Source organism: Salmo trutta, chromosome 1 (genome assembly GCF_901001165.1).
Source record: "Salmo trutta chromosome 1, fSalTru1.1, whole genome shotgun sequence".
NCBI classification, from domain to species: Eukaryota; Metazoa; Chordata; class Actinopteri; order Salmoniformes; family Salmonidae; genus Salmo; species Salmo trutta.
Genome location: NC_042957.1, coordinates 58343487 through 58447974, shown reverse-complemented (window position 1 = coordinate 58447974; position 104488 = coordinate 58343487). Strand labels below are relative to the sequence as shown.

At 42.1% G+C, this 104488-nt stretch overlaps 2 protein-coding genes and 1 long non-coding RNA gene across 3 annotated transcripts; all 3 read left to right on the top strand.

Moving 5' to 3' along the window:
• The first annotated feature begins 15387 nt into the window (after positions 1–15387).
• LOC115204502 (phosphoinositide-interacting protein) lies at positions 15388–17172 on the top strand. The gene is made up of 2 exons (XM_029770175.1): positions 15388–15553; positions 16162–17172. Exon 2 carries the CDS (start codon positions 16187–16189, stop codon positions 16589–16591), a length of 405 nt encoding a protein of 134 aa, XP_029626035.1. The 5' UTR covers positions 15388–15553; positions 16162–16186; the 3' UTR covers positions 16592–17172.
• An 833-nt stretch (positions 17173–18005) lies between these two features.
• Positions 18006–21041, top strand: LOC115202653 (uncharacterized). The gene is made up of 2 exons (XR_003880013.1): positions 18006–18665; positions 19182–21041. It is a non-coding gene; the product is annotated as an uncharacterized LOC115202653 (long non-coding RNA).
• A 10270-nt stretch (positions 21042–31311) lies between these two features.
• On the top strand, positions 31312–65428 carry LOC115202643 (forkhead box protein K2). Its single transcript, XM_029766727.1, has 9 exons — positions 31312–31796; positions 44096–44284; positions 48447–48597; positions 58247–58393; positions 59756–59949; positions 62004–62194; positions 62310–62591; positions 62851–63048; positions 63543–65428. Exons 1-9 carry the CDS (start codon positions 31375–31377, stop codon positions 63758–63760), a joined length of 1992 nt encoding a protein of 663 aa, XP_029622587.1. The 5' UTR covers positions 31312–31374; the 3' UTR covers positions 63761–65428.
• Positions 65429–104488: the final 39060 nt, after the last annotated feature.

Sequence of the window (104488 nt, the reverse complement as noted above, 5' to 3'; positions counted from 1 at the left end):
ATATGGAATCACTGGCCACTTTAATAATGGAACACTAGTCACTTTAATAATGTTTAAATAATGTTTACATACTGTTTTACTCATCTCATATGTATATACTGTATTCTATTGTACTGTATTTTTGTCAAATCCCCTCCAACATTGGTCGATCTAATATTTATATATTTCTAAATTCCATTTACTTTTAGATTAGTGTGTATTGTTGTGAACTGTTAGATACTACTGCACTGTTGGAGCTAGAAACACAAGCATTTCGCTACACCCGCAATAACATCTGCTAAATATGTGTATGTGACCAATAACATTTGATTTGAGTCTTTCTCTCTCCATCAATTCAAATTGCATCCAAAATAGATAATCCACTTCAAGATTGATATATATATATATATATATATATATATATATATATATATATATATATATATAGGTGTCCTAGATGACCTCTTTCAGGTAATACATTCAATGCAGTATTATCATTATATTTAGCTAATAAATGATAGGTTATGCATATTAAGCTTCTAACTTCTCTCTCTCTCTCTCTCTCTCTCTCTCTTTCTCTCAGAGGACCTGAGCCCTAGGACCATGCTTCAGGACTACCTGGCCTGATGACTCCTTGCTGTCCCCAGTCCACCTGGTCATGCTGCTGCTCCAGTTTCAAGTGTTCTGACCCTGCTGGTCATCTATGAACATTTGAACATCTTGGCCACAGCCAGAAGAGGACTGGCCACCCCTCATAGCCTGGTTCCCCTCTAGGTTTCTTCCTAGGTTCTGGCCTTTCTAGGGAATTTTTGCAAGCCTCTGTGCTTCTTCAAATACATTGCTTGCTGTTTGGGGTTTTAGGCTGGATTTCTGGACAGCACTTTGTGACATCAGCTGACGTAACAAGGGCTTTATAAATACATTTGATTGACTGATTGGTCTAACATTCTCAGCCTTTCGGCATAGTTAGGGTTTCCATCGCTGCTGAGGTCAGCGATCGATCTTTCTGTGGGTGAGGGTTCACTTATTAGTGAGGGAATGGGTGGCACCACATCTGACAGCTTGCTCATTATTATGATTATTAGCTATTTAAATGTATGTAAAGTTTGGGATGTTGGAAGCTGCACGAACATTTTTTAACAGTTTATAGACGTGAATGAATCATCAATGCTGGATAAGTAATGTGGAAGTTGGGCTATTAATGAACTTGCAAAAGCAATTTTAATTGATTCATCAATATTATTGATTAATCATACCTGTATAGGCCATTTGGGAATTAAACTTTAATTAACCTGAAAGTGTTGCTGTATCTAGCTTAATGTGGAAATGTTTAAATTGTCTCATTGGTTGGAACAAACTAATTTGGTCTTTATCCAAATGATCAACCTGGAAAAATGTTTGTTTGGCAATTTAACTTCCTTGTTAAATTGAATGAGACAACTTATCCAATCATTTGAGATTCGTTGGATATTATACAGTGTAATCCATGTAACAGAGGTGAGAAGGCATGTGCCCTCACATTAAATGTTTTTTTCAAAAATTACTGGCGAACCTTCACCACCAGTGGTCACTTATCCCTGAAAACTGAAATCAACGTGATTTCCACGTGATGCGGGATTTCAGTGTGAACAAAGGAAAGATGGCTGCTCTCCCTTTTTTAGCTTAGCTACTAGTGCAAAGCTAGCCCTTCTTGTACAGGAATCTCACTTTCAAGCACAACAGGGTTCCCTTCATCAGACTCAGGTAGCATCAGGCTGGAAGTTTCATGCCAATCAAAGCTCTAATCAAATCCAGATATACAGTATTTATACGCTTTTGAATGACACTTCTGGTTTTGTTGGGAAATACCGGGAGAAAAGTGATTTATTTTTGTGATGGAACATTTGTAAAATACCGGAAAATATTAAACCCTAACGGTGACTGAAGAAATTGGCTGACAAAATCTATGGATAGTAGACTATAATTTTGTCTGTCAAACAGGTAGGCCTACCTCTTATTTCTTGAATAGAAGGAAATAGGCTCCATCACAAAGCCCTCATGTTAGTAGCCTAAAGTCAAATTAAAATGAAGACTGTTTAAATGAATTAGGCCTCCTCGAATTAGCCTACTTTCAGCACCCATGTGCTGTCATCTCAGCGACTGCCGCTTCATAGTAATGTAAGTTATGTAAAATACTAGAATATGGCTTATTGTGAGGTCAATAACTCTGATAAATAGCTTCATTGTGGGCAACGAAACATATTGTTTTTATTTAAATGAATTATAGCTGTAGCATGCTTACATCCGGTCAGCATGCTTACCTTCGGTCCTCCTTCTCATCTTCACACTCTCCCTCTCAAACTGAACAGGACATCAGTCGGCCTAGTCAGCGTGCACAGATATTGTTTCTTTTTTTGTTGTTGCAAATTGCCTCGCCTCCTGAAGTGCCACCATACACAGCACAATCATTGGTTTGGCAGCACAAAGCAAGAGAAGGGCAGGCCGAGGCTCATGATTGGGAATTGCAGTGTGTAACGTAGTGTAGCCTATTTTATATACACGATCCCAGCAGCTCAAAAACTCGGGAAGGAAGTACAATTTCTTAGGAAAATAACTTTGCCCTGTGCTTCTCCAAGCATGCTCTTCGTATAACCTAGGCCTATAGCCTATAGAATAGGCTATGGACCATTTGATTGAGACCACACTAGGCGCAGTTGATATTACGCGTCCAGTAGAGAATCAGGAATGAGGGGCATCATCGGGCACACGTGAGGTACTATAATAACCAACTAATTCTCAAACCCTGAGCAATTTTGTGGGCTCCTGAGTGGCGCAGCGGTCTAAGGCACTGCATCTCAGTGCAAGAGACGTCGCTGCAGTCCCTGGTTCAAATCCAGGCTGCATCACATCCGGCCATGATTGGGAGTCCCTTTAGGCAGTGTACAATTGGCGCAGTGTTGTGTGGGTTTGGCTGGGGTAGGCTGTCATTGTAAATAAGAATTTGTTCTTAACTGACTTGCCTAGTTAAATTTAAAATGTTTAATCAATTACAAATTACATGATCCTCCCCCGGACTAAATTTAAAAAATACTAAATCTTCCCCCTGACTGAAATTTAAAAAGCATGAGCCTCCCCCATCTTCTTCCGGGTAACTGTTGTGTAAATTTCGATCTCTCCTTAACTGAGCAGGATTGTTTAAATCAACTACACTGTTTCTGATGGTAACAGAGGAGCAGGAGAACTGGGACCTGTTTCCTCTGTCTAAAGAGAGAACTAAAGTCGAGGTGTTAGCCTCCATGTAGTTTTATATGCTGTAAATGGAGCTTTCACAGCACCTTCCTGTCAACAAGATGTGGGACTAACCACCAACAGAGGTGTTTTCCAGTGTGTGTGTGTGTGTGTGTGTGTGTGTGTGTGTGTGTGTGCGTGAAGAGAGAAAGAGAGAGAAATCCTCTCATGACTCACTGTATTACATAACTTCTTGTGGTTCCACTTGTGTGCGCAGCGTGCAACAAACACATTCTCATCAAGGGCCATGAAGGTCTTAAGAAGTGTGTTCACTCTATATTTTTTAATATTTGCAAAGGGGGCAATTTACTTTTGCAAGAGCTCTCTGCTAGTTTAACAGCTCCCCTCTACGGCAGAACAATTTAATCTAGGGAACTAGGCTGAGATCCCTCGGAGGAATTCACTGCGGGAGCACACAAAAGGAAAAATACTCTTGTTCCCTTTTAAGTTTCTCTAAAGCAAACAACGCTGAAAGGCCTCCAGCAGATCGGTAGTTCAAAAGTTCAGAAAGCCAATCCATTAATCAACAATGCTGGAGTGGAGAGTGCAACATGAGGCCTAAGACCCATTTGCCAAGCACCAGGTATATTTAACACGCGCACACACACACAAATGAACACACAGGTTTATGAAATTCAGCTAGAATGGTTGGCATATATGCACAAAATTCCACTTCAATCTACCAAAACTCCTTTCAAAGTCCCCATGTCCCATTTCACTATACCCTGTGCAACAAATATCCAACTAACATTGGAGCAGATTGTGTAGTAAACTTTGAGGAGGTCTGACCATTTTGCCTACACAATGAACATCCTGTTATCTCCCCAATTGCAACTGACATAGCAGTATTGTGGTGCACACGGTCTACACGTGCTGGACCCACCGTTCTGCCACCACACCATGATAATAGGTGTGAGATGAACGGCAGGTCTCACAGGGCGAGGCGTCCTAGATTCTGAAGGCACTCCGTGACCTTGATTTCTGCAGGAGTGAAATCCATGGAGTGCGGATTATTAAAAAGCCTAAACACCACCTCTAAAAGACTCAACCTTCCTTTGTCACTCTTTCACCATTATGAGTCCACACTGGAGAACACACCTTTCATCTTATCTTAATTATTGAATGTGAAGAATCCCTTTAGTATTGAGTCAAAGTACACTGAAGCTGCTCCGTCAACTCTGGAGAGAAAGGGAGAGGGTAAAACTTAAGATCTTTTGAGAATAAATTGTATACTGACCTTTAAACTGGTTTTGAAGCTATGACTAATATGTTATTTGATAAACACCACAACACCACACAGAAGTAAGGAATGTGCATTTCCCATTGTGAAAAGATAACAGCGTTAAGGTCAAATAATTGTTTATTATTATGGCTGAGCTGTCCCTGAAGTCTGAAGAGGCTTAACAATGATTAAAATGCAGGAAGACAGTTTGTAGAAGGCAAAAACTGATACAAAGGAAGAAAAACACTCTCGTGAATTATTCAGTATCTTAGTCCTTCAGTAAACACCACTTTATAATGAACTGTGAGAGCAGAAAAATTAAGGCTTCCTCGAATATGTTAATACTGACAATGTTCAGCATGTTATTACGTACCACCAAAAACTGTTTCTCATAAAATAAATCCCCAGAGTACATTGACAAGGCTATAAATCAAAACGCTGTGACTATCATATTTTAACCCAATATGAAATGTGTTACAGTATGATACTTAGATTGATTGAATGATATACATCAGTTATATTCAGATTAAGAAACAGATACATTATGTAATAACATGAGGAGATTTGACTTGAGGGGTCACTGTGATGACATTTTCATTCCCTTTTTGGTGAGGAAATAAAGAAATCTATATTCTCTCAAAAAAAGAATGAAAATAAGAGACAAACTCTATATTATCGACATAATCCTGGGGCATAAGTGTTCCTTTGTCTGGACAGATCAGAATTGGAGCCTGAACAGAACAACAAAGTCTTTAAACTAAAATGTGAGTCTTCCACAGCCAAAGGAATTGATCAATGTGAAATATTACACAAAAGGTTCAATGAGTATATCAAACATAGGACCATTCTTGATACACAAGGGACACTGTTGAGCGTGAAAAAAAAACAACAGCGTTGCAGTTCTTGACACCCCGTTCAAAGGCACGGGATCATAGCTTTCACCTGGATTCACCTGGTCAGTCTGTCATGGAAAGAGTGTTCTTAATGTTTTGTATTCTCAGTGTATACATTTCATATACATTTCATGGTGTCCAGTAACCGACTTGCCTGACAACAGCCACCATTAGGCAATATATCTTGGAAGAGTTTGATAGTTACCAGTTTTGACATGAACAACATTCACTTGTTGTCTTAGAACCATTTGTTGCTATTTGTAGGGTTTTTAATCATTGAGGCTATTGGTGCGATCTGAACACTTTGTAAATGGTTGTGAAAACAATCTGCGAAAAACTGTGAATGTCAGCCACCTACACATTTCAAGGATGAATAGATGCTGACAGCGATAGTTAGACTTTGCTGAATGGGAAGTCCAGCATAATCTAACAAGATGTGAAGCAATGTAATGAATTAACCTCATGAGGACACACATTGGTTTGAGGGGACAGAGAGCCACATCAGCTAGCCACCTCTTATTGTTATTGAAAGCTAGTCTCCAGGGTTTCTGTCTGGGCAGTGTAATATCCAACTGCCATGTTCCCTCTCACTTCAAAATGGAGGAGGTTGCACTTGGACACAAAGATGAACCTTCCCCTCAGACTGACATTCAAAAGCATTTGAAGATAAAAATACCTCCACTCACAAATCTATTTAGAGAAGCCATTGTGACAGAGGCCAAGTGTTCAATATATACCAACATGTTGCAAATTCCCTTTAAAAGCAATACTTTAGAGTGAAAACGTTATACTTACTGTCTACATACTAACATAGGTATTTTTCTAACAGTTCCCTGTTAATTTAAAGTCTGCAAGGCTACATACCCCACAGAGAATACTAACAGGTAACAGTCTAGCGGCCATACTGGATTTTAAGCATGAGGCAAAATAGACCTCCTTTGTCTTTATTAGGCTTCAACATCTGCACTGCCTTAGCCATCAAGCTGTCATTGAAGGTTAGCCCTGACTAAACGCTGAGCACTCCGTGCCTCTTTTGGTAAAACAAGTCATCGAGGTCTGTAAGAATGAGGAGGGATGGTAGAGCACTTTCCCATGAGAACGAGGGACCTTCTCCACAATGCTGATGGGCATGTTGGATCAATACTATCGACTGGACCCACCGCTCACAGGGGGATTAGCATATCAAAAGCTTCTATAGTTACGGCTAGGAGGTTACGTCCGCGGGGGGGTTGGCTGTCCAAGGGAGACACATCCTTCGCCATAGCTTGGCAGTGTCGAGACAAACAAACCCTTCTCCCCACACAGTTGGTAATATACTGTACCCTTTGACCTCTAGTGTCACAGGCAGACCTTTCCTTACTTCATGGGCATCCTTCAAGAGTATAAATCTACAGCACTGGCATGATAAAGTGTTGTTGGTCAGAGAACAGAGATATTTACAGGCAGAGATACGTACTTCTGGGTTGCCTGCACCTTGTTTATCTCTTTGACCCCTTATCGATTGCTCTTATTTCCCATGGCTCAGGATGGTCTGACCCTTTGATACCATTAGCCTTTCTCTTAATACCTGGAATTAGAGGTCAGATTCTCATGAAGCACAATCATAACTTGCAGTATATTGCTTTACCCGACGTGGACAGCTTGCAACCTCTGAATGAAACTCTCTCAACCCCACTTTGGTGCTGACACCACACAGGCTTTATTGCTTTTAAGGGGATTATATAGAGCAGAAAGGATGGCAGACAATAAAAGTTTGTTAACCGCCAAAGGCCATTCAATCTTTTTGTTTGGGACTCAGAGTGGACTGAGGTCTGTGTGAATGGGAGTTGGATGTACGGCAGTCCTCTAAAATCGTATTGTCTTTGCTAAATTCATTTTCATTTTCAAGTGTAAGGCTGCAGAGAACATCGGCATCAGCACTCTTGAAAGCGTCTTTACCTCAAATGACATCTAGGGGATGCTGACAGTAGTGTAGGTTGGGCTGACTAGAGCTTCTCAGCCTCTTGCTCCACATATCCACCAACAGTGGGGCCAAGTGTTCCAACTGACAGTCGGAGTATATCCATGGCCCATCTCAACCACTATGGAAGATGTCGAGTCACCACCGACTAATTAAATGAAAATATTCTGAATCTTCCAACTTTAGAATCTTCTGGAGTGAGTTCATCTAGGACTCTGATGGTGCCATACAGGCATAGCCTTTGCCATAAAGAAAGTCTTCTGTTCTGCCTGAATGGTTGTATTTCTCCTTGAAAGAACTGCACTCGTGCAGAACAGCAGTGACAGAGTTTTAACTGAGATGACACCTACAGGGCATGTCCCAAAAAGTTACCTAAGAAACTCACTTTCAAAAAGGCTATTTAGAATCCCTGGAACTCAAAACTGACTGTGACCTGAAATCAAACCTTTTTCATAATTCTGTTTGCATAATGATTCTTATCTTCTCTGTCGAATTACATTCAGAAAATGTAATCCGAGAGACATAACCTGAAGGGTTTGGTTTTACCCATGATAGTAACCACTCAGCTAGAGAGAGAAAAAAATGCACTGACTGAAGATGAAGAGATGGGTCTGATCCTTCACCATTACTAATAGATAAGGCCAGGCTCGTAAGAGATTTAAAGATTCAAAGAGGATATAATGAAAGACAGCTTTCTTAAACTTAATCCTCAGTGAGCCCCCATACTTTAATATAGAGCCAAACCATGTGGCCAGTCTCAGTTCAATCGGAAGCCATCAACAACCTTCAACGAACAATCCAAGGCAGACATCAGCAAAGAAGGCAAACAGAGCACCTTGAGATCAACCAGGGAGTGTGGCGGGCTCCATCCCTGCCAATTACCAGACTGGGAAAACAAATCTGTCAGAAATAAGACCTGCCTGAGCTATTGATCTGTTTATACAATCCACACCTTCCCAACTGCATGCATTAGTGCTCTCTCTCCCTCTCTGTTTCTCTCTCTGTTACTCCCTCTGTCTCTCTTTCTTTCTCTCTCTTTGTCTATCTATCTCCCTGACACACTTTAGCAGGGGTGGCACAGTGCAAGACATTGATTTCACAATAGCATGGGAGCCAGGAACAAGAAGCATCAGGAGACTACATATGCCTCTCCTTTGAGTGCAACCTGGTCTCAGAGCATTTCACATTATTCCTTATGTAAACCCTTGATAATCCATTTAGTATGATATGTTACATTTCGTATGGTATGTATTAATTTGTGGATGTCCATCACCCATTTCATATGATATGTTATGGATTACAATTTGTATTATATGTTATGAATTTGCTAAATGTACAATATGTTACGAATTTGCTAAACTTATGATATGTTATGAATTCTAGCTAGGTCGATAACGTTAGCTTGGGTTAGGGGTTAGGGCTAAGGTTAGGGTTAAGTTTAGGAGTTAGGTTGAAGGGTTAGGGTTAGGGGAAGGGTTAGCTAAAAGGGTTAAGGTTAGGGTAAGGGTTAGCTAACATGCTAAGTAGTTGCAAAGTAGCAAAAAAGTAGTAAGTAGTTGAAAAGTTGCTAATTAGCTAAAATTCTAAAGTTGTCCATGATGAGATTTCAACATGCAACCTTTGGGTTGTGTTATACACTTACCCATCCACCCCGACAAACCACCCACCTTAAGTTTTTGCCTTAAGTAACCATCTGTCTTGTGTAGCCATACCAAACGTAACCTATCATACTAAATGGAGTGTCCCAGATTTACATACGCTATAAAACAAGACTGTTGAGTGGTGTGCTACTGTTTCTAGTAGCGAGAAATAAATACAGAGGCCTTGTCAAAGGATATGGGAGAGCAATAGAGTATAAGTAAATCCAGCCTACCAAATAAATGTAATATGATCTATTTCCTTTGAGGAGAAGGTGAGACAGAGGGGAAACGCAGAGTTTGGATCAAACAAGTATAGGTGTACTTTGTGAATAAGAGACAAATGAATCTTCAAAACCTGAAGGGTCTCATCCCATGCAGCCTCTCTCAGCAGTCGAGTGGATGAGTTGAATTAATGCTGCGGCTGTTGTTTGCCATCAACCAGGGAGCATGGCTCCTCCTGTGGGCCTTTCTAGCAAATGATGCAAACTTGCCATAGAGAATAATTAGTCTCAAGGTCACCTGGGTCTGCAGTGATAGTGAGACAGATCATTGTATTCTTCTGAATGCTATTTATGTCTGAGGCTGAGTGGATGTAGCTGACTCTGGAGGGTTCATCGATATTTAATGATGAGCTGTTTAGGATCAAGAGTCAGTTTGACTTTATTCGTCCAAATGTATTTTTCTCTTTCTCCCTCCCCATGTATCTTTGATGCACATGTCTGCAAATAGTATACACACTACAATTGACCAGTCAACAGTCATGTCTTTTTTCTCTTCATCCATTTAACTAAGTTTATTGAGAGAATATGAGGTAATAATAAATGAGTGTCAGTGTGTGACTACTCTAGGTGTCTACGACCAAAGTAAATGGACCATTTAAGATAGATTTAACACATCATAAGCAGAAGCTGGCACATTAGAGGCAACCGCTAATACATGTCTCACATATAGCGGTGCACAAAACTGTTACATTCTGAGTGGTAATTCTGCTAGGTGGAGGATGCAAGTATGAATCCTGGTGCAAAATCTCTAACGCAGAGCCTATATAGCAAAACCTAGTAAAGACCAGCATTGCCCTCTAATGGGTAATATTGCCTACTGCATCACAAATACATTATTGACTACACAATATGGAATTTTTGCTTAACATTGTAAGAACACACTCAGTCAGGGAGCACGAGTCATTCACATGGTGCAGTCACGACTCATGACAGAGAAACATGAGAATAATTCAATAGTGAGCACTTGTGCAAATTTTGTTTTTCTATAGCAAATTCTAGCCAATTAGAATGAGCCATTTTCCCAGCCAAGGAGCTCTTTGTGAATCCTGATTGAATTAAACAAAGGGATTATGTTGCAAAGATCAATCGTCACCAACTGTCACCAAGTTTTTTCCCAAGTCAACATACAATGTGCCAAGCTAAACTAACTGTAAGCGATGAGATCATAACAGGGCACTTCAATGGAACACCAATGAGGAAAGAATGTATATTGACTCAACAACCTGACTAAAGTCAATTATTAGCTATAGATGGGTGCATTACAAATAGTTGGAGTTTAGACAATGATCAAGTATTGAAAATAACATTACCTACACTCTAACAGAAAACTGTAATTTATACTGTAATTTTTGTTATTATCGACAGTAAAAAAAACTTTAACATTTTACTGCATCATATTGTAAATTATGATGCATTGTGAGAGGCAAAAAAACTTTTGACCACTAGTGGGTGCACGGTATTGTTGTTTCTGGCTCATTAACATATTATGATGCGGGTCTTGTAAGAGGCTATATTTGTTGCACCCACGACTGAGAATGCTGTACCAATATAACTCGTATGTGGTTATAATGCCCTATGAACTTAAAATATTTAGGGGACAGATTGGAGTCTTAAACCTTAAACGTCATGTCATTTTGGTCTGTTTGGCACTGTAGTCGCAACCAGTTTGGAAGCCTTTCTTAAGGCCCCTAGAAGCGCAAGTTATATAAAACACCAAATATTAATTGATATGTTGTAATGTGTAAACACTTTTCCTAGCAGCTAACCAAAATACTCTGAAATACAAACCCCTCCCCTCAATGAATTTCAGTTATCTATTAATTCATTCTAATTATGGTAGCATTTCCTTTTTTACATTATAATACAATCAATTTTACAGTATTGTACAGTGTCATTACACAGTACTTGCTTCGATACTCTGTGGGCTATACTCTGTGGGCCTTGTCTCAGGATGGTAAGTTGGTGGTTGGAGATATCCCTCTAGTGGTGTGGGGGCTGTGCTTTGGCAAAGTGGTTGGGGTTATATCCTGCCTGTTTGGCCCTGTCCGGGGGTATCATCGGATGGGGCCACAGTGTCTCCTGACCCCTCCTGTCTCAACCTCCAGTATTTATGCTGCAGTAGTTTATGTGTCGGGGGGCTAGGGTCAGTCTGTTACATCTGGAGTATTTCTCTTGTCTTATCCAGTGTCCTGTTTGAATTTAAATATGCTCTCTCTAATTCTCTTTCTTTCTTTCTCTCTTTCTTTCTTTCTCTCTCTCGGAGGACCTGAGCCCTAGGACCATGCCTCAGGACTACCTGGCATGATGACTCCTTGCTGTCCCCAGTCCACCTGGCCGTGCTGCTGCTCCAGTTTCAACTGTTCTGCCTGCGGCTATGGAACCCTGACCTGTTCACCGGACGTGCTACCTGTCCCAAACCTGCTGTTTTCAACTCTCTAGAGACAGCAGGAGCGGTAGAGATACTCTCAAAGATCGGCTATGAAAAAGCCAACTGACACTTACTCTTGAGTTGCTGACTTGTTGCACCCTCAACAACTACTATGATTATTATTATTTGACCATGCGGTCATTTATGAACATTTGAACATCTTGGCCATGTTCTGTTATAATCTCCACCCGGCACAGCCAGAAGCGGACTGGCCACCCCTCATAGCCTGGTTCCTCTCTAGGTTTCTTCCTAGGTTTTGGCCTTTCTATGGAGTTTTTCCTAGCCACCGTGCTTCTACACCTGCATTGCTTGCTGTTTGGGGTTTTAGGCTGGGTTTCTGTGCAGCACTTTGAGATATCAGCTGATGAAAGAAGGGCTATATAAATAAATTTGATATTTTTTTTTGTTTTTATTTCAAAAAATCTTTATTTTTATTTTTTATTTTTTTATATATATTTTATTTTTTGTATTATTTTTTTCTAATTATTATTAAAAAGAAAAAAATTGATACCGTATTTATATTACAGCAGGTAATATGAAATACAGAATTTTACTTGCCACGAGCTACCTGTAAGTTACCGTCAAATTCATGGAAACCACTTTACAGTGTACCTTTAATTAACACAGCACAGAAATTAGTACAGTTAACAGATATTTTCACACCTTTTGATGCATCTGCTGAGTCTTAGGGCACTTTCTCCAGTCTGATAATAATCATTTTTTCCCTGAACAATATTTACATCCTCCAATATATGGATATTGTTTACACTACCCTGCATTCTCTTCTTCCTGCTCCTGACTCTGCACCCACTACACCCAAGCGTTACATTTCCAGCACCCTTAAGATACTGGACACTGTGTATCACGGGGCACTTAGATTTATAACAAATGCATGACCACTCACCCATCACTGTGATCTATACGACAAGGTGATGTGGCCCTCCCTTCCTATGAAAAGTCATTTAGCACTGGTGCATCTTTGTGTAAAAAGCAGTGCTTGTACTATTGCCTACTTACAGTATCTGTGCTCCTAACTAATTTATAGTCTCCAACCTGTTCTCAGCTGATACTATCTTTCACAGTTTCTAAGACCAGGACTGAAAGTGGAAAATGTTCATTTTCCTACAATGCTCCTTGGTCTTGAAACGAGCTGCAAAATACCTTAAAATTGCAGGAGAGGGTATTTCTTGCTGAGTTTAAAGGTCTGATAGAGTAAAATGTTGATGACCATTGTGAATGTATTGTATTGTGCAGTGGGAACCGTCAAGGCCTTCTACCAGGGGGCCAGGGTTCCGGTCTGGAAGCACACTATCCACTGTGCTCAGAGGGCACTTTCGATACTGCAGTTTAGCTGAAGTTGAGCCCAAAAAGATATTCCCGTTGATGGCCCCATAGAGAAGTCGAATAAAAAAAATCCACAAAATACATTTTTGTTATCACCTTTGTGCCACCTTTGGTAGAGCACAGGCATTATAAGCTTTGTAAAGCATATAGCAGCAACCACGAAACGGGGTATGCGAACGCGATGGTGTCCATTCTGGAAGCAGTCTTCACTTCTTTTATACATCAATGCCTTCTACACCTTCAGAGAAGGCCAAGGATTTATAAAATAATTGTTGTATTTTTTAAATATAAATGTTGTTTTAATTTCAATGGCATTCTGATTGAATCTCTTCAGTTTGTGTTGAATAGGAAACGGTTCAAACTGAGGAGAAAAAAGATCCAATCAGGGTTAGGGTTAGGTGTCACGACTCCTACCGTAGGTAGCTCCCCCTCCTGTTCGGGTGGCGCTCGACGGTCGTCGTCGCCAGCCTACTAGCTGCCACTGATTCCCTTTTCCCCCTTTCCGTTTATTGTGTGCACCTGTTTTTGGTTTGGGCTGATTAGCCGGGCTATTTTAGCCAGGAGGCCCGCCTGCTCTGTGTGCGGGATTATTTGATCTGTGTGTAGCTTGTTGTTGCACGCTCATTGTATTTTGAGGCGCTAGTGCGTATTTTGCGCCAACCTTTTCTGTCCCATGTGTTTGGGCACTTTGGTTTTGTGTGCGCCCTAGTTCGCTGTTGGGGCGGCTTGTGTTTTGCCGTTGTGTGTTATTAAAAACACTACCCTGCATTCTCTGCTTCCTGCTCCTGACTCTGCAGCCACTACGCCCAAGCGTTACATTAGGGTTATTGTTAGTGTTATTGTTAGTGTTTAGGGTAGGTATGTCCCAAAGATCCTGGATAGCACTGATCATTTTTCTTTGGTGCTCTGGGGAGATAAATCTATCTAGATAGGTCCCTATTGGCTTGGCCCTCAGAAGCTTGATATAAATAATCTTCCATTCAACTGTATTAGAGCAGAATTTTGGAGTGACCGTGGAATCAATCAATCAATCACATTTTTACTTGTAATGGGTGAGACTATTTTTACAGAAACCTATGGAAACTTCCACCTTCTCAAGAGCAGTAGTTTTCCCAAGGTCTAAGCTAGCTAGTTTTTGTTGTAGACTGGTGTGCGATGGCGGCTTAAGTAGCAGGTGTTTTCGAAGAGATCAACTTTCAACAAGAAGTAACATTTCAAATGATCCTCATCTAGTGATTGGAACTGTTATTTTTTCAAATTGCAGCTCACTTGCTGTTGTTAGCTATCTCTTTGAAAAGAATGTGTTATGCGTGTGAAACATTGTTGCACTTAAACTTTAGATCACTGGTAACTTTGTGTGCCGAACATGATAATCATGTTTGCAATGGGAGGTAATGGTTGTACACTTAGATTTGGAATTGCTTAGCCTAATGTTTGTGTTTTTGTGTTCTTATGATTCGGACTTACTGGCGTATTCTTTAACATAATGCTGTGTGTGACTGCTGTCTTTCTATTGGCCTATGTGTTTAACAAAAAGTGCACTCTTCTACATGGAGTGCGCCGGTTTTACAGTCACGGTCCTTTCAGCATCAGTGTGATAGTGATGGTGTTAGGCTACCATAGGTTGTGTAAGCAGTGTGGTAGTTGTGGCTGGTAACGTTAGTGTGGGTGCTGTCTCTGTGTTTTTCTTAATTTTTTGGTTTGGTACAATGTTTTGGAAGATTTCTTCCCCCACTGAAGGCCCAATAGCCACGGTTTACCGCTGGTATTATGCTCTTGTGTTGAGTCTACACACTGACTACTTCCTACTGACCTCTTGCCAGGTCCCCCCTGCCAATGAAGTTTCTAACCTCAAAGGTATTTTCCTGGTTAAATAGAATAAAATTAGAAATACTAGATGATTTCCATACAGAGGCAATGAGAAGTCACAGTGATGGGTGATGTCAGCCATTTCCACTGCCCTGCCCTGCTTTCCCCTCTCATCTCTAATAGTCTTCCTGTACATTGATTTCTTCTCTCTCTCTCTCTCTCTCTCTCTCTCTCTCTCTCTTCTGGTCAGTTATAAAGGCTTTCAGACATTCAGATCAACAAACACTACCCTGTGGATCTGGGGAAGAGGTTTCTCGAACCACGACATGCATCTTCACATGAATTCTGAAGGCGCAACTCAATACTTGGGAGACTGGATGAAAGCTCTCTAGGGACAGCAAGGCAAGCCCCTAGCCCAGGCAGGAAGCATCATCAGTACTAATTTAATACCAGCCATGGCAGATGCTGTGAGGGCTAGCATGAATAGGAGTCAGAAGGGTCTGTTGAGGAGGTGGAGAGACCATAAGGGGGGGGGGGGGGTTGTTTTCTGGAGGTTATCTGCAGTGCATTCAGCTGGCCACACTGGGCTTGCTGTCCACAAACATCCACACCCAAAGCTTTTTATTCATTTTTTTTTTCTCTGTCTTTTGGAATGGTCTCTAAGATCACTGAGATACTGTTACCACCGCAGGGATAACATCATAGCAGCAAGTTACTCAGCATCTCAAAGGTAGGTCTTTATCTGATCTCTTTAGATTTTGGCCTTGAGTTGTATTTTCTCAAGACTTGCCAAGAGCAAATACATTCTAAAAGTTGGTAATATGCTCTGTGTTCGATTTATGGCTTGGAAAGTAAGGCACAAACTTGAATTTGCAATCTGTTGTATAGTATTATATCGACCCTTTATCATGACATTGAAGTATTAAGTGAAAGTGATATGATACACTGATGTGTATCACTGAGGTGATACGATATCGGCTTCATGTTGTACTCACAGAGAGATCCAAGATAAAATAGGGTGCGTCCAAGAAGCACAAGAGGCAATTTCCTCTTAATGGATGCATTCAAACGCGCTAGTGTCGTTCACATTTTTATTTGATTTTTTTACATTCCTTTTATTTGAAACAACAAGGAATGTAACGTGAAATTCAGACTTCGAAAATATGACACAGGTATACATTTTATTGTTTAGAGTAGAAGCTATTCCAACCTGGACCCCTTATCCTTTAGGTAATAATTATTTCCACTCTAAATTCCAGCTTCAGCTGAAAATAGACAGAAAGAGATGGGGATGTATGGGTCATTGTTGAACCTTCACCTTCTTCCACTGACTCCCAGGTGAGGAGGGATAAGGCTAAAGGCTATGCCTGGACTACCAGAGAACATCCCCCTTGGGGAGTGCACCCTACACTCCCAGTCCCAGGAGCAGCTCACTCCCCAGACAGAAAGCACCGTGTTCAGCCTGTCCCGCAGCGAGTCTCTCTGGACCAACGAGTCGGCCCGCAGCACATGTGAGATCTACTGGTTCCCATTCCACCTCATGTCCACCGGGGGCAGCATCTTTGCCTGTGGCTTCATCCTGAGTGGCCTGTATTTTGCTGGCTACTGCAGGAAGGCCACCAACATCCTGGGCCCGGCCCTGGTATCCATTGGCCTGATGGTGCTGGTGGTGGGCGTGGTGCTGATCCCCATCACCAAGGAGAACAGGAAGCAGCCCACCATGAAGAAGCCCTTCAGTTACTACAGGCAACCAGTCTTTAAATTATGAGGTGGGCACGGGCGGGGTATCCCTGTCTTGTATGCTGTGATCCTGGAGAGTCCTCAGGCTCAAAGTCTGGTTATCAGACCATTTAGTTTCCCAAAAGTACAATGGAGGATTCGATACTTCCCTGCTGAGCATGGCTACACGTTCACATGATCAATGTTTGCTCTAAAGACAATTAACTTGTAGGAGGACATGAATCGTTCTATTTTCTTCCACCACTACGGATGTATACAGCATTTTAATATCTGCATGACAAAGTATACATTATATTATATCGTATACAGGTGGTTCTTTGGCATTTGTTCTTAAGCATTTGAAAGTACTAGAAAATGACCATGCTGCCAAATAACACAATTATAAATGTAGTCCACTGCTTTTATGCATAATTATTAGAATGAGTGACAAGCATATTGAGAAGAAAGATGTGTGCATGTACATTGATGAGAGCAGGCTTGAGTATTGACAGCATGCCTTTGTGGTAGGCTACTGACTCATGAATAATTCAATAAATAACATAAGTGCTCATTTGGGGTGGCCTAGTGGTTAGAGTGTTAGACTAGTAACCGAATGGTTGCAAGATTGAATACCCGAGCTGACAAGGTAAAAATCTGTTGTTCTGCCCCTGAACAAGGCAGTTAACTCAGGGTTCCTAGGCCATCATTGTAAATAAGAATTTGTTTTTAACTGACTTGCCTAGTTAAATAAAGGTAAAATAAATAAATAACATTTGATGATGGATGCATTTTCTTTTCAGCTGCAGGATATATTCATCACGTCCACAGCCATTACAGACTTCCAGTGGTGTGTGTGTGTTAGATGTCATCTCTGTGATGGGCAGTGTGACACTTGACTGGCCCAACAAATGGAAAGTTTTTAGTGCCAAGGGGAAGTGAAGAACATCACACTTTTCATAGCATTTGAATGTCCTTCTCGTGACTGGACTGAAACTTTGATTTTACACAACCTCAATTTTAGAGTGACTATAAAATACTATTACAATAATTATGTTTCTGTTCAGAATGCCTATGTGACTGACTAGGTTTGTCTAAATGTGGCAAATTATATCAACGTGGTCGATTTTGTTGATGTATAGGGTAGGCAGACTATTATTTCCACGACATTCCCTTATGTATTTTCACTTGTATGTGAGTACTCATTCGATTGGCAAATTACATTACGTCGAAAGAACTATGTTGGCCTGCACACAAGCTGCATCATTTGCATCAAGCAACAACACCATATGCGAGACAACCACTTCTGGTGAATAGGCTACTGTAAAATAAGTGCGCCATAAGAAAGTATAGCTCTTTTTGTTTGTCTATTTTATGTGTTTGCTGATCAATTAAATTGTAGTCTGTTATCGTGACAAAGGACTTTTTTTAAAGAAGAAAATAAATGGTGTACTGTCTACCTTTCGCTCTGAACACGTCACGTTGGGGCGGCTCTCACAGCAGGTGTGCTCTCTGGGTGCGAGAAGAATAGGAGGAACAGAATAGACGCACCTTCCGTTATTTTCAGGGTGTATCGACACAATGATGGACCTTAGATGCATAGGCGGGTGTGTGCCGTTATTTTGTCTGGCTATTGGTTTTGATGTTATTGGTTTCATTATCCTGTTCATTGGAATTTTTGCCAATTTGCGTATCGATGGCAGGTTTTATGGCGATTTCTTGATTTACAGTGGTTCAATTATAATTTTCATAAGTTTGGCTTGGTGGATTATGTGGTACGTGGGAAATATACAGGTCTCAGAAGACAGCTTGGGAACAAGCTTAATGAAAAAGAAACGGAGTTTTGTACAGTTGGCCAGAAAGTTGTCAGAGAGGCTTTCCAAAAAATGCAAACCTGAACATGTAACCACAAAGTATGCCGAGGAAAACAAGGTTAAAGCTGTGACGCCTTCACCTGTTCACGTCGCCTCTCGAATAACCTGGGGAAAATCTTTCGGTTATCAGAATGGCGGCTATGACTCCAGCTTGGACTCCTTTTCGATGGAGAAGGAAAAACAGACACCAGATATACAGAACTTGGATGTGCAGACCCTCGCTAGGGGTAATGTTGAAAGGCTGTTCTGATTGTACGTTTTGGGATAAGATGTAGGCATCTAATACATTGTGCATAATTTCAGGAAAATAAACTATATTTAATTTTCACTATTGAAAAAGAAGTCCTCTCTGATAAACACATTAACCTCATTCAGCTAATTTGCTCTAAGAACATTATAAAACCGGTAGGCCTAGGTAACCAATATTAGCTTCACCATAGGTAACTCATATTAGGGCAAGGGTTCCCAAACTCGGTCCTGGGGCCACCCGGGTGCACGTTTTGGTTTTTGCCCTAGCACTACACAGCTGATTCAAATAACCAACTATTCCTCAAGCTTTGATTATTTGAATCAGCTGCATAGTGCTAGGGCAAAAAACAAAACGTGTAGATGGAGCAGGACCGAGTTTGGGAAACCCTGAATTAGGGGACTTTATTGCCTAATTGTAAAATGTAAAGTAAAATGATAATCTGGAAAATGTATAAATCTGTATTCGGGAAGAAATGTTTTCAGTCTATTGATTTGGTATTTTCTCATTTGAATTTCAAGGTTCTCCGTAGCACTTTCTGATCCCAAGACTACCTTCAACACTGTACGCTTCACGGAATGGGACTACAGACAATTCAGGACATTTATCAGTACTGGTCTGGACATCAGTTCTTGACAACAAACACTCATCATTATGGGGTGAAATTATCCATAGTCCTGAATGCATATTATATTGTTTTAGTTTTTCCTTTATATATCAATTATTAATATAATCGCCATGTGATGTTATGTGAAAAAAAATTTCATGTTGTGATTTATTTTATATTTTATTTCTTAATATTCTTTAGATTTTAGTTGCCTTACCAACATATAGGTTTTGTCTAACATGACTGATAATGAGCGTGTGCCTACCAAGTCATTGTACTCAGGGCGTTGCCTGTCTGTATGCTAATGTTACCTAATCCTGGCCTGTTGACTCTGCTTTGCGGTCCTTGGTTGAATAGGTATTGCACAGAGGTAAACCAAACTCCCACGACTGTCTGACTGGTCAAACAAGGTACTAAAAGGGAGAGGTTTTTCACTGCAGTTCCTCTTTCGGTCATGATGTAAGAAGCATGAAATAGTAAATAATTGTGGAATGCGTCCAGTAGGCCTACTGCAGGCTAAATATAAACTGCTGATAGAATCACTGAAATATATCTTCCCAACATACAGTATCTTTTCCCACACTGTTCATAATGTTAGATGTCATACATATATGCTGATGTCATATTTTTCATATCAAATGCATTATTATTTTATACACAGAGGCATGGTGCATTAGATTTTTATTTATGTTAAATACACATCCAATGATCTTGATAAGCATCCAAAATAAAAATAGTTATCTAATGAGATGATCCATTTCAAGCACTGTAATTACATTGCTGCAAGTCAGGGATTGCTAAGGAATGAGGTTGGACCATTTGGCTTTTATGTTTTAATGGATCATTCAGAGTAGTACAACCTGTTGATGTGGTTGGATACCAGTTTTGCTGCTGTTTCCTACAATGGAAGAATTTGAAGGCGTACTGAAAATCAGAAGAATGCGACTTGCGTTTTAAAAAGGTTGTGGCTGGAAAGGCCTCTCCTCATTCTTGTAAAGTCCTCAGCCGACAGGAACCCAGACAGCGTCCATGTCCCTGCTATGGATACCTCTTCTATGGGTCGCTGTGTTTTCTTTCTCATCCTGGCTTTGGTCTTTGATGTTGTCGGTCTGATCCTATTTTTCCTGGGGATCTTTGCTCCTCTGAGTTTCTGGGACTTCTTTGTGCTGTCGGGGCCCCTGCTCATCTTCCTCAGCCTGGTCTTCTGGATATTCTGGTACCTGGGGAGTCTCACAGTGCCTTACGAAGAGCTCATCTTGCCAAAGTGACACCCAAACATGGTCAAAGGTGACCCACCTGACCAATGGCTGGTCCCGCTAGACTGACAGCTTGACCCTCACAACTTTAAGGAGTTGACAGAATTCTGGATTCTGGGTGTTTGACCATGTTTCTCATTGGACTGTGAACCAGAGGCCCTTGTTTTCTTTAAAGAAGGTTTGAGCTTTCGTTCAAGCGGTGTGTGTCTGTTTCTGATGATGATGAATAATGATGAAGACATGGCTGTTGTTTAAAAAAATATATATACTTTCCTCTGTCCAGGAACCTGTTGGACCCTGGAACAACTCCAGTTGGAAGTGAAGAATGGCATATGCACCTTATTCTACCCCTATGATCTAGAATGACAAGATGTCATGTACAGACAGCCAGGATTTCATCTGTGCTGGGTTGAAGTGGGACATAAACTCTAAAGCACTTGGGTCCATCCTTAAAGACTGCATCAGCACATAACTCCTTTTATAGTATGTGTAAAATAATAAATATTTGTTCAAATAAATGTTTATTTTTTATGTTTTATACTCAAAAATAATATCAGAAAGAGAAGCTTCAAAATGTGACAGACTCAACATTTTGAATGACTCATTGACTCATGAAGTGCTTCGAGAGACTAGTCAAGGATCATATCACCGCCACCTTTCCGGCCACCCTAGACCCACTTCAGTTTGCATACCGCCCCAACATGTCCACAGACGACGCAATCGCCATCACACTGCACACTGCCCTATCCCATCTGGACAAAAGGAATACCTATGTAAGAATGCTGTTCATCAACTACAGCTTAGCATTCAACACCATAGTACCCTCCAAGCTCATCATCAAACTGGAGGCCCTGGGTCTCACCCCCGACCCTGTGCAATTGGGTCCTGGACTTTCTGACGGCCGCCCCCAGGTGGTGAAGGTAGGAAACAACATCTCCACTTTGCTGACCCTCAACACTGGGGCCCCACAAGGGTGCGTGCTCAGCCCCCTCCTGTACTCCCTGTCCACCCACGACTGCGTGGCCATGCATGCCTCCAACTCAATCATCAAGTTTGCAGACGACACAACAGTAGTAGGCTTGATTACCAACAACGATGAGACAGCCTAAAGGGAGGAGGTGAGGGCACTTGGAGTGTGGTGTCAGGAAAACAACCTCTCACTCAATGTCAACAAAACAAAGGAGATGATCGTGGACTTCAGGAAACAGCAGAGGGAGCACCCCCCTATCCACATCGAAGGGACAGCAGCGGAGAAGGTGGAAAAGTTCCTCGGCGTACACATCACAGACAAACTGAAATGGTCCACTCACACAGACAGTGTGGTGAAGAAGGCGCAACAGTGCTTCTTCAACCTCAGGAGGCTGAAGAAATGTGTCTTGTCACCCAAAACCCTGACAAACTTTTACAGATGCACAATCAAGAGCATCTTGTCGGGTTGTATCACAGCCTGGTACGGCAACTGCACCGCCATCAACCGCAAGGCTCTCCAGACTGTGGTGCGGTCTGCACAACGCATCACCGGGGGTAAACTACCTGCCCTCCATGACCCCTACAGCACCCAATGTCACAGGAAGGCCAAAAAGATTATCAAGGACATCAACCACACGAGCCACTGCCTGTTCACACCGCTACCATCCAGAAGGCGAGGTCAGTACAGGTGCATCAAAGCTGGGGCCGAGAGACTGAAAAACAGATTCTATCTCAAGGCCGTCAGACTGCTAAACAGCAATCATTAACTCAGAGAGGCTGCTTCCTACATTGAAACTCACTCACTGGCCACTTTAGTAAATGGATCACTAGTCACTTTATACAATGCACTCTAAATAATGCCACTTTAATAATGTTTACCTATCTTACATTACTCATATCACATGTATATACTGTATTTTATATCATCTAGTTCACCTTGCCTATGCCGCTCATCCATATACTTACATGTACATATTCTCATTCACCCCTTTAGATTTGTGTGTATTAGGTAGTTGTTGGGGAATTGTTAGATTACTTGTTAGATATTATTGCACTGTTGGAACTAGAAGCACAAACATTTCGCTACACTCGCATTAACATCTGCTAACCATGTGTATGTGACAAATACCATTTGATTTGATTTATTTGAAGAAGATGAGTGCTAAATGTACACCCTCCTACATATTTATTCATTGAATTTAAAACTTTTAGTTTGGCTTTATACTCCAGCTTTTTGGATCAAATGTTTTAAATGAGGCGACAGTATAGAATGTCATCTTTTATTTGAGGATATTTTCATACATGTCTGTTTTACCATTTAGTAAATGAAAGCACTTTATGTATCTAGTTACCCCATTTGAAGGTTTCATAACTATTTGAACAAATCCACATTAATGTAAAAGTGTTTAAAAAACATATTATATTCTTATTTAAAATAAAAGTGACTCTAAAATGACAGTACATTATTTACCATTCATTTCTATTGGGCACAACATTATCTGAAACACATCCAAAACAACTTGCATTTGGATCCAACAAGTTCACAGAGTCACAAGCTTAATGTAGTCATTGTGTGCTAGGAATATGGGACCAAATACTAAAGTTTTGACTAAATGTAAAACACTATAGGTCAGGGGTAGACAACTAGATTCAGTCGTGGGACATTATTTGTCGGTCGGGGGGGCCGAAACATAAATATAATAATTTGTCAAATTCAAATTGATTACAAGGACGCCCAAAAAGAGATTGTATTTTCAAATACAATCATTTCATACCTTGATTATATTGATCCACGATCACATATGTCTCTCTTTTAATTTGAGGGAATAATTGGAAACAGATATCCTACCTTAAACACGTTTTTAAATTTTTTTTTACAAAAAACTTTGGGGGGCAAAATAAATCACTTGTGGGGCGGTTTTGGCACACGGGCCGCCTGTTGCCAACCCCTGCTATACATTAATTTGTCCAAGTAGTAATGACAACTCCTAATGTGGGGACTAGACACAAAGTGTTTTCATTTCTAATCGGGAAAACAGATATGTATGAAGAAACCCTAAAATAAAAGGTGACATTTTCTGTCGCCTCATATAAAACATTTTATCTCTAATCCAAAATGTTGGAGTATAGAATCAAATTAAAAGTTTTAGCTTCACCGACTAAATAAATACATACGGGAGTGTATTAGTAGTGAGGCTGCCTGAAACTAGTCTAACTAGCAATGTAGGTTCTGCTTTAGGATGACAGTAGATCCACCCAACCAAGAGACAAACAAAAAGACTAAACATCATTCTCCAGCGATGACTAAGGATTTCTAAAAGGACGGCGACAGAGACAAGTAGCTTAATAAAGCAGGGAGACTACAGAATCGTTTGGCTGACATATCAACCCTAGTGTGCACTGTTTTTAGTGACATAAAATTATATTTGTGTGACATGACAGAGAACACAAAATAGTGTTATAGTCAAACTTATTACCTCAAAATTATACGGAACAAAAATATAAACACAACATGGAACATTTCAACGATTTTACTGAGTCACAGTTCATATAAGGAAATCAGTCAATTGAAATAAATTCATTAGGCCCTAATCTATGAATTTCATGACTGGGCAGGGTAGCAGTCATGGGTGGGCCTGGGAGGGCAGAGGCCCACCCACTGGGGAGCCAGGCCAAGCCAATCAGAATGAATTTTATTACAGACAGAAATACTCCTCAGTTTCATCAACTGTCCTGGTGGCTGGTCTCAGACAATCCCACAGGTGAAGAAGCCAGATGTGGAGGTCCTGGGCTGGAGTGGTAACATGTGGTTGTGAGGCCTGTTGGACGTTCTGCCAAATTCTCAAAAACAACTTTGTAGGCGGCTTACGGTAGAGAATTGAACATTAAATTATCTGGGAATAGCTCTGGTGGACAATCTTGCAGTCAGCATGCCAATTGCACGCTCCCTCAAAACTTGATACATCTTTGGCCTAATAATCATGCTGTTTAATCAGCTTCTTGATATGCCACACCTGTCAGGTGGATGGATTGTCTTGGCAAAGGAGGAATGCTCACTAATAGGGATGTAAACAAATTTGTGCACAAAATTTGAGAGAAATAAGCTTTTTGTGCGTATGGAACATTTCTGGGATATTTTATTTCAGCTCATGAAACATTGAACATACATGTTGCGTTTATATTTTTGTTCAGTATAGTAGCATCTATTGTAAGTACAGAATATTACGCAATAGACGGTATACAAACATTCAGAATATTGATTCAGTCAAACTCAAACAAGTAACAATTACATGTGTGCTTGTGTTAGTTGTTGTATGTGTGTATACAATGTGTGTTCCCTTGATTCACTCTGAGTTGAAGTTTGACTAAGGAGAGGAAGTTTTCATTATGCCTACCCTCTGCCTCTCGCCCCCTGGGATTCCCCTTGCCCTAATCAGCACTCTGGGCAGCATTAGCTCCCTCTGACGCCCTCATGGAGAGTGTTATTAATGAGTCCATTTGGCTGTGGCCCCGGCCAGAGGAAATGGAGGAGAGGCATTAGAGCAGCTTCTCCCCAGGAGCAGTGGTATGGAAACCATGCTGCTCAGAGCCTCGCGGGACCCTGGATTTCCTGCTAATGCTCGATTTCAGGTTGTCATGGTGGTGTGAGTCATAAACATCAGTAGCACATTATCACTTCACACTCCAGTGGCAGAATATTATAAGGCCTTGACATGTTGGAGAGGTGAGGCAAGAGTAATGTTGCCTGTTTTACACAGTTTACAATTATGGGCATGTCCATCAACCTACAACAAATATATACTCTAGCATATTCTCACACAGGTGAGCCACTCTTTGGTATACAAGCAGTTTGTATACAAATAAGTACAAGCTGTTACATACGAACCATAACAAAACAGAATAATCCTTTCACAAATATTTGTTCTTGTACCATGAAATATCAAATCATTTTGATTGTATGATTGCCAAATCTATTGAAAGGGTTACATGTTACATGTTGCCAGCATGTAAGAGATTCATATAGGAAAAATAAACATGTGTTGTAATGATCCACATTGTTCATATGGTTCATATGGCTTCTGACTCGAACACAAACAGTTAAAATGGAGAGTGCACGTCACATTCTATGGCCTGCTAAAACAAACTGGTTTTAGAAAAACACTAGCTGATGCAATACTGTCGTGTTTTTCATGTTACAAAACCAGAAACATGAGTCTTCAAAGCATTTCATGTTCATAAATAATGTTATGAAATGACTGAACATGATTTATCAAATCAGTTATTATGCCAGGATATGCATTATTCCTGTAAACCTCTGGTACAGTTTACCAGCATTCTGCTGCGGTTCTCCTATCTTGTGAATATTGTTAAGGAAGGTACATGCCTCCCTCCAGTGGTAGCTGGATATTCATATAGTTTATTGGTGTATGCATCTCGAAAGAATAGTTTCTGTGGTGGTCTACCCAGAAACAACCACTCACCCCTACCCCTAGGCACTTGTGTAGCTAATAAAGAATTTAGGCATTTGTAAAATAACAGACTTTCTCTGCATCTTGGAAAAACAGAATCCATCGGATTTGGTTCCAGAGTAAAGATTGCAAGGTTCCCTGGTTTAAGTGTCAAAGGGGGCTACTCGTGGTCTGCTACCATTGGATAGGTACCTAACTGGTGATACTATGGCACTGAAAGCTTTAACAAAGATAAACCAAAAAAGTACATTCCTAGCTCAGACCTAAAAAGGTCTTTATAGTGACTCTGGCATGTACACTGGTTCAGTGTCACCTTAATTATGCATACACATAATGGTTCACCAGCATCCATAAACATCTAAAGAATAAGCTACAGACCAGCCAAAACAAGCATGTAAGAATTGTTCTTAACCCAGAGCCTCTGACATTGATTAAAACGTAAGGGTCTATACGTAAGAATACCTTTCTATATATGGAGCTGTGGAGTGGAACAAACTACCACAACAACTTAAAGCCATACCGACCATATCTTAATTTAAAAAGAATCTCAAAAGCTAGCTGATGATTGAACAATAGAACTATCTTAATGTATGTACCTATGTAATAATGTATTTATGTCTGTATCTATTGTATGTAAGAATGTTTCTATGTCTGTATCTACTGTATGTAATGTTTTTGCACCATGCACTTTATGGACCTCAATGGAAATAAGTCAATTACTTTTTTATTTTATTTTACCTTTATTTAACTAGGCAAGTCAGTTAAGAACAAGTTCTGTGCCTAAGGTATGGGGCTAGGGGTTGTTTTTGGACCAGACCTAAGCCTTATTCCTCACCTTTAGCAGAGAGGAAGAGGCAAATTATCTTTGCCTTTAGAGCATTGAAGAACCACAGGGGAAAGCAAATCCCCTGGGTGGGTCTCTGCCATATTGCTTCCACTTATCCTATTTTCTGAACCAGTGACGACACGTCACTCAGGGCAGGTCACCTGTTTTGAGCCCCACCTGTTTAGCTAAAAATATATACTAAAAAAATTAAAACAATTTTAAAAATGTAGTTAATAAAGTCGCATTCAAACATTTTTTGCTTTCTTGAGTAAGGCAGCTCCAAAATGCAGGTGTTTCAGCCTAGCTCAGTGCTTCTGTGGTGGTGGAACAGTCAGCGGAAAATACATGGCGTAGGGGTTGGTAATGTTCTCTAGTTGCGCCGTGATTGGCTCAGTCTTCTGTCACTCATGGGGACACTACGTAACCACAAAATCTACGGGGAGAGCTTGAAAATTCAAGCCCCTTGTGTGCTGCCATAGAGTTACATAATAAGTGCCCGTCCAAGAAGGCTCAAGGTCATTGGCCACAGTTAAAATTACGTCAGATCATGTTATATGTACCGTAGCTTTGATTGGACTGATCATGTGTCATGCCCTGATCTGTTTCACCTGTCCTTGTGATTGTCTCCACCCCCCTCCAGGTGTCGCCCGTCCTCTCCATTATCTCCTGTGTATTTATACCTGTGTTTTCTGTCTGTCTGTTGCCAGTATGTCAAGCTTACCAGCGTTTGTCCTGTCAGCTCCTGTCTTTTTCACTGCCTCGCTTTCTCTCGTCCTCCTGGTTTTCGACCCTTGCTTGTCCTGACCTTGTACTCGCCAGCCTGACCACTCTGCCCGTCCCTGAGCCTGCCTGCTGTCTTGTACCTTTGTCCCACCTCCAGATTATTGACCTCTGCCTACCCTGAGCCTGACTGCCGTCCGGGTACCTTTGCTCCACCTCTGGATTACTAAACACTGCCTGACCCTGAGTCTGCCTGTCTTGACCTGTCATTGTCTGCCCCCGGTGTTACAATAAACATTGTTACTTCACACGGTCTGCACTTGGGTCTTACCTTGATTCCTGATATCATGTCAACATCGTACTTTCAAAATCTTAGCTAGCAAGCTATACAAGCAGTCATCATGAATCACTTTGACAATCTACCGGCAAATCCTTTTCAAACCTTGTTATATGAAGAGAAAGTATATATAAAATGTATTGGTGCTCATCGGCCATTGGACATACACATTACACAACAAAAAGTGGTTTGGAAGGAATCAGTGGCTAACTGCAAGCACTGCAAAGCAATCAATAGCCTGCTATTCAGTGGAATGGGTGAGTGGTCCAAGTCTGGGTTTAAGGGTCTCTTTTCCAAGCTTAAAAGGATAAACATTGAACACCATGGGCCAGATAAGTTTGAATACATTGTCCATGTTGTCAATCCTGTCGCGTTCAAAATTGGAAACTCGGAACTGGGTAATCTCAGACTTCAGTGAGTTCAAGACAACTGGTAACTCTGTGGAAAAAACAAGCTCCGACTGGGAAAATACGTTTTGAACAGCCATCCAACACAGAATTCCAAGTTGGGAACTCTGGCCTCTTTCTAGAGCTCCGACCTGACGATCACCGACGTCATGATTCGACTTTGTTTTTTTTCAGTGTTCCCAGTTGTCTTGAAAGCACCATAAATACAGAGAATTCCTGTACAAAAGACTATTAAGTGTAAATATTAGTAGGACATAGGAGAACTGTAGCTCCGCCCACCAGTGATGTGGAGCAGAGTATGCTGGGCAATCTCTAACAGAGGAGAAGGAAGTAACTAGAGAAAGTACACAAGCCACGCGATAAGTTCCAGCCATCTCCTCTGATTGCCTTTAGTTAGCATTCTTTGTTTTAGCCAAGGCCATTGTGTGTCTTTCAGAAATAACCACACACACTCTTGGTTAACACAATTGTCAAGCCATACACTGTGCTGTGCCGTTCCTGCTCTATGTGAATCAGTGTCATTAAACTCTCTCAACTGGAATCCTACCGGTATGTCATCTGTGCCCTTACAAGCACCTGGCATAGTGCTAAGAAAACACTAAGAATAAACAGTCCAACAGGTCCTCCACTACAATACCAGACTTTGATGACAAAGTTTGATGAAGGATTTTCCCACAAGGACCGTAGCGCCACCTTCCTGTTCAAGTGAGCACAGCACAACAAGGTGAGTCCAAAAATGTCTTGTATGCTGCTGCATAAATATGTTGTGTAGTAAGATGTTAGTAGCCCATGTGCCTCACTGTAATAATTTGGTCCCTTTCCCCCTCATAACTTAGCCTACGGTTCTGACTTGGCATACAGGGAGAATACCATGTTCTGAATTCTGTCACTGTACATTTCAAAAGTACTGAACAAATTGTTATATTAACTACATCCGCCCTAGCTCGCTCATTTATGTCTTAATCGAAATTAAGGATTGCCTCTTATCAACTCGTCATCCCTTTATTTTTGTACATCTCAATTGCCAGTAGAAACCACATTTGTTTAAGGAAGTCAGCCATATCGGCTATGTCTTTAAAAAAGGCAGTAAATGAAGCTGAAGGAACTGTTTGCTGCCAGACAAGTCTCTGCTGATAGCCAGGTGTAGCAGTGGTAAGGGTTCACTCCATGGTGCTGAAAAGAAAACAGTTTGTGGGCACCGTTTGTCACCATTATAATGCAATTAATGTATTGTTTAGTGTTATGTTGTGTAGTGGCTTTGCTGGCCTGTATCTAAAAACAAATTTGGGAGTTTGCCCCACCAAGATGTACGTGCTAAAATCGACACTGTTTTGAACAATTAATGAGAGGAGAGATAAGGAAAGGAAAGCCACTATAGGATACTCAGATAGACCCCAGGTATGGTGTTCCAAGGTGATCATGTAAAATTCCCTTTAAGAAAGATATATATTACACAAGGTATAAAACAGTGTAAAGCAGGGGTGGCCAATAATTTTGTCTCCAGGGCCACAATGGGAGTTCAAAATTCAACGGAGGGCCGCACATATTTATTTTTGGCCCAATTTGTTTGTGAAAAGCAATTCAGGGGCCAGAAAAAAAGGCAGTTAGGCCTATTTGAAAAGATATCAATCCATTACAATTCCCACATACTTTCTATCTAGTTTTACATGTTCGAGTATGCAGGAGTGTTTTTTATATATATATATATATATATAAACAAATTATTATCCCCCTTCATTAATTTGTACAAAGAGCCAAGAAATTGTGTGTAGGGTTGTCTGACAAATCAAACATTATTTCTGATGTAAGCTGATGCTTCATGAAAAATATATTTCTCTCTCATTTGGACTGGTGAAGGACAAGGTAGATATGCAATCCAAAGCCATACGGGCATACCCTGTTAAAATGAATGCCACTATCAGTACTTGTCACTAGAGGTGTGATCATGGTCTTCTTGCAAAGAGGTGTTAATGTCTTCACCCTCCCCTCCACTGTTTACAAACAACCCTGGACTGGGAGGGGCATTGATTCCAATTGGTGACGTCATCATAAAACGCACATGTATCCATGCTGCAAGGCCACAGCGAGTCCCAAAAGACGTTGGTTATTGCAGTAAAATAGACGACCATTCGGTCCAGTCTCCGTACCTGGTGGTTGGGTCGAAAATATATTTTGTATTTTCGTAATGAATGTTTCTAAAATGATGTTAAAGCTCTCAGACTACTTTGACCTCTATAATTTACGAGAGGAGTCTCAGGTCATTCTGGGTACCATAACACAAACCCGCAAGCTGCTGCAAACGGTGTCCTATCCAATACCAGGCATGGATACCGTAGTAGTCCTGGTGGTGGATCATAATGTATAGGCGTCGGATGGTGACTTGTGGAAATTGTCTCAGTCTTTATTCTCGGCCTATACCAGCCATTCTTCCGATTGGCAATTTGTTCATCCAAAATGTCAAGCTTGTTCATACTTTCGATTATATGGGACATGTTGCTTTGAATACGTAAACACAATCACAATGTTGTTTTACGAATAATCCAATTCTATGGTAACAAAAAGAACACTCATAAAGCATGAAATCATTGTCATCTTGGCAATGGCATCGTTAGATTTATTTTTTTTAAACAATAGTGCCGGGACTTACATCTCGCCACGCATAATACCGGTCGTCACTACATACCACAGCCACAAAGTCATAAACGCCGCCTATTTCTACAATTTATCTTTTTAAAATGTGATTTTAAACCTAACCACACTGTTAACCGTATGCCTAACCTTAAATTAAGACCAAAATCACATTTTCGTGTTCATGAATCTTTAAGGTAGAGCCAATTTTGACTTTCTGTATGTGGTAATTATTGACAACACAATGCGCGTACTCTACAGTTCAACCAACCTTGAGTCAATGATTAGCTGTTTCTTGTGTCTGATTGGTCTTCTCTTTGTAGCGTCAAGGGCCTGTTCATTTTTTATTGGGTTATTGGATTGTCAATCGTGGTATATCCACATGTTGTGTTGTTTGGTTGGAGCCTTCTCCTACCCTTTCTCTCTGTCGCGGCGCTGGGTTGGAGCCGCTGTCCCTGGTCTGGCACGTTCCCTTATATTTTTGTGTTCAATTTGATGCCCCCTTTTTTTTTTAGATTCGACAATTTGCGACGGCATTTAAAATACCTACACGGGCATCTCCATACCGGTGTTTTATTTTTATTTTTAATAAGCGTTCGTCAAATATACCCATTATCCTGTAAAATGGCGGTGTTAAGCGGGTCGTCTGGGCCGGTTGCCCGGCTTGAGGGCCGTGAATTCGAATACTTGATGAAAAAGCGCTCGGTGACTATCGGGAGGAACTCGTCTCAGGGCTCCGTGGATGTGAGCATGGGTCATTCCAGTTTTATTTCTCGAAGACATCTCGAAATATTCACTGTTAGTGACGATAGCACTGGTGGTGGAGACTTCTACTTGCGATGCCTCGGCAAAAATGGGGTGTTCGTGGATGGAGTATTCCTTAGACGGGGTGCCCCTCCTCTACAACTACCACGAATGTAAGTTCAATATGTATTTGTGTTTATAATAACTAGTTAGCTATCTTATCATTTAAATTACCACAATGCACGTGCTGTTGCAGCAAGACTAAGGGTGGTGTTTGCCATGCAGGTTCATCTTTGTTAGCAAATGAACGTCAACTCTAGACAGTGTTTGTTAGATACTAGTAGCTACATGTTATGAACTGCCCTCCATTGTCATAAAATATCTTCTGAATTAAGACAGCCAAATGTAGCTAGCGATATTCGAACTTGATTCTACAGCACACTGTCTGTCGGCCAGCTTTCAGTTGATTTGCTATCACATAGTGGGTTATTATTGTAACTAGCTAGCTGTGTACTTGGTCATACAGGTAAACAATGTCATAGTTCTGTGCAAGTGTTTTGTTAGTCAGATGGATATGATCGATGTTTATATTTAAGTTTGTGGATGGCTACGTTACTTGTAGGCCTGTATCTTTATAACATGTGTGATGTGCATCACTAGGCCATCACTCAATTGAACATTTCTGATACGGGTCATTACGGGTCAGCTTTGCACAACTCGGAAGACGCATGTTTTGGTTCAGTTTGCTCCATTCACAAAATTATAATGGCAGGTCACAAATGCCAATGCTAACTTTACAATACATAAGAAATGGTCTTCTCAAAATATTCACTGACCATTATTTTCCTCTTGCCATCACGGTAACGTTACTCTATTCTCTTAGACCGATTTGAATTCCGTAATACTAAAAATAGATTATATTTCTATGCCAAATTCCAGGTATACGTAGTTTGTTTTGTCAGATTTGCCCCATTTTATTCTAAAGAAACTTGCAAGGAACAAAATACACTCCAATCCAATTCAACCATTACATCTGAAGACAACCCTGTATTTAATTAGGAAAAGTCACAATTGTGCCGTAATCCACTTTTGAATGTTGATATTTGATGCATAATTCACAACACAATTTAGTGGGCTGCTGGGGCTCATTCATTGGTCAGTTGCCTCAGTGACATACAAACACAAAGCTGCATTCTTAAAGCAGCAGTCAGCAGTTGAAACAATAACAAAGCGGCCTCCACAACCCTGTTTCGGTAAAAAGCTAAGGGATGGGGCTGTAGAAATGTAACCACTCTCAAATTCATATATAGAGCTATGGATGCAAGGACTGACCATCCAAAATGATAGTTTTAAACATGTTTTGAGGCTATGGGTGTGTTCGTATATTCACTCTGGAGTGCCAGAGTGCGCACAAATTCAGAGCGTTGTCAGCGCACACTGGGCGCTCTGCCCAAGGAGTAGGGCTAATCCAAGCGTTCTGACCTCACAACATCAGTCAATCACCCAAGCTAACTGGCTAAAGTTGGCTAACTCGCTAGCTACTTCCAGACACAAATGAGAGAACACATCACTCTGACCATTTCTATCGCCCTAGCAGAGCTGGTTAGGCTGTTTGTTATCTAGAGCGTTGGTGACTAACTGTGCTGCTGGCAACAATTTTATTTACTGACACAGGTCATATTCAACTAGTGTTGCACTGTTTGTAAATTCATCAGTTATTCTGCGCTCTGGTACACTCAGATGAGAGTGCTCTGAAATCAGCATAGTAAGCCAGAGTGAATTTACGAATGCACCCTATATAGTGTTTACTTTGTCAAACATTGGAGTAAAACATGTTTATATTTTGGGTAGTGATGGGGTACGACATGAGACAAGTTATATTATTCAAGAATCAGTGGGGTACACATTAATTTATACATCCAAAAATGGATGTAGCAACTGCTCATTGCCTCTTTAACTGACCACCCAGTCTTCTTACCCAGTCATACACTGTATCACAGCACTTTAGACTGAAGAGATGTTGATTCCTAACTAAGAAGCACAGTGGCCTCAAATTCCCTTATTGATCAGGTTGACGTGACTAAAGAGCTTTAAATCAGGGGTGTGTTTTATACGTTCACATCTACAGCTTCAAGAAAACCATGTTATATCCTTATTTTGGAATTGAGCTTTATGGGTATAATGACTATAGTAGCCCACATAAGGTAAAGAATGATCAGGGAAGTGGACAGACAGTCTTGGCTTGGAGAGCTCTGGACTGGGGTTCTTTATCTCCCCTGGATTCCAACAGAATGACATAAATTGCCAGAATGAAGCAGTCACTGCTGCCCAGCCCTCCATGTTGTTGCTCTCCCACGCCTACATAATTACTCCATAGCATAGTCTTGCCATGCCTGTTTACATCCTAACTGAATCTGTGTAAAGCAGATATATTAGTTTGATGCTCATTGTTTTGTCTCATTGGGATGTTGTGTGTTTTTAGGATAATAAAAAAAAAAATGTATTTCACCTTTATGTAACCAGGTAGGCTAGTTGAGAACAAGTTCTCATTTGCAACTGCCACCTGGCCAAGATAAAGCATAGCAATTCGACACATACAACAACCCAGAGTTACACATGGAATAAACAGAACATGCAGTCAATAATACAGTAGAACAAAATAAAACAGTCTATATACAGTGAGTGCAAATGAGGTAAGTTAAGGAAATAAATAGGCCATGGTGGCGAAGTAATTACAATATAGCAATTAAACACTGGAATGGTAGATGTGCAGAAGATGAATGTGCAAGTAGAGATACTGGGGTGCAAAGGAGCAAGATAAATACAGTATGGGGATGAGGTAGGTAGATGGGCTGTTTACAGATGGGCTATGTGCAGTGATCTGTGAGCTGCTCTGACAGCTGGTGCTTAAAGCTAGTGAAGGAGATATGAGTCTCCAGCTTCAGAAATTTTTGCAGTTCATTCCAGTCATTGTCAGCAGAGAACTGGAAGGAAAGACGACCAAAGGAGGAATTGGTTTTGGGGGTGACCAGTGAGATAAACCAGCTGGAGCGCGTGCTACGAGTGGGTGCTGTTATGGTGACCAGTGAGCTGAGATAAGGCGGGGCTTTACCTAGCAGAGTTTTGTAGATAACCTGTAGCCAGTGGGTTTGGCGACGAGTATGAAGCGAGGGCCAACCAACGAGAGCGTACAGGTCGCAATGGTGGGTAGTGTATTGGGCTTTTGTGACAAAACGGATGGCACTGATAGACTGCATCCAGTTTGTTGAGTAGAGTGTTGGAGGCTATTTTATAGATGACATCACCAAAGTCGAGGATTGGTAGGATGGTCAGTTTTACGAGGGTATGTTTGGCAGCATGAGTGAAGGATGCTTTGTTGCGATATAGGAAGCCGATTCTAGATTTAATTTTTGATTGGAGATGCTTAATGTGAGTCTGGAAGGAGAGTTTACAGTCTAACCAGACACCCAGGTATTTGTAGTTGTCCACATTTTCTAAGTCAGAACCGTCCAGAGTAGTGATGCTGGACGGGCGAGCCGGTGCGGGCAGTAATCGATTGAATAGCATGCATTTAGTTTTACTTGCATTTAAGAGCAGTTGGAGGCCACGGAAGGAGAGTTGTATGGCATTGAAGCGCGTCTGGAGGTTAGTTAACACAGTGTCCAAAGAACGGCCAGAACTATACAGAATGGTGTCGTCTGCGTAGAGGTGGATCAGAGAATCACCAGCAGCAAGATGTATAGAGAGAAGAAACTCGGCCATGACTATTGAACCCTGTGGTACCCCCAGAGACTGCCAGAGTTCCGGACAACAGGCCCTCTGATTTGACACACTGAACTCTATCAGAGAAGTAGTTGGTGAACCAGGCGAGGCAATAATTTGCGAAACCAAGGCTGTCGAGTCTGCCAATAAGATTGTGGTGATTGACAGAGTCAAAAGCCTTGGCCAGGTTGATGAATACGGCTGCACAGTAATGTCTCTTATCGATGGCGGTTATGATGTCGTTTAGGACCTTGAGCATGGCTGAGGTGCACTCATGACCAGCTCTGAAACCAGATTGCATAGCGGAGAAAGTACGGTGGGATTCGAAATGGTCAGTAATCTGTTTGTTAACTTGGCTTTCGAAAGACCTTAGAAAGACAGGGTAGGATAGATATAGGTCTGTAGCAGTTTGGGTCTAGAGTGTCACCCCCTTTGAAGAGGGGGATGACCGCGGCAGCTTTCCAATCTTTGGGAATCTCAGACGATACGAAAGAGGTTGAACGGGCTAGTAATAGGGGTTGCATCAATTTTGGCAGATAATTTTAGAAAGAGAGGGTCCAGATTGTCTAGCCCGGGCAGATTATGTCAGTATTCCAGTCATAGAGGATCGGCGGGGTTCCGTGCACCGTACCGGCAGTAGTAGGGTCCGGATATTGTAGCCCAGGAGTGGGCTTCGATGGTAGCACAGGAGCCCTGGCCGGGCTAGCTTCAGGCTAATTGGTGCTTGCTCCGGGATGGAAACGCTAGCCAGGAGTAGTCACCAGGGATTGAGGTTAGCTAGTTGCTAAGATCCAGATGAAAATGTTCAGAGTTTGCGGTAGGAATCCGGGTATATGGGGGGGAATAATAGGTCCATTATGCTCTGGTTTGAGTCACGTTGTTTGAACTGGCGAGAGCTTTCCGAGCTAAAGGTTAGCTGATGACCGCTAGCAATGGTAGGTAGTTAGCTGGCTAGCTAGCTTCAATTGAGGGATTCCAGATCCGAAGTAAATATAAATACTTTAGAAGAAAAAATCAGACTCACGCCACATTGGGTGATGCGGGTTGCAGGAGAGTATTTAGAAGTTGAGGTTTAGGAAAATATTTTTAAAAAGATATGCGAAGGAAAAGATGTAAACAGATATATATACAAGGGACAGGACAAAGACAAAGACGTCTGACTGCTACGCCATTTTAGATTATAATCTGCAGGGATGATGATTATCTTGGGCAAAAAAGTTTTTTTTTTTTTTAAATAGAGAAGACTTCTTGTCTCTGCTGCCCTGAGCTTGGATACTTTTGGATCTTTTGAGGGTCCATTGTGTTCTACCTCCTGGCATAACATAGCAACTGCATTTGCTTTTACAAAATGTTTGGTCTCATTGAGCAAGGAGGGAAATTGGCAAAGGAGCCTGAATGTTAAAATGCATTGAGGCTGTGGGAAAACTCAGCTCTTTGCAAAATGACTTGGGATTTCCATGCAAGCTTATCCTCTTAACCAAGCATCTTTTGTTGTTGAAAACATTCAAGTATGAATTGATTGAAGCAGATAGTAGACAAAATAATATTTGTCTGGTAGGGGGGTGGGTTTTGTGGTCTAGTGGAATTCTTTACCTCAGGTAGTTGGGATTGGGGGTCTGGTGGCAAAAATAATTCTGTTTGTATGCGTCTGTGCCTGACTGACCGAGGATCAGTGAGCCCCCATCAGTGAGCCATGTGAGTGTGCTGCTGAGCACAATGTTGATAGTGCTGTTCTTGCTATTAGGTGATTTTCCCCTCAACAGCAGGAACAACACCATCAGTGGTCAGAACCAAGTAATATCAGTAATATCAAGTAATATGCCATCATGTAAGATGGCACATAAACCCAACAACTTCAATGACTAATTTCTCTGAACTAGAGGTCGACCGATTATGATTTTTCAACGCCGATACCGATTTATTGGAGGGCCAAAAAAAGCCGATGCAGGTTTGTGTGTGTGTGTGTGTGTGTAATAAATGACAATTATAACAATACTGAATGAACAATGAACACTTATTTTAACTTAATATAATACATAAAATCTATTTAGTCTCAAACAAATAATGAAACATGTTCAATTTGGTTTAAATAATGCAAAAACAGTGTTGGAGAAGAAAGTAAAAGTGCAATATGTGCCATGTAAAAAAGCTAACGTTTAAGTTCCTTGCTCAGAACATGAGAACATATGAAAGCTGGTGGTTCCTTTTAACATGAGTATTTAATATTCCCAGTTAAGAAGTTTTAGGTTGTAGTTATTATAGGACTTTCTCTCTATATCATTTGTATTTCATATACTATTAGATGTTCTTAAAGGCAGTTTAGTATTGCCAGCCTAATCTCGGGAGTTGATAGGCTTGAAGTCATAAACAGCGCTGTGCTTCAAGCATTGCTAAGAGCTGCTGTTTGAATGAATGCTTACGTGCCTGCTGCTGCCTACCACGGCTCAGTCAGGCTGCTCTATCAAATCATAGACTTAATTATAATATAATAAACACACAAATACGAGCCTTAGTTTCCGGATTTGACCATATTAATGACCTATCATTTAGAATACAAAACGTTTATTCTTTCAGTGAAATACGTAACCGTTCCGTATTTTATCGAACGGGTGGCAACCCTAAGTCTAAACATTACTATTGCACAACCTTCAATGTTATGTCATAATTATGTACAATTCTGGCAAAGTAATTACGGTCTTTGTTAGGAAGAAATGGACTTTCAACAGTTCACAACGAGCCAGCCGGCCCTTACTGCTGCATATACCCTGACTCGCTTGCACTGAACGCAAGAGAAGTGACACAATTTCCCTAGTTAATATTGCCTGCTAAACATGAATTTCTTAACTATATATGCAGGTTTAAAAAAATATACTTGTGTATTGATTTTAAGAAAGGCATTGATGTTCATGGCTAGGTACGTTATTGCAACGATTGTGGGTTTTTTTTCGCGAATGCGCTTTTGTTAAATCATCACTTGTTTGGCGAAGTTGAAGTAGGCTGTCATTCGATAAATTAACAGGCACCGGATTGATTATATGCAACGCAGAGCAAGCTAGTTAACTACACATGGTTGATGATATTACTAGGTTAACAAGTGATTATGTGAAGATTTTTTTTTTTTAAATGTGTGTGTATATATAAGAAGTTTAATGCTAGCTAGCAACTTACCTTGGATCCTTGCAGTCACAAGGTCCTTTTGATGCTGCGCTCGCGTAACAGGTGTTCAGCCTGCCACGCAGCCTCCTTGTGGATTGCAATGTAATCGGCGTCCAATAAGGCCAATTACAGATTTGTTATGAACACTTGAAATCGGCCCTAATTAATCGGCCATGCCTTTACTCTGAACATCACCAAATTCACTGAGGATACATTACATAGGATGAAGAAACAATACGCCGATCCTCAGCCCCTTACTACATGGAGAACGAATACTGTATACTCGTTGTTGAGTGAGATCTGCATGGGAGTGTGTGTGTGTGTGGGGGGGGGGGGGGGGGGGGGGTCCTTGGTGGCTTTACGCCATTTCTTTGGATTCTTCATGTCCAACTCATTGTTAGAAAAAAGTTTGATCCAAATCTTAGGTGCTATATTTATTGAATATTATATGAATCTTATAAATTAAAATGGCCAGTTGGGTTCAATCGATTAGCTCAATGTTGCAGGAATGCTAATCTTATCTGTTTCTATCAGAAACGATTTCAGAACAACCTGATATGGTGGGTGTCAATCCTCTTTCTTGTGCTTTTTTGAGTTTGAGCGATCCAAGGGCATCATTAGGCCTATTGAATATTGCTACCTGCCTCTACCATCAGGGATGCAAACTAGTCACCTTTTTGGCGAAATTTGTCGTTTTGAATCCAAAATAGGTGACCTACGTAATTCGTATAGATCCAATGATAAAAATTTGTGGGGAGGGGGGGTTGGATCACTACTGGCTGTAAGGGAACGAGTGATGCAAGTTTGGAGCAATACTGGCTGTATCCAAGCCTCAGCCAATCGTTGTTATAACAACAGAAGAGACTAGTTACAGCATCAGCGAGCGCTCTGGAAAGGCAGCTTGCCAGTTACAGCAGCGCATCCCCTGAACGATAACGAAGAGGTAACGTTAGATGAGAAGCCTGACCATGGAGACGGGGGTGAGAAGGTGATGAAGTGTACTTCATGAGCTGTAATCGAAAAACTAATTGCATTTGGAAAGTTTGTGGTGAGGGAGAAAGTGTGGTGGAACAGGTATTAGCATTAAGTATCTTGCCAGCTGGATCGAATTCTCAGTTAGCTAGCCAGAGAAATGTTGAGCAACATTAGCCAACTTATCTGATCAAATAATTGAGTTTATGGTGTGAAAATGAGCTTGCTAATAAAGTAGACAGCTAACGTTACAACACAAATGAACTAACGTTAGTAACCTAACCAATTCTCTATAGTATTAACTAGAGGTCGACCGATTAATCGGAATGGCCGATTTAATTAGGGCCGATTTCAAGTTTTCATAACGATCGTTAATTTTGGACACCGATTTGCCGAATTTATTTACATTTTTCTTTTTAATATATATATTATTTTTATTGCATGTTTGAAATATATATTTTTTTAAACTAGGCAAGTCAGTTAAAGAACACATTCTTATTTTCAATGACGGCCTAGGAACTGTGGGTTAACTGCCTTGTTCAGGGGCAGAACGACATATTTTTACCTTGTCAGCTCGGGGATTCGTTTTTGCACCCTTCTGGTTACTTGTCCAACGCTCTAACCACCTGCCTTACATTGCACTCCACGAGGAGCCTGCATGACAGGCTGACTACCTGTTACACGAGGGCAGCAAGAAGCCAAGGTAAGTTGCTAGCTAGAATTTAACTTATCTTATAAAAAAACAATCAATCTTAACATAATCACTAGTTAAACTAGTAATATCATCAACCATGTGTAGTTATCTAGCGTGTCTTGCGTTGCATATAATCGATGCGGTGCCTGTTAATTTCTCATTGAATCACAGCCTACTTCGACAAACGGGTGATGATTTAACAAGCGCATTTGCAAAAAAAGCACTGTCTTTGCACTAATGTACCTAACCATAAACATCAATGCCTTTCTTTAAAATCAATACACAAGTATATATTTTTAAACCTGCGTATTTAGTTAATATTGCCTGCTGACATGAATTTCTTATAACTAGGGAAATTGTCACTTCTCTTGCGTTCCGTGCAAGCAGTCAGGGTATATGCAGCAGTTTGGGCTGCCTGGCTCATTGCGAACTGTGTGAAGTCCATTTATTCCTAACAAAGGCCGTAATTAATTTGCCAGAATTGTACATAATTATGACATAACATTGAAGGTTGTACATTGTAACAGCAATATTTAGACTTAGAAATGGCATCCGTTAGATAAAATGCGTAACGGTTCCGTATTTCACTGAAAGAATAAAAGTTTTGTTTTCGAAATGATAGTTTCCGGAATCTACAATTTTAATGACCGAAGGCTCGTATTTCTGTGTGTTATTATGTTATAATTAAGTATATGATTTGATAGAGCAGTCTGACTGAGCGATGGTAGGCACCAGCAGGCTCGTAAGCATTCATTCAAACAGCACTTTCGTGCGTTTTGCCAGCAGCTCTTCGCAATGCTTCAAGCATTGCGCTGTTTATGACTTCAAGCCTATCAACTCCTGAGATTAGGCTGGTGTAACCTATGTGAAATGGCTAGCTAGTTAGCGGGGTGCGCGCTAATAGCGTTTCAAACGTCACTCGCTCTGAGACTTCGAGTAGTTGTTCCCCTTGCTCTGCATGAGTAACGCTGCTTCTAGGGTGGCTGTCGATGTGTTCCTGGTTCGAGCCCAGGTAGGAGCGAGGAGAGGGACGGAAGCTATACTGTTACACTGGCAATACTAAAGTGCCTATAAGAACATCCAATAGTCAAAGGTATATGAAATACAAATCGTATAGACAGAAATAGTCCTATAATTCCTATAATAACTACAACCTAAAACTTCTTACCTGGGAATATTGAAGACTCATGTTAAAAGGAACCACCAACTTTCATATGTTCTGAGCAAGGAACTTAAACGTTAGCTTTCTTACATGGCACATATTGCACTTTTACTTCTCCAACACTTTGTTTTTGCATTATTTAAACCAACTTGAACATGTTTCATTATTTATTTGAGGCTAAATTGATTTTATTGCTCTATTATATTAAGTTAAAATAAGTGTTCATTCAGTATTGTTGTAATTGTCATTATTACAAATAAGTTAAGAAAATCGGCCGATTTAAATCGGTATCGGTTTTTTTGGGCCCTCCAATAATCGGTATCGGTGTTGAAAAATCATAATCGGTCGACCTCTAGTATTAACTTGAGGAACGGCAAGGAGTCGTATACCAGTTAACGTGTTAGTTGCTTACTGGACCCTGGCAATCTGTGTGAAATGTTAACTGTTTTCCCTCTACAGTATGTGGTTAATTTTCAGAATGAGAGAATTGGGTAAAAATGAGGCGTTGCTTGTTAAACAAGTACATTCAGGGTGTGTAGCTGGAGCTGGGCCAGGTTTAAGCTGGATGCCACTATAGAGGTGAAAGGAACACCACACACTTTCCCTCTTTCTCACTTTTGCTGGCACATTGTAGAACAGATGTTCACAGGCAGTGTACAATGTGCAGTGCAGCCCAAAGATATTGTTTTTGTTGTGTTGAACTTGACAGTAACACGTGTGAGGGGGAATTATAATTTTAACTCGGTGAACCTTATTTTTACACACATGTAGCCTTGTGCACTTGATCAATGTCTATAGTGACCACTATAATAGAGCGAAAATAGAATGCCTGTTTGTTTCATTCTATTTCTACCTTAAAATGTTTTTTTCCCCATGTGCAGTGTGTGTGTGTGTGTGTGGTCACAAGCGTTCTATTATAAAGGCTGTCATGGCTAACTGCAATATTAGTGTATTGTTTTTTTTCTCAACTTGAGTGTCATTTGCAGTAAAGTCTAGGCAACAAATAACATTGGATTGCTTTCTTTAAATGTTTTAGCTGTGAGTTAGGTTCACATTAACCACTATTTTACACAGACTGATCATGTACATCATATTCTATCATATTCTTTGTTGTTCAATTAGTTAAAACCTGCATTTTTTTCCCCCTAGCAGGGATGTTTTGCATGTTACAGTGCAAAATAAAAAGTGTCACCTTTTTGGGCCCTCACCAGTTTGCATCCCTGTACCATGCTGGTAACTAGTTTTGAAATGACATGTTTTCCCACTAGACACTAGCAACGTGTGGTCTGCATAAGGAGGTCATCAACATCCCCCTATTTCATCAAATAATTTAGTTTCCCATACTCTTTGTTGACAGGGGTATTACATTGGTCCTGAAAGGGTGTTGGAGTGCATATGCATAATTGAAGTGTCTGGCTTCACCAGGCTGGCTCCCAGCAGTTTTTCACCCTCTGAGTAGCAATGCTAATTTGAGACTTGGGTGTCAGGGACACTGTTCTCTCTGAATGTGCTCTATGCCAGCTCTGTTGGGGCTTGGCAACAAGTGCAGCAGCACCTGGCATCCGGACCAAAAGGAAGCAGGGCTGGCATAACAATCTGGGCCTCCATCTCTCTCTGGGGTGTGGTGATGGAGCCTGATCCTGCACTGATTGAACCTTGGTGTACATGGACATCTCCATTCTAGGCATGCACACTGCTTGTTGTTTACCCCACAATGAGAATGTGTGTTTGATTAGGCTACCACAGCCTATATTTAGCCTGAGCCTCTGGAAGCAACGTCAGCACAAGAACCGATTGCCAGGAGCTTCATAAAATGGGTTTCCATGACCGAGCAGCCTTACACAAGCCTAAGATCACCATGCGCAATGCCAAGCGTCTGGAGTGGTGTGAAGCTCGCCGCCATTGTACACTGGAGCAGTGGAAACTCGTTCTCTGGAGTGATGAATCACACTTCACCATCTGGCAGTCCGACGGACAAATCTGGGTTTGGTTGATGCCAGGAGAACACTACCTGCCCCAATGCATAGTGCCAACTGTAAACTTTGGTGGAGGAATAATGGTCCTGGGCTGTTTTTCATGGTTCGGGCTAGGCCCCTTAGTTCCAGTGAAGGGAGATCTTAACGTTACAGCATACAATGACATTCTAGACTTCTGTGCTTCCATCTTTGTGGCAACAGTTTGGGGAAGGCCCTTTCTTGTTTCAGCATGACAATGCTCCTATGTACAATGAATGCGAGGTCCATATAGAAATTATTTGTCGATCGATGTGGAAGAACTTGACTGGCCTGCACAGAGTCCTGACCTCAACCCCATCGAACACCTTTGGGATGAATTGGAACGCCGACTGCGAGCCAGGCCTCATCGCCCAACATCAGTGCCTGACCTCACTAATGCTTTTGTGGCTCAATAGAAGCAAGTTCCCGCAGCAATGGTCCAACATCTAGTGGAAAGCCTTCCCAGAAGAGTGGAGGCTGTTATAGCAGCAACAGGGGGACCTACTCCAAATTAATGTCCATGATTTTGGAATAAGATGTTCGATGAGCACGTGTCCATATAATGTAGTGTATAACAAAAAAGACATTACATACAAAATACTTTTTATAGTTTACATACATTTAAAATCATTAACATGTAGTGTGTGGATGCTCAGAGGCCACATAGACTGGAAGATTGCATTACATTGTGTGGTAGGTGAATTTGAACCTTTTGTCTCTTTTTCTCTGCAGGTGCACTTTCAGGTTTCCCAGCACAAACATCAAGATCACATTCACAGCCCTGTCCAGTGGGAAGAGGGAGAAGCGTGAGGCACCTGAGTCTCCAGTAAAACCAGTCCACATCTCTCCGCTCACCATAAACATTCCAGACAACATTGCCCACCTCATGAGCCCCCTGCCCTCGCCCACCGGCACCATCAGGTACAGTAACAGTAGGCCTGGGCCTCAGTTCACCTTGAGGTAACTTATTATCATACTGGCCTGGCGGCTAATGCTTAGTTTATTGAACTCTAGGGGAAGCTGTGAACCAGGCTCAGCTTGCAGTTTAGGTCACCTCCTACTCTACACATCTGTCCAACACAGATTTATTGTGTGTACTTGTTAAGCCTAGTCTGTGTGTAGCCATTGGAAGTCTTCCTATAGCTGCTGTGTACGTGTTGACTGAAAATACATACCGTAATTTCCGGACTATTGAGCGCACCTGAATAGAAGCCGCACCCACTGATTTAAAAAAAATAAATGAATAGTTTTTTTATTTTGAACATAAATAAGCCGCACATGTCTATAAGCCGCAGGTGCCTACTGGTACATTGAAACAAATGAACTTTACACAGGCTTTAACGAAACACGGCTTGTAACAAAAATAAATAGGCTTTAACGAAACACGGCTTGTCACAAAAAATAAAACATTTGCAGTAAGCTTTAGTTGTCTTTTTGCACAGTCAATTCCTCACGCTGCTGTTTCCAACGTCTTATCATCGACTCATTAAGACCAAGCTCCCGTGCAGCAGCTCTATTTCCTTTTCCAACAGCCAGATCAATCGCCTTCAACTTGAAAGCCGCATCATATGCATTTCTCCGTGTCTTTGCCATGATGAGGGTGACAAAATGACTACCGTAATCAGAATGATGGGAAGTTTGAGAGCGCTTGATTTAATCTAAACAGTAAACAAAAAAGTTGTTTGACCTTAACCCGTTCGGCAATTTCATTGGTCTAATGAAAGCTTCATTCCGCCAAAAAACTGAGCACGTCACAGAATGTTTTTTTTTTTTTGAAAGCGGGAAAAATCCATATTAGCTGCGTCATTGTTTAAGCCGCGAGGTTCAAAGCGTGGGAAAAAAGTTGCGGCTTATAGTCCGGAAATTACGGTAGCTTCTAGCAATGTTAATTTTGACAGCTGTTTCAGTTTTAATACCTTTTATTCTGTCACATTTTAGTGGTTTCATCTTTTGTTAGTTATTATTAGTTGACTAAAACTATGGGCAGTTTGTCTAGTTTAAGTCAGCCATTTAGGTCACATAGTAAGTGCATTTTTTTTCCCCAATATTTTTTTTATTTTTTTATTTTAAATTATGAATATTTAGGCTACCTCTAACTTCCATCATGTGCACATTCCTTGAAAAGGGGGGAAATTGAGCTTTACAAAAATGCCAGGAGTATTACGGTACTACTAATATTCAACAAATGGCATTTGTTTTTTCCATAGGGAAGGTTAGTTACAAGTCAAGTGTCCTGTAGGCTTGGGTGGTAAACTGTATAACGGGGAATTTGGAAGAAGCCACAGGAGGATTTTTCAATACCGTCAACTATTCCTTTGAAGTTTCAATAAATTTGAATATTTGTAGCTACTTTTTATGATAATACCTGCAGTCAACTTGTGCAATATATTAGGAGATAAAGCATATTGCATTCTTCATTCAACCTGTCACATTATTTTACGTGATGAAGCTTACCGTAGTTCCCCAGAATAGTTGAACCAGTCACGTGTTTGTAAGTAGCACAATTGGAGAAAGCCATCTGGTGAGTCCACGGCATTCTATATCGATCAGCGAGTCTCTGTTGTGCGGCGCACATGAGGTGTTGAAGCCATCAGATATCTTATAATGGCTTTCTGCCAGAAGTCAGAGTGCCTGATGAGTTCTGTACAGCTGCCATTTTCCCCCTGGGCTTTCTACTAGGTTTTTTTTTTGTTTTTGTTTTTGTTTTTTTCCCCCTCCCATCTGGTCCATGTACACATGCTTGTCTTCCTTCGGAAAAGCATGCATCCCAACTTTGTTCATTTGCACAATTTCTCTCGTTCACTTTCGCTTGTAAATGTCCATACAGATCGAAAATGGCATTTTCTTTAACTTTATGAGCTGTATTTGCTGGTCTTTGTAAATTAGTTTGTTTTGCTCGTTGACATTTCACAATTAGTTTGCTAATTTTGTTAGCATTCTGGTAAGAAGCCCAGTTGACTTTTCTTGTGTTTGTAGAGCCCTCTTGTGTGCTATGCTGGTAATATCGTAAATCCTGGAACAAGAGAACTGTATGACGACATGAAAATCAGTATACCGCCCAAGCCTACTGTCCTGGCTTCGCATCAGTTTAAAAGATTGAACAAGTGACTGAAGTGATCACCTGGGAACTGTGTGGGAGAGCCTGTGTAGCTCAAATATGTAATGAGAGGATTGAATGAAATATTCTGCACGCATGCATGCTTAGGATTGGACAAAACAGTTGAAAATGAGCTTCATGTCAAATGAAATGTCCATTAGTCTCACGTGGAATTCTCTTGTTACATTTTCGTAGACTAAAATGAAAATTAATTTGTAATAGTTAGTTTTTCCCAGTGCATGTCGTTATCGTAGTAGTTTTAGACAGGAAAAATAGGTTGTTGACTAAATTAACACTGGCTTCTAGGGGTGTGAAATTTTAAATGTAATTGGGATCCTTAATATTAGGTAACATTTTTAAATTCACATTGCAGTTATCACCCAACATATTTTGTGTTATTGCCAAACTAGACGATAGGCTATATAGGCCTGGGGAAAGTTGTGTAAAGGTTGACTCAGAGATATGACTTAGCTGCAGAAAGTAAACTGCATAGTGGGTAAATATCCACAGCATCGAAGAGTGTTGAAGTGCTAGGCTCAACTTCTCAGCTGTTTTTTTTGTCCTCTTTCTGCCTGGTGGCCGACCTGCCTATACTGTGTCCCTCCCCTCTCTCTCCGTCCCTCGCTAGCTCGCTATGAAAGATGCAAGTGTTTATATTCTCTTAAGTATGGTAACTAATCCAGGGCTCTACAGTGCGACCATTTTACTCGCATATGCGCCTAAATATATTTCTGTGCGACCTGGACATTTTTATTTAGGAGCGCCTGCAACATTTGAAGGATTTTTGCTTTAATATCTCAATTAAAGCAAAAATTAATTATAATATAATAAACACACAAATATGAGCCTTAGGTCATTAATATGGTCAAATCCGGAAACTATCGTTTCGAAAACAAAACGTTTATTCTTTCAGTGAAATACGGAACCGTTCTGTATTTTATCGAACGGGTGGCAACCTTAAGTCTAAACATTACTATTACATTGCACAACCTTCAATGTTATGTCATAATTATGTAAAATTCTGGCAAATTAATTGCGGTCTTTGTTAGGAAGAAATGGTTTTGACACAGTTCGCAACAAGCCAGGCAGCCCAAACTGCTGCATATACCCTGACTCTGCTTACACTGAACGCAAGAGAAGTGACACAATTTCAGGCACCGCATTGATTTTATGCAACGCAGGACACGCTAGTTAAACTAGTAATATCATTAACCGTGTGTAGTTAACTAGTGATTAAGTTAAGATTGATTGTTTTTATAAGAACTTTAATGCTAGCTAGCAACTTACCATGGCTCCTTGCTGCCTGCACTCGCATAACAGATGGTCAGCCTGCCATGCAGTCTCCTCGTGAATTGCAATATAATCGGTGTCCAAAAATGCTGATTACCGATCGTTATGAACACTTGAAATCGGACCTGATTAATCGGTCGACCTCTAGTGCTAATCCACCCATGAATTCCTACTAGCACATTGCACCGATGATGGAACTGCTCCAGATACATTGAAGAATGGAACAAATATTGATGTTCTCATTTGATTCTAGCCAATCATCAGTGTTTATCTCCAGATTACTCATGTTTGTTTCTGCTAATGACAAATTGTTAAGCGTTTTATGCTGTTTTAACTCTCAACTTAATGCCTCATGAAACTATTTTTCTCTCCTTTCAATATGGCTTAGATAATGTGAGGCTATTTGCATAGGTGGTGTGTACTAGTCTGACTGCAGGCTACTGCAGTTAAGGGTACAGATAAGCTGAGCCAAGATATTTATTTTACTGGGGCCCCCTTTTCCTCAGAATAGCTTGGCTAATTATAAACCATCACTTGAATTCTAAAAAAGGAGCTGAGGTCAATTAGGCAGTTTTGTTTGTAGCCTAAAAGTATTGCAGTATTCTTAGTCAGATAATTTGATATGTACTGTGTTGGTCATCATGCTGACAGAGACTTGGTGACTCATTAACGGTCTGGTCCTCTTCTTCCCCACAGTGCTGCCAACTCGTGCCCCTCCAGTCCCAGAGGAGCAGGCTTGTCCGGCTACAGGATGGGTCGCATCGTCAGCTCTGCAGAGCTACAGCTCATAAACGACAACTCCCAGTCAGAGAACGACAAGGAGGCCTCAGGAGGGGACAGCCCCAAGGTGAGCACCACATGCAGAGAATCTCCATTGGACATGCTTTTAGTCTAAGGCTAGGCTTAAATTAGTCTGTGTCTGTGAAAATGCCCTTTTTAATTTAGTGGCAATCAGCAGTTGAAGCCATAAAGTGTTATCCCCACCACTGTTTTGGTAAAAAGCTGAGGGATGGGGCTGGAGAAATGTAACCACTCTCAAATTCATAGACAGAGCTATGGATGCAAGAATTGACCAACCATGATATCAATATAGTTTTAATGTTATGAGGGTGTACAGTGTTTGTTTACATTTACTTTGTTTTAGTGCTGAGTAGGGTTGCACATTTTGGGGAATATTCAGAGGTGGAAACTTTCTGTGGGAAGTAATGGGAATATATGGGAATTAACAGAAATATATGCAAATTAATACCACTTAAATGTAGATGTTTTTTTGCATTGGATATATTTACCATATATGGAGACAGAAACACACATTTTACCTTATCATAAGTAGACATAATTGCAAATGGTTAAATCCTTCCAATAGAGAAAAAAAATGATGAATTTAATTAAATGAGTTGACTCTTCACATGGAATTATTTCACTGAACAACAAAAGAGGAATATTGAATGATCCCCAATGATCCATCACATCTCCCAAAAAACGTTTTCAACATACATCTGTAAAATTAGAGTCTAGAAACTAAAGCTTTGGTTGTCTTCCTCTCAGGCTTCTGTCTTCTCCCTGGACCTCCTCAATGTCCACCTCTTGAACATCAGACTCTGAGGGCTCATCTTCATTGTCACTTTCCAACCTGGTTGAGAATGACTTGTTGTCAGGCTCAAAAAGCCTCAAATTTGCCCAGATGGTCACCAATTTTTCAACCCTTGTATTGATCAGCCTGTCGTGTGCTTTGGTGTGTGTGCATGTGTTCCCAAACAAGGACCAGTTGCGATCTGAGATGGCTGATGTTGGTGGGATTTGGAGGATGATGGAGGCAGCAGGGGAAAGAGCCTCATATCCACAAAGTCCCTTCCACCAGGTGGCTGATGAGATATGTTGGCACGACTGCCATATTGCATCTCCATGCCAAAGCCCTTGCTTGGAAGTTTACTTCGCCAGACTGCAAAGAACCTTGCCCTCATCAAGGCCAAGGTGGCGAGACACGGTAGTGATGACACCATAGGCCTTGTTGATCTCTGCACCCAACAGGATGCTTTTGCCAGCGTACTTGGGGTCCAACGTGTACGCTGCGGTGTGTATGGGCTTCAGGCAGAAGTCTTTACGCTTTTTGATGTATTTCAGAACTGCAGTTTCCTTTGCTTAGAGCAACAGTGAAGTGGGCAGGGCACTACAGATTTCTTCTCTTACATCTGCAAGCAGAGTCTGAACATCAGACAGGATGCTGTTGTCTCCCTCAATCCGTGCAATGGCTACTATTTTAGTTTTCAGGAGTTTCAGGCTGCTTACCACTCTCTCCCAAAACACATCACCCAGGAGGATCTTCTTGATGGGGCTGTCCATATCGGCAGACTGTGATATGGTCATTTCTTGGAGAGACTCCTTCCCCTCCAGGAGACTGTCAAACATGATGACAACACCCAACGGGTGTTGCTGGGCAGCTTCAATGTGGTGCTCTTATTCTTCTCACTTTGCTTGGTGAGGTAGATTGCTTCTATAACTTAATGACCCTTCACATACCTAACCCTTTCCTTGGCTCTTGTGTGTATCCATTGTTTTCAGTGCCATGATGTCCTTGAGGAGCAGATTCAATGCATGAGCAGCACAGCCAATGGGTGTGATGTGAGGGTAGGACTCTACTTTAGACCAAGCAGCCTTCCATGTTCGCAGCGTTGTCTGTCACCAGTGCAAATACCTTCTGTGGTCCAAGGTCATTGACTGCCTTTAGCTCATCTGCAATGTAGAGACCGGTGTGTCTGTTGTGCCTGTGCTCTTGTAGGATACTGGTTGAGGGGTGGAGATGTAGTTAATTATTCCTTGCCCACGAACATTCAACCACCCATCAGAGATGATTGCAATACAGTCTGCTTTCTCTATGATTTGCTTGACCTTCACTTGAACTCTGATCTCTGCATCCAGCAAATGAGTAGATAAAGCATGTCTGGTTGGAAGGGTGTATGCTGGGTGAAAAACATTCAGAAATCTCTTCCAATACACATTGCCTGTGAGCAGCAGTTGCATACACAGCTCGAGCAAGACATTAATCAGCATTTCTCTGACTACGTTCCTCCATTGAGTCAAAAAAAACTTCTAACTCCAGGAGGAATTGTGTTAAGGTTTCTGATTCATCATTTTCACCTCGAAATAGAAGTAGAGGGACTTTTGTCGAGGTTGCTTGTGATCGCTGAGGAAACTTTATGCACTTGGCCAGATGATTCTGCATCTTTGGTGCATCCTTCACATACGATTTGGCACAGTATTTGCAGATGTACACAGCTTTTCCTTCTACATTAGCTGCAGTGAAATGTCTCCACACATAAGATAGTGCCCATGGCATTTTCCTGTAAAGATGAGACAAAAATGAGTAAAAAAAACCCAAATACAATTCCATGTCTAGATAAATAGTTAAGCAGTTCGATTAAACAACTAATTTGTAAGATAAATGTTTTAAAATTAAATGTATATGGAAACCGGTGAATTAACACTCCTCAGTTAGCAGGCTCAAGCAAGCTAAAACCCACACGGTAGCAAAAACTAACTAGCAGAAATTAACAAGTTAGTAGCCTACAGCAAGGTGTTTAAATCATTTCTATTTACTAGTTAACAAAAAATGTCTGTCATATAAAATATATTCACCCCACCCAGTATTGTAATCAAAACTTACCAGAAAGCATGTAGGGCCTGGCTCAGACAGTGCAGTAGTGGGCTCAATTGCATCTCATTAGTGTGCAAGATCTTGAGAATCAGCTGTACGTGTGATGGAAGAATGCACTGTGCATGCAGAGGGTTGCAACTCCATTGAATTGGGGATAGTTTAACCAAAATATGCCACAAGGCCTAGAATTGCCTTATGTGTATCCCTCAAAAAAGGTTCACTGTTATAAGCTAACTTTAAAAAAAAAAAAATGAATTTAAGCAAAATTCCCGGGCTTAACTTCCCATGGAAAATTTCCAGGAACTTTCCGACCCTTTGCAACCCTAGTGCTGAGTGATAAGTGGTTTTTGGGGTTGTTTTGGTTCTATTATTAAAAAATAATCACGCTTTTGATAATACATTTTTTTGTCATTAAATGCACTATGTGTTGTGTGGATTGAATGATGTAACAACACAGAATAAAACATTTAACAATAGTCCCATGATGGTAGTGACTGCCCATTACTGCACTTATTAACCATCATTTATTTACATTACTATTATAAATATTTCAGTTGTTGGGTATTTTACATTGTTTTATTTGACTTTTTTATTATTTAATTCCAACTCATCTCATCTCTATAGAGCTGCTGTCTGACAAAATCAGTATTTTAATAGTTCTTAAGTTAATAATGCATACTTTTATGACTGCTGAATATCAACTATCAATCACTTAGATCATGTATTTTCAGGTAGAGATACCTCCCGAAGCAACTGCTCCCTATCCCTCTCGCTCGCGTGTCTTCTCTCCCTCTGTGTGCCCCACACAGACTGGACAAGTAGGCGTGAAATTGTTTATGGTCATGTTGGTTAATTACTGCGCTAATCTATGTAGAATATTGGCCTGTTGGAAACTACAACTCTACTCTATCACAGTTTGGACTTGATCTGATTTATCTCTATTGGTTTTAAAAAAAAAAAACATATTTGATGTTTCGGTTAATTGCTTAACACTACTTTGTTTACACATATTGGAGTAAAACAAGTTTATTTGGAATCTGGATGGGGTATGACAGTTGAACTAAGCTCGAGGCATTTCTAAGTTATATTCTTCAAGAATCAATGGGTACTGCAACTGCAGATTGCCCTTTTAAATAAGTGCACACTTTAATTAATTGGAGAGGAAAAGTAGTCATGTGTCTGTCTGTTTTTGCATTTTATCTGATGCATGTGACAAAACAAACCCATGATTTGTTGTCATCAACTTTAATTTGTCACATGCTTCATAGACTAACAGTGAAATGCTTACTTACGGATTATTTTCCAACAATGCAGAGTTAAAGATGAGATGAAAAATAATATACAAAATTGAGAGAGTGACACGAATAATAAATACACAGTGGTTAACAAATAGAAATAGCATGGCTATCATATAGGGAGTACCCGTATCGAGCCGATGTGCAAGGGTATGAAGTAATTGAGGTAGCCATGTAATGTAGATACAGGTAGGGATAAAGTGACTAGGCAACAGGATAGATAATGGACAGTAGCAGCAAAAAAAGTTAGTGACTAAGTGCAAAAAGGGGTAAATGCAGCTAGTCCTGGTAGCCATTTGATTAGCTATTTAGCAGTCTTGTTTAGATGTCTTGGGTAGAAGCTGTTCAGGGTCCTGTTGATTTCAGACTTGGTACTGCTTGCTGTGCTGTAGCAGAGAGAACAGTCTGGCTTGGGTGGGTGGCTGTCTTTGACAATGTTTTGGGCCTTCCTCTGACACCGCCTGGTATAGAGGCCCCAAATTAGTCAAGATGCTCTCGATGGTGCAGCTGTAGAACTTTTAGAGGATCTGAGGGCCCATGCCAAATCTTTTCAGCCTCCTGTGGGGGAAGAGGCATTGTTGTGCCCTCTTCAACTGTTGGTGTGTTTGGACCATGATAGATCCTTTGTGATGTGGACACAGATGAACTTGAACCTCTCGATCCACTCCACTACAGCCCTGTCGATGTGAATGGGGGTGTGCTCACCCCTACATTTCCTGTAGTCCACAAACAACTCATTTGTCTTACAGACATTGAGGGGAAGGTTGTGGCCCTTGTCCTGCGAATTGGAGCGGGTCCAGGGTGTCTGAGATGATGGTGTTGTGAGTCATGACCAGCCTTTCAAAGCATTCGAGTGCTACGGGACGATCGTCATTTAGACAGGTTACCTTGGCATTCTTGGGCACAGGGACTATTCTTCCCTACCAAGCAAAAAGGCAGTAACTGCTCATAGTGTGGAACTGAGAAATATGGCTTTTATTTACCTTGGTTTCAAAGTAACTTTATGCAGTTACAGCTAACATGACCCCCATTTTCTCCAAAACACAATTCAATAGAGGCAGGATACTTGTCCACATGATTAAGCATGTATTTAATGTAGCAAAAAATGACAAACTAATTTTTTACCAAATGAGCAGTTACTGCCTTTTTGCTTGGTAGGGCAGAATTGTGGTCTGCTTGAAACATATATGTATTAGACTGGGCCGGGGAGAGGTTGAAAATATCAGTGAAGAACTTTTCCTGCTTGGCAGCTCATGCTCTGAGGACGTGTCCTGGTAATCTGTCTGGCCTTGTGAATGTTTACCTGTTTAAAGGTCTTACTCACATCGGCTATGAAGAGTGTGATCGCACAGTCATTTGGAACAGCTGGTGCTCACACGCATGGTTCAGTGTATCTTGCCTCAAAGCGAGCATAGAAGGCATTTAGCTCATCTGGTAGGCTCATATCACTGGGCAGCTCATGGCTGGGTTTCCCTTCGTAATCTGTGATAGTTTGTAAGCCCTGCCACATCCGACGTGCGTCAGAGCTGGTATAGTAGGATTTGATCTTAGTTCTGTATTGACGCTTTGCTTGTTTGATGGTTCGTCGGAGGGTGTAGTGAAATTTCTTATAAGCATTTGGGTTTGTGTCCCGCTCCCTGAAAGCAGCAACTCTAACCTTTAGCTCAGTGCTGATGTTGCCTGTAATCCATGGCTTCTGGTTGGGATATGTACGTACGGTCACTGTAGGGACGTCGTTGTCGATGCACTTATTAACCTCTCTGGGACATGTGGGACGCTATAATACAAGTATTATACACCATTTTAAAGATAAGATTCTCTTCAATCCAACCACAGTGTCCGATTTCAAAAAGGCTTTACGGCGAAAGCATAACATTAGATTATGTTAGGACAGCGCCTAAACAAGAAAAACCACACAGCCATTTTCCAAGCAAGGAGAGGTGTCACAAAAACCAGAAATACAGCTAAAATGAATCACTAACCTTCGATTATCTTCATCAGATGACACTCCCAGGACTCAATGTTACAAAATAAATCTGTTTTGTTCGATAAAGTTCATATTTATAGCCATAAACCCCATTTTTTACATTGGTGCGTGATGTTCAGAAAATGTCTTCCCTCAAACTCCCGGTGAATGAGCACAAAAATTTACAAAAATACTCATCATAAACGTTGATAAAATTCACAACATTTATTGAAAGAATTATAGATACACTTCTCCACAATGCAACCGCTGTGTCAGATTTCAAAATAGCTTTACGGCGAAAGCACATTTTTCAATATTCTGAGTACAGAGCTCAGCCATCAAAGCAAGCTATACAGTTACCCGCCAAGATCTGGAGTCAACTAAACTCAGAATTAGTATTATAAATATTCTCTTACCTTTGCTGATCTTCGTCGGAATGCACTCCCAGGAGTCCCACAAGAAATGTTATTTTTGTTCGAAAAACTCCATATTTATGTCCAAATACCTCCGTTTTGTTTGCACGTTCAGATCACTAATCCAAAGGCATAACGCGCGAGCGCAAAACCAGAGACAAAGTCAAATAGTTCCATTTACCATTCGTAGAAACATGCCAAACTATGTTTACAATCAATCCTTAGGGTCTTAAAAACCTCTTACATCTAGATGTTCCGCTAGCGGAACACCGCTCCAATATCCAATGATAGGGCGTGGCGCGAATTACAAACTCCTCAAAAATCCCAAAACGTCAATTTTTCAAACATATGACTATTTTACATAATTTTAAAGACAAGACTCTCCTTTATCTAACCACCATTGTCCGATTTCAAAAAGGCTTTACAACGAAAGCAAAACATTAGATTATGTCAGGAGAGTACCCAGCCAGAAATAATCACACACCCATTTTTCAAGCTAGCATATAATGTCACAAAAACCAAAACCACAGCTAAATGCAGCACTAACCTTTGATCTTCATCAGATGACACTCCTAGGACATTATGTTATACAATACATGCATGTTTTGTTCAATCAAGTTCATATTTATATCAAAAACCAGCTTTTTACATTAGCATGTGACGTTCAGAACTAGCATACCCACCGAACACTTCCGGTGAATTTACTAAATTACTCACGATAAACGTTCACAAAAAACATAATTATTTTAAGAATTATAGATGCAGAACTCCTTTATGCAATCGCGGTGTCCGATTTTAAAATAGCTTTTCGGTGAAAGCACATTTTGCAATATTCTGAGTAGATAGCCCGGCCATCATGGCTAGCTATTTTGACACCCACCAACTTTGGCACTCACCAAACTCAGATTTATTATAAGAAAAATTGGATTACCTTTGCTGTTCTTTGTCAGAATGCACTCCCAGGACTTGTACTTTACACCCAATGTTGTTTTGGTTTCAAATAATCCATAGTCATATCCAAATAGCGGCGTTTTGTTCTTGCGTTCAAGACCCTATCCGAAGAGTGACGCGCCGGCGCATATCGTGACAAATCTTTCAAAATATTCCATTACTGTACTTCGAAGCATGTCAAACGCTGTTTAAAATCATTTTTTTGCGATTTTTCTCGTAAAATAGCGATAATATTCCGACCGGGAGACGTCGTTTTCGTTCAAAGACTGAAAATGTAAAATGGACTCTTCACGTGCACCCGTTTCATTGTTCTCAGATCGACCACTATCCAAATGCGCTACTGTTTTTCAGCCAGGGACTGCAGAGTCATCATTCCCCGTTCTGGCGCCTTCTGAGAGCCTATGGGAGCCTTAGAAAATGTCACGTTACAGCAGAGATCCTCTGTTTTCGATAAAGAGGCTATAGAAGGCCAAGAAATGGTCAGAGAGGGCACTTCCTGTTTAGAATCTTCTCAGGTTTTGGCCTGCCATATGAGTTCTGTTATACTCACAGACACCATTCAAACAGTTTTAGAAACTTTAGGGTGTTTTCTGTCCAAATCAAACAATTATATGCATATTCTAGTTTCTGGGCAGGAGTAATAACAAGATTAAATCGGGTACGTTTTTTTTATCCGGCCGTGAAAATACTGCTTTCTATCCTAAACAGGTTAACATAAATCTCCGATAATATTCCAACCGGACAATAGCGTATTCATTACAGAGGAAAAAGGAGCGGTGGGCCTGCGTGCTCGCGCAGTAAACAACTCGTTGGTCCCAGGCTTGAGTCGGCTCCTATTCTCTGCCCAGTAACAGTAGAAGCATAAAACAAGGTTCTAAAGACTGTTGACATCTAGTTGAAGCCTTAGGAAGTGCAAAATGACCCCACAGACACTGTAGTTTGAATAGGGATTAGATAGAAAAACTACAAGTCACTTCCTGGTTGGATTTTTTTCTCATGTTTTTGCCTGCCATATGAGTTCTGTTATACTCACAGACATCATTCAAACAGTTTTAGAAACTTCAGAGTGTTTTCTATCCAAAACTACTAATAATATGCATATCCTACCTTCTGGGCCCGAGTAGCAGGCAGTTTAATTTGGGCACGTTATTCATCTGAATTTCTGAATACTGCCCTGTCACCAAGAAGTTAATGAAGCCAGTGACTGATGCCATCGGATGAATCCCGGAACATATTCCAGTCTGTGCTAGCAAAACAGTCCTGTAGCTTAGCATCCGCTTCACTGGACCACTTCCGTATTGAGTGAGTCACTGGTACTTCCTGTTTTGAGTTTTTGCTTGTAAGCAGGAATCAAGAGGATAGAGTTATGGTCAGATTTGCTAAATGGAGAGAGGGATGTGTATGCATTTCTGTGTTTGGAGTAAAGGTGATCTAGAGGTTTTTTTTTTTCGCCTCTAGTTGCACAGGTGACATGCTGGTACAAATGAGGTAAAACGGATTTCAGTTTCCTGCATTAAAATCACGGCCGCTAGGACTGCCACCCCTGGGTGTGCATTTTCTTGTTTGTGTATGGTGTTATACAGCTCATTGAGTCCAGTCTTATTGCCAGCATCGGTTTATGGTGGTATAAAAATATAATGATAACGATCTTGGTAAATAGTATGGTCTACGGCTTATCATAAGGTATTCTAATGTGAGCAGAACCTCGCAGAGACGCACACCCCCTCCCCTGAGCGTCCCCGACGCTACCGTTCTGTATTGCCGATGTGTAGAAAAAAACAGCTAGATTAATATTTTCCTTGTTCCGCCACAACTCAGAGATACATAGGATATTACAGTTCTTCAGATCACAGTGATGGGATGCTCTCAAACAGAGCTTGTCCAGTGATTGCACGTTAGCCAATAGCGCCGCCTACTTCTCAGTTTCAGGGATTTGGGCCTGGTCTGGGATAATCAATATGTTCTCCGACTCATTGAAGTTAGTCCTCAACCAAATCGAGGTTGGTGATGGCTTTCCAGAAGCTCTTTTCGGTCATAGGAAATGATGGCGTAAACATGTACAAAGAAAGTTAAGATCAACATCCGAAAATACACAAAATTGTTAAATTGGCCAGGAGCCTGTAAAACGGTTGCTATTCCCTCCAGTGCCATTGCTCACAAGATGTTCTATGCTACCTAGTAAATGATACCCTTTCTTCCTTCCTCTTCCCTTTTAGGATGATTCCAAACCGCCATACTCATATGCACAACTGATAGTCCAAGCCATTACAATGGCACAGGACAAACAGCTCACACTAAACGGAATATACACTCACATCACCAAAAACTACCCCTACTACAGGACTGCAGACAAAGGCTGGCAGGTGAGAAATGGCGTCTTTCAATACAAATAATTTCAATGAAAATGGTGCATGTGAGGGAAAAAATATGAACCTGTTTTGAATAGCAATAGGATTCCACCACATGGTTATATTTGAAATATCTCAAAAACCACAGAGTATAGCCCCTTGACTTTTTCCAAATGTTCTTGTTTCAACATGGATCAACATTGTAGTTACTCTACAATACTAACTTAATTGACAGAGGGAAAAGAAGTATGTACAGAATAAAAATATACCAAAACATGCATCCTGTTTTCAACTAGGCACTAAAGTAATGCTTGGCAAAGCAATTCACTTTTTGTCCTGAATACAAAGTGTTTGGGGCATATCCAATACAACACATTACTGAGTACCACTCTCCATATGTTCAAGCATATTGGTGGCTGCATCATGTTATGGGTATGCTTGTAATTGTTAAGAACTGGGGAATGAATGGAATGAAGCTAAACACAGGCATAATCCTAGAGCAGGGGAACTCTACTTTTACCGTATGAGGTCCAGAGCCTGCTGGTTTACAGTTCTACCTGATAATTAATTGCACACACCTGGTGTCCCAGGTCTAAATCAGTCCCTGATTAGAGGGGAACAATGCAATAAAATGCAGTGGAACTGGTTTTGAGGTCGAGGGTCCTAGAGGAAAACCTGTTTCTCTCTGACACTGGGAGATGAATTCACCTTTTCAGCAGGGTAGTAATCTTAAACACAAGGCCAAATCTTCACTGAACTTGCTTACCAAGAAGTCTGTGAATGTGGCGGAGTTACAGTTTTGACTTAAATCTGCTTGAAAAGCTATGGCAAGACCTGAAAATGGTTGTCTAGCAATGATCAACCAATTTTTGACAGCTTGAAGAATTTTGAAAAGAATAATGGGCAAGTGTTGCACAATCCAGGTGTGGAAAGCTCTTAGAGACATACCCAGAAAGACTCACAGCCCTAATTGCTGCCAAAGGTGTTTCTACCAAGTATCGGTTGTGAATACATATGTAAATGAGATTACTTTTTAATTTTCATTCAGTTAGCAAAGATTTCTAAAAACAAGTTTATTGTGTGTAGATGAGTGAGACTTTTTAAATACATTTTGAATTCAAGCTGTTCAACAAAATGTGGAATAAGTAAAGGGGTATGAATACTTTCTGAAGGCACTGTATGTTAACATGTGCTTTGACTAATATGCAACCTTGTAAAAGTACACATTCACCCTGGCTTCAAACTGAAGGGAGGTACATGGCTTATCCCATCTGTTTCCATGCTGTTTTTGAGCATGTGCCATTGATGAACTGTGACGTGAATAACAGCCTTGGCTGCAGTGTGTTCGTACTAACACGACGGCGTATTCTGTTGTAGAACTCGATCCGTCACAATCTGTCACTGAACCGCTACTTTATTAAAGTAGCCAGATCGCAGGAGGAACCGGGCAAGGGCTCGTTCTGGAGGATAGACCCGTCCTCAGAGGGCAAGCTCATGGAGCAGGCCTTCAGGAAACGAAGGCCGCGGGGTGTGCCCTGCTTCAGGACCCCCCTCGGACCCCTCTCCTCCAGGTATGGACCTACTCACTCTCAGGTTTCAGTCGCACGATGAGCTCGCTGCATGCTTTACTGCAGGGGTCTCCATCCGGTCGCTCGCAGCCCATCTATCCACATTGACATTATCCCGTTCCTAGTTAGCTCCAGTTGGCCTAAAAAATCCAAATGTAACACAATATCTGCCAGTTAATTTCCAGTAGTGCACGCATTTCTCTTCCATTCACTTTGTGTAGCTTGTAAGACAGAATGATAACTGTCTTCTGGGTAGACAGTAGGCTTGGGCGGCATACCGTATACCGGGGTATTTGGAAACAGCCACGGCATGGTTTTTCAATACCGTCAATACCATTGAAACTATTTCTTATGTTTTTCAATCTTTTTTTAAATATTTTGTTACTTTTTAAGTAAATACCTGCAGTCAGCTTGTGTAATATGTTAGGAGATGAAGCATATTGCATTCTTAATTTCTCCTGTCACATTATTTTACATTATGAAGCTTACCATAGTTCCCAGAACAGTTGAGCCAGTCATGTGGGGTGGCAGGTCGGTGGTTAGTTGGGCCAGTAACCGAAAGGTACTGGAGAAAAGTAGCTCAACATCAGTCAGTGCTGTCTGCTGATAGAAAGCCTATGAATTCTCATTCGAGTGGAGAAATTCAACTGAAGCACAAAATGCCGAGTCTGATGCCGAGCAGAAATTACAATAAGAAGCATTTTACATCTGAGTTTACAGAACACAGCAAGATAAAACAATAATTGTATTTTTTTCCTGTGTGAGAAAAAGCAGAATTCTGCATTAAAGCACAATACTATGTTTAACTTGCTTGTTATCTAAGTATGTGGCTGAATTAATAGGGTGATGGGCCATCATATAGTGTTAGCTTTCTCCGTGTTTGAGAACTCAAAGCCTTTTGGATTAGTTATTTGTACAGCTGCCACTATCTTGATTTCCTTGTACTTTTTCTCCTCTCCGTTCTCGGCCCATCTTCTCCTCCCCAGGCCCGTTGCCCTAGTAACTCCACACAGACACAGCATGTACACATGCTGCAGCAGAGACAGTACTGTTCGTCCTTCAGACAAACTTGTTTCAAAACTTTGTTAATTTGCACAATGTCTCTCATTTACATTTGCTTGTAAATGTCCAAACTCACCAAAAATGACGTTCAGTAGCTCCTATCTAGGCCATCCAGCTGATAAATTTATACATGTATGTTTTTGCAATTCGTTTATATTTGTTTGTGCTCTTTAGCGTATTTAGTTGGCATCCTCCATGTAAATGTTCCATTACTTGTGAAAATTTTGTTAGCATTCTCTTAATAGACGGCCAATAGTTGTTTATTTTTTTTGGTGTGGCCTTATGTACTAAGCCGGTAATACCGTATATCTCGGGATGCGATCAAGACGGTATGACAATATGAAAGTATGGATACCGCCCAACTCTAGGAGACAAAAAGACTTTCCCCAAAACCTCAATTAAATGTTAACGGCAAAGTAGGCTTACCTGGCAGAATTCTATCATGATTATTTGATCAACCGGGTGGGCTTTGTTTAGCAAACTCTGTCATGACATGCAGCAGCAAAAACATTGCTAGACCAGCACAGTCCTCTCGCAAAATTCATTAAAGTGGTATTGCATGCAAATCAAAATGTATTTTTTTCCAGCCCCCAAAAAATGGTCTTCAGTGTGATTTTAAGTATTGGTGTGGACTCAGAACATCACATTTCATTGTTTCTCTAAGAATAATTGTAATTTTGAGTGAAAAAACGACAAAATCCCAAACCGGGAAAAATATAACGGGACTGAATTTGGGAAAATACTGAATTTTAAGCTAGGAAAAAATGTGGTATTTTGCGATATGTTTCAGAATTTAAAGTAGCTCTCATGCTATAAAAGGTTTGACACCCCAGCTTTACTGTTAGATTAGCATGTTTGTGCCATTGCCTTGTGGCCATATGTGGTCACTATAATATTCCCATTGGGAAAGTGTGACTATGGTGGTAAATTTCAATGCATCTGTAAATCTAGGGCTCTGAGCATTTTTAAAGCCTATCTGCTTTTCCCTTTCACAGGAGTGCCCCAGTCTCCCCTAATCACTCTGGGGTGCTCTCGGCCCACTCGAGTGGGGTGCAGACCCCTGACAGCCTATCCCGAGAGGGTTCCCCTGTCCCCATGGAACCAGAGCCCGCTCCGCTCCCTGCCACGGCAGTCCAGCCCAAACTAGCTGTCATCCAGGAGGCCCGCTTTGCACAGAGTACACCAGGTGAGAGATGCCCATTTTTGTCCAATCACATTGTGGGAGTCTTCTCCAATCCTATGTACAAATGTGCAGCCGTCACATGTGGATCCTCCGTTAAAGAAAGCTATTGTTTGTCCAGGCTCCCCTCTCAACAGCCAGCCGGTGCTCATCACGGTTCAGCGTCAGTTACCTCAGACCATAAAGCCGGTGACCTATGCCGTGGCCACGCCTGTGACTACCAGCACCAACCAGAACCAGCAGCCCGTCATGCAGACGGTGCACGTCGTCCACCAGATCCCTGCCATGTCTGTCACCAGCGTGGCCGGGCTCAGCACCGCCAACACCTACACAGTGGCCACCCCCGCCATGGTCACCCTCCAGACTGAGCCCCAGGAGAACGGAGACTACTCAGAGGCCAAAGGTGAGGGCATGGAAGGAGGATGGTGTAGTGTGTGTGTGTGTGTGTGTGTAGATGGACAGATTGTGTTGACTCATGGTAGTAGTGGTTTCAGCCAGGTTTACGTAGGTCTTTTTTACCCTTGACCAAGGCACCTGTATGTATGTGTTGTCTTAGTAAATGTGAAATGTATCATGTTGACCAGTTATTGTAGTGCCTGTTAGGTGTTAGTTATTAGAGGTCATTGGCATTCCTCTTCTTTTTTTCCTATGTTTGTCTCTAGTAAAAGTAGAATCTGTTCCAACCATCACCCACGCCTCTATAGGCGGTGGCAGTCGCATCATCCAGACGACCCAGTCGGCCACGCCCTTACAGACGCTGACTTTAGTGCAGCAGCAGCCGCCCTTGGGCCAGCACCAGCTCCCCATAAAGACCATCACACAGAACGGCACCCACCTGATGCCAATGCAGGCCGCTGCAGGTGAGACACTGACTGAATGGATCCTGTCAAAGCGCTTTATCCACATCTGTAGTCTACCACTGCTCTGACCCCATCTGTAGTCTACCACTGCTCTGACCCCATCTGTAGTCTACCACTGCTCTGACTCATCTGTAGTCTACAACTGCTCTGACCCCATCTGTAGTCTACAACTGCTCTGACCCCATCTGTAGTCTACCACTGCTCTGACCCCATCTGTAGTCTACCACTGCTCTGACCCCATCTGTAGTCTACCACTGCTCTGACCCCATCTGTAGTCCCTAGTAGTAGTTTGTTTAATTATCTAGAATTCATGCAGCATACTTGTCAATGCTGCTCTGCAGTGTATCTCTGGAGCTGGAGTTTCCTACACTGTTTGGAAAAGTGCATATGTTCTATTGGCATATGTTCTAAGACGTTAGATTACTTAGAGTATTCCATCAATTCCGGCACTGAAATATTTCAATGTTTTTCCTCATCTTCCTCCCTATGTTCAGCCACAGCTGTTGCGAGTCCTCTCCACTTGCTGGCCACTCACGCCTCAGCTTCGGCCTCCCTCCCGACCAAACGACAGAACGGAGCCCAGGCGGCCAGCGATCAGCCCAACGCTAAGCGCATCAAAACAGAGGAAGGGGACAGCGCAACCCCCACCGCAACCCGCGCAGCAGACACAGACTCGTCGGCAGCCAATGACCAAGCCAGCCACCACAACTAGTCTTCTACAACAACACCACCACCATCTTGTTGTTTTTTTCTCCTTTCCTACCATTTATTCCCCCCTTCATCCATTGACTCCCAAGGTGCCAAAAGGAGAAGATTTTCAGTTGGGTTTAACCATTGTAGAGGATTGGAAAATATGACCACCCTTTAGGAAAAAAAAGGCTGAAGAGAACATTTAATTGAGATTTGAAAAAAGGACAACTTGGACAAAGAAGAACTCTAATTTGAAGGTCCCCCTGTGAGACATCGCCACGGAGGAGGAGGATGATGACTACTCCAAGACCACAGGAAGCCTTAACAACAATTAACCTTTAACATGACAAGCTGAACTTTGACCACCTGCAGCGAGCAGTCTGACTGAGGCCCATGTTAGCCCGGCGGTCGCGCGGCACCTGTCTCAACTACCTCAGTGCAGATTGGGGGGCCACGGCCAAGGGCACCACTCAACGGACCCATGGGATGACTGGACGAAGTGACCAACTAGCAGCATGAGAAGCATTTGACGCAAACATGACATGTCAATGAGTGCATTCAGCAAAAGGGATCAAAACAGTCAGAGCCAATTCCTGGACATTTGGCAGCTAGCCTTTCATATACTGACCTAGCCTTATTGCAGCTGTAAGTAGAAATGCAGTATTTTGTTGTTCATATGTGGACCATAAGATCTGTTTTGGATGTATTTTCATTTATATAGGTAAAAAAAGTAATAACAATAATTTAAAGAAGGAAAGCATACAGCAGTGGGGTCAATGACATTTCAATCACTCCACCTGAACTTCAAAATTCTCGCTGTTAGTTTGTATGTGGATTTTTTTTCTGTTCAGTGTAGTTTCTTTTTACAATTCTATCAATGGAGTGTTTTTTCCCCCTCTGTCAAATCCACGTTCTGTCATATCCAAATCAATTTGCTTTGTTACACTTACATATTTTCATACTTGCACAGATAACCAGTAAAATATAAACATATTAATTCCATGTGTAGTTGATCAGATGCCTCCTCATCGAGCTTTCATGTAACAGACTACAGAAAAGTACCTGAGCCGTTAATGCTTGAATCCTTAGTTGAAACAATGCCACAGTGGTCACTCCGCCTCTGTGTTTGGTAAAAAGCTGAGGGATGGGCCTGGAGAAATGTAAACACTCTCAAATTGACAGACGGGGCTATGGATGCAAGGACTGACTATCCATGATATCAGAATTGTGGTTTTAACCATGTTTTGAGACCATACCATGCTTTACATTTACATTGTTTACAAACATTGGCGTATAACAAGTTTATATTCTGGATTCTGATGGGTTATGAGAGTTGAACTAAGCTCATTAGGCATTTAAGTTATTATTCAAGAATGGATGGGAAATGGATGTAGCAACTAAGGATTCTAGCTTTAACTGTATATTTAACAGAAGAAAAGAGCTGCTTAAAACCAGACCAGATCTGCACTTGGTAAAATGTTGTTTTTTTTTCTCTCTCGTTATCCTTGGCTGTGGTGACTTTGGTGTGGACAGACCCTTTGCTTGATTATTTTATTCTGTTCTGGCAACCTGACGAGTCTGTCTTCAGATTGTATATGTTCCAAACTAAAGAAGATACAAGTGATGGATATTTGTTCCGCTTCAGTGGATAAATGCTTTTTTTATTTTATATAAATTAATTTAAAACCTTTCACTCTCTATTTTACTTGTCCAAAGGTTGATCAGATCTTCTGCACTCAGTACGCTTTTCATTCACAGATGTTTCAGAGACAACACGCTAGAGCAGCTGAGGGCAGAGTGTACTTAGAAGCAGTGCGTGGCCATTCTATTGCCTCTGACCAGATTATCGTTCTTCAATTATACATGTTGAATCGCTGCCGTTCAACAACACCCAGCAGGTGATTGCTAACAGACCACGGCCACCCGTTCCTTTTAGCCATTTAATCTTTCTGGTGTTCCCCCTCACAATACAACTAGAGAATGACACACCATAGCCTCTTTTGCTGAGGATTTTCCATTTAGCACACAAGACTTTCACTTGTGATTTGAAGTGTTATTTAGTTGCCTTTTGACAGCTTCCGTGGGGAAATTCAAGATCTGAAAAATTAGAAATGCTTTCTTTTAAACCCCTTTCATTGTATTGATCGTTGTGGGAATTAGGATTTTGACAGTGCCCCGATTGACCACAGAGGGGCGGTATTGGCATGGTAAGCCAAACCTGCCTTCACATCACATACAATGTGCACAAAACATATCACCTTCCTAATACTGAGTTGCGGAACCCCCCCACCCAGCACTTTGCCCTCAGAACAGGCTCAATTCGTCGGGGCATGGACTCCACAAGGTGTCGAAAGCGTTCCACAGGGATTCCACAAGCATTTCTCTACACCCGCAATAACATCTGCTAAATGTGTATGTGACTGATTTGATTTGGCCCATGTTGACTCCAATGCTTCCCACAGTTGTCAAGTTAGCTGGATGTCCTTTTGGTGGTGGACTATTCTTGATACACATGGGAAATTGAGCATGAAAAACCCAGTAGTGTTGCAGTTCTTGACAAACCGGTGCACCTAACACTTACTAGCATAACCTGTTCAAAGGCACTAATTATTTTGTCTTGCCCATTCACCCTCAATGGCACACACACAATCTGTGTCACAATTGACTCAAGGCTTAAAAAATATTCTTTAACCTGTCTCCTCCCCTTCATCTACACTGATTTGAAGTAGATGACAAGTGACATCAATTAAGGAATTGTAGCTTTCAGCTGGATTCACCTGGTCAGTCTGTAATGGAAAGAGCCAATGTTCCTAATGATATGTACACTTGGCGACAAACATGTAAAACAAGCAACATTTGCATGCTGGACTAAAATGTTTCACTCATTAGTATAATTCTGTCATACTCTATTTGGCATGACATTGTTGTGTTGTCATAGCTGGGGTTTGTTAGAATTCTAGCTTGGTATTAGGTGTGTGTGTGTGTGTGTGTGTGTGTGTGTGTGTGTGAGAGATTCAGTTTAGCTTTACTTTCTTTCCGACCATATGCTCCTGTCAGATTTGTATGACTTCACAAGCAACGATTAATGCAGTCATGACACGCATGCTAAATGAAACTCAACGCTTGTCTTTCATCCTAACAGCAAAGCCAACTCAAACAGGAGTATAGGTTGGAAATGTAGGTTATCAAGCAGGTTCTAAATACCGTGCCTTCAAAGTATTCATGCCCCTTGACTTATTCCACATTTTGTGAGTCAACTCAAAATTGATTAGATTTTTCTTGTTTTTAGACATTTTAGTGAATTTATAAGAGAATTTATGAATATATGTACGTACATAGTGAGTGCATTTGGATAGTATTCAGACCTTGACTTTTTCCACATTTTGTTACGTTACAGCCTTATTCTAAAATTGATTAAATCATGTTTTTCCCCTCATCAATCTACACACAATACCCCATAATGACAAAGCAAAAAAACTTTTTTTAGAAATACGTTATTTCCATAAGTATTCAGACCCTTTGCTATGACAATCGAAATTGCGCTCAGGTGGATACTGTTTCCATTGATAGTCCTTGATGTTTCTACAACTTGACTGGAGTCCACCTGCAGTAAATTCAATTGATAGGACGTTAATTGGAAAGACACACACCTGTCTATATAAGATCCCACAGTTGACAGTGCATGTCAGAGCAAAAACCAAGCCAAGAGGTCGAAGGAATTGTCTGTAGAGGTCCGAGACAGGATTGTGTCCAGGTACAGATCTGGGGAAGGGTGCCAAAAAAATGACAGCAGCATTGAAGGTGTTCAAGAACACAGTGGCCTCCATCATTCTTAAATGGAAGAAGTTTTGAACCTCCAACACTCTTCCTAGAGCCGGCTGCCTGGTTAAACTGAGCAATCGGGAGAAGGGCCTTGGTCACCCGATGGTCACTGACAGAGCTCCAGAGTTCCTCTTTGGAGATGGGAGAACCTTCCAGAAGGCACATGACAGCCCACGTGGAGTTTGCCGAAAGAACCTAAGGGACTCTCAATGAGAAACAAGATTACCTGGTCTGATGAAACCAAGATTGAACTCTTTGGCCTGAATGCCAAGTGTCACGTCTGGAGGAAACCTGGCACCATCCCTACGGTGAAGCATGGTGGTTGCAGCATCATGCTGTGGGGATGTTTTTCAGCGGCAGGGACTAGGAGACTAGTAAGGATCGAGAGAAAGATGAAAAGAGCGAAGTCCAGGGAGATTCTTGATGAAAACCTGCTCCAGAGCGCTCAGGACCACAGACTGGGGCAAAGGTTCACCAGGACAATGCAGGAGTGGCTTCGGGACAAGTCTCTGAATATCCTTGAATGGCCTTGCCAGAGCCCGGACTTAAACCCGATTGAACATCTCTGGAGAGACCTGAAAATAGCTGTGCAGCGACACTCCCTATCCAACCTGACACAGCCTGAGAGGATCTGTAGAGAAGAATGGGAGAAACTCCCCAAATACAGATGTGCAAAGTTTGTAGGACCATACCCAAGAAGACTCAAGGCTGTAATTGCTGCCAAAGGTGCTTTAACAATGTACTGAGTAAAGAGTCGGAATACTTATGTAAATGTGATATTTCAGTTTTTTATTGGTAATATATTTGCAAAAATGTCAAACCTGTTTTTGCTTTGTCACTATGGGTATTGTGTGTAGATTGACAATGGAAAATAACTATTTAATCAATTTTAGAATAAGTATGTAACGTAACAATGTGGAAAAAGTCAAGGGGTATGAATACTTTCTGAATGCACTGTAAGTGGCATTCCCACAGATCGGACGTCATGACTTGAGATGAGATGTTCCCTGTTTGTGCCTGATTTTGGTCTAGCGCACCCCTCTGCCTGCAACACCCCAGCACAGGTACTATGTACAAATTTTACTTATTAGTGACCTCATGATAAAACAGAGACAAATGGAGATGAATCTATGGATGATTCCACATAGAACACCACAGGGATTCTAGAAGACTGTTACTGTTTACATTACACTACTATAGCCTGAGTGCCAGTCTTTTTGTGCTATCATGCCAACTCGTCAATAATTGTCATGCCAAACTTTGGCTTTACAATGTCAGCAATGTAGTTGGTAAGAGCACAAACTGACTGGCACTCAGGCTAACACTACTGAACTTTATTTATGGTGAAACACACTGAAAGGAATAGTTGGTTCAATGATGTGAGTGAACCTTTTCACGTTTTCACACAAATAGCACTACTAATCTCAAATGATTAGCGGTCTCAAAAAGAGTGGTTTGTCTTGATACCGTGGTCAAAAACATGAAGATATGGGCTTCATGTATGTACTACCAACTGGTAAAAGCACTCATTGCTTTTACCAGTCAAGATAATGTGATGGTTTAGGCTGCTGGGACCGCAGTGTTTCCTCACCTGTAACGCTTGTAATTTAGAAGGCAGTGTTAACAGATGCTGTTTACAAACTAACGACCTCATGAAATGATAATGAAAAGAAAACAACGAGCTTAGATGTGTCCTTGTGACGCAAAACTTCACTTTTGTATACATAGTCTACTGAGAGCTCAGAGAGAACAAAACAAGTCGGTTTGGTCTTTTTGGGACTCATAACCTTAAATTATTATTTCAGATAATTCAATGAAAAAGAGGACAAACTGCATTTCACTAACCTGGAATGTTGTCTTATCAAATGTGACCCAATTATTTCAGGAGGGTAATGGCTGTTGTGTTGGGAGTTGCACTTCTTGATTGTACAGGTTTACGTCAGTGGTTTCATTTCAGGTAATGCAAACAAGGCCTGCCAGAAGCCAGAATAGGCCTTTTTCGAGTTAAACCCATTTTACTAATGAATTTAGTTCTGAAAGGCAGATACACCACAGCTCTAAGTAACTAGGTGTGGACCCCAGGAAGAATGGCTGCTGCTTTGGCAAAAGATCATCGGGATCTGAATAAACCAATAAACTAACATTTTGATGACTCCAAAATATATATTTTTTAAGAGTAATATCTTTATTCAAGAAAGGATTGACACAAAGTTATTTGATCATTTTATGTCGGAACTAATGTTATACCATAGGCCTGTCCTAGTTTTGCTAGGTTGTTTAATGAGCACCAGACCAGAGATCACATGCTCTGGTTCTGCCTCCTAAGGAAAGAGAGAATTCACAAATATGAATGTCTTTGACACAGAGCTGCCCCAGTAATTCAACTGAAATCCAATCAGGTGTAATAGTCTGTATATTATTGCCCATGGTGATAATCATCTAACTACTGTATAGTGCTCCTTTTTTAATTAGCACTATAGGTTGGCGGTGTTAGTAAACACGGTTAGTGCAGAGACAGGTGGGCACCAAGGGCATTCAAAGCAACAGAGTTACAGCTTAATGAACACATCTCTGTTGCCTCAGCTGGCTGTGTAGGTGGTGTTTCCATAGAAACCAGGAGCTTGGAGCAACGGCTTTATTGAACATGTGATCCACTGTAATTGTAGTTGGGGGAGGGATATGGGATTCAATGATGGAGGGAAGTTGTCTGAAAAATAGATCCTGAAAGTCAGGTTTATTTTTATGGATATTATTAACATATTTTTGTGTGTCTGCCCAAAAAGAGAGCAAACATTTCCTAAAAAAGCCAACATACACATGAGCATTTCTTTCAGAACAAGTTAGCCAGTAAATGGCAAAGATCACTAGGACCAACAACCATTTTAAGCCTGACTGACACATGGCTTTGACCAGGAAAAGAAACAAACGTTTAAATGGTTCTCTTGTGTCTGCCATTTTCTCTAAGAATGTAACTATGTTAAGGTTCCAATCCTCTGATACCTTCTCATCCTGCTCCATAATGAACAGCTCTGTGGATTTCTAGTAAAAACCATGTTATGCACAATGGTTATAAATAAAGTTTGATAGGATTAATTAAACAAATAATCCCATCCAGCGTTCAGACTAATGATTTACTGATAGTGCTTCTACCATTCCAAACACATCTATCAGCTTCATGGAGTTTTCATTGTGATCCTGCTATTTTAAAATACAATCCAATTATTCACTTGGAGTTCTTGTTGTGAAGTAACGAATGCAGAACAATAATCCCTTTTGTGAGCGCCATGTAATTCTCTGGAATTCACAGCGAGAGACAGCATTCAGAGAGCTCCAACATCAGAGAACCAGCTGGTCAAGACTGGTTGGTTGTTCAAATGTATGTTGTTGAGAATACATTACATGACAGATTTAAGCTATTTTTTATTTTTTATTTTTTATTTCACCTTTATTTAACCAGGTAGGCAAGTTGAGAACAAGTTCTCATTTAAAATTGCGACCTGGCCAAGATAAAGCAAAGCAGTTCGACAACATACAAAAACACAGAGTTACACATGGAGTAAAACAACATACAATCAATGATACAGTAGAAAAAAATAAGACTATATACAATGTGAGCAAATGATGTGAGATAAGGGAGGTAAAGGCAAAAAAGGCCATGGTGGCAGAGTAAATAAAGTATAGCAAGTAAAACACTGGAATGGTAGATTTGTTATTTGAAGAAAGTTCAAAGATAAAATATAAATAATATGGTGCAAAGGAGCAAAATAAATAAAGTAGGGGAAGAGGTAGTAGTTTGGGCTAAATTATAGATGGGCTATGAACAGGTGCAGTGATCTGGGAGCTGCTCTGATAGCTGGTGTTTAAAGCTAGTGAGGGAGATGAGTGTTTCCAGTTTCAGAGATTTTTGTAGTTCGTTCCAGTCACTGGCAGCAGAGAACTGGAAGGAGGAGGAGGAAAGGAGGAGTTGACTTTAGGGGTGACCAGAGAGATATTCCTGCTGGAGCGCGTGCTACAGGTGGGTGCTGCTATGGTGACCAGTGAGCGGAGATAAGGGGGGACTTTACCTAGCAGGGTCTTGTAGATGACCTGGAGCCAATGTATTTGGCGACGATTATGAAGCGAAGGCCAGCCAACGAGAGCGTACAGGTCGCAGTGGTGGGTAGTATATGGGGCTTTGGTGACAAAACGGATGGCACTGTGATAGACTGCATCCAGCTTGTTGAGTAGGGTATTGGAGGCTATTTTGTAAATAACATCGCCGAAGTCGAGGATTGGTAGGATGGTCAGTTTTACGAGGGTAAGTTTGGCAGCTGGCATTTAAGTTTTTTTTTTGGTCTTGTCATTATAGAAAGTCAACTTTCTTCGGAACCACTTGTTGGATTTTGATAATGCAATCTCCCTGATTTGAGGGCAACCTCACAGCACTGGATCTATCGGGTTGCAGTTCCTCCCTATACCACATGGGGGCAGTGCAGAGCAAGATACACAAACGCCTGTCTGACCTACATCCATGTGCAGAGATTCACAATATCTATTATGCTGGGTGCAATCTCTGTCTTTCTCAAACCCATGCACACACACTCACATACACCCGAATGACAGCATATAGACAGTGCTTAGAACACTACATCCACAGTGAAAGTGCCAAGAACATGTATCTCAGCCTAATCTAAAAATTGTATTTAGATACTCGATACATGTCTTTCACCCATGAGAAACAGAAAGAGAGAGAGATCGGTGAGTGGTTAGAGATGCAGTGGAGAGATGGGGAGTTTGTGTGGGTGTGCTCGGTCATCAAGACCTCTGAAGAACCCTACCAGAAACTAGTTTGGAGATTAGAGTAGATGGCTGCTGCTGATCTTGTCTTACGGCCCTGGGTAAAAAGGCGGCTCTCCAACTGACCTGGACAGAATCCTAAAGCCCTAGATGCAGGATTGCATACATCTCTGAGCTTAAATACGCCCTCACAACACCCAGAGATGGACACTAAGAGAACTCAATGACCATCCCTCAATGAGCCTAAGAGCCTTGAGTAATGTATTGAGTGTATACTCTGTATTAGACCAACCATGTTATAGTGGAGCCCTTTACACTAGAAATGTGAAGTATGAGGTTTGTTACTATGTTTTGACTGACTCCACATTGTAGTGCTTTACTGGCTGAGTCATTCTGGTCCTCTCTCGGTAATGGAGAGCTTGGTTGACTGGGTTCTGACATGCGCTCTGCAGCATCCTGCACTCTACTGGAAGTCTGTTGGTCAAGCAGTGCTTCTGGGTCATCACGGAGTGGTCTGAAAACATCACATGAGCTCCACATGGGCCTTCATGTTAGACCGCATTAGTCAGGCTCTTATAATGTTTTGATTGTGATGCTTCATAGCTTTTTTTGTAATGCTCCAGAATGCATTGGGTCCGTGACTATCAGAGTAACAACAATGAGAAACCGTGAATACTCTGACTGTGAAAATGTAAAGGCACCACTGTGTAAAACACAGAACAACCTCTTACAATCTTTTTGGAATATGCAACAATTTCAAAGATGTTACTGAGTTACAGTTCATATCAGGAAATCAGTCAATTGAAATAAATTCATTAGGCCCTAATCTATAGAGTTCACATGACTGGGAATACAGATATGCATATGTTGGTCACAGATAGCTTAAAAAAAAGGTACCGGTGTGGATCAGAAAACCAGTCAGTATCTGGATTTTGGCGGGAACTGGAACACACTGTCTTGCATGTTGATCCAGAGCATACCAAACATGCTCAATGGGTGACATGTCTGGTGAGTATTCAGGCCGTGGAAGAACTGGGATATTTTCAGCTTCCAGGAATTGTGTACAGATGATTGTGAAATGGGGCCGTGCATTTACATGCTGAAACATGAGGTGACATGAGGTGATGCCTTCCAGGAATTGTGTTGTCTAATCAGCGTCTTGAAATCCCACATCTCTCAGGTGGATGGATTGTCTTGGCAAAGGAGAAATACTCACTAACAGGGATGTAAACAAATTTGTGCATAACATTTGAGAGAAATAACCTTTTTGTGCGTATGGAACATTTCTGGGATCTTTTATTTCAACTCATGAAACATGGTACCAGCACTTTACATGTTGCGTTTATATTTTTGTTCAGTATAATTACCTTGTGGAAGGTTTCCCAGGGTCCCCTAATTTGCTCCAGGAGTCCCGTACTACTATAGCTGACCCTGTAAAACAACGTGACAATAAAACTTCCTGTTTTATTTACTTTTGTGAACCATAACCATGTCAATTCAAAGTATCCGTTTGTTTGGAGTTATTTGAGTTATGTCACATAAAACCCTTGTAAAATATGAGTTATCTTTTAGAGAGAAAGAGGACTGTGTCATGTGTGAAGAAGTGGTTTAGAATGCCTTAATCCTGGCCATTCCCCACCATTTATTTTCTCACTACTCTCAATCATGTGAGCTCCTTACACCCCCCCCCCCCCCCAACACACACACACACACACCTAGCCCTCAGTGAGTGTATGCAGCAGAAAGGCCTGGAAAAGGCCTTTCATCTCTGGGTTGGGCAGAAGCATAGGGGCTGTGTCCACTCCTCTAGCCACGGTATGAGAACTACAGGCAACAGCCAGAGAGGAATGTCGGAGGGAGGGGACACATAGTCCCCTGCGGCCAGAAACATCCCTTTCATAACATCAAAACTGACCACTAACCAGCAGCACCCCATGTCTTGGCCCATTCACAAATACACTGAGTGTACAAAACATGAACACTTTCCTAATATTGAGTTGCACCCCCCCTTTTGCCCTCAGAACAGCCTCAATTCATCAGGGCATGGATTCTACAAGGTTTCGAATGCGTTTCATAAAGATGCTGGCTCATGTTGATGCCAATGCCTTCCACAGTTGTGTCAAGTTGGCTGGATGTCCTTTGTGTGGTGGACCATTCTTGATACACACAGGAAACTGTTGAGCGTGGAAAAACCCAACAGAGTTGCAGTTATTGACACAAACCGGTGCACCTGGCACCTACTACCATACACAATTCAAAGGCACTTAAAAATGTTGTCTTGCCCATTCACCCTCTGAATGGCAGATATACACAATGCATGTCTCAAGGCTTAAAAATCCTTCTTTAACCTTCATCTACACTGATTGAAGTAGATTTAACAAGTGACATCAACAAGAGATCATAGCTTTCAGCTGGATTCACCTGGTCAGTCTATGTCATGGAAAGAGCAGGTATCCTTCATGTTTTGTACACTCAGTGTATTTGCCCATGCACAAGAACAGGCTGGCATCTGTACCATTAGAACAGTACAGTGCATACCAAGGTTAGGAAGTGGTGTTTTGACTGAGTAAATGACTCCTGACAGGTGCTGCAGGTGCAAGGTGCTGTGGGTGAAAGATTGTGTTGGTGTACTGAGGACAGCAATGTCTCACCATGCGGGTAGAGACACATTATTAGAAAGGTAACGAGGTTCCTGCTAGTCATTTTTTGGATTGGCAGCAGTGTTGCAGATTCAAGAACCTGACCAAAATACCTGTTTAGTTGGATATTTGTGGATGCTTTTTCTAATGACTCAATGAAAGACTGGCTGTTTGGTGGTAGGGGATGACAGATCTCATTAGCTGTAATTGCTTCTGGTTAGAATTACATAAAGTCACACAACATAGAAAGAGCAGTGGGAGATATTGCTGATTCTGCCTCCTCTCCTGTTGTGAGAGCTGTTTCCTGCTGGGTTAATTACTGGAGGATGCTTTCAGAACTGTCTTTGTGTTGTTTGTTAGGCTACCTTTCAAGTATAGTAGCTACTCTCATTAGAATATTTTCAAAATAGGTCTTCATTGTACTTTTTAATATTGTTTTTCCTGGACAAATTGTGTCTCTGTAGACTAGAGAAATATTGGTAGCTGTTTTATGAGCGACCTGTGTGTGATGTGATTATAAACTCTTACGTACGCTCATAGCGAGTTTTGTAATGTTCAACTCAACCTGTGAGTAACTGTACTGCAGTTGTTGCATCCCCTTCATATAGGCTGGTTCAAGGATCCATAAGTTGCAGTGAATTATTATGGCAAGTATGCATGAGGTGATAGAATAAAATAAAGCATTCATTATGCACAGGTGGTTCACAAAAAGTGGTACTGAAATATTTGGATACGCTTGTGCAAGATAAAAGCAGTCAAAAGCTCCAATGGTTAATATTTTGTGTCTAATTCTCTGCATGCGTTTTAATTGCATTCTTCAGTGAAGTGATTGAAAAGGCTATGCTGGGTAATTTGCGCAGGGCGTCTGAGAGGCACAAAGCCACCTGTCCTTCAGTGTTCTAATTGGTCATCAGTTTTATTCCCCCACCACTCTGCTTCTGACAGGCCTTACAGATGGAAAGCCTGTCTACTGTTCCCAAGGAAACAGTAATATTTCTCTAGTCTAGGAAACAGTAAGACCTATTTTACACTGCAACAGCCTCTTGGAGCTAATGCCAAGGTAGCACTCTTAGTCTCCCATGTTTCACACTAGATGAGGTGGAATTGGAAAAACAATTGTTTTACACTCTGGCTGGTTGATTAATTATCTTGATAACAATCTGGCAGATAGTAAATATACTGAAGAAAAATATAAACGCAACATGTAAAGTGCTGGTCCCATGTTTCATGAGCTGAAATAAAAGAACCCAGAAATGTTCCGTACGCACAAAAAGCTTATTTCTCTCAAATTTTGTGCACAAATTTGTTTACATCCCTGTTAGTGAGCATTTCTCCTTTGCCAAGATAATCCATTCACCTAACAGGTGTTGCATATCAAGACGCTGATTAAACAGCATGGTCATTACAGAGGTGCACCTTGTGCTGGGGACAATAAAAGGCCACTATAAAATGTGCAGTTTTGTCACACAACACAATGCCACAGATATCTCAAGTTTTGAGGGAGCGGGCAATTGGCATGCGGACTGCAGAAATGTCCACCAGAGCTGTTGCCAGATAATTTAATGCTAATTTCTCTACCATAAGCCGCCTCCAATGTCGTTTTAGAGAATTTGGTAGTATGTCCAACCGGCCTCACGAATGCAGACCACATGTAACCACGCCAGCCCAGGACCTCCACGTCCGACTTCGTCTGAGACCAGCCACCCAGACAGCTGATGTAACTATGGGTTTACACAATGTCTGCGCAAACTCTCAGAAACTGTCTCAGGGAGGCTCATCTGCATGCTCGCCGTCTTCACCAGGGTCTTGACCTGACTGCAGTTTGGCGTCGTAACTGACTTCAGTGGGCAAATGCTTACCTGTCCACTGGCACGCTGGATAAGTGTGCTCTTCATGGATGAATCACAGTTTCAACTACACCGGGAAGATGGTAGACAGTGTATATGGCGTCGTGAGGGCGAGCGGTTTGCTGATGTCAACGTTGTGAACAGAGTGCCCCATGGTGGCAGTGGGGTTATGGTATGTGCAGGCATAAGCTACGGACAACGAACACATTTGCATTTTATCAATGGCAATTTAAATGCACAGAGATACCATGATGAGATCTGAGATACCGTGACGAGATCTTGAGGCCCATTGTAGTGCCATTCATCCGCCGCCATCACCTCATGTTTCAGCATGATAATGCATGGCCCCATGTCGCAATGGTCTGTACACAATTCCTGGAAGCTAAAAATGTCCCAGTTCCTCCATAGCCTGCATACTTACCAGACATGTCAGCCATTGAGCTTGTTTGGGATGCTCTGGATCGACGCGTATGACAGCGTGTTCCAATTCCCCCCAGCAACTTCGCACAGCCATTGAAGAGGAGTGGGACAACATTCCACAGGCCACAATCAACAGCCTGATCCACTTAATGTGAAGGAGATGTGTCGCGCTGCATAAGGCAAATGGTGGTCACACCAGATACTGACTGGTTTTCTGATTCACGGCCCTGCCTTTTTTTAAAGGAATCTGTGACCAACAGATGCATATCTGTATTCCCAGTCATGTGAAATCCATAGATTAGCACCTAATGAATTTATTTCAGTTGACTGATCTCCTTATATGAACGGTAACTTGCATGTTGCATTTATATTTTTCTTCAGTGTAGACTAAATTCCTTCCATGAACTGATTCAGAACACTGCATGGAGAAGGTAGAGGCTTTCCCCACACAGAAAACGTCCTATTTTACCTCAGTTGACGTGTTCACCCGAGGGTCACATGGTCGCATGGACCTGAATTTGTTCCATCACGTCTCCAGGGCTACCCACCCTTATCTCAGTAAAGCCATATAATATCCCTGTACCTTTTATAGCAGGAGAGTTTAGACCACACCTGGCTGTGCCTGACTGTAAACAACTAGCTGCCATTCAATAATGTTACCCTCTCAATAGCCTTATCTGAGAACCTAGCAATAGTCACGGTGGGTAGATTATAAAATGTGGCAAAGTATCAGGATGAAAATGTTTGCAACCTGGGACGTGAATGAACAGCACTGAACAGCTGGTGTGAACAGTGTTGAGTGGACTTTTTAGAACCTGTGCTTTGTACCATGCACTTTGCTTCAACCTTTGCAATTATGTTCATTAACGTTACAGTGGTCAGTGGTTCCCAAACCTTTTCACTCATGCCCCCTTTCATCATTGGGTAGCATTCCACTCTGAGTGTATTTTAATGATATTCACGGTCTGCCCCACTTAGCCCCAGATAGCCCTTGAGCTCCCACCACACACAGGGCAGTGTTCTGAATCGGTTTTTAAATGGCCACCCGGACTATTTACATTGACCCCCCCCTTTGTTTTTCCACTGCTTCTTTCTACTCGCTGTTTATTTATCTATGCGTAGTCACTTTACAAATGACCTCGACTAACCTGTACCCCCGCACATTGACTCGGTACCGGTATCCCCGTATAGAGCCTCGTTATTGTTACAGTATGTAAATTTTTTGTGTTACCTTTTGATTGATTGGATTTTTTTTTTACTTTAGTTTATTCAGTAAATCTTTTTTAAACTCTATTTCTTGAACTGTATTGTTGGTTTAGGGTTTGTAAGTAAGCATTTCACGGTAAGGGCTACACCTGTTGTATTCGGTGCATGTTACAAATGAAATTTGTCCTTGATTTGTATTTCCCTCAGTGACACACTAAGCCTTATTCCTCAATGGTTCAGACCTAGTCTGGTGGTCATCTTATTCAGCAGCTGGTCCCTTGGTTTGTGAGTTCAGACAATCATCTCCAGTCTATAGTCTGAGGTGTATTACATCTTTGAAGAAGACAAAAAAGCTGGCACACAATAACATTTGTAATACCACCTGGGAAGATGTCTGAGGATTTTGTGATCAAATGATTTGTGCAGGATCAGCTGATTGTTAGCCTACTTACTCTACCAGTTACAATATCTCTAGCAGGTACAGTATCTCTCAAATGTGACATGAGCAGGAAAAACTCCTGGCCCTGATATAGTATTTCATTTGAGGAGGTTAGGGATAGGCCCCCTTGGGTTTCCCTTTACTATGAGGACAGTAGCAGGGGGCTTTGACAGTGACAGACCGATGACACAGTGGCCTATCACAGCTCACCCACTCCACATCCAGTCTGTACATTCACTCTATTTTTATACAGAGTGAGACCTCAGAACAGGGATCACAACAGCAGTGACATGGCCTGCCCTACATTTAGTTCTGCTTACGGATGTGCATTTTTCATTTTCGCTTCTGCTCTGTCTAGTTTCCACAAGCCTCTTAAGTCAAACTGAGTGGGAGAGTGCATAAAACGAAGATCGACTGCGGAAAAATAAATCATGGGCTTTACAGTGATGTATAAGTAAAACCTTGATTCATACCTTACCACTCGGCAATAAATACTAAATATTTGTAAATAGCTCCAGTCATGAGCTCTTGATTTGCTTGTTATGTCCTTCCTCAAATCTGTTTGTATTTTAACCACAACCATGCCATATTTGGTTTTGAGATGAGTTTGTTTGTGTGTGTGTGTGTGTGTGTGGGGGGGGGGGTTATAGTTACCATATATTTTTGTTGGAACATTTTGACATGCATCTGCTTGTCATTTCACTTCACAGGGTACACCCTGGCAACAAGTAGAAAGTAGGAGACAACTGAGACCACAAAACAGGGGTCAAATGAAACAAACACAAAAGAGAAAATGGATAGAACATTCTGCGAAAGAGTAGGATCAGAAGGTGTTGGCCTACATTGCCCAGATTGATGATGTGACACATGTGAAATGCATTCCTTGTGCCTGGAGGCCTTCAGGATAGGGGCTAGTTGTGGTATTCTTGTGCCTGTGTGTTTAATCACATTACAGAAGCCAACAAGCTGTGGCTGGTACACAGCAGCCTTCTGGACTGGAGTCACACTTCTAATGGGAGCTCCTGGTGTAGACCCCGCCTGGTGAGCTCCATTTGGACAGAGGGTGTATACTAAGCCTTTCACACCCTCTGCTGTACCAGCCTGTCAGCGCCAACACAGCAAACCCGCCCTCTCCCTTGTCAATGCACTCTAGGTCCTCTCTCCACTTCCTCAATCCAGCTCCTTTCCCCAGACTCCACTTCGTGTTTTCTCTCTCTCATGTTCCCTGCTTGAAAAAGTAGGTCACTGTTTTTTTACCTTTATTTAACTAGGCAAGTCAGTTAATAAGAACAAATTATTACTTTCAATGACGGCTTAGGAACAGTGGGTTAACTGCCTTGTTCAGGGGCAGAATGACAGATTTGTACCTTGTCGGCTCGGGGATTCAAACTTGCAACCTTTCAGTTACTAGTCCAACGCTCTAACCACTAGGCTACCCTGCTTTGTATTATTCAGCAACTGCAATGATTGAGCAGCAAGTGCTCCTTGCTCCTGCCTGTGATCTGGGTGAGGTGCGGTGTGGCCAGGTTGTGGTGTGTGTGCAGGGCTGCGAGAAGGAGACCAGCAATATCGTGGCTCATTAGGGCATCTGACAGCTCATCGGGGAGCTAATATAGTGTTTGACATTTGGTGTTCGAGCGGCCTCACTCTGTGTCCCTGCTACAAACAACTTGGCTGTATCCCGATGTGCCCTCCTGCCCTTCAGCCTGCCAGGCCCTCCCCACTATGTTCTAATGTGTAATTGCCCTATGTTCCTCTTCTCCCATTATGTATAATACAGTCCTCTGTTGATGTGAAGGAAACAGAAAACAGGAAGAGAGGCTGAGGAAGCTCAACAGAGATGTTATTATTGTGGGAATGGGCTATGTACACAGAACAGAAAGAAACTAACATTCACTTTGGGCTACTGCATTTTTTTTAACATGTTTGTGTCAGAAGATCAAAATTAGATACATCCTAAATGAGAAGAAATAAAGATATGGTCGATAATTGGGAGAAATGTCCTGTTCTTCGCTGAGGTGGGGAACGGAATGGTCACAGAGGCTTAGCAGGGGTCATGTCATCTCGGTGTGTTCACAGGAAAGGAGGATATGAAAAGGGAACTGTTTCACAGAGTCATGTTGTAGTACAAAGAAAAGGTTAGGTGTCACATCAAGTTCATCGCTGCATTGGATGCTGAACATCAATAAAACCATGGGTGTGTACTTTTGGGATATTCAAACAGGAAGATTAACCCCAGGTACAGCTGTGTGTGTGCGCGCGTGTGTGTGTGTGTGCGCGTGTGTGTGTGTGCGTGCGTGTGCGTGCGTTTACATTGCAGTGGCAATTGGCCCTGCTGTCATCCTGGATAGGAAAGGTATTATACAACTTGAAGGTCCCCAGATGAACTCTGGTTTAGGGCTTATTGTGACAGGCCCTTTGGCATGGCTCCACCAGAAACAGTTACTGCACTGGCTGCTCCATCGGCATCTGTCTGTGGTCTGGCTGTTTATGGTTGAACATGAGTGGGCCTTCGCTTGTGATCAGATCAACTACCATTGTCACGACCAGTGTATTTTTCCCCTTTAAACATGATGTCTCCCTAAACAGACCTCAGTAGGTAGCTACTATTGATGTTGACTGTTCACTATTGATTGGAAAACGACACAACAATGTCCCTTTGTAGTTGGTCAGCAAGTGATACAATTGATTTGTTGACCAGTCTTTGTGCATAATAAAACAGGAAGATATGCAATAACCGGTTACCGATTGAGAGACATCCTTAAGAATCCATTTCCCAGCCATTCAGAGAGAGACGACAGCGTGCTACAAGGTCCCTGTGGTAGCGTTCACACATCTGGATGTCTTTACAACCAGTGTCTTCACCTCTCTGTAACGTTCACACTGTAAAGAAAAAGGCACACAGTCAGTTATGGTATGTCTCTATACACCCCTAGTTTGTCCCATTAGTTAGAATCCAGACAGCTCCTCAGTCAATCACTCTTGTGTTTTTTACAGTCCCGCCTCCAGCCAGTGAGTTGCGGTGAAGACAAGTGGACAGACTTTTCTCACCATGCGGTGGTCAGGTGTACTCTCGGGCCACATTATACTTTACAGTCTATAAGTGGTTAAGGAGCCTTTTGGACCTAGACTTGGCACTCCAGTACCGCTTGCCGTGCGGTAGCAGAGAGAACAGTCTATGACTAGGGTGGCTGGAGTCTTTGACAATTTTTAGGGCCTTCCTCTGACACCGCCTGGTATAGAGGTCCTGGATGTCAGGAAGCTTGGCCCAGTGATGTACTGGTCCGTACGCACTACCATCTGTAGCGCCTTACGGTCGGATGCCGAGCAGTTGCCATACCAGGCGGTGATGCAACCAGTCAGGATGCTCTCGATTGTGCAGCTGTAGAACTTTTAGAGGGTCTGGGGACCCATGCCAAATATTTTCAGTCTCTTGAGGGGGAAAAGGTGTTGTTCTGCCCTCTTCATGACTGTCTTGGTGTGTTTTGACCATGATAGTTTGTTGGGGATGTGGACATCAAGGAACTTAACTCTCAACTCACTCTACTACAGCCCCATCGATGTGAATGGGGGCCTGTTCGGCCCTCCTTTTCCTGTAGTCCACGATCAGCTCCTATGTCTTGCTTATGTTGAGGGAGAGGTTGTTGTCCTGAAACCAGACTGCCAGAACTTTGACCTCCTCCCTATAAGCTGTTTCATCATTGTCGGTGATCAAGCTTACCACTGTTGTGTCGTCAGCAAACTTAATGATGGTGAACAGGGAGTACAGGAGGGGACTAAGCACGCACCCCTTAGGGGCCCCCATGTTGAGGATCAGCGTGGCAGATGTGTTGTTGCCTATCCTTACCACCTGGGGGTGGCCCGTTAGGAAGTCCAGGATCTAGTTGCAGAGGGAGGTGTTTAGTCCCAGGGTCCTTAGCTTAGTGATGAGCTTTGTGGACACTATGGTGTTGAACGCTGAGCTGTAGTTAATGAATAGCATTCTCATATAGTTGTTCCTTATGTCCAGGTGAGAAAGGGCAGCATGGAGTGCGATTGAGATTGTGTCATCTGTGGATTTGTTTGGGGTGGTATGCAAAATGGAGTGGGTCTAGGGTTTCCAGGATGATGGTGTTGATGTGAGCCATGACCAGCCTTTCAAAGCACTTCATGGCTACCGACGTGAGTGCTATGGGGCGGTAGTCATTTAGGGAGGTTACCTTCGCTTTCATGTTCACATGTAGCATAACCTTCTGATGTGTACCAGCCTGTCATAGCATGAATGCAATGCAGAAAATATGGAGATGTGGCCGGAGACTTGTTGCTAATGGCAACCCATCATCGGATGTTTTTGATTTCTGTGCTCTTAATAAGTTGGCAATCTCCCTCTCTAGTGTTCAGCATGCATATAGCTATTGTAGTATGGTTTTTATATCTTAACTCATAGTGGACAAAGGCAAAGACTGTTTTTTCTAATTTACACCGATCACAATCAACCAGATCCTAAAATAATTTCATGTTTGAATAGATGAAAGATGTCTGCTACGTATGCTCAGAACATACCGTTGGTCTGATACCGTCTCCATTAGATGGTACATCTACTCTGGAGATGATACATTCCCAGCCACGCTGCCAGGTTTAACATGGAAGGTGCTGCTACAAATAGGTCTGCATAGGAGGAAATCATTTCCCTGTTCCTTTCAGCTTTCTGATAACCTTTTATTTTCCTCATTAAAAGTTCAGATAAGAGCTGGTTCCCGTTCTGGAAATCTGCCACTTTCCTGTCTGTCAACACCTTATCAACATCAATCAACAGGCTGTCATGTCTCATTCAAACTACTGCAGCGGATGTTGGTTTGACCTTAATTGAGATTATTTATTTGAAGCTTCTCCTGGACAGTACATGTGTTTGGATGACAATTAGGTGCCAGCAGAGTGTGGTTATGTTGAGTCCTTCCAGTTTCCATAGGGACAAGGCAGTTTATTTTCTCACCACTGTTAGCAACTGAGATGCACTTCCCTTTTCTATAATATCTAGGTCAGCTTTTACTGTTTTTAGTGATAACAAGACAACGTCTCGCCATAATATATGATAGAGGAACTTGTATACAACACTCACTTTTATAGGCTAAAAATGTAATAGCACACCCAAGAACCTAGGCTAAGGCTGGAAACCCCTTTCTCAGTGAAGAATTGATTCAACCCTACCACATTATTTGAGAAATTAGTTCAGCTTTGACTCATCATTCATCCTTTTAAGACATCTTTGCAAGAACTAACCTTATACAGTATGTCTCTATATCCATCTATGGCATATTCCGACCAACCAACCTCTCTTCAGCTCCTTAATAGAAAAATAGCTTACAGCACACAGCAAAAGTTTAAATTAAGCCCACTTTCAAATTTTGGGATCCTAAAGGGTGTTGATCCTTTCCAACCCCCTCAGGAGCACCTGCCTACACAGCCCCCTCTAGCTTTTGTTATGCTCCACCACTCACTCATCCTCTCTACTGCCTGGAGTGGGTTTATCTATAGACACTGCTGCCTCTGTCTCCATGGGGAACAGGCTAGCATCCTGCAGTGTGGGAGGGTGAGGGCACTCCTGGCAAAACAACATTCCAAGTTTCACTTCCTACATTAATTCCAATATAGATCTCCCTGAAATCAATCTATTGTTTATATTTTGAGCATTGGTGACAAATAAAAGTTTAACAGCAACTGGCCTGGGAATTTACAATGACCAAACCAGCTTCCATTTTCAATAGATTTAACTATTTAAAAAAAAATTGAGACAGTCACTCATTTGCTGTAATTCTTTGTTAAACATACAGTGCATTCAGAAAGTATTCAGACCCCGTGACTTTTTCCACATTTTGTTGCATTACAGCCTAATTCTAAAATTGATTCAATCATTTTTGTTCCCTCAACATGTTTTTGCTTTGTCATTATGCAGAATTGTGTGTAGATACACACAATTCTGCATAATGACAAAGCAAAAACATGTTTTTAGAAATGTTTGTAAATCTATTTAAAATAAATAACTGAAATATCACATTTACATAAGTATTCAGACCATTTACTCAGTACTTTGTGGAAGCACATTTGGCAGCGATTACAGCCTCGAGTTTTCTTGGGTTTGACGCTACAAGCTTGGCACACCTGTATTTGGGGAGTTTCTCCCATTCTTCTCTGCAGATCCTCTCAAGTTCTGTCAGGTTGGATGAGGAGTGTCGCTCCACAGCTATTTTCAGGTCTCTCCAGAGATGTTAGATTGGGTTCAAGTCCGGGATCTGGCTGGGCCACTCAAGGACATTCAGAGACTTGTCCCAAAGCCACTCCTGCGTTGTCTTGGCTATGTGCTTAGGGTCGTTGTCCTGTTGGAAGGTGAAACTTCAACCCGTCTGAGATCCATAGCGCTCTGGAGCAGGTTTTCATCAAGGATCTCTCTGTACTTTGCTCCGTTCATCTTTCCCTCTATCCTGACTAGTCTCCCAGTCCCTGCCTCTGAAAAACATCCCACAGTATGATGCTGCCACCACCATGCTTCACCGTACGGATAGTGCCAGGTTTCCTCCAGACATGACATTTGGCATTCAGGTTAAAGAGTTCAATCTTGGTTTCATCAGACCAGAGAATCTTATTTCTCATTGTCTGAGTCCTTTAGGTGCCTTTTGCTAAACTCCAAGCGGGCTGTCATGTGCCTTTTACTGAGGCGTGGCTTCCATCTGGCCACTTTATCATAAAGGCCTGATTGATGGAGTGCTGCAGAGATGGTTGTCCTTCTGGAAGGTTCTCCCATCTCCACAAAGGAACTCTGGAGCTCTGTCAGAGTGACCATCGGGTTCTTGGTCACCTCCCAGACCAAGGTCCTTCTCCCCCGTTTGCTCAGAGTGACCAGGCGGCCAGCTCTAGGAAAAGTCTTGGTGGTTCCAAACTTCTTCCATTTAAGAATAATGGAGGCCATTGTGTTCTTGGGGACTCTCAATGCTACAGACATTTTTTGGTACCCTTCCCCCAGATCTGTGCCTCGACACAATTCCGGACAATTCCTTCGACCTCATGACTTGGTTTTTGCTCTGACATACACTGTCAACTATGGGATCTTATATAGACAGGTGTGTGCCTTTCCAAATCATGTCCATTCAATTTAATTTACCACAGGTGGACTCCAATCAAGTTGTGGAAACATCTCAAGGATGATCATTGGAAACAGGATGCACCTGAGCTCAATTTAGAGTCTCATAGCAAAGAATATTTATGTAAATAAGGTTTTCCATTTTTTTTATTATTAGCAAATGTTTCTAAAAACCTGTTTTCACTTTGTCATTATGGGGTATTGTGTGTAGATTGATGAGGAACATTTTTTGTTTAACTTTTTAAGGTATAGGGGGCAGTATTTTCATTTTTGGATGAAAAGCGTGCCCAGAGTAAACTGCCTAATACTCGGGCCAAGAGTCAAATATTAGCATATTATAAGTAGATTTGGATAGAAAACACTCAGAAGTTTCTAAAACTGTTTGAATGATGTCTGTGAGTATAACAGAACTCATATGGCAGGCAAAAACCTGAGAAGAATCCAACCAGGAAGTGGGAAATCTGAGAATTGTAGTTCTTTTTTTGAATCCCTATCGAAACTACAGTGTATGTGGGGTCCCGTTGCACTTCCTAAGGCTTCCATTGGCTGTCAACAGCCTTTAGAAACGTGTTTCATCCTTCTCCTGTTACTGGGCAGAAAATAGGAGCTCAGTCAATGCCTGAGGACAAAGGACTTGGTGATGCGCGAGCCCGCCAGCGCGCCGTTCCTTCTTTTTCTTCTTGAATGAATACGCTGTTGTCCGGTTGGAATATTATCGATGTTTTATATTAAAAAGACCCTAAGGGTTGATTGTAAACAACGTTTGACATGTTTCTACTAACGGTAATGGAACCATTTGACTTTTCGTGTCTGGATTTACGCTCGCGCGTTATGCCTTTGGATAGTGATCTGAACGCACGAACAAAACGGAGGTATTTGGACATAAATATGGAGTATTTCGAACAAAAATAACATTTCTTGTGGTAGTAGAAGTCCTGTGAGTGCATTCTGACGAAGATCAGCAAAGGTAAGAGAATATTTATAATACTAATTCTGAGTTTAGTTGACCCCTTGAACTTGGCGGGTATCTGTATAGCTTGCTTTGATGGTGAGCTATGTACTCAGAATATTGAAAAATGTGTTTTCTCCGTAAAGCTATTTTAAAATCTGACACAGCGGTTGCATTAAGGAGAAGTATATCTATAATTCTTTCAATAACTATTGTAAATTTTATCAACGTTTATGATGAGTATTTTTGCAAATTGATGTGCACATTCACCGGAGGTTTTGATGGGAATACATTTTCTGAACATCACGCGCCAATGTAAAATGGGGTTTTTGGATATAAATATGAACTTTATCGAGCAAAACATACATGTATTGTGTAACATGAAGTCCTATGAGTGCCATCTGATGAAGATCATCAAAGGTTAGTGAATATTTTAGCTGTATTTTTGGTTTTTGTGATGCATGTCCTTGCTTGGAAAATGGCTGTGTGGTTTTTCTTGTGATGTTTATGTCCTAACATAATCTAATTTTATGCTTTCGCCGTAAAGCCTTTTTGAAATCGGACAATGTGGTTAGATTAACAAGAAGTTTATCTTTAAAATGGTGTAAAATAGTTGATTGTTTGAGAAAATGAAATTATGAGATTTTTGCTGTTTTGTATTTCGCGCCATGCTATTTCACTGGCTGTTGAATAGTGTGTCCCGCAGGTGGGACTCTAGCGTCCCACATAGCTCTGAGAAGTTAATCAATTTTACAATAAGGCTGTAACGTAACAAAATGTGGAAAAAGGGAAGGGGTCTGAATACTTTCCGAATGCACTGTATGTACATAAACCATATCATCCATGACTACAAACGTTGTTTTGTCACACATATCATTCACAGAAGTCATCATGGCCCATACTGTCACCCTCCATCATAAGAGACTGCTGTCTCTATACTGTAGACATAACAAAGAGACATGATGGGCCCACTACCACCACCTCACTGCTGTGTGTGTTGTACTGTACTGCAGGCAGGCAGGCATACAGTGCTGACATGTCACCAGGTTAAACCGGGCATAGTTCTGAACCTGCAGCCAGCCGCCATCTGCTGTGTGTCCTGGGTCCTCCACTCAGCCCTTAAAGAGACACTAACGAGATGCACTATAGCCTACTGTACTAACGATACCTCTATGAGCCTTGTGCCACAACAGACATTCTCCCACCCTCCGCCCCCTCAAAACCCAACTAAAGGATTATTATGAGGGAACCTTGGATCATTAGGAAACAGGCTTTTATTGAACTCTGCTGTTCTTCAGATACTGGTAGCCTCATTATAACTGTAAACATCCGACATAGATTGTTTTATGCAAATTACTGGAGTGTGTTTGTTGGAACTGTGAGAACAGTTGTTTCCATAAAACATGGATATTGTAACATATTGCATATTGTAACATTTCGACAGCACAATGGCAAATAAATTAAGAGTTCCACAACACTTGTGTTTTCCTGTTTGCTAGTGTTAACCTAACGAATGATGGGAGAAGTCTACTGTGTGTTAAACTGGAGGTTCAGCCAGATGTAGAGTGTAGACTGAGACTGTTGCCGTGGCTAATATCCCTCAGAAGGAGATGCGGGGTCAGAGCAGCCTTCCATCTAGGGAAGCCAGAGGAGAGGCACACTAATTAGTAGGTGATCCACTGTGAAGGAAGCAGTGGTTGATGTGAGAACATAACGGAACAAGGTCGATGCACAGTGGAGTGACAGCTTGAACTGTCCTTTGATCTCAAATTGATTGGTTGTGAGGAGGTTGCCTAGATACTGCTGGGAGACAGAGAAGAAACCTCCTATTCCTTAGGTCCCTGCGCTTTGCCAGGAACCACACAAGATTAGCTGTGTTTGTGTGGGAGAGCATCTCTGCTCTTAAGGGTTTATTTTTCTTTGGTGTTGGAATTACATTGAAAAGAAGACTGCCAGTTCAATGAAACCTGGTTAACCAACCTGATTTATTCTTTTGAGCTGAGTTACACAAAGCACATGTCTCAGTCATGCTTCTCGTCTCATAGAGACCGGCACTTTGGTGACGCACGTGTGGCTTAAGAGAGGGGGGGATTTAGTAAGCGTATACACTTGATACAGACTTTAACTTAAAGGACTACACACAACAACAACACAAATTAAAAATAGACTCATCTGTGTATAGAAAGCATAGCACACAGAGCCTGGTTCCTCTCTAGGTTTCTTCCTACAGTAGGTTCCAGCCTGTCCTGGGATTTTTTAGCCACCGTGCTTCAACATCTGGATTGCTTGCTCAAATCAAATCAAATCACATTTATTGGTCACACACACATGGTTAGCAGATGTTAATGCGAGTGTAGCGAAATGCTTGTGCTTCTAGTCCTGACAGTGTAGTAATATCGAACAAGTAATCTAACAATTTCCCAAAAACTACCTAATACACACAAATATAAAGGGGTGAATGAGAATATGTACATATAAATATATGTATGAGTGATGGCCGAGCGGCATAGGCAAGGTGCAATAGATGGTATAAAATTCAGTATATACATGTGATATGAGTAATGTAAGATATGTAAACATTATTAAAGTGCCATTATTTAAAGTGGCATTGTTTAAAGTGACTAGTGATCCATTTATTAAAGTGGCCAGTGATTGGGTCTCAATGTAGGCAGCAGCCTCTCTGAGTTAGTGATTGCTGTTTAGCAGTCTGATGTCCTTGAGAAAGAAGCTGTTTTTCAGTCTCTCGGTCCCAGCTTTGATGCACCTGTATTGACCTTGCCTTCTCGATGGTAGAGGTGTGAACAGGCAGTGGCTCGGGTGGTTGTTGTCCTTGATTATCTTTTTGGCCTTCCTGTGACATTGGGTGTTGTAGGTGTCATGGAGGGCAGGTATTTTGACTCCGGTGATGCGTTGTGCAGACCGCACCACCCTCTGGAGAGCCTTGTGGTTGAGGGCGGTGCAGTTGCCGTACCAGGCTGTGATACAGCCCGACAGGATGCTCTCAAATGTTCTGTAAAAGTTTGTCAGGGTTTTGGGTGACAAGACACATTTCTTCAGCCTCCTGAAGTTGAAGAGGCGCTGTTGCGCCTTCTTCACCACACTGTCTGTGTGGGTGGACCATTTCAGTTTCTCTGTGATGTGTACGCCAAGGAACTTAAAACTTTCCACCTTCTCCGCTGTGATCCCTTCGATGTGGATAGGGGGGTGCTCCCTCTGCTGTTTCCTGAAGTTCACAATCACCTCCTTTGTTTTGTTGACGTTGAGTGAGAGGTTGTTTTCCTGACACCCCACTCCGAGTGCCCTCACCTCCTCCCTGTAGGCTGTCTTGTCGCTGTTGGTAATCAATCCCATTACTGTTGTGTCGTCTGCAAACTTGATGACTGAGTTGGAGTCATGGGGGAACAGAGAGTACAGGAGGGGGCTGAGCATATACCCTTGTGGGGCCCCAGTGTTGAGGGTCAGCGAAGTGGAGATGTTGTTTCCTACCTTTTGCCACCTGGGGGCGGCCGTCAGAAAGCCCAGGACCCAATTGCACAGGGTCGGGGTTGAGACCCAGGGCCTCCAGCTTGATGATGAGCTTGGAGGGTACTATGGTGTTGAATGCTGAGCTGTAGTCAATGAACAGCATTCTTACATAGGTATTCCTCTTGTCCAGATGGGATAGGGCAGTGTGCAGTGTGATGGCGATTGCATCGTCTGTGGACATGTTGGGGCGGTATGCAAACTGAAGTTGGTCTAGGGTGGCCGGTAAGGTGGAAGTGATATGATCCTTGACTAGTCTCTCGAAGCACCTCATGATAATAGAAGCGAGTGCTACGGGGCGGTAGTCATTTATTTCAGTTATCTTTGCCTTCTTGGGTACAGGAACAATGGTGGCCATCTTGAAGCATGTGGGATCAGCAGACTGGCATAGGGAGCAATTGAATATGTCCGTAAACACACCAGCCAGCTGTTCTGTGCATGCTCTGAGGACGCGGCTAGGGATGCCGTCTGGGCCAGCAGCCTTGCGAGGGTTAACACATTTAAATGTTTTACTCACATCGGCCACGGAGAAGGGGGGGAGCAGTCCTCGTTAGTGGGCCGATACGGTGGCACTGTACTATCCTCAAAGCGGGCAAAGAAGGTGTTTAGTTTGTCTGGAAGCGTGACGTCAGTGACCGTGACGTGGCTGGTTTTCTTTTTGTAGTCCGTAATTTCCTGTAGACCCTGCCACATACATCTCGTGTCTTTGGCCTGTACTGGCATTTTGCTTGTTTAATTGCCTTGCGGAGGGAATAACTACACTGTTTATATTCAGCCATATTCCCAGACCTCTTTCCATGGTTAAATGTGGTGGTTCGCACTTTCAGTTTTGCACGAATTCCGCCATCCATCCACGGTTTCTGGTTAGGGTAGGTACAACATCTTCAATGCACTTCTTTATAAACTCACTCACCGAGTCAGCGTATAGATCGATGTTGTTATCTGAGGCTGACCGGGACATATCCCAGTCCACGTGATCAAAACACTCTTGAAGCGTGGATTCCGATTGGTCAGACCAGTGTTGAATGGTTCTAGTCACTGATGCATCCTATTTCAGTTTCTACCTATAAGCCGGTAGGAGCAAGATGGCGTTGTGGTCGGATTTGCCGAAGGGAGGGCGGTAAAGGGCTTTGCATGCATCGCAGAAGTTAGAGAAGCAGTGGTCGAGTGTATTACACCTGCGCATAGTGCAATCAATATGCTGATAGAATTTAGTTAGCCTTGTTCTCAAATTTGCTTTGTTAAAATCCCCAGCTACAACAAATGCAGCCTCAGGATATATGGTGTCCAGTTTACATAGAGTCCAGTTCCTTGAGGGCCATCTTGGTGTCTGCTTGAGGGGGAATGTACACCGCTGTGACGATAACTGACAAGAATTCTCTTGGGAGATAATATGGCCCGGCGTTTGATTGTAAGGAATTCTAGTTTGGGTGAGCAGAAGGACTTGAGTTCCTGTATGTTGTTATGATTACACCATGAGTCGTTAATCATGAAGCATACACCCCCGCCCTTCATCTAAGTTTATCTCTGTTGGCGTGATGCATGGAGAAGCGATGAACCGATTCCGACAACATATCCAAAGAGAGCCATGTTTCCGTGATACAGAGGATGTTACAATCTCTAATGTCTCTCTGGAAGGCAACCCTTGCTTGAATTTCATCTACCTTGTTGTCAAGAGACTGGAAATTGGTGAGTAGTATACTCGGGAGCGATGGGCGATGTGCACATCTACGGAGCCTAACCAGGAGTCCGCTCCGTCTGCACCTTCTGCGGCGCCATTGTTTTGGGTTGTCTTCTGGGATTAGGTCCATTGTCCTAGGTGGTGGTCCAAACAGTGGATCCACATCGGGAAAGTTGTATTCCTGGTCGGAATGTTGGTAAGTTGACGTCGCACTTGTATCCAATAGTTCTTCCCAGCTGTATGTCATAAGAGTTAAGATTTCCTGGGGAAACAACGAAAGAAATAATACATTAAAAAATGAAATGCTGCATGGTTTCCTAAGGACTCGAAGCGAGGCGACTATCTGTTGGCGCCATCAGCAACAGAATGGAGCTCTCTGAGGTTTTAGGCTGGGGTTTTGTATAAGCACTTTGTGGCAACTGCTGATGTAAAAAGGGCTTTATAAATCAATTTGATTGATTGATACAGTAGTGACCCAAGAGAAAGCCTAATTTCTATTTCTCCCTTTAGGAGACCCAAAGTTTCTCACTACAGAATTAGGATTTTAATTTGATCACTCTTTTGTTGCTGAGAATTTTCCTGCACCGCAGGAAATGCAGATGAACTTCGTGATTTACATACAGTACATTCACTGAAAACCCAAAATAGCAGTATGGCGCTTTTCATGTAGCCTACTTTTGGCCAGCTAATAGCCTAACCACCAATCAATCAACATTATGGACTAAACTTTCAAATCCTGTTGCTGCAGGATTATTTTGCTGTGGCAATTTATAGGTCAAATTAAGATCTGTATGAAGTTTCCAGGTCACCAGAGGATTTGCACAGTAATCCTTAAAATAAACGGTCAAGGGCACTGTACTACTATTCCTGTGCTGCTCTCCTGATGTTTTAGCACTATTAAAGGGACCTACAGGCACCATTCAGATACTGTACCTATACAGTATATATTATGGATTACTGACCCAACTGTACCTACCTCCCTAAATTTGCTTTTTTCACTGCTTTAGCACACTCCGCCAACCCTGATGTCCTAGCCGTGTCTGAATCCTGGCTAAAGAAGGCCACCAAAAATTCTGAAATTTCCATCCCCAACTACAACATTTTCCACCAAGATAGAACTGCCAAAGGGGATAGAGTTGCAATCTACTGCAGAGACAGCCTGCAGCGTTCTGTCATGCTAACCAGGTCTGTGCCCAAACAGTTCGAGCTTCTACTTTTAAAAATCCACCTTTCCAGAAATAAGTCTCTCACTGTTGCCGCTTGTCACAGACCCCACCCCCCCAGCCCCCAGCTGTGCCCTGGACACCATATGTAAATTAGTTGCCCCTCCCATTTATCTTCAGAGTTTGTACTGTTAGGTGACCTAAACTGGGATATGCTTAGCACCCCGGCCATCCTACAATCTAAGCTAGATGCCCTCAATCTCACCCAAATTATCATGGAATCTACCAGGTACAACCCCAAATCCTTAACACGGCACCCTCATAGATATCATCCTGACCAACCTGCCCTCTAAATGCACCTCTGCTGTCTTCATCCAGGACCTCAGCAATCACTACCTCATTGCCTGAGTCATTAATAGGTCCACGGTCAAATGACCACCCCTCATCACTGTCAAACGCTCTCTAAAACACTTCAGCGAGCAGGCCTTTCAAATCAACCTGGCCCGGGTATCCTGGAAGGATATTGACCTCATTCCGTCAGTAGAGGATTCCTGGTTATTCTTTAAAAGTGCTTTTCTCACCATCTTAAATAAGCATGCCCCATTCAAAAAATGTAGAACCAAGAACAGATATAGCCCTTGGTTCACTCCAGACCTGACTGCCCTTGACCAGCACAAAAACATCCTGTGGTGTACTGCATTAGCATCGAATAGCCCCCGCGATATGCAACTTTTAAGGGAATTTAGGAACCAATATACACAGGCAGTTAGGAAAGCAAAGGCTAGCTTTTTCAAACAGAAATTTGCATCCTGTAGCACAAACTCCAAAAAGTTCTGGGACATGGAGAATAAGAGCACCTCCTCCCAGCTGCCCGCTGCCCTGAGGGTAGGAAACACTGTCACCACCGATAAATCCACGATAATTGAGAATTTCAATAAGCATTTTTCTACGGCTGGCCATGCTTTCCACCTGGCTACCCCTAACCCGGTCAACAGCTCTGCACCCCCCACAGCAACTTTCCCAAGCCTCCCCCATTTCTCCTTCACCCAAATCCAGATAGCTGATGTTCTGAAAGAGCTGCAAAATCTGGACCCCTACAAATCAGCTGGGCTAGATAATCTGTCACCTTTCTTTCTAAAATTATCCATTGCAATTGTTGCAACCACTATTACTAGCCTGTTCAACCTCTCCTTTGTATCGTCTGAGATCCCCAAAGATTGGAAAGCTGCCGCGGTCATCCCCCTCTTCAAAGGGGGAGACACTCTAGACCCAAAGTGTTGCAGACCTATATCTATCCAACCTTGCCTTTCTAAGGTCTTCGAAAGCCAAGTTAACAAACAGATCTCCGACCTTTTCGAATCCCACCGTACTTTCTCCGCTATGCAATCTGGCTTCCAAGCTGGTCATGGGTGCACCTCAGCCACACTCAAGGTCCTAAATGACATCATAACCGCCATCGATAAAAGACAATACTGTGCAGCCATATTCATCGACCTGGCCAAGGCTTTCGACTCTGTCAAGCACCGCATTCTTATCGGCAGACTCAACGGCCTTGGTTTCTCAAATGACTGCCTCACCTGGTTCACCAACTACTTCTCAGACAGAGTTCAGTGTGTCAAATCGGAGGGCCTGTTGTCCGGACCTCTGGCAGTCTCTATGGGGTTGCCACAGGGTTCAATTCTCGGGCCGACTCTTTTCTCTGTATACATCAATGATGTCGCTCTTGCTGCTGGTGATTCTCTGATCCACCTCTATGCAGGCGACACCATTCTGTATACTTCTGGCCCTTCTTTGGACACTTTGTTAACTAACCTCCAGACGAGCTTCAATGCCATACAACTCTCCTTCCGTGGCCTCCAACTGCTCTTAAATGCAAGTAAAACTAAGTGCATGCTCTTCAACCGATCGCTTCCCGCACCTGCCCTCCCGTCTAGCATCACTACTCTGGACGGTTCTGACTTAGAATATGTTGACAACTACAAATAACTAGGTGTCTGGCTAGACTGTAAACTCTCCTTCCAGACTCACATTAAGCATCTCCAATCCAAAATTAAATCTAGAATCGGCTTCCTATTTCGCAACAAAGCATCCTTCACTCATGCTGCCAAACATACCCTCGTAAAACGGACTATCCTACCGATCCTTGACTTCGGTGATGTCATTTACAAAATAGCCTCCAACACTCTACTCAGTAAATTGGATGCAGTCTATCACAGTGCTATCCGTTTTGTTACCAAAGCCCCATATCCTACCCAACATTGGACCTGTATGCTCTCGTTGGCTGGCCCTCGCTTCATATTCGTCGCCAAACCCAGTGGCACCAGGTCATCTACAAGTCTTTGCTAGGTAAAGCCCCGTCTTAGCTCACTGGTCACCATAGCAGCACCCACCCTTAGCACGCATTCCAGCAGGTATATTTCACTGGTCACCCCCAAAGCCAATTCTTCTTTTGGCCGCCTTTCCTTCCAGTTCTCTGCTGCTAATAACTGGAACGAATTGCAAAAATCACTGAAGCTGGAGACTCATATCTCCCTCACTAACTTTAAGCATCAGCTGTCAGAGCAGCTTACAGATCATTGCACCTGTACATAACCCATCTGTAAATAGCCCACCACACTACCTCATCCCCATATTGTTATTATTTCTTTTTGCTCCTTTGCACCCCAGTATCTCTACTTGCACATTCATCTTCTGCACATCTATCACTCCAGTGTTTAATTGCTAAATTGTAATTATTTTGCCACTATGGCCTATTTATTGCCTTACCTCCCTAATCTTACCTCATTTGCACACACTGTATATAGACTTTTCAATTGTGTTATTGACTGTACGTTTGTTTATTCCATGTGTAACTCTGTGTTGTTGTTTGTGTCGCACTGCTTTGCTTTATCTTGGCCATGTCACAGTTGTAAATGAAAACTTGTTCTCAACTGTTCTACCTGGTTAAATAAAGGGGAAATATATATACTGCTCAAAAAAATAAAGGGAACACTAAAATAACACATCCTAGATCTGAATGAATGAAATAATCTTATTAAATACTTTTTTCTTTACATAGTTGAATGTGCTGACAACAAAATCACACAAAAATAATCAATGGAAATCCAATTTATCAACCCATGGAGGTCTGGATTTGGAGTCACACTCAAAATTAAAGTGGAAAACCACACTACAGGCTGATCCAACTTTGATGTAATGTCCTTAAAACAAGTCAAAATGAGGCTCAGTAGTGTGTGTGGCCTCCACGTGCCTGTATGGCCTCCCTACAACGCCTGGGCATGCTCCTGATGAGGTGGCGGATGGTCTCCTGAGGGATCTCCTCCCAGACCTGGACTAAAGCATCCGCCAACTCCTGGACAGTCTGTGGTGCAACGTGGCGTTGGTGGATGGAGCGAGACATGATGTCCCAGATGTGCTCAATTGGATTCAGGTCTGGGGAACGGGCGGGCCAGTCCATAGCATCAATGCCTTCCTCTTGCAGGAACTGCTGACACACTCCAGCCACATGAGGTCTAGCATTGTCTTGCATTAGGAGGAACCCAGGGCCAACCGCACCAGCATATGGTCTCGCAAGGGGTCTGAGGATCTCATCTCGGTACCTAATGGCAGTCAGGCTACCTCTGGCGAGCACATGGAGGGCTGTGCATCCCCCCAAAGAAATGCCACCCCACACCATGACTGACCCACTGTCAAACCGGTCATGCTGGAGGATGTTGCAGGCAGCAGAACGTTCTCCACGGCGTCTCCAGACTCTGTCACGTCTGTCACATGTGCTCAGTGTGAACCTGCTTTCATCTGTGAAGAGCGCAGGGCGCCAGTGGCGAATTTGCCAATCTTGGTGTTCTCTGGCAAATGCCAAACGTCCTGCACGGTGTTGGGCTGTAAGCACAACCCCCACCTGTGGACGTCGGGCCCTCATACCACCCTCATGGAGTCTGTTTCTGACCGTTTGAGCAGACACATGCACATTTGTGGCCTGCTGGAGGTCATTTTGCAGGGCTCTGGCAGTGCTCCTCCTGCTCCTCCTTGCACAAAGGCGGAGGTAGCGGTCCTGCTGCTGGGTTGTTGCCCTCCTACGGCCTCCTCCACGTCTCCTGATGTACTGGCCTGTCTCCTGGTAGCGCCTCCATGCTCTGGACACTACGCTGACAGACACAGCAAACCTTCTTGCCACAGCTCGCATTGATGTGCCTTCCTGGATGAGCTGCACTACCTAAGCCACTTGTGTGGGTTGTAGACTCCGTCTCATGCTACCACTAGAGTGAAAGCACCGCCAGCATTCAAAAGTGACCAAAACATCAGCCAGGAAGCATAGGAACTGAGAAGTGGTCTGTGGTCACCACCTGCAGAACCACTCCTTTATTGGGGGTGTCTTGCTAATTGCCTATAATTTCCACCTGTTGTCTATTCCATTTGCACAACAGCATGTGAAATTTATTGTCAATCAGTGTTGCTTCCTAAGTGGAGAGTTTGATTTCACAGAAGTGTGATTAACTTGGAGTTACATTGTGTTGTTTAAGTGTTCCCTTTATTTTTTTGAGCAGTGTATATTTTTTAACAGATGCTGTATCTTTATTTGATCATCCTGTTGTTGCAGACGTTTTCCTGCACAGCAGAGAATGCAAGCATGTCGTGTATTCAAGGTTTAAAAAGGCTTATAAGGTTTGTAATTTACACTTTAACATTTCTGACTTGATTTGCCCTAACGGAAAACATTTCTTAAAATATCTTCCATTAATTATAATCCACATTATAATCAGTGGTGACAGTTGTACAACTGACTAGGTATCCCCCTTTCCCTTTCTCTGACACGTCATTCAGGGCAGGTGGGGCAGAGTCTGTTTTGAGCCCCACCTGTTTAGCTAAAAAATACATATATTTTTGCATTAGTACGTGTCACATATCAGTTTGCAAACAATGGAAACAAAGTATTTCGCTACACTCGCAATAACATCTGCTAACCATGTGTATGTGACCAATACAATTTGATTTGATTTGAAATAATCTTTGAGTTAATAAAGCCGCATATAAATATGGTCTCTTTTTTGCTTTCTTGAGTAAGGCAGCTCCAAAATGCAGGTGTTTCAGGCTAGCTCAGTGCTTTCTGTGGTGGTGATGCAGCCAGCAGAAAATACAGAGTGTAGGGGTTGGTAATGTTCTCTAGTTGCGCTGTGATTGGCTCAGCATTCTGTCACTCATGGGGACACTACTTCACCGCAAAATCTACAGGGACAGGGAAATCTAGCTCTCCCTAGATTTACATTAGAAGTGCCCATCCAAGAAGGCTCAAGGTCATTGGCCACAGATAAAATGACATCAAATTACATTATATCTACCATAGCTTTGATTGGACTGATCATGTCAACATCATACTTTCAAAATGTTAGCTAGCAAGCTGGACAAGCAGCCATTATCATGAATCAAGTCGACAATCTACTGGCAAATCCTTTTCAATTCTTGTCGTATGGAGAGAAATTATAGATAAAACATATCAGGGCTCATCAGCCATTGGACATAAACATTACACAACAAGTTGGAAATCGCAAATTAAAAAATGAGTGGTTTGGAAGGAATCAGTGGTTAACTGCAGGCGTTGCAAAGCAATCACTAGCCTGCTATTTAGTGGAGAGGTTGTGTGGCATGCATCACATTTTTGTTGTTGTTGAATTTGCCCCACCAAGATTTACATGCTAAAATTACCACTGATTATAATTCACATTTCCTGTTTCTGCAGGATTCTTTTCCTGCTCTGAGAAACTGGATCAAATTAAGATATGGCATCTGTATGAGTGAACTCAGTGTATTCACCATAATTTACAATATCTGTGGAGTTTGCTAAAACTTCAAAATATTATTCATGAAAAATGTAATAATTTCCATAGTGATTGTCCGATTGGTGTATGCCTGGTCATTACTATTTAGTCTGTTGCTTGTTCTCCTTCTGACATGAGTGTCTGTGAGAGCACTTCACACTCTGTACTGTAACTGGGTCTAAAGGGTGGCTGGAATCCATCCAAGGGGCTTCCGTGACAAACGCAGACGGCTGGGGTCCACTTCCTCCGGCACAGGCTGTTCTCTCAGGCGCCGGCCGGGCCGCCCTTCTGGGGCCAGATTAGGGGACGTGGACCAGGGAGCACACAGGCCCGGGCCTGCAGGGGAGCCACCCCTACCACTGGGACAACATATGTTGTCGTTGTCCTATCCTAGTACACAGGAAATAACTGAAATCTATGGAATGCCTTTCACTTCATACACTAAAATGCATATCAAGATGCCCTTTGGGGATTCCTTTAATAGGTTGGATGACCTGTGTCTACAATAACTTTGCCATTCATAATGCATTTCAGAGGGTTATTTAATTGAAACCTTCACTGTATTACGACATGGCTGAATGTACACATCTCTGTAGGCCTAAATCAATTTCACAGTGGAGGCTGCAGACATTGGGCGTATCTCCTCTCAGGCTTGCAGAGTCACTGCAGATGGTCATGGTCCCTTACCCTCTATCATTCTCCCCTACCCTCTCCCCTCTACCCCCTCCATCCTCTATACTGTACTCATGTTCAGCTAGAGCTGCAGGTCATTTTTTTCTCTGTCAGATAGAGGATTGTGTTTGGCTGATGGTAAAAGGACTACAGTGCTGTCAGTGCATGAGTCTATCACATCTAAACAGTGCATGAGTCTATCACATCTAAACAGTGCATGATTCTATTACATCTAAACAGTGCATGATTCTATCACATCTAAACAGTGCATGAGTCTATCACATCTAAACAGTGCATGATTCTATCACATCTAAACAGTGCATGAGTCTATCACATCTAAACAGTGCATGATTCTATCACATCTAAACAGTGCATGATTCTATCACATCTAAACAGTGCATGATTCTATTACATCTAAACAGGGCATGATTCTATCACTGTCCCAGTGGTCCAGTGCTGCATGGAAATACCTAATTAAGCTGCAGCTGGCCCAGAATAGAGCGGCACGTTTTGCTCTTAATTGTAATCAGAGGGCTGATATAAATACTATGCATGCCAGTCTCTCTTGGCTAAGAGTTGAGGAGAGACTGACTGCATCCCTTCTTCTTTTTATGAGAAACATTAATGTGTTGAAAATCCCAAATTGTTTGCATAGTCAACTTACACACAGCTCTGACACACACACTTATCCCACCAGACATGCCACCAGGGGTCTTTTCACAGTCCCCAAATCCAGAACAAATTCAAGAAAGTGTACAGTATTATATAGAGCTATAATTGCATGGAACTTCCTTCCATCTCATATTGCTCAAATAAACAGCAAATCTGGTTTAAAAAACAGATGAAGCAACCCCTCGTGGCACAACGCCTCTCCCCTATTTGACCTAGATAGTTTGTGTGTATGCATGGATATGTAGGCTACATGTGCCTTTTAAAGAATGTATGTAGTTCTGTCTTTGAGCTGTTCTTGTCGATTGATGTTCTGTATTATGTCATTTTGTATTGTGTTTTGTGTTTTGTGTGGACCCCAGGAAGAGTAGCTGTTGCTTTTGCAACAGCTAATGGGGATCCTAATAAAATACCAAATACCAAATCTGAACAGTGCATGATGCTCACTTAGCACTTTTTCATGGTGTGAAGCCGCGGGGCCAGACGGATTACCAGGACGTGTACTCAAAGCATGCGCGGACCAACTGGCAAGTTCACTGACATTTTCAACCTCTCCCTGACCAAGTCCGTAATACCTACATGTTTCAAGCAGACCACCATAGTCCCTGTGTCCAAGAAAGTGAAGGTAACCTGCCTAAATGATTACCGCCCTATAGCACTCACGTCAGTAGCCATGAAGTGCTTTGAAAGGCTGGTCTGGGCTCACATCAACAGCATCCTCCCGGATACCCTAGACCCACTCCAATTCACATACCGCCCCAACAGATCCACAGATGACGCAATCTCAATCGCACTCCACACTGCCCTTTCCCACCTGGACAAAAGGAACACCTATGTGAGAATGCTCTTCATTGACTACAGCTCAGCGTTCAACACCATAGTGCCCACAAAACTCATCTTTTAGCTAAGGACCCTGGGACTAAACACCTCCCTCTGCAACTGGATCCTGGACTTCCTGACGAGCCGCCCCCAGGTGGTAAGGGTAGGCAACAACATGTCTGCCACGCTGATCCTCAACACTGTAGCCCCTCAGGGGTGTGTGCTTAGTTCCTTCCTGTACTCCGTTCACCCACGACTGCATGGCCAAGCACGACTCCAACACCATCATTAAGTTTGCTGACGACACAACAGTGGTAGGAGTGATCACAGACAACGATGAGACAGCCTATAGGGAGGAGGTCAGAGACCTCTCCAACCTCTCCCTCAATGTGAGCAAGACAAAGGAGCTGATCGTGGACTACAGGAGAAGGAGGGCCGAACAGGCCCCCATTAACATCGACGGGGCTGTAGTGCAGCGGGTCGAGAGTTTCAAGTTCCTTCGTGTCCACATCCCCAACAAACACACCAAGACAGTCATGAAGAGCGCACGACAACACCTTTTCCCCCTCAGGAGACTGAAAAGATTTGTCATGGGTCCCCAGATCCTCAAAAAGTTCTACAGCTGCACCATCGAGAGCATCCTGACTGGTTGCATCACCACCTGGTATGACAACTGTCGGCATCTGACCGTAAGGCGCTACAGAGGGTAATGCGTATGGCCCAGTACATCACTGGGACCAAGCTTCCTGCCATCCAGGACCTATGTAATAGGCGGTGTCAGAGGAAAGCCCAAAGAATTGTCAGAGACTCCAGTCACCCAAGTCATAGACTGTTTTCTCTGCTACCGCATGGCAAGCAGTACCGGAGCACCAAGTCTAGGACCAAAAGGCTCCTTAACAGCTTCTAACCCCAAGACATAAGACTGCTGAACAATTAATCAAATGGCCACCGGACTATATACATTGACCCCCCCCCCCCCCCCCCATTTGTTCTGTACACTATGCATAGTCACTTCACCCCTACCTACATGAACAAATTACCTTGACTAACCTGTACCCACGCACATAGACTCGGTACCGGTCCCCTCTGTATATAGCCTCATTACTGTTATTTTGTGTTACTTTTTATAATTTTTTCCTTTAGTTTCTTTGATAAATATTACCTTAACTCTTCTTGATCTGCACTGTTGGTTAACGGCTTGTAAGTAAGCATTTCACTGTAAGGTCTACACTTGTTGTATTCGGCGCATGTGACAAATAAAGTTTGATTTGATTATATATCTCAAAATAGCACTACAGTCACTACCCTCAGTCTATAATCTAACGTTAACCTTCAGCTACTCTCCCTCCTCTCCATCTCAACCTGTCAACTATCATACCATATCAGTGCCAAAGACAAGCGCACACCGGTAGACTCTAAGCAGATTAGTGTGTTAGGATGGCCAACCAACCACACTTCTCCATAGAGAGAGAGAGAGAGAGAGTTTGAGTTTGAGTTTGAGTTGCAATGCTGTGGTAAAGAACAAGCTCCCTGAAGTGCTTCCATTTGGAGAAGGAGGAGCAGGGTTCCAGGTAGGTCAGATGTCTCCATAATCTGGGATTATCTTTGAGGACGCCTCACTCAAATTGACTCAAAACTATATATAAGCACAGAACATCTTGACGACTACACTCCTCTAAAAATAACCAACCCTAAATAAGGTTTATTTTAGCGTTGGCCCAGGCCACTTGGATTCCCCTTGGGAATATAACGAAATCCGAAGGATTAACATCAGCCACTGTACGTATTTGATGTGCCTGAAATAGCCAGGGGTCGAGAGATCAACAATGTCACGTCATCTTTCTGTGAAAAAGGATAATGTGAATGAATAAACACGATGAGATAAAAAGCTGTACTGTAATACCCCAGCAGGCCAGAATGTCTAGGGTAGCATACTGCAGAAGCTGAAATTAAGCTGAAGCTCTTTTCAACAGAAAACTATTCATGTTATGTAACATTTCACAGAGTAATTACATGAGGACTCAGGCCGTTATCCCTAGCTCACCGTGCTGCAGGATTCTGTGTGCCACATCTTGCCCAAAACCACATCTGAACCCTCAGTGAGAATTCTTGTCAGGGGAGCATTGGGAGGGGGATGTTGCATTGAATTAGACTCTGCATGTATTTCACAGAACAGTACTGTCGGGCACTTACATAACAAAATAAATTGAAAATGGAGGGGACCAACACTTTATGAACAATTAATAAATTATATATTCCTTGACTAACATGCACTTAAGCCACAGCAGTGACATTGAAAATACACAGTGGCATATCTGCATTGCATGGAGCAGAGTAAGGAGGGCCAACTGTGAAATGTAGAAGTCTACTCTCAGCTGTACTTTAAAAGCCAGTCAAATTGACTGCATTTATCAACACTTACACTTGTATTACTGGTAATCCATCACTTTTACTTGTAAAAAAACAGAGGATAGAGCTATGCTACGGCCCAGTTGAAACATGACAAAGATAATGTTGAAATGTGACCCTTCTCACAGGCTCAACTTCAAGTTGAAGTACACTGCATATTTAAAAGTACAAAATACACAGTGCACAAAGAAGTTGGAATTAAAACAATGAATACTTCCAGCTTGAGTAGCTTGCCGCTACTGAGGAGAGGATTCTAAACCCTTCTGGGCTTGGTCTCCCATCTAGCTCCTCAGACAGGCCGAGTGAGATCTGTCATGTTTTCTTTTTCAGGCCCTGTAGTTTCACAGGAAGCCTACGCCCAGGTGGGGGCCATGGGGAACATGACACAGCGAGCACGTAAGGCGGAGGTCTAACCATCATGGCCAGAGCTAGTACAGGGTTGGTAGACCTCTATGAGATCAAATACACACAACATCCTTCGAGATGGCAAGTGCCCCTCACTGATTTGTAATATGTCTACACTAGGCCATTGAAACTGATTTAAATGTATAATAATTGCAAATAAAATCAATAATTTTGAATGGTAAATATAATTTTCATTGGCTGTGGTGGACAATAAATCATGTCAAGTGGTTCTAATCAATAGCTGCACATGATGCTAAGTCCCAAAATAGTTGTTCAATATCAAGGGTTCTCAAGGAATGTTTTAAGACCCATGTTATCCATATCATGTATCTTAAAGGTACTTAGTGGGCCTCACCCAGTAGTCCCTTCCACAGGCCTTTAACTT

Coding starts and splice junctions, on each gene's coding strand:
- LOC115204502 (XM_029770175.1), top strand. CDS start 16,187: ATGCCTGGACTACCAGAGAACATCCCCCTTGGGGAGTGCACCCTACAC.
- LOC115202643 (XM_029766727.1), top strand. CDS start 31,375: ATGCCCCCTTTTTTTTTTAGATTCGACAATTTGCGACGGCATTTAAAA. Junction 31,797..44,095: donor CCTCTACAACTACCACGAAT/GTAAGTTCAATA, acceptor TTTTCTCTGCAG/GTGCACTTTCAGGTTTCCCA. Junction 62,592..62,850: donor AGACTACTCAGAGGCCAAAG/GTGAGGGCATGG, acceptor GTTTGTCTCTAG/TAAAAGTAGAATCTGTTCCA.